Source organism: Ambystoma mexicanum, chromosome 2q (genome assembly GCF_040938575.1).
Source record: "Ambystoma mexicanum isolate Mex_15411 chromosome 2q, UKY_AmexF1_1, whole genome shotgun sequence".
Classification (NCBI taxonomy): Eukaryota; Metazoa; Chordata; class Amphibia; order Caudata; family Ambystomatidae; genus Ambystoma; species Ambystoma mexicanum.
Genome location: NC_090924.1, coordinates 1,236,331,558 through 1,236,475,736, shown reverse-complemented (window position 1 = coordinate 1,236,475,736; position 144,179 = coordinate 1,236,331,558).

The window sequence follows — 144,179 nt, the reverse complement described above, 5'->3', positions numbered from 1 at the left end:
TTGGGTTTCCCCTTTGCTTCTGGTTGCTTTGAAATAGCAGTTAGTAACTCCAGTGGGGTAGGAGTGGGGTAGGAGTGATTTCCATCGTCTCCTCAGGAGAGCCTCTTAAGGTAATCTCCCTTGCAGGTCTGGTAAACTCCTGTAATCTCTTACTAGGAGGTCTGGGGGTACTAGACACTACTCCCAGATCTTTCAGATCATTGCCCAACATCAACCTTCCTGGCACTTCAGATTGTACACTCACAGGTATCCTGACAGTCATTTCATTGCACTGGATGAGAGCTGGTAATTGGGAAAGCATCTGCAAAGGCCCTCCAGCTAACTTGGTGAGGCATTTGGGTGCCTTAGCAACATCCTCCACCTTGAAAAAAGATTAATCCACCACAGTTATGCTGGTCCCAGTGTCTCTAATGGCAGGAGTCTCCTGACCATTGACTAGGACACTGTTTTTATAATACTCTTTAGTATTAGGAAGGATAGAATTATACACATCTAAATTCTGTTGTTCCCACAACCCAAGAGGTACTAAAGATACACTAGCTGAGACCCCAATGGGGTCATCAGCCAGCAGTTGAAAGTTTCCACTGACCATCTGTACTTCCTCCTGTGGAGCGAAGGCTAAGGAGACAGTGTGGACCCCTGAAGGTTTACCCTTACATCTGGGATCCCCTTTCACATGATCAGTTGAGCCACAAACATAACATTTTCCAAATGTCTTTATGAATGGTGGCTTGTTTTGACCTCCTCCTGGTCTGGGTCCAGTAGGTACACTAGCCTGATTAGGTTTCCCTTGTGGCTTACCCTTAGAATTTTGTTTGTGGCTCTCTTTGGAATTGGAATTATTTGAATTCTCTTTGGTGTCTTTCTTAGGCTGCTTTCCCTCATCCTTTTTCTGAGTTACCTTGTGAGTAGCCCTGTTGGCAACCCACAAGTCAGAAACCTTAGCTAGTTTCTTGGAATCGAATTCCTTTGAATCAGCCAAGTGCTGTCTGAGCTAAGGAGAGCAGGCATCATAATAGACTCCATCATAACAAGATTTCTCATTCCTTCATAAGTGTTAACTCTATAACCCTTAATCCATCCCTCTAAGTTCTTCAAACATTCATTCACCCAAGTAGCCCAAGGGGTACTGTCATGCTTTTTGAGGGTCCTAAACCTCTTAAGGTACTGGGAAGGAGTCTTCCCAAATCTACCTATTAAGGCTAGCTTTACACATTCATAATCCTTCCTATCCACCTCCCCCAACTCCATTACCACATCAGATGCAACAGGAGGGAGCCTAGACAATAACCAGGGGATCAAATGATTCCCTGTGATATCCTGGAGCACATGATTGTATTCAAACATAGCAAGCCAATCTAATACATCCAACTTAGGTTCATACATACCCACAATCTCTTTAGGCATCCGGGGTCTTTTTGGACTGGAAGATCTAGAGGATTCGGGGAGAGAAGCATTTTCCAAAGACAATTTCTTCATCTCTAGCTCATGGTTGAGCTCCATGTCTTTGAGCCTTAGTTCTTGATGTCTCTGTTTAGTTTGGGCACTAATTCTTTTGAATTCAAGTTTCTAGGGATATAAATTCAGGAATTAATGTGGGACCTGGTAAGGGTCCTGTCAGGAATAGGGTCTGGGGCAAGCATAGGTGACAATATTGTAAGAAATAAGACAAAAACTACGATTCCCAGCATGCTTAGAGGCGCAATGGCAGTTCACGTATTCGCGCCAGGAGACAGCTGGAGTTCATTAATGGAGTATTTAGCCGTTGACCGCCCGTGCACAGGTGCTGATAATTAATGTTGTGCAGCACGGGCGGCCACGACAGCGTGTGTGAGGAACGCTGGATGGCGAGCGAGTGAATTATGTCTATGAAGGCGGACGGACGCTTCTGGCAACCACGGCAGTGAGGGAGAGTATCTGGCCGAGCAGGTGTAGCCTTGCTGTTAATCTCGGGAGGCAACGCAAACTTCGCGTAAGACCTCCCCATAGCTCTCGGGCCGCAGCGGTGAAATCTCCTCCCTTCCAGACAGCTGCCTTCACTTCCATACGCGGCAGCTGCTCCACGGGGCGGTGGCGTTTCACGGCGACATACCAGAACGTCCGGATGTACTTGTGAGGCACCCGGACTCGAAGATAAGTACACAGATACATGTTTCATTAATGTTTGACAAGAATTATGTTTTACTTGATACGTTAAAGACTTGAATGAGTTTCTAGCCAGTCCCCAGGTTGGGGTTAGTTTAATCTCTATGGGAAGTATGAGGCAATGCTTATCGCAGAGACCCTTCTACTAACAGATAAAGGGCAAGACTGTTCATTTCGATCCTGAAAGGATATCTTGGGTTATGTTGCTTTTGTTCGCTCATGTTCTATGTCAGCCCATGGGGCCATGTGTATGTTGACTTCATGAAGGGGGCTTCCCTTGTACGTGTCATGCAGTTTGTATCGCTCTCGTCTGCTATGTGTTTGCTACATGTTACACTAACACAGTCATAATTACGGATATGGTATAGGGTAATTAAGAACCCTAAAAAACTCCGCTCAGGAGACAAGTAAGACAAGGATTATCAAGTAGGAAAGTCTAGGTTATTTCTTGGTTAGGATTAAGTAATTGTATTGAGATGCATGTTGTTTGTTCCCTATCTTTCCTTTGTCATTCCACCCCCTTTCCCTAACTCCGTCTTCCCCCCCATTGGCTGCCACGTGGTTATCTGTGTATTTCAATTCAGACGCCCGTGCCGACCACGGTGGGAGGGTCGATCTATTCGGCTTCTGTGGTTCGGGAGAGGGGGTTGAAACCCTTCATCCCTTGTTCGACTTGACAGGTCCAGTAGCTACAGGTTGAGGTCCTTGAGCAGGCAGAGGACCAGAGGTGGTGACATAGTTATCCTCCTCTTCTTCATCTGTCTCAACAATAACATTTTCAACATGATCCTCATTACTGTTTGCCACATTTGCTGGAGCAGTAGGGCCTACAGCACCACTATCCAGACTTTTTTTCTCTAACAGTCTATCAATCATTTCTGTTTTGTTGCCTTGACAGGAAGACCTTTCTGTCTGCACAAATCTTTAAGATAATCAGCAGTTTTTGCAAGGAGGGTCTCCTGACTATAACTTTCCATCTTTTACTTTGTTAAAATAACTTTTTGTGATTATTAACCTTGTGGTTAGTTGCACCAAGATACTAGTAACACACTAAAATGTAAATCCAATACTTTTATCCTCACCGCTGTACACCAGTGTTAGGCAGAATCCAGTGCAGTTCCCTTAGGGAGCACTACACCAGATTAGGACTACAGGTGCGAGCAATAAATCCCCTTTGGTATCAGTCTGTACCACAAAGATTGAGTTGGTAGCTGTGGCTGAGCAGTCAGACTTATCTCAAGAGGGAGATGAGCAGTATTCAGGGTTTACACAATAGGTAGTACAGCACTATGGAGCAAGGAAATACTGACCAAAGTTTTGTATCAAAAAGGGAATATATATTTATTTTATACACTTCTAAGTCAACACATAATCACAATTGGTAAAGTAAGTTAAAAATTTGGTCAAGAAAAAGTAAATACAACTCCCAATTCAATTGTAGACAAGTTTGTGGTAGAGTGAAAACAGAGCAAAACGGCACAGTGAAAACCAACTACAAATGGCTCTCTAGCAATTCAACGAAAGGGAGGGAAAGCACAAGTCAAACCGAAATATCTTCAGACACCCCCTAGCAACACTTCCCTGAAGTTTTGTGAACAAGTAATGCACAGTAATACTTTAGCCAAAAGATAAGTGAATGAAAACTGAGCAAAATGGCACTCCACAAGTTAAAACAGTAGGAAGGAAGAGGGGTTTAGAAGATTTAGGTGCATCAACACATTTCTCGTTGAAAACCAATCTAGTGAGAGCAGATTTAACAAACCAGCCAGAGTCAATAGGCCTGAGCCAGAGTCAGTGGTACAGAACCAAGATCTTAGGAGCAAAAATGTTCTTGTAGCCGCAGTCAAATCTTTAGTAGAAAAATATTGAAGTGGTAGATGCGAGGCGAAAGACAATGTTAAGAGAGAGGACGGCCGACCCCACAAGTAGATAAAGGATTTAAAACACATTTAGGGCTACCACAGAAAAAGGGCGGCCTGGCGGAACAATGTACCTTAAACGTGAAGAAGTGGCTCCTGCGGTGGCAGTTGTCCCTGGTAGTTCCTGCAGGTCGAGGGGTCCAACAGAGGAAGAGAGGCTCTTGTTGTGGAGGAAGTGTCACGACCCTCGCCCAAAACCCCCTCTGGTAAACCCATTGGCCAGGTGGAGTCAGGACTCAGGCCTCTAGAGCCTGGCATCCTCTTCAAAAATCCTCATGGGGCCAGTCCTGGCGCCTTTGGCTCCAGGCTCATACACCATGAAAAACAATGTGCTTGGGAACTACTTTATTTTATTGTCAGCCAACATGGAGGCATCCACATATCTTGATTCCTAAGAACCAGGCTATGCGGTCTAGTGTTTTGGGTGTGGTAGCCTAGGGACTAATTTACCTGGACTATTTTATCCGTCCTTCGAAGTCCCCCGCAGCCAGTCCTTTGTTGTTCGTACCCAAAAAGGAAGGAGACTTGAGAACCTGTATTGACCACCGCGCATTGAACCAGATCACCGTGAAGAACCGCTACCCCTTGCCACTTATCCCTGAGATGCTAGACCAAGTTAAAGATTTATACCAAATTGGACCTTCGAGGAGCGTACCACCTGGTCCGAGTCAGAAAAGGAGATGAATGGAGAACCGCCTTCTGTACTAAGTACGGCTTGTTTGAATATCAAGTCATGCCCTTCTGGTTATGCAACGCTCCTGCGGCATTCCAGTATTTTATGAATGACGTCTTAAGGGAGTTAATTGATGTGTGCGCCTTAGTGTACATAGACGACATCTTAGTATACTCAGCCTCGAACAAGATCATGTCAGGCATGTTCGTTCAGTCCTCACCAAGCTCCGTCAACATCGCTTGTTTGCAAAGCTTGAAAAATGCTTTTTTCACGTCACCGAGAAGTAAAATTTCTTGGTTTTATCCTTACTCCAGGAGGCATCAGAATGGACGTGCACAAGGTAGATGCCATTCTGAAATGGCCTTCACCGACGTCTCCAAAAGGGGTACAAAGCATGCTGGGCTTTGCAAACTTCTACCACCGGTTCATCCCAGACTTCTCTCAGGTTGTGCACCCAATCACAGTATTATCACGAAAAAACAATAAAAAGTTTGCTTGGACCGAAGAAGCAGAAGAAGCCTTTCAGGAACTTAAACAAAGGTTTACCTCTGCTCCAATCCTGTGACATCCTCGTCCAGACCTTCCTTATGTCGTTGAAACTGATGCGTCCAGTCTTGCAATGGGGGCTGTCCTTTCACAGAGAGACCCGGAAACTGGCCAGCTACATCCTGTGGCCTTCTGGTCGAAAAAGTTCTCACCTCCAGAGATTAATTATGCCATCACGGTCAAGGAACTCCTGGCTACCAAATCCGCCTTTAAAGCCTGGAGGCACTACCTTATGGGGGCCAGACACACGGTGGGCCCTTTTCTTTGCCGAATATGCTTATGTAATCACATTTCAACCAGGAGTCAGAAACGGAAAGGCGTATGCCTTATCTCGCATAGGCATAGATGAAATAGTATATACAACTCCAGACCCAGTACCTATTATACCTGAAGAGAAACTCTTGGGTATCAGAACAGCCTTAACACAAGCAGAACTACGAAAAGAAATCCAATGGACAATGAATCCTGATGCCTACCTCGCATGGTAAACTCAAGGAGAACAATATACCATCAAGGACCATCTACCCTTTTTTAGGGATTGCCTTTATGTACCCAAGAAGGAATTACAACAGCATATTATTTCAAACTATCACGACTCACTGATCGAAGGGCATCCTGGGATCACCAAAACCCTAGCTAAGGTGAAAGAGAACATTTGGTGAACTACCTGGCGTAAGGACATCATTCAGTATATTCAGTCCTGCGGTGTCTGCGCACAAAATAAATTACAGAAACAAAAACCATCTGGTCTCCTACAACCATTGTACATTCCTCCAGTTCCATGGCACACTCTTTCCCTTGACTTCATCACTGATCTACCTCCAAGCCAAGGGTTCAACACCATCCTTGTAGTTGTGGACTTATTCTCAAAGATGGCCCATTTTGTTCCTCTCAAAGGCCTCCCTGATGCAGCCACTTTAGCAAAAGTGTTCCTGAAGGGCGTGGTTAAGCTACATGGCTTCCCTTCAGTTCTGGTCTCTGATCGAGGCAGCCAGTTTGTTTCAAACCTCTGGAAACAATGTTGTGCAATGGCGCAGATCGACGTTCGGCTATCTACCAGTCACCATCCCCAAACGGACGGCCAAACCGAGAGAACCAATCAGACACTCAAGCAATATTTACGCTGCATGCTGCACCATGAACAAAGGAATTGGAAAGACCTACTATGGATAGCCGAATATGCATATAACAATTCTTTGCATTGAAGCACGGGACAAATGCCCTTCTATACCCATCCACGTACCTCTGAACTAGACCTTCCAGCCAGCTTGGAAATGCCAGCGGTAAAGACTCTACACACAACCATTACTCAGGCTTTCAAAAGGGCAAAGAAACACCTTATTTATGCCAAAAAAAAACAAAAGAGATTTGCCGACCAACACCGGAAAAAGACCCCTGATTATCAAGTGGGAGGCAAAGTTTGGTTAGCCGCTAAATTCGTACCCTTCAAGGGAACCCGGACCTTTCATCCCAGATTCTTAGGACCCTACACCATTAAGGCAATTATCAACCCAGCAGCCGTGAAACTGGATTTACCACCTAATCTACACATCCACCTGGTTTTCCATGTGTCCCTTCTGAAACCAATGCAACCCAGCACACGTATTGGGACACCACCTAAGCCCATACTTGTTGACGGAGAACCAGAATTCGAAGTCAAAGATATCTTGGACTCTAAATACTCTAGGACCAAGCTATATTATCTTGTCGATTGGAAAGGATTTGGACCACAAGATAGATCCTGTGAGCCCAGTGAGAATATCCACGCACCACGTCTATTCAGGCAATTCCATCAGAACTTCCCAACTGAACCTGGGCCAGACAGAAGGAACACCATGGGAGGGCCCTTAGGGAGGAGTGCTGTTATGACCCTCGCCCAAAACCCCCTCTGGCAAACCATTGGCCAGGTGGAGTCAGGACTCGGGCCTCTAGAGCCTGGCATCCTCTTCAAAAACCCTCATGGGGCCAGTCCTGGCGCCTATGGCGCCAGGCTCATACACCATGAAAAACAATGTGCTTGGGAACTACTTTATTGTATTGTCAGCCAACGTGGAGGCATCCACATAGCTTGGTTCCTAAGAACCAAGCTATGCGGTCTAGTGTTTTGGGTGTGGTAGCCTAGGGACTACTTTACATGGACTATTTTGTTGGGGCTATTTAAACCACACCCGAGCAAAACAACACGCTGCGCGTTACTTTGCAACTTGCAACGTGACGCTCACTGTGTCCAGCTATTCCCTCGAACCTCGGAGAAGCAGAACCTGCAAGGAGACAAAAGGAACATCATTAGCAGCAGCATCTTACCTGCAGTCTTCATCTTTAGCCACTCGCAGCTCCTGAGAACAGCTTCCTCGAATCTGCACACCTCCCGGACAGAACGACCTGAAAGAGGAAGACAGAGGCAACATTAAAGAAAGCAGTAGAGACATTTACAAATTACAAACTGCTCAAAAGGCTTACCTGGCTGGTCACCTCTCGGCTGGCAACACTCCGGACATTCCACTCGCGCTGAAGAACACTGCGATCTACAAGGAAGGAAAACACAGGTTAGCAAAGGCAAGACTTACATAGCGCATACTTACCGCATCATAGCGCTCTTAATGCGCCATCATTTACCAGCGGGGCTCAACCAAGCCAGTTTGCCGCGCTGAAGCTGTGCATATCTAAGGGAGAAAAAAGAGACATTTTAAAACAAAGAAAGGCATGCAGGATAGCAACAAAACTAAAGAACAGCAATAAGACATACCTGAACAATATCAAATGGGCCGGCGTCAGTGAAGTAACTGGACCGCACTCGCCCATGAAAGACAACGCGCCCCTGCAAAGAAGGCAGGACGGAGAGCACGCCTAATTCTACCACAAGGTGAGGAGAGGGCGCCAGAGGGACTGAAATCATATGGAGGTGGAGGGAGGATACTTATCCCAGTCGGTCAGTCTTGAACACAGTCCTCCTGTATTTTCAGGCAGAACCTTCCCCGCAGACCACATCAGGGCAAAGCTGAGAACCATACCAGCGAGTAACCCGGCTGGGTGGCGTCGCTGTGGATACCAGGTGAGCGTAACAGGAAGTTTCGAGTCGCTGCACTACCCAGGGATGAAACCAGCCGCAGTGCTGCCAGACGAAGTTTAAAAGGTACGCTTCTTTTAATCTCGGTCTGGTTCGATAGCTGCCTGGCTATCCGGTCTCCAAGTGCTGGGCACTGTTGATTCGACCAAGGCAGGTCCGAGGAAGCGATAGGTGAACTGATTGACCCCACCAGCTCAAGGGAAGGAGGCTCTTTCGCTGAAGATCTCCTCTCGTTGTGTGGAAGAAAAGTGGTGAGACGATCCGGCAGGGCTTCACCGGTGGTGTAGATGCTGAAGATGTCTGTGGCTTCTCTCCCCTTCGGTTCCGTAGTTCCAGTGATGACGTCTTGCTTTTCCAGTCCTCAGGACCCTGCTTTTATGCAGAAAGAGACCCATTCATACAGCCTAGCTGTCACTCACACAGTGGAGTGGTCTTCTTGGTGGGAGACCCTCCAGCCTATCAGGTTAGAGTGCGACCTGAGTTGCTGTGGCAACTTTGTCCAGGGGTTCTATTCCTCCTCCCAAACAACAGACAAACCCCAGACTCAGAGGCGCCGAAAGGAGGGCTTCTTGGCAGAAGCTCGCCAAAAGAGCGAACAAAGGATCCCTGACCTGGGTTAGGAGTTTAGAGTAAGACACGAGATAGAAATTATATCAAAGTTCTGGCAAATAAAACCTACCGGAGTAAAGTTAATAATAAAATAAACCGGCGGTATGTTAGAGGCTGTCAGTAAAAGTATTAGCCTCAAACAATGGGAAAATCCCATAGGAAAATATTTGCGGTCGAATATAAAAGGTAGTAACCACTGCCACCAGCCAGAAACTTTGTAGAGGGGGACTTTAAGGTACCCTCTCGAAAATGAACATAGGGGAAAAACTATTACCCACTTCCAGTACTTCCATGTTAAGATGGGGTGTACTGGTTTAGCTCATAGAGATTGACTAGTAGTCAATGAGGACTTTACATGCCCTGGGAGACAGCAGTCAGTCCCAGGGTATGGAGTCTATGATTGGGGGTCGCTACGACACCCCTGTGTTCCTATGGGTGAGAGAAAAGATCCCTTAGGCATTAAACACAAAAATAGCCTAGAACACACATAGCAAAAATGCCTAAGAGTGGGAAAAAGAGTCTCACTCTTAGCAGGTAAAAAGAAATAAACCCTTCACATCCAGCAAAGCTGCTGGGGGACTCTATAGGTAAGGGAAATTAGCCATAAGTGAGAATTCTCCCTAACAACTTGGAACATAACTACACAAACCTATTGCATTGTCCCAGCCTTCATCAGGGAAACAGCCTGCGACTTGTGCAAGTTGGAGTATCATGATGTCAAATGCTATGACTTGGTTCAACATCCCATTGGAATACATGGTGCAGAATAGAAATTAATTTTGCAACCAGAAGGACCAGGCCCGATAACTGTAGGAGATGTGTGAGGTCCCAGGAAAACTCTGTGATTCTTGCAAGCAAACTTGAGATGGTCCTCTGACCTTGTTCTCCAATCACTAATTCTGGGTGGCTACACCCACCTAGTCACAATTTTCATGACCCTGGGACAGCCTCCCCGTAGACATCTGAGTGAGAGCACCAGATTGGTTGGATGTGCACCTGGATCCCTATCCATCGTCTGGGGCCCCAACTGCCCACCAAAGTGGGTTAGTACTTCCCCAGGGCATAAATATGTGCCCTCAGCCTTCCCCAGATGGCCAAGTTTTGAATGGCCTAAGTCAACTACAGAACGATTTCAAGTGCATGTAATGTGCTCCACATGGTCCTGGACTCCAGCTATTTATCCCAGGTTGTCCTATCCAAGTGTAAAGTTCTGCTAGCCTAGGTTCTGATGTATCTGAGTGAGAGCTCCAGGAGGGCTGCAGTCATACATGTGAAACTGCCCATGGACCAGGGCTCAAAACACCTACTGCTGTTCCTACCCTGTTCTGAGCCCTGGAAGGGCTCAGGTTACTGCGGTGCTTGCAAAAACACTTGGAGCATTGTGCCTGTCCTTGGGCTTCAGCCACTGGCCCAGGGTGGCTACCACAACCTCACCACTAGTTGCATAAACCCAAAAAATGTTAAAAGGGATGGACAGAAAAGAGGCAACAATACACACACAGAGCTATTACTTGGTAACAGAAATAGAGCGGGCCAATCAGACGAAATCGCATGTGTTACTACATACAGTCCACACAGAAATCTTCTACAATGGATCATTAAGATGGATCATTAAGAAGAACTGGTCGCTTATCTACCAAAATTCCCAAATTGAAAAGAGTCCTCTCTTTGCATTTAAGAAAGGGAGAAGCCTACACCAAAGGCTGGTCAAAACCTACTCTGAACCATTTGAACAAACCCTTACAGAACAATGGCGCTCAACTCAGATTTGGGAACACTACCCTTGTTGCCATTGCACATCATGCCATTTCACCACACGAACTACATTTTTTAAAGTCAATACAACCAAAATGGGGACAGAGGATCCCTTTGTGGGGATGGGCTTTTAATCACCTTAACCCAAACAGGCCCACCACCTAAGAAGTGAGTGAGAGTTGGACATAAAGCAAGTTTAGAGGTGAGGTTGCTCCGTTAGTGGACAGCCACTTAGACATTTCTGTGCTATCTGGATATTTTAAACTACTATTAGAAGTGTTGACATTTTATTTTAAAATTTGTGATGTGAATGAACTGATTGTAAAATTTTACGTTGCTCTACTGCATTATTTACTGCTATGACAGCTTAATGGCAGCTAGTTCCATGGGCCAGGGCTGCTGTTCTCTTTCTAACCCCATTACTTTCTGACCCCTGCCTCGGTTTCGCGCCAATCCCTGTGCGATTATCTTTCTCTCTTCTTCATTAATAAAATAGAAGTCATTCGCACCAATATTGCTAAATCTTTGGCTACATCGACCTCTAATGTCGCCATGGTGCCGCCCGCTCTCCCCACCAAATCCCTCGCCAACTGGTCGACCTTCCCTCTCTTCACTGAGGCGGAAGTCTTAGCAGCCATTCAAAGGATTAAATCTTCCTCCCCTGTGGATGCTATCCCTATTGAAGTCATGAAGAAGATCGCTCCTGATTTCTTGGTAGAACTTACATCGGCAATAAATAATCAGGATTTGTCCCCCCTTAGTTGAAATCTTCGAGGGTTGTTCCCTTTCTCAAAAAACCTTCACTCAACCCTACGGTCCCTGTTAATTTACGCCCTATCTCCTTGCTCCTCTTTCTCTCAAAACTGCCGGAATCACTAATTACCCCTCTACTATCTTCTTTTCTGGAATCCTCAAAGGTCTTTAATCCTGCACAGGCAGGGTTCAGACCAGGTAGAGGCACTGAAAGCGTGCTTGTGTCCGTGCAGGATGATAAGTCCAGGTTGGTTGACTCAGGTGGGATTGGGGCACTGATTTTGTTAGACCTCTCAGCTGCATTCGATACTGTCGACCACCCCATCCTGTTGTCACGCCTGGCACTGATCAGAATATCTGGCCAGGTTCTTGCTTGGGACTGCACCCAGACTCTTGCCATGCACCCGTTCCTCCCTACACCCTGTCTCCTCACCTGTGGTGTCCCGCAAGGTTCGTCTCTGTCCCCGATCTTGTTTAACATTTACATCTGGGCACTACTATGCCTCATCTGTGCCCACGGCCTCAACTGTTACTCGTATGCCGATGACACCCAGGTCTTGATCTGATTGGATCATGATCGAGTAGAGGTGTTGTAGTGCGTTCGTGACTGTTTGAGTGCCGTTGGCGACTGGATGGACCATAATTGGCTCAAGCACAACAGTGACAAGACCGAGGTACTGGTGGTGTGCTGTCCCCTGGATCCCTCATTGTGGGCCACTGCCTTTTGGCCCGCCTCTCTGGGCCCTCTCCCCAGCCCAGTTAGCAAGGTAAAAAAACCTAGGTGTTATTCTCTCTGCTTCCCTCTCCATGTCAAATCAAGTTACGGCTGTTTGCCAAGCAGGCCACTACCAATTTAGCGTCCTGAAGAAGGTTCTACCTATGATACCTGAACCTTTGCACCCCCCAGGAGTCACAGCATTAGTTCTTTCCCGTTTGGATTACTGTAACTCGCGGTATCTGTTGCAGCCTATTGGCCTGATACAGCGGTTACAGCATATACAGAATCTGGCAGTCAGGCTGGCTACGGGCACCCTGTATGGAGCTCACATCACTCCACTGGCTGCCGGTTAGCCAGCGTGTCCACTTCAAGGCCTTGTGTATAGTCCACCGGCTATTCACGGTCAAGGGGCTGAGTTTTTGCCCAAATTCTCTCGCTATCTCCCAGAGCGGGACCTACGCTCTTCCACCCCGGATCTTCTTGTTGTTCCAAGATATCACTGTACTAGGGTTGGTGGCAGGGCCTTTTCCATAGCTACGGCCAACCTCTGGAATGGTCTCCCATCTGTAATGTAGAAAATTCCCAACCACTTAGCTTTTAGAAAAGCGCTTAAGACCACCCTCTTCTAGCTCTCTATTTGGTGGTTCCTTCCTGACTGTTCAGTCTTCCCTCTTCAGCGCCATGATGCCTTTCGGGCGGCCGTGCGCTATATACATGAAGATAACATAACATAACATAACATAACATAACATTATTGTACAATTCTCTGGGGAGCAATTAGATGATGTTGCAGGATCAAACTAATCCAAGTCTCAACAAACCACATCAGTTCACATCTTTTATACAGTATTGCAACCGCTACAACACTCCCAAATACTTTATTGCAATCCACCCCCCAAACATATTTGGACAAAACCCTCTTCAAAGAAATCCCAACTTTTTCATTTTCTTATGTTTTCTTTGGCCAGTTTTATCTTAATAGTCATCTTCAGATCATATTCATAACACACCTCTTCTTAGAATTCATCCGTAGTAGGTCACGACATCAGCACATGGTTAAACATTGGTATTGAAACATAATTTGTTACAAGAAATAACTAGCCTAAGCTGTTTGAACCCTAACTCTTTATTTGCACATGACTCGCATGAATATTCACCGCAATATGAGGAAGGCTGGGTGAATGATTTCTCTTTGAGTTAGTGATGCTATCTCATTCCCCGGGTCACTGTTCCATTGCAACTTTCCAATCTACAAAACTTCGACCTCATTGCACAATTGAAAGTCTTGACCAGCCTTAGGCACTGTCTTATGCCAAATTTTACTACTGACCAAAATAAATAACAGAACTCCTTCTGTCACTCTCTCAGCCATCAGAGGATTACTTCTACTATCTATGATATTTATCAGACCATAAAAACGCATGGCTATTTTTTACAGCTGTACTGACTGCAAAGCTTGATGTTACTCATTCACCTGCGTTCTGCCTTCTGAAAACCTGGCAAAGTCAGTTTAAAAGTCAAAGCACATTTTGCTAAATAATTCACAATTTCAATGTTTCTGATTCATTTATGAGATTCATGAATTCCCCATGTATCTGGATGATTGTATATGTATGCTTTTACATTTGGTGGGTTTAATATTTTATCTTTCTGCACACATGCAAGCTAATATGTATCAATTTCTAGAACAACAGGAACACTAAACTAACATATACCATCCATCATTAATTACTCTTTGATACCTATGAAATTGCACCATGGAGCCCAACTTGCCGCCACCCCCAGTTAGCAATAGGATGCACGCAGCATGAACCCCTCGAAATCATGTAGACCTTTCTTGACAACCCCAACATCCCCCCCTTTAGTTAATACTTTAACAAATCATTATCTTCTTGGGGAACAACCCCATGACCATCTCGCACACTGGTCTCAACATGGGCTGAGTAAACCCAACTCATCCCCCCAGCATTCCTGCAATCAATCCCTAGCCACAGACAGGGTTTGATCACCATGGCAGCAACTGTTGGTACCTGGGCTGAGAAAAAACATAGGAGCAATTGACAAGAACAAAAAAGAATGAGAAAAAAGATAAAAAAGGTATCAAGATCTTTGAAGCGAGGCTCAACCAAGAAGGCACCCATCAGAACAGAGAATCAATCATGAGTTGTTGGTGATCCCAGCCTCTTTTTCCATAATCACATTCAGCTTATTCAGTGCAGCAATATTTCTGCTAAGCGTCCCGTTTTCAGTATCATTGGGAGGGACAAATGTGCAATGTGTACTCCCGATCTTCCAGCATACCCCATCTCCCACTGATGTTAGGAGGTCGAGTATATACTGGTTTTGCAGAGTCAAAAGCCTGAGTGCCGTTAATTCTTCCCTAATGGCACTGAACGCTAACTTGGAAGCATTCATGAAGAGGAGTAGTTGGTACCTGGTCACCTGCAGCCATTTGGCATTGGCCGTTGCTTGGACTACAGTTGCCAGGAGGGATGCAAAGAAAGTCTCAGTGTGGCTAAACAGTTGATATCGATCAGGAATGTCTGCTAAAGGCTGTGATGATGCTGCTGAAAGTTAGTTTGATCATCTCCTGTGTTGCAATTCTTAGTGAATTTTGCTGCCAAACATAGTCTTTAATTTGTCCACATAAGGTAGAGATAGGGATGCAAGGTGTACAAGGGGGAAAAACCGGGGGCACAGATGTAACTTCAGGCATTGAATGGGCCATAATCATGTGCTTCTCAGGGATCACAAGGATGGGCACATGAAGGGTAGAGAAACTGCACGCACCTCACCATGCTGGAGGCAACTGCCTGTATGTATTATGTCCACAGGTCCAAAAGCTGTCTAGGAAACCAGCCGTACCTCCAGACAGGTCTGCGATGCAAAGCGTGCGACTGCAGGTCCCATTTGTGTCAACAGGCATCGTGCCATCACCCTTAAAACACATGGAAAAAATGTGTACGTGTCTGTATCTTAACAGGTTTTTCTGTATCTTTGAGCCACATCAGATAGTACAAATGATTCCTCCATACTGTCCGGTACTCTTGATTTATTTGTGTGACCCCTTCTTCTGAGAATCCCCTCATTCCTCTAGCTCTGCCACTCTTCACCCCTTGCTCCCATCGAGTTTTAGAAAAAATAGCTCCTTCCAAGGTCAATTGAACTCTTTAAACACACCTAATCTGTTTGTGACTGCCCTTTAAACTGCCCTCAAACTCTGCACAGGGCTAGGTGCACTAGGCATAGAGCACCTGCTACCTCTACCTCACTTGGGATAAATACCCTAGGAATGCCAGAAGCATGGGGGATGAGAGCAGATGTAGCAATATCCTACGGTTCTCTCTCTCTCTCTCCCACCTTGCTCATATGGCTATGCCATATGTTATCCACTGCGAAACCATGTGCATTGATTGTAGGATCTAATTCATCATCGTCATTATCAAAAAGGTTATCGTCATCATTTGTTTTCACTCTTAACATTTTCTCCTCGGACTTCATAAAACTAGACAATTTTAAATTTCCCCTTTTTATACCAGTTGTCATCTTCAGACATGATGACTCAAGGAAAACCACAAAAAACATTTGTTTTTACACAATTTGCAATCTTAGACATTCTTTTTTCTGTGCAAAAAACTTATTTAAATTCCAGATCTCTATTGGCACCCTCCTTTACACTGAAAGGAACAGTGAATCCTTATGGCGTACTTAACTTGTATGCCTGCTCTGGTGCAGGTGGAGGGTTGCCGGTATCCCTTTGAGTATCCCTTAGGTGGATCCAACTCTTGTTGCCCTCCACCTTCATGGCAGCTAGAGTTGCGTAGATTACTCTATGCGGCCAATGGAAACACTGCTTGTTCCACCAGTGCATGAAGGTGCAGTAATAGACAAAGCTATGTCTTGTGCTGATCATCGTTTGTCTTGCCATTTTCTCCTGTTGTCTGTTGGTGAGAAGATGCAGCCTGTGAAGATATAATCTTAACAAGTCATACATGTAGGTGAGAGAGGTGTATGTAGTCTACAGCTAGTCACGATTTTATAAGGGCTCAAGTGGTGGTCCATCACTGGCTGATTATGTTAAAAAACAGTGCTAGTGGGGTGCATATATACCATGATTGAGCTAAACAAGCCTTAAGGATACCATTACATATTTCCACAATTCTTTTGACCTGCGGGTGGTAGACCAAGCCAAACCTATGCTTTATTCCCAACAGCAAAGTGATAGCTGTGAACAAAGTATTAAAGAAGTGGGTTCTGTTATTGGATTTTAGGACCTCACAAATTTCCCATTTTGAAAATACATCTCGCACAAGAAATCTCGCTGCCGATTTAGCATCAGGATGTATGCAGGGACCACCCTCAAGCCACCGGGAGAATTGACAAGCCACGTAAATGAGATATCTGAAGTTACTGCACCTCATTATCATGTCCACAAAATCGATATGGAGCTCCTTGAATGGACCATAGGGCCAAGGCAAGACCCTCTGACCGACCTCATGGTATTTTTGGGAGTGAACTCTTTGCACACTATGCAATTTCCTACAAATCCACTTACCTGTTCTTGTAAGTTAGGGATAAACCAGTCTTCCTGGAGCTCTGCTGCACTTTGTCATCGAGAAGTATTCAATGGGTAATACAGATACTCTAGAGCCAAAAGAAGCAGCTCTACAGGCATTACAACTTTTCCCGTCACCACCTGTTTCCAGAGCAAATCTGTGGATGAGATAACACATCCTCCCTTTTTCCAGAGCTCCTATTCTTCTCTAGGGCTTTTCCTTTACATTTCTATTATCTGGAGTACCAGGTCTGCAGGGCACAGGGATGGAGCTGTACCTGTTAGGAAACAGTTTCCATTTAGCACTAGGAGAAATGCCGTCAGACCTAGTTCGCTAGTTACTGTTTCGTTAGATAATTCAGAAACTTCAAGGCCTAAGAATTCCCTTGCTCCCTTCCTGCCTTGAAGCGCTTTGAAGCACTTCACTTGTTTATAAGCACTGTACAAATCAACAATGGATACATAAATAAATACATTTTCTGGGATTCTGTGAGTGGAAAATACGCACTTCCTTCACCGCCCTGCCTGAGGCATCATTTCTGAGAGCTATTGAATTAGTGCAGTTAGTATGGGCAGCACACTTTACTAGACCTATCTCTGCTGGCAAGGTTAACGCTTTAATAAACTGGGATAGCAGCACAGTATGCTAGATAGGGGACCTGTCAGACCTCACAAACCTTCTTCTCTGCCATCTTCATAACCAGAATGAATGGCGGAGGTGATGTACGCAGAGTCAGAATAAACAGTGACTGCCTTCCCCTTACTCATTCCTAGCACCTCTATAAGTGGCATCAGTTCTGCCGCTTGTGGAGAGTAATGAGACGACAACCATCTATTCCGTCTGACCCGGTACTCCCCATCCACAGGATCCACAACAGCTGCACCTGTATGCCTCTCACCCATCTCCTGGTTGATGGTGGAAGACCCATCAACAAAAGTCCCCTCTCCAGGGCATCCTCATTCACATTCACCCTCATTTCCTTCTCTCCATCATACATGGCACAATCGTGAACAATAACCTCAGGCTGCACTGGATGAATTGATGCATTTAATAAAATTACCTCATACACTGACACTCGCTGAGTTGTTAACGTGGACTTAGAATTTTCTAGAATCGCAAAGACTGCGTGCTCCATGTACAATGTCACCGGGTAATCAATAGTAATGTTCGAAGACTTCTGAACCACAAAAGCTGCTGCCGCAAGAGCTTGCTCACAAGGGAACTGTCCCTGCATCACTGGGTCTAGGAGTCCGCTGTAATATGCTAAAGGTTTGTGGCCTAGCAATGTTTGCTAGATCAGGACTGCTGTCATCACCTGCTCATTTGAATGAAAAAACAGAAAGAGTGGCTTCTTGTAATTTGGGTCACCAAGACCAGAGCATTTCTGATCGCACCCTTCAGTTACTGAAATTAAGTGCCCATTTACTGACCACTCTATCGGACCTTTCACCTTCTGCGCTTCCTTTAGGCCCCGCGGTAAGGGCCTCACATAACTAGGGTAATTGAAGATCCAATATCTACAATAGTTACAGAACCCCAAAAGGAGCTGCATCTGTTTTTCAGTGTCTGGCTGAGGCTTATTCTGAACTGCAGTGGCTCTCACCAGCATTACCTTTCTTCCTGCAGGTGATATTACTTGCCCCAAATATACTACTACCTCCATCTGGTAGTACTGACATTTGTATTTTCCCACTTTGTACCCCTTCTCTGCAAGCAGGGTGAGGACCTTTATTGAGTCTCCTCTACACTACTTCTCTGAAGTAATGCAGACTACTAAATCATCCACGTACTGAATTATGGTATTGGACAAATCCATCTGAACCACCCTGTTAAAAACACTCAGAGATTCGCAGTAACCCTGGGAATAACCTTGTGTGCTTGAATATCTAACCATGGCAAAACAGAAAGGTGATGGCTGGAAGGTTTTGAATTAATCATAACCACGGGCAATGCTCTGGGCAACCCTCCAGACCATCGTTTTTCAGCCTGCCAAGCCATTACAGAAGGGGAAAAACCAGACGTGGGTCCCGTGCCTGCTGGGCCTAGAGACCCAAGCTACTCCTCACTGATGACGCCCAACAAGGCTGAAACATGTCTGGGGATGCTTGTGGTCTCGTGCAGAAGGGATGTGACCTAGCAGTTCGGGCCGGACTACCCCTTTGGGGGTGGGACCAAGCCTGAATTGCATATGGTCTTTCCCCTTTTGTAATGGCTTGGCAGGCGAAGAACGATGGTCTGGAGGGTTGCCCAGAGCGATGCCAGAGGTTAAGATTCATTCTAAACCTTCCAGCCATCACCTCTTTTGTTTTGCTATTGTCACCCCGAGTGGGACGGGTATGCCCAGACGTGGGTCCCGTGCCTGCTGGCCCTAGAGACCCAAGCTACTCCTCACTGATGACGCCCAACAAGGCTGAAACATGTCTGGGGATGCTTGTGGTCTCGTGCAGAAGGGATGTGACCTAGCAGTTCGGGCCGGACTACCCCTTTGGGGGTGGGACCAAGCCTGAATTGCATATGGTCTTTCCCCTTTTGTAATGGCTTGGCAGGCGAAGAACGATGGTCTGGAGGGTTGCCCAGAGCGATGCCAGAGGTTAAGATTCATTCTAAACCTTCCAGCCATCACCTCTTTTGTTTTGCTATTGTCACCCCGAGTGGGACGGGTATGCCCAGACGTGGGTCCCGTGCCTGCTGGGCCTAGAGACCCAAGCTACTCCTCACTGATGACGCCCAACAAGGCTGAAACATGTCTGGGGATGCTTGTGGTCTCGTGCAGAAGGGATGTGACCTAGCAGTTCGGGCCGGACTACCCCTTTGGGGGTGGGACCAAGCCTGAATTGCATATGGTCTTTCCCCTTTTGTAATGGCTTGGCAGGCGAAGAACGATGGTCTGGAGGGTTGCCCAGAGTGATGCCAGAGGTTAAGATTCATTCTAAACCTTCCAGCCATCACCTCTTTTGTTTTGCTATTGTCACCCCGAGTGGGACGGGTATGCCCAGACGTGGGTCCCGTGCCTGCTGGGCCTAGAGACCCAAGCTACTCCTCACTGATGACGCCCAACAAGGCTGAAACATGTCTGGGGATGCTTGTGGTCTCGTGCAGAAGGGATGTGACCTAGCAGTTCGGGCCGGACTACCCCTTTGGGGGTGGGACCAAGCCTGAATTGCATATGGTCTTTCCCCTTTTGTAATGGCTTGGCAGGCGAAGAACGATGGTCTGGAGGGTTGCCCAGAGCGATGCCAGAGGTTAAGATTCATTCTAAACCTTCCAGCCATCACCTCTTTTGTTTTGCTATTGTCACCCCGAGTGGGACGGGTATGCCCAGACGTGGGTCCCGTGCCTGCTGGGCCTAGAGACCCAAGCTACTCCTCACTGATGACGCCCAACAAGGCTGAAACATGTCTGGGGATGCTTGTGGTCTCGTGCAGAAGGGATGTGACCTAGCAGTTCGGGCCGGACTACCCCTTTGGGGGTGGGACCAAGCCTGAATTGCATATGGTCTTTCCCCTTTTGTAATGGCTTGGCAGGCGAAGAACGATGGTCTGGAGGGTTGCCCAGAGCGATGCCAGAGGTTAAGATTCATTCTAAACCTTCCAGCCATCACCTCTTTTGTTTTGCTATTGTCACCCCGAGTGGGACGGGTATGCCCAGACGTGGGTCCCGTGCCTGCTGGGCCTAGAGACCCAAGCTACTCCTCACTGATGACGCCCAACAAGGCTGAAACATGTCTGGGGATGCTTGTGGTCTCGTGCAGAAGGGATGTGACCTAGCAGTTCGGGCCGGACTACCCCTTTGGGGGTGGGACCAAGCCTGAATTGCATATGGTCTTTCCCCTTTTGTAATGGCTTGGCAGGCGAAGAACGATGGTCTGGAGGGTTGCCCAGAGCGATGCCAGAGGTTAAGATTCATTCTAAACCTTCCAGCCATCACCTCTTTTGTTTTGCTATTGTCACCCCGAGTGGGACGGGTATGCCCAGACGTGGGTCCCGTGCCTGCTGGGCCTAGAGACCCAAGCTACTCCTCACTGATGACGCCCAACAAGGCTGAAACATGTCTGGGGATGCTTGTGGTCTCGTGCAGAAGGGATGTGACCTAGCAGTTCGGGCCGGACTACCCCTTTGGGGGTGGGACCAAGCCTGAATTGCATATGGTCTTTCCCCTTTTGTAATGGCTTGGCAGGCGAAGAACGATGGTCTGGAGGGTTGCCCAGAGCGATGCCAGAGGTTAAGATTCATTCTAAACCTTCCAGCCATCACCTCTTTTGTTTTGCTATTGTCACCCCGAGTGGGACGGGTATGCCCAGACGTGGGTCCCGTGCCTGCTGGGCCTAGAGACCCAAGCTACTCCTCACTGATGACGCCCAACAAGGCTGAAACATGTCTGGGGATGCTTGTGGTCTCGTGCAGAAGGGATGTGACCTAGCAGTTCGGGCCGGACTACCCCTTTGGGGGTGGGACCAAGCCTGAATTGCATATGGTCTTTCCCCTTTTGTAATGGCTTGGCAGGCGAAGAACGATGGTCTGGAGGGTTGCCCAGAGCGATGCCAGAGGTTAAGATTCATTCTAAACCTTCCAGCCATCACCTCTTTTGTTTTGCTATTGTCACCCCGAGTGGGACGGGTATGCCCAGACGTGGGTCCCGTGCCTGCTGGGCCTAGAGACCCAAGCTACTCCTCACTGATGACGCCCAACAAGGCTGAAACATGTCTGGGGATGCTTGTGGTCTCGTGCAGAAGGGATGTGACCTAGCAGTTCGGGCCGGACTACCCCTTTGGGGGTGGGACCAAGCCTGAATTGCATATGGTCTTTCCCCTTTTGTAATGGCTTGGCAGGCGAAGAACGATGGTCTGGAGGGTTGCCCAGAGCGATGCCAGAGGTTAAGATTCATTCTAAACCTTCCAGCCATCACCTCTTTTGTTTTGCTATTGTCACCCCGAGTGGGACGGGTATGCCCAGACGTGGGTCCCGTGCCTGCTGGGCCTAGAGACCCAAGCTACTCCTCACTGATGACGCCCAACAAGGCTGAAACATGTCTGGGGATGCTTGTGGTCTCGTGCAGAAGGGATGTGACCTAGCAGTTCGGGCCGGACTACCCCTTTGGGGGTGGGACCAAGCCTGAATTGCATATGGTCTTTCCCCTTTTGTAATGGCTTGGCAGGCGAAGAACGATGGTCTGGAGGGTTGCCCAGAGCGATGCCAGAGGTTAAGATTCATTCTAAACCTTCCAGCCATCACCTCTTTTGTTTTGCTATTGTCACCCCGAGTGGGACGGGTATGCCCAGACGTGGGTCCCGTGCCTGCTGGGCCTAGAGACCCAAGCTACTCCTCACTGATGACGCCCAACAAGGCTGAAACATGTCTGGGGATGCTTGTGGTCTCGTGCAGAAGGGATGTGACCTAGCAGTTCGGGCCGGACTACCCCTTTGGGGGTGGGACCAAGCCTGAATTGCATATGGTCTTTCCCCTTTTGTAATGGCTTGGCAGGCGAAGAACGATGGTCTGGAGGGTTGCCCAGAGCGATGCCAGAGGTTAAGATTCATTCTAAACCTTCCAGCCATCACCTCTTTTGTTTTGCTATGAATATCTAACCATGACATGTAAACACTGTGAGTTTTGTTCAGGTAGGGAAATTCCACCTTAGCATAGGGCAAGTTAGGCCTTCAACCATCCTGACATTTGCTTTAATACATTATCTTATTTTGATCTTTAAGTCTGTTGTCGGTGTCTTGCTTCATGATGCCTTCACAAATAGTGTCAGTGTTGGGATGCAGTTCAATCGATACAAAATGGGGGACCCTAAGATTTGAAAAGCTAAGTGCCACAACATCATACCCCACAGTAGCTACTAAGGGCTCCATTGAATTTAACATCTGTAGCAGTATGGAGGAGACAATTCCTCTAGGCGAAAGAAGATTGATACCTACTGACTTAATACTAATTCTAATTCCACCCCCTGATACTTAAATCAGACTAGCACCCAAATCAGGGATGCTATGGACATTTGAAATTGATGTATTAGCTGGAGTAATAGACACAGACTTTAGAGATGATGTTTAGGTATTGCTACACAATCATGGAATCATGTTCTTTCTAGAGAGGGGTGCCTGCTATCTTTTTTGTATTTTTGCAAGGAACTTGGGATTGGTCACCCTAACTTCCCTTGGCAACTCAGACATGGACCCCTTGCTCACTGTGCTCAGAGAGACACAGCTCCACCTCACTGATGAGGCCCAACTAGACTGAAACACGTGACTGGGGTTGCTGTTGGTACTCTTGTTCAAAGGAGGTTTGTCTGGCATTTTGGTGCTGGATTAGCCTTGTGGGCGGGATGAAGACTGATGTGCAAATGGATATTCCTCCTTTGTGAAAAGCACAATGAGCAAAAATTGATGGCTGCGGACTCTCAAAGTGGGAAAAAAACACAGAACAGTTTATCATGCCAGGTTCTTTCTAGAGAGGGGCATCTGCTACCTTTTTTTGTATCTTTCTGCAATAAAACTGTCTCCAAATGCTGTATCCTTGCTAGTTCAAATGACCCAAAATCAGGCCATTGCAAATTAGGTACATCTCTGGTCTGGCGATGCCACAGACTATTAAAAACAATTGCTCCTAACCCATATTTAATATACATATCATAAGAGGGAGAACCTTCAGGTGAGGCAGGCTGTTCCTATTGAAGGTACACTCCTGAATGCTCACACCAGAGAGAATACAACCCACTATGGAAGAAAGGCCCAAATCGATCTTGTGAGGATAACAAGTTTAATCTCACACGCAGATGAGAGCAACAGCAAAGAACTCTGCTGCTAAGAACGTTCTGCCGAAAAGTAGTACAAGCAGAATCTTATAAAGCAAAACATCGTCATAACTGACGCAATACATACAGTAAATACATGCACGGCTGATTGGATGGACCCTACACAGGTACTAGCTTTATCCATAACGGATGGCAGTTTATTGGTCCGAGACCAGTCTGTCCGTGGGTGCTGCGCGGCTCATCTTCTTCTCACGTGAAGGTCAGAAACAAATTAATTATATTCCTACTGTAAAGCTTGTTTTATCACTCATACTGTACACTTAGTAGGCCACAAGACAGACACACAGGAGGTTCTGGGGCACATCCGGCTGCAAGGTCTCCACCCTAGTTTTGAACTATAATGTATTCCTCCCAGCACCTCTCAATGCAAATCATACGATTGTCGCTCATTGATGTGCCCTGTCCATCCTCTTTGAACATTTCAGGATTTGTAACTTTGGGGTTGGTGGTCAAAGGGCACTTGGTGCCATGGATTTCAGGGATCTTAGGATTTAGTCAGTTATCTGGGCTATGACTCGTGGTCACCCGGGAATGGGCTGGGACATGCTTTGGCCAATGTGAGAAAACATGCATACCAGGTGCCGGTCTCTGATCGCAGCCTTGTATGGCACATTCCTCTTAGATGAAAAACACATCTTTGCAACACTTTCAAGGACCATCAATATACAGAGTGGCGGATTGGGGTGCAAACTGTCCTCATGGAGCTTGTGCATGATTGGAGACTGTGACCTCGTGAATTTGGGCCTACTGCATGTAATGCAGCATTTGCCATGCAAGCCTTCTCTTCTACCTAGGATTATTAGTATCTATGTAAAATAATTATGCCGCCAGCACCTTGGGTCACACCATGTAGTTGAACTGTAATTGGTTATATTAAGTAATTGGTTATATTACCATGGGGTCCTGCTGGACGGGAAGGTGTCCCTCTCACTGCCCCCCCGCCCTCTGGCTCATCACAGTAGCTCAAATGCATCTCACCTTACTTTAAAGTGCCTAAGGGGGGATTGGGCTGACCCTTCCCACCATTACCTCTTTTGTTACTTCTACAGAAACAAATTCTGGAATGCTTCTGCACTCCCATTCCCAGTTTCTATATCCACATATGGCTGAGTCCTCTTTGTTGGCACCCACCCTACACACTGATTGCAAACTCTCCTCGCTATACGCATATTCTTCAGGTGAACAAGTCATATAATTGCATCTCCCAAGCCCTGCCATTTCCACCCAAACCTCTGTGTAATTTTCTGAAACAGGAGGTGGGGAAATGAAAGCATGGTATAGAGGATCAACTTCATTTTCATGCAGGATGGGGAGAATTTCATACTTCGGGCCACCCTGTGGGACATCGTTTTGTACTTCAATGTTTTTTGTTTTGCGTGGTGCTTATGAACCCCGAATTGATACCATAATTCTTGCGCTATAATGTGCCACGGAGGCACAGTATCGAAGACACAGCTGGCAAGTGCAGAAATGTGCCAGTATAAACACAATGACGGCCATTAACATTTTCACAATCTCTCCTAGCCACGTTGGGGCCCAGTCAAATGCCATATTCAGTCAATCACTCTCCTGAATTCCTCCCTCCTCCTTCCTGCGAACACCCAGGCCATGGACGGCTGCAATGATGTGGGATAATGATGTGTTCTGGAGGCACGAATGAACAACAGGAATCGCCAAACTTTTTGCAAACCCCACCCTCCATCGCTGTTAACAAGTACAGCACATAGAGATTTAGCATTTTCATAAGTCTCAAAGCTCGCAACTCGACCTTCATCTCATTGAACCCATTCTCTGTTTGTGCACAAGTTGGACCAGTTCTCACCTCACTATTTGCAGCCATTTGGCATTGGCTGCAGCCTGCACTCCTGGCAAGAGTAAAGAGGCGAAAAAAGATTCCGCTGAACTGAAAAGCCTATATTCCTCTGGTATTTCAGCAAGAAATGTGGTAGAGTCTTTAGAAATGTAATTCGATCTTTTCATCCTCTGTGGTTACTGGAACTTTTGTTTCTCTAGCAGGATATGGGACTCTTGCCTGGGCACCAAACTCTTATCTACATTTTCCACTGTGGGGAAACTCGTTGGCCCCTCTGCAGGCAGTGCTCCCATCCTTCAGGTGTTCTTCTGGTATTACTAATAGCGCTTGATGAAATGTGGTCAGCAAACAACAGCCCCTCCATGATGCAGGGAGGTGCAAGTAAGCTTGTTGGCCACAGATCCAGTAGTAATCCATCAGTGCTGCCATCCCTTTCTTCCTGCCTGTGATCAAGAGAGTTTTATTACAATGTTTGTTTGCGCTGACAAAGACTGTACCCTTGCTTCTTAAGCAGAGTTTATATTCTTCTTCCTTGTGTACTCGCACGGGCTTGTCCATCGTTGCAATCCATGTCAGCTTTTTGATATGCTCTGTCCAGGTTTCGGCACATAAGTTGACCACTTGTGCTATCCTTTCCTTGCTATATGTTACAAGTTCTTCTGCCAACCAAGGTAGTGTGCTATCCTGCCAGTTATTATTGACGTACATCTGTCCCTTCACCATCAGATAAGGTAACTCCACACACTTGATGTTTCTTGAGTCTTCTGTGCATTTTACAAAATCTGGCCCCACCATTTGCAGTTGCACACTATGTGCCTGGAATGCTCCTTTTATTCTGCATAGCGCAAGATGAACCAGGCATTGTGTCTCTATAATTGGGACTGCTTGTGGTTCTAACACCTTGGGAGCCCTTGACACATGTGGATGAGTGAACACACATAACAGCTCCCCTTCACAGCATTTCCCCCACAGCACTCATATCAGAGTACCATGAATTAGTGAACTCGGGGTGATGAATATCCTCAATCACATCAATACCCAGCCCTTGATACATGTCATACTTTTGTCATACTTCTCTTTTCATTCTTCTATACAAATTCTCAAGGATGGCCTCTTTAGCAGTACTGTCAGACATAGCATTATACCGTTCCATAGTGGTAGACAATCCCCTACTTATTGTAAACAACTTGTTCTCTGCTTCCTTCACAGACATGACCTGCATATTAGAGTCATTAAATACATTTCCATTATTATTATTAGTGTTCACATTAGTGCTGATATATGTAAATCCACTCGTATTATTAACATGTATATGTATCATTCAATTTGGATAATATACAATCCTATTTCCCCCAGTGCCCCCCTGTATAGGCCCTCCCCCTATAATAACCTCCCACAGTACACGCCCAGCAGTACTATCCATATCACACACAATCCTCCAGCAATTACTGACCCACTATAATAGATATATGTCTACAATCTCTCATTCGTGTCTCTACGCCTCAGGTCCCTAGTTAAGAAACTATGTACATTAGTTGTGTCCATCTTCTTCTTTCTTGAAATAGAAACACAGACCCACAAGACAACAGAAAAGAGTAAAACGTACATAAAGGAAGAAAGAATGAGAGGGGGAGGTAAAAACAGAAGAGAGAGAGAGGGAGAAAGAGAAGGAAAGAGATAGAGTGAGAGAGAGAGAAAGAAGGAGAGAGAGAAAAAAGAGCAAGAAATAGAAGGGAAAAGGAAGAAAACATCACTCCCAGAAAAAGAAAAATGCTGAGCTAGCAGCTGAGCTTTGGCCTGCCACTTGGACGTGCCACCACACCTGTATCACCCCTGGACAGCTCAGTGAGGTAATCGAGGTACATGTACTGTTAACCCTTGTTTTTAAGATAACGGATGCACCTCTGTGCTTTCTGGAGGTGCCCTATGAACGTCAGAGAGGTGCACCCACCAGTGTCATTCTTTTACATTAACAGCGAGGGTTGTATAAAACACCACCTTGTGCAGTCGTTGGAACTGAGGATTGTTACACGAGCGCACAAAATTGCGAACATAAATATAGTCCGCCAGAAGCAGTGTTCGAGTCATTATATGCTCGGGATCTGTCCCTGTCATCTGTGCAGCATCGGCCGTCTAAGTAGACACAATCCTGAGAGGTGCAATCTGTCAGGAGACACATTTAATGGTCCAAGTTAGTGCCGTCAAATATTCCCTGAATTCCTCTTCTAACACAGCTGCAGCCCTGCGTGCATCAGACGCCCTTCTTACAGGAGATATGGGGGTATGCATACGCCGGCCAGTCCCCACCTTGTGAGGTGACAGATGATGATCTTTACTTGGCTGTGTGCGTAAACTGAATATGGGTAAGGGCAAACAGTGCACTCAGTTTTTCTTCAGTGTGGTGCACAATTTAGATAACTTGCTCTTGAGGAGGCGTTTTATTATCTCCACTCTGCTATTGGCCTGTGGGTGATAAATTGAACACATCCGATGTTTGATGCCAAGAAGCGCTGTAACATGTTGGAATAATGCATTGAAGAAATGTGTGCCATTGTCTGACCTTAAAACCTTTCACACACCCTAGCACGTGAAAACCTCCCGCACTAGAAACCTTGCAGCACACTTGGCATCCGGGGGCATACACAGCCCTGCCTCCAACCACATTGAGAAAGGCCAGACCACCACAATGAGGTATCTGGATCCATTACAACGCTCACCCATGTCAGTATAGTCTATGTGTAACTTATGGAACAGCCCAGTAGGGCAGGGAAAGGTGCCCTGTGACGTCCACAGTGTCATCCCTGTACTAAAGCTTTGATGTGTGGTGCAATGTATGACCATTTCTGTAATGCTTTACTGAATGTTTGGTATAAACCAGTCCTCCTGCACCTCTGCGGCTATGTGTTATTTCAAACTGTGTGACTGGGTAGTGTAATTGTTCAAATGATACTGCTAGCAGTTCCTGGGGCATCACTGTCTTCCCGGAGCTCTCCTGCTTCCATAAAAGATCTGTCAAAGATTGCCCACAACCTCTTCATAACCACAAATCATTCTCCCTCTCAGGTGCTCTTCCTTGTATGGGCGGCACACTTAACTACCGCCACAACTGATGGCTGTGATAACGCTTCTATCAGCATTTCTAACAGTACTTTGTGCTTTACTGGTGATCCATCCACCCTCCAAAACTCCCTCCTCTTCCAGAGGGAGAGGACGGCGTATACCATTGTTGTAACATACGCCGAGTCAGAATGTATTGTGACATGACACCCTTGCAACACTCTCAGTGCTTCGATGGGCACCACAAGTTCTGCCGCTTGTGCAGAATGATGCATAGGCAAACTTTTCATGACCACCGTCTTGTACTGCCCTTCCTCAAGATGTACCACTGCTGCCCCTGTCCGTCTCTTCCCATCCTCCAGAACAATTGTAGATGACCCATCAACGAAACGTACCTCAAATTCTGCCAATGCACAGTCCCTTGCTTTAGGAGTGTCCCCCTCGTATGTGGCACAGTCGTGGCCATCAGGCCCTCTGTAGTAGGCTTGTCTGTTAAAAAGGTGACAGGATTCACTGTCTTAGACCTAAACACATAAATATCGGGTTCAGAGATGATGATCTCATATGCCGATGACCTTTGTGTAGTTAGGGTAGAATTTGACCTTTCTAGAAAAGCGAACAAAGAATGTTCCACATACAAAGTTACTTAAGACCCCATTACGATCGTAGAACTTTTGTCTATTGCAAAGGCAACAGTTGCTAAAGCTTGTTTGCACACAAACTGCCCTTGCATAACTGCATCCAGAGTGCCACTATAATAGGTGAATGGCTTAAGGCCAATAGTGCTTTTTTGCATCAACACTGCTGTCATACGTTCACCATCAGAATACGAAAACAAAAAGATTCTTGTGTATAATCCGGGGTGGCCAGTACTGGTGCTGAACTGTTCACTTCTTTTAAGTCATCAAATTGTCTTATCATTACAGCCGTCCACTGTAACTGGTGGTCCTTTGTCTTCTGTGCTTCCCTAAGGGCCAGTAGAAGTGGTCTTGTGTATGCTGCATAGTCTAGAATCCAGGTGCTACAGTAATTACATAGGCCCAGAAACATCTGCATTTCCTGAACTCAGTTGGGACTGGGAGTGTCGCGTACTGACGCTGCCTTGTCTGGTAGTATTCTTTTCCCGTTTGCTGATATGATCTGTCCCAAATAGATTACTTCAAGCTGGCAATATTGTAATTTGGTCTTATCGACCTTTGGCCAACATTTCTAGGAGTGCAATGGAGTCCCTTTGGCAGTACTGCTCACTGTCATTACTGTAAGGAACTCATGGTGGCAACGGTAAAGACAGACACAAGTGATCACAGTTCTACAGTGTTTATTAAACTGTAAATGCACGGTGGAAAAACACCTGACCTAAACCTAAATCTAAGATGGGAGCAAGGTTCGACCATCAACTGAAAAATAAGGCAGTCCTTGTGGCGTCTTTTCAAAGGTAAAAGGCCCATACTAAGAAAAAACAATTTCCAGATCCTTACACTTAATTACAGAAAGATTGTGGAATAGGGTTTCCAATAAAGAAAGAAGGTTCACAGATAATAAGACAGGATGTGATTGCCAGCGATCTCCCTGCCCCACGTTTTGAGCACAGGACAAGGTGTATTTCCTGAGCACAGCACACACTCGAGCTTTCCCAGCACGAGTCGACAGTTCTGTACCAGCTATCAGGTTCTTCAATGGTTAAGTCTCTTTTCAATAAAAAAGTCTCTTGCCTTCCAGGGCTGATGTATGCCACAACAAACAGTTCTTTTCCAAATGTACTTCCTCCCTCGGTTGGGCTCAGACCAAAATGACAAGGGGGACAATTCACTTCTTAAAGTATTTCTTGCATTCACAAATCTTAATGTCTTTTCAAGCAATTCACTGTAGACATCCCTCGGTGGGGTTCACTTCTATCAACGCACTGCTCATGGGACTTCAGGCCTTGCCCCTTCTGGTTAGCATCCCTCAGGTGGGATTAATTTCCCTTAGCTGCGCAATCATCTGTTGGTCAAATACTTTTGATGTACAGAGGATTTTACAAGACCCCTGTATGACCACTTTTACCATTGGGTAATCCCCCAGAGTTTCCTGCGTGAGCACCAACGTCGTGCCGGACTCCTCTGTTACTGGTTTTCCCCCTTTTTCATCAATATTTTCTTTATGCCTTTCAAAGTTCAAATTAGCCGTTGGGTACTTTTCGTTCAACACAGTTTAGTTTCTTATCCACTCCCCCTCTCGAGTCACCGGCTGTGATGAACCGCTTGGCTGTCTTTCTCTTTGGAGTCAAGGTTAGTAGAACAAAGACAAGCATCTCTCCCCAGCTTGGTAATCAGCAGAGGAGGGTACTGTATACTGCTGACATCTGATGAAACACACGCTGGCTATTGTTTGCAGACTTCTGATTCCTTCTTCATTGGTTTCACAGGCCTTAGGCAGAAAGGGAAAGGTTGGTTCTCTACTTGTCACCCTCTCGGTATGCGCCGTCTTTCTCCTCCTCTTGAACTGCCGTGCTGAGTTAGCTTTCATGTCGTGCAGTCTGCCTTGCTTATCCTGTGGTCTTTTGCTCCACCTTTTATTCCTGTGGGCAAGGGAAAGGGCCGTCAGGTGTGTGTGATTCTGGTTAATTTCCTGACTTTGCCTGACCCTTGTAATGGGAAATGTCAGGTAAACGGCTCAGGTGTTAATCCGCTGTCTGTCATGTTGTGCGAAAGTGTTCATGTTGGAAAAGGGGGGGGGTGTGTTTTGGAATATCCTACGTATGGGGAAAAGGTGTTGAAAGAAGGGGGATGAAGATTCCAGAATGCTAGCCACTGAAGCAGCAGCTTAATCCTGCAGCTCCTGGGCCCTCTTCTTCAAGATATATAATTAACAGATAATTAATTCTAAAGCGAAAATTGAAATGGCAGAAAATACTATCCCAAAAGAAGTCCAAGCAGACTTCTGAGATGATGAACGACGTCACAAACTCCCAATATATCTACACTCTGTTACTGAAGGTGGCTCAAGATGTTGACAAGGTTATGATATCTATGGATGAACTTAACGTGAAGGTATCCCAACTGGAGAACAGGGTTACAGATCTGGAAAAAGGCTCTATATCCATGGGTGCAGAGATTAGAGGAAGCTTTAAAGCTTATATCAATCTGAAGGAGGAACTCCAGAATCAAAAAGAACAATACCTTTAATTGGACTTAAAACTACGAGGTAAAAATCGAAGACTGGTGGGGATAGACGAAAAGGCAGAAGCAAACAACATGATCTCCTTTGTGCTTCATATCTTTAAGGATTGCTTTAATTTTTAATCAGCTGTTAACAGTGACATTGGCTTTGTGCATAGAGTTGAGAAGGTCTCAGGTTCAAGGGCCAGACAAATCCTGATAGTCTTTGTAAACACAAGGACAAAGAAAAACCTACTGCAAGTTACCAGAATCAAATGAAACACCAGCTATAATGGAAAGCCAATATTTCTTTATCCATATTACTCAAAGGAGATTCTGTTAAAAAGAAGATCATTCAAAGGGGTTAAAGATCTTGCTAAGGAACCGGGTATTAAAGTATACCTGAACAAAGCCAACATCATGACTTTATGCTGACCAGATGATGAGAAAACTACCACTGAATGCAAAGAGGTAATGCAATGGCTAGAAATGTCAAGAAAAGAACCTGCCTCCATGTCAAATATGAACTAAGGACTGCCTGTTCCCCTCCCTCTTCCTGGCTGGTCGGTATATGACATTGAGTTATTTCTTGCATTCATACTAATTTTGTTTTTTAAATAAATGGTTACATTGAAGACAAGGCTATGATTGCCCATAAAATGGCGCCTATCTAAACTGACAGTTTAACGTTGTAAATATGAATATATACAACGATATGTCAGCGGCTGCATGTTTTGTTTTGCTAACATTATGAGTGGAGGTTAGAGGAAAGGACCATTGATGTGATGCGCATGCTCTGGATTAGCTGAGAGAGCGAGCGCGAACGCCGGAGTGTACAAATGAAGCAGCTCTGTTTCTTCAAGATGCTGTGTAGACTCCAGATTATTGGGATGGATTCAGATGAAAAATGGCACTTTGAGTGTGTGTATCCCATGCTCTGGATCAGCTGATAGACCGATCGTGAATGCCCAGAACGTACAAAATCAGCTTGGTTTATTTATGACGCTGTGTATGTTCTGGATTATCGGAACGGATTCAGGTGAAAGTTGGTTTTATGAATGTGTGTATCTCAGACATAGATGACGGATGACAGAGAGTGATTATCGTAAGGCAGTTATTCCGTGTTGGCAGAATATCCAGAAGAAAGTCAACATCGTGGAGACTTCTGAGACTGTGGTAACATGTTTGCGCAATCAGCAAAGAGTGATGGCAATGAGAATCGAGGTAATGATTTGTTACAAACAAATTCCTTACTATGACTTTAAAAATATATGATGTAATTATTTCTCTCTTAAGTGACTTCGAAACGTGGATATAAATGAAAGGAGGATTTGTAAATTCAAGTGTGCATAATGACAAGTCATGTTTTTATTAAAGGAAAAAGTGTTGCTTCTTTGAATCTCATATTGGCTACTGACTATATCAATTATACAATTATTTTTGTGCAAGTGTTTACTGTCATTCCAACTGGAGACCACCACAAATCAGATATGCAGCAATGACATATCTAAGGGTTTATCAAGTTGGCCTGAAGTGATACCACGGCAGGGGTATTATAATGTATTATATTGGGATGGTTGTGGTGTGGCTAATAGAAGTTTATGTTATACTCAACCGCAAGTAATATCAGAAGTAAGGGGAGTAAAATGTCTCATAATTTCTGCCACTATGAAAGGTTTTTTTTAAAACAATTTTTATTGAATTAAACAAACAAAATGAATACAAACCAAACACGCAGTGCAGATATCAACAGTACAATTGTTCACATTGTTCATTGCATGATTCGCTCACTTCTCCCCTTATCCCACCCCCCCTTGCGAGCCTATTTATTCCACTCACTGTGTATCTGCCACGCGTGGTGGGGTTTCATTTTCTGCAGATTCTGTCCGATCTTGTATCGTTCCAAACAGTTCCGCTATCAACGATTTCCATGCTATCAGGGTTCCCACCTCTTCCTCTCTCCCTATGTTACTTGCCTCTTGCCATATCATGGTCTCCTCCTCCGCCCACTTCTGCAACTCTTTCCACCACACCTCCACCCGTGGCCTATGACAAGTCTTCCATCCCATGGCAATCCTTCCTTTTGCTAGCACATATGCCAGATCTTTCAATTTATTGACATGCTTAAGTTTCTGCGATCTGGGGAATCGCCCCAGCAAGCAGGCCCAGGCTGAATCTATGACAATAGTGACCCCCTTTTCCGCTAGTCTCCACGCTACTTCACCCCAGAAGCGCTCAATCACCGGGCATTACCAGAACATGTGTACCATATCAGCTTGTTCTTCGTCGCATTTGGGACATGTTTGTCGTCCTGCATTTTCAAACCTCGATATCCTCAGGGGTGTAATGTATGCCCTGTGCGTGATATATTATTGTATCTGTTTTAATCTTGCGTTTCTGGACACCTTCTTATGATACCCCAAGGCCCATTCTGTCACTATGAAAGGTCATTGGATTATTATGAAGTGCCATGGTCGTAATAGTTAATTAAATTTAGAATTTTCCTGTGCATTTTGGCATTGTCTAGATGTCTCAGCCAGACCTGGCCAGTCATATGCCAAATCTCAAGAAATTTCATGAGGGTCCGAGGAATTCTTTATGTAATGTCCTCATTTCAGACTTGCTAAAGCAGGGTTCATGCCTAATAACGCAGATTTGTCTGCTTTGATTTTCATGATGTTTGGTATGCTTATAGACTTTTGAGAATATGTGCACCCACAAAGGGTTTGAAACTAGTTCAGAAACAAATGCACAGAACAATCACTATTTGGGCATGTAAGTATTTGAAATAGAAGGGGAGTTTACTCATACCTCACACTCATGTGTCCTTTTCTCCCCCCAAAACATACACGTTGCCAAGACATGATTGATTTTCTGATACAAACAATATTGATTCAAATTCTGACAAATGACAGATGTAAACTTCCAATAATGCAGAATTCTAAATATGTGACGGTATCATACAGACACATGGCATGTGTTTATTGGTATAAACCCCGAGATTTATTGATCAAGGTTTAATCTAATCATTTAATATTCAACAAGGCAGTTAGTAAGTTAACATATTTCTTGGTATTGCATGGTGGGTAAGTAGTTTATGGTTTATGTTGATATTTGAAGAGGTTAAGTACATGTCTTTTTTGAAAGTATTATTTCTAGTCAGCTATCTATTGGCATGTGACAATTTTTAATAATATTTATGTGACAATAATGTATTCACATGTAGAAATTAGGTATGCTTAGACGTCAGCTACGAACAATAAGGGGGGCCATCAATTAATCTTATCTGTTTACTAATGTAGATAGAGTTCAAAAATTAGGAGAGGAGCCTGGAGTATAGGATCGTTCGGAATGTTTAGTTTGTGAAACAAATGGAAGTTGGAGCTGGTTGGTAGTATTCACTTAAGAGGGTGGATTATTGGGTTTTTTATTATTTTTTTAACACTGAGGCTTGTGAATTTCCCTAAATGTGAGAGGCTGAGTGGGGAATGATGAGAAACACTGGAGACGAAATTTGTATAGTTTCCTGGAATTTAAAGGGAATCAACAATCAATTAAAAAAGAAGATTTTAAATGTTCTGAATGATATGAAAGCAGACATTTATTTCCTACAGAAAACTCATTTGATGAAGGATGAATTTGCAAATATTTAAAAAGAATGGGTTGGAAATGTATATGGTTCCTCGTTCAACTCGAGATCAAGGGGCATTGCTGTTTTAATACGCAAGAATGCACCAATACAAATATTTAAAGAATGTTCTGATGAAGACGGTGAATATTCAGGGAGAAATCATGATATTTTGTAACATTTAAGCACCATCAGTAGATGACGGCTCGTTCTTCAGGAGTGTGACTCAAATAATTCAAGACATGAAAACTCTGAATATTTAATTAGGTGGAGATTTTACCCAGTTCTAGCCCCTTTAATGGATAAAAGTAAATGTAGGACACAATAAAATAGGAACAGTCAATTCTTATCACATAACTAGACACTCAATGATAACAGTATTTAAAAAGAAAGGAAAGAATGTGAGTCAACCATCGAGATACATACAATTAAGCTTAATAAACACAGATAACAAACTATTGTCTAAACTATTAGCCATGAGGTTAGAAGCCTTATTACCAATGTTGATCCATGAAAATCAATCTGGATTTGTACAGAAAGGACATGCTTCTTATAAAATTAGTAAGCTATTCCAAACAATATCACAAGCCTCAGACTCATGTGATGATATTGCAGTAATGTCTTTGGATGCTCAAAAAGCGTTTGATCGTGTGGACTGGAATTACCTATTTACGGTGCTGCATAAAATGGGTCCAGGAGAGACTCAAAACCGACTGCTGATATAAATACAAATGGCTTGAGATCCGGTATATTTGAACTAGAAAGAGGAACTAGGCAAGGATGTCCCTTATCCCCTTATCCCCGCTTTTGTTTGTCATTGCGCTTTTGTTTGTCATTGTGGTGGAAACTTTGGCCATTGCAATCAGGCATGAGAAGGTTAAGTGGGGTAAGCTGTTGGGGTGTGGAAGAAAAGCTGTGGTTTTATGGTGACGACCTACTACTAGTCTTGAAAGATTTGTAACACTAACTACCCATCTTAATGGAAATTCTATGCAACTTCAGTACTCAGTACATCATGTGGTTATAAAGTTAATTGGGCAAAATCAGAGGTGTTTCCATTGACAATAACCTGCAATAAGCAGTGGGTTACCTCTCAGGGCTTTACATGGTGCCCGGACAGGATGAGATATTTAGGAGTATGGTTGACCCCAAAGATTGAAGAGATGGTACATGAAAACCTGAAAGAATTGAGTGAAGGATTGAGAATAAATCTGGAGAGATGGAAAGTGCTAAACTTGTCCTTATGGGGGAAAGTTAATGCCCTAAAGATGAATTCATCTCCTAAGATAAACTATGTGCTTGGTATGTTACCTTTGAAAATTGGCCTCCGATATTGAAAAGAGTTTGAGGGACTCATGCTGAGTTTTATTTGCGATAACAAGCCTCAGAAACTAAAGCTTTGGAAACTGCAATTACCTCTTGACAAAGGTGGACTGGGTGTCCCGAACTTTCATGCTTATCATTTAGCGTTCATGGCTCAATTTTTTATTCTGTTCTTAGAAAAGTCACGAAATGATTGAGCGACAGCCGAAGCTGGTTTTGTAGGGCCATTGACACCAAGGGCAATTTTGTCAACATCGTCAAGGCCTGGAAGTAAGGTGAATCCCACCACTCAGTTTTTGCGATGTTCTTGGAAAGAACTTTTAAGTTTATTAGGTTCTGATGCACTTAAGGGCCCAGATGCTTCCATCTGGTCAAACGCAGGGATTAAATAAATTGGGAAAACATTATTTTGTCCAGAATGGTTTTTAGGAAGTGCTAGATCGATTGGAGACTTGATAAACGATCGGAAATGCTCACAGTGAATGAAGTTAAAAATAAATGGGCTATAGACAACTTTTCGTCCAAGGATTACAAGTGGTTAAAAAAAGCTATAGGAATGATTGATCTTGAAAATGGGTTAAGTCCAAAAAGGGTGAAGGAGGATTGGGAAGTCAAATCTATAAACAAATAGTTTCAAGATATAAGATAAATGACCAGTTGAAGGAGGACTGGCGTAAAAGACTTCAATGTGGAATTTCTGCATAGCAATGTTTGACCATGTGCAAGAATGTCAATCTGTGTTCAATTCGTTTGAGTGAAAGGTCTCGTCAAATCAACATTTTAAATAGTCTACTGGACCCCGAGCGATTACATAAAAGGGTTATTTCAGGCACAAATGGCTATTGGGGATGTACACGCTAGATTGGAACTTTGGAACAGATGTTATGGGAATGTGTGCGAGTGCATTTGGGCAGAATATTTGTGAATTAGATGAGGTCCTTGGTGGGAAGATTATTTATGACTTTAAAATCCTGATCTTGGGAGATGATGAGATATTGGAAGACTTGAACACCTGCCAAAAGACATGGTTATTTAGAGCAGTTGCTGTGGGAAAGAAAATGATTTTGAAAGGATGGAAATCAAGGATATCCCCTGATGTGAAGGATTGGATTGATGAAATGTACACATTAGCTGAGATGGAGAGAACAATCTATGGTAGAAAAAAGAAAACCTCTCTTTTTGAGAAGATTTGGGGGAAATTCATGGATTTATATTAGTCTCTATTCTTGGTGTAGATAAGTAGAGAGGGCCGGGAGGGGGGTGGCTGTATATATGTGGTTTAATGGATATAGTTGTGACATTTGATTTTTATGTATTATTTATCACTATGAAGTGATTTGAATTTATTCATATGTTGTAAATCTGCTATTTTTATTATGAAATGAAAATAAAGAATAAAAAAAACTAAAGAAGGGGATACAGTGTCTCACCCATCGGTCTCCCACTCCCACTCCCCAAGGCCCCCCCATACAGGTGATCATCCCTCACGGGTCCATCCCCAGTGGGTCACTGGATCCAATAGCGATGGCCTTGTCCTGGCCACCTGGATGATAGGCCCCCAGGGACTAGCTAGGGAGACACCTTCAAGTTTCTCACATACCATTCCTCAATGCGATGGAGCCACATTTGTTTCACAGAGGAACTGGGAAAGAAAATCTACAGTTCCTTGGTCTTTTCCTTTTCGATGTTGCACCGTAAAGCAATAGGGTTGCAGGTCTAGAACCATCCCATGACCCGAGGGGTCTTTGCATTGACTAATCCAAACTAGGGGGGAGTGGTCTGTAACGAGTATGAACTTTCGTCCCAATATGTCAGGTTCAATGTTTGGGCTACTTTCGGGTTTTCCTTATCTCCCCCTCCCCATTCACAACCTCTCCCTAATCCATCTTCCCCCCATTGGCTGCCAGGTGGGTTCCTGTTAATTCTGACATTAGGTGCCCGTGCCGACCACAGTGGGAGGGTCAAATCTATTTGGCTTCTGTGGTTCAGGGGAGAGTGTCGATACTCTTACCCTCTTGGACTCTTGACACAATGGGTAGCTCCTAAGATGGATAATGACCCACTTTATGGCCAGGGCCTCCAGTTCCAACAAAGAGTCATTATTTTCATGTGGGAAAAGCTTGCGCCTGGTGAACAATATGTGATGTTCCAGTCCTTTGCAAACCTCGGACAGGATGGCTCCTAACCCTGTAAGGGAGGCATCTGTCTGTAAAACAAACTCCTTAGATAAGTCAACTACCTTTAGGATTGGGTTCTGACACAGTGTCTGTTTCAAGGTGTTATAACATATCTCAGCCGCGTCAATCCAATGAAGTTTCTGCGGTTCAGAATTCTTAAGTTTATCTGTCAGAGGGGCTCTTTTGTCCGAAAAGATGGGGATAAACTTTCAGTAGTATCCTATTAACCAGGGAAGAGCGCAAAGATCTCTTTTGGTCTTGGGAGTTAGTGCATCTCAGACAGCATTTACCTTCTCATGTTGTGGGTGTACATTCCCGTTCCATATGAAGAAGCCAAGATATTTTATGGCTGATTGGGCCAATCTGCATTAGCTGGATTAGCAGTTAGGCCAGCGTTTCTGAGGACTTTCATGATGGTATAAAGATGGAAGAGATTGTCCTACCAAGTCTTTCTATAAATGATGATATCGTCAGTATAAGCTCCACAGAAATCAGAATAGGATTGTAGGATTTGATCCATGAGGTGTTGGCGCACCGTGCAGACCGAAAGGGAGTATTTTGAATTGGAATAATCCTAGCAGCATTGAAAACGTGGTCTTTTCCTTATGTGGTACATATACAGGAACTTGCCAGTACTCCTGAGTTAAAAGATAGGGTAGATAGAAAGGTGGCTGCTCCATGTTTTTCAATTATGGCAATGATGCGTGGCATGGGATTGGCTTTCAACATTTTGTGGACTTCCTCGATCACTATCTGCTAATGGGCTTCTGGCAGTCGATATGGTTTTAAGTGTACCACTTTACCTTTAGGTGTTCTAATATAGTGATATGTACCTTTTACTCTTTGTGGTTTTTCTGAGAATATATCAGGAAATGAAATTACTACCTCCTTTAGGTCTTGTTGGTGTTGAGTAGATAGCTCGGAGGGAATTAAATCAAACTTATCTATGTCTTCAGGAACCGGACAGGCTAGTAATCAAAAAGCTGGTTGGGCAAGAAAAGACAGAGACGTCCAGTGATAGCACACTGTTACAATGGTTAATTGTTAAACGGCTGTGGGAGATATGTACAATGTGGGTGTATTGCCCTACACGCCACGGTTCAGAAATACTATCACACAAGGTTTGTTCAATCACACTGTGCCAAACAAAATGTTTTCATTGCATAGTTATGCAGATTTAATAGTGGGTTGAGTCAGCCTGACACATGTTTTGAGAATGTCTCTTCTTCTGAGGCTGGCATATGTACAATGTATACATAAGTTATGTATACATAATATAAGAATTGGTGCATTACACAGTTAATACCCCAATTGGGTAGCGCAAAGCAAGGAATATCAGGGGTGAATCAAACCCATTCATGTTACAATTGAACAAACAGCAAAATAAAATGCATTAACATGAATACATACCAATTGTGGTAAAGCAATGATGAGTGAAGAATTACCAAAAAATATAAAGAAAAAGACTCATTAGTCTATTTACCATCTCATTTTGGTTAAATGCACAGCGATAAAGTGTCTCACACCATGACAAAAAATATATATAGCCAAATGATATATTTACTGATTCCACTAGTCCGATTTCTTTGATTGGAACACCAATTATGCAAATAAAAAGTATAAACGATGAGACCAATTAACATCAATTAGATATATAGGTCAACCTTATAATTTTCAGTCAAAAAATGTTTGTTGTTGATACACCACTTAATTAGAAAGACGGTAAATTAACACCATGAATTAGGAATTAGGTATTAGTACGCCACATTATCTGTCAATCAGAAAATCCCTTATCAGACACACTTTTGATTTACATTAATAATTTATTCTATACAATCATGTAAATTCTCAAAAGGGTCTTAATTACCTGCCACTAAATGTATTCGTAATGCCTGTTGAGTAACGATTATTTAGCTGTGTGTCAAAATTAATCAAGGTGCGGTTCACCATGTAGTCCAACCGATCCGAATTACGTGCATTATTAGCAGATTTCAGATAGCCAAGCATGAAGACGACCCAAAAATAAGAATAAAGAAAGAAAATACAATTGGGTGCCTAATTAGTCATTATTCATCCATTTGTCAGTCAAGAATCCATACGATCCTATTTTGGGACTCTAGATAAAAACACACAACCATCTCACTCACCAGCCTTTTTGCTTCTGTCAGCTATGCGGGAGAAACTGCAGCCGTCTCTCCTAGTTTGGTATATACACCCCCTAGAGTGTTACCATTAGACTTTAACTTGCTTAAATGTGTCTGCCATCTTGGTTGCGTATCCAAAGTAGTTCACCAATACCAGCCGTAATAGAATCACGTCCAATATTTCTTCTACAGAAGGTTCAATACTTTAAGGACTTTAAGTTCTTCATATTTTTGATTTGGGTTACACAGTGTAACAATGACCGCTACCGTGTTTAGTGCAAACTTGCATTAAAATATATCCATGAACCATACCTAATATATTGCATGATGTAACACACTCCATCGCCGCCATCACCGATCTCAGATACAATCAAGGATGTGTGTACCAATGGACAGCCATATCAGTATATGCATTGTGAGCAATTAAATTGAGGTTGGTAAGAAGACCAGTACTTTCAGTCCTATGGAGAATCATCCTAAATTCACTTTCTTGTCATAAGTGGCCTTTTTTTGGCTCTGAGCTTTATCCATATGAGTACAAACTATCTGGCCGATGGAATTAATGTGCGCCGAAAATTCCCGCGCAGAGGTGCCAAAACGTGCGATTCGCAGTAAAAGTGCGAAAATCGCAGGGAAACCAGCGCACATCGATTCATGGAAGTCCGTGCGCGAGAAAACCATTGATGTGCGCTGAAAAAGTGCACGGCGCACGCCGGCGCACAGGTCATCCAACGGCGTGTGCCACGGCCGCTGCAAAATCGCACATAGCGCGGCGCACATTACAAAAGTAGGCGGAACACGGGGCGTAACACTCGGAATGGGGAACAACGCGCAAAAATATGGGCGTCACGGGGGAAGTACAGGAGGCAAGTGCGCGGAATGCCCACACGCTCGCCTACAGCTGGTATTCATGGAATCCAATAGGGCAAACCAGCGCACGGTCAAAGACGCCCACAGGGCCAAACAAGTACGCCACACGAAAGCAGGCGGTAGCGTCCCTGCACCTGAAAGAAATGTGCGCCAAAATGTGCGCTAACAAAAAGCACCCATATACAGCTATGATGAATGATCCATACAGTGGCCCTCTAGGACAAATGAGGTGCTAAGGGGAACGGACAAACACGGACACCCGCGGTGTGAAAAATAGCGTGTGCGTGTATTACGGGGTTCGCGGGAAGTTCCACACGCGATTGGCCTGGACACGTCTATTCCGGGGTGCGCGGGAAGTTTCATACGTGAATTTGCAGGGTACGTGTATTTCAGTGTGTGCGCGTGAAGTTCCACACGCACTTTCAGCAGGGTACGTGTACTCCAGGTGTGCGGCAAATTCCACACGCGAATCCAGCAGCCTATGTGTATTTCGGGGGTGCCGGGGAGTCCCACATGTGAATTGGCTGTGTGGGTCCTCCCAGCTGTTCCCTCTACACCCTCCACGGCCCCTGCAGGTGGCCCACACCACAGGGGACTACCCTAGACCCCTGCACATGTCCCGCAGGCAGCCCATCCACCATGGTAATGCCCCCCAGCCAACCCACATGTCACCTTGCACTACTGCCCACCAACGCATGTCTCCCAGCACCCCCACCCCCCTGCATCCAGGGGCACCCTCCACCAGGCCCCCACTCATGTCTCCCTGCACCCCAACCCCCCAGCACTGTGGGGCACCCTCCACTAGGCCCCCACTCATGTCCAACTCATGTCTCCCTGAACCCCCATCCCCCAGCACTGTGGTGCACCCTCCACCAGGCCCCCACTCATATCTCCCAGCACCCCCACCCCCCACCAGTCAGGGGCACCCTCCACCAGGCCCCCACTCATGTCTCCCTGCACCCTCATCCCCCAGCACTGTGGGGCACCCTCCACCAGGCCCCCACTCATGTCTCCCAGCACCCCCACCCCCCACCAGTCAGGGGCACCCTCCACCAGGCCCCCACTCATGGCCCCCTGCACCACCACCCCCCTGCATCCAGGGGCACCCTCCACCAGGCCCCCACTCATGTTTCCCTGCACCCCCACCCCCCAGCACTGTGGGGCACCCTCCACCAGGCCCCCACCCATGTCTCCCAGCACCCCCACCCCCCACCAGTCAGGGGCACCCTCCACCAGGCCCCCACTCATGTCCCCCTGCAACCCCACCCTCCTGCATCCAGGGGCACCCTCCACCAGGCCCCCACTCATGTCTCCCAGCACCCCCACCCCCACCAGTCAGGAGCACCCTCAACCAGGCCCCCACTCATGTCTCCTAGCACCCCCACCCGCCACCAGTCAGGGGCACCCTCCACCAGGCCCCCACTCATGTCCAAAACATGTCTCCCTGCACCCCCACCCCCAGCACTGTGGGGCACCCTCCACCAGGCCCCCACTCATGTCCCCCTGCACCCCCACCCCCCTGCATGCAGGGCACCCTCCACCAGGCCCCCACTCATGTCTCCCAGTACCCCCACCACCCACCAGTCAGGGGCACCCTCCACCAGGCCCCCACTCATGTCTCCCTGCACCCCAACCCCCCAGCACTGTGGGGCACCCTCCACCAGGCCCCCACTCATGTCTAACTCATGTCTCCCTGAACCCCCATCCCCCAGCACTGTGGTGCACCCTCCACCAGGCCCCCACTCCTGTCTCCCAGCACCCCCACCCCCCACCAGTCAGGGGCACCCTCCACCAGGCCCCCACTCATGTCTCCCTGCACCCCCACCCCCCAGCACTGTGGGGCACCCTCCACCAGGCCCCCACTCATGTCTCCCAGCACCCCCACCGCCACCCACAACCAGTCAGGGGCACCCTCCACCAGGCCCCCACTCATGGCCCCCTGCACCACCACCCCCCTGCATCCAGGGCCACCCTCCACCAGGCCCCCACTCATGTTTCCCTGCACCCCCACCCCCCAGCACTGTGGGGCACCCTCCACCAGGCCCCCACTCATGTCTCCCAGCACCCCCACCCCCCACCAGTCAGGGGCACCCTCCACCAGGCCCCCACTCATGTCCCCCTGCACCTCCACGCCCCTGCATCCAGGGGCCACCTCCACCAGGCCCCCACTCATGTCTCCCAGCACCCCCACCAGTCAGGGGCACCCTCAACCAGGCCCCCACTCATGTCTCCCAGCACCCCCACCCGCCACCAGTCAGGGGCACCCTCCACCAGGCCCCCACTCATGTCCAACTCATGTCTCCCTGCACCCCCACCCCCAGCACTGTGGGGCACCCTCCACCAGGCCCCCACTCATGTCCCCCTGCACCCCCACCCCCCTGCATGCAGGGCACCCTCCACCAGGCCCCCACTCATGTCTCCCAGCACCCCCACCCCCCAGCACTGTGGTGCACCCACCACCAGGCCCCACTCATGTCCAACTCATGTCTCCCAGCACCCCCACCCACCAGCACTGTGGGCCACCCTCCCCCAGGCTCAAACTCATGTCTCCCAGCACCCCGACCCCCCACCAGTCAGGGCCACCCTCCACCAGGCCCCCACTCATGTCCAACTCATGTCTCCCTGCACCCCCACCCCCCAGCATTGTGGGGCACCCTCAACCAGGCCCCCACTCATGTCTCCCAGCACCCCCACCCCCCAACAGTCAGGGGCACCCTTCACCAGGCCCCCACTCATGTCCCCCTGCACCCCCACCCCCCTGCATCCAGGGGCACCCTTCACCAGGCCCCCACTCATGTCTCCCAGCACCCCCATCCCCCACCAGTCAGGGTCACCCTCCACCAGCCCCCACTCATGTCCCCCTGCACCCCCTCCCCCCTGCATCCAGGGGCACCCTCCACCAGGCCCCCACTCATGTCTCCCAGCACCCCCACCCCCCACCAGTCAGGGGCATCCTCCACCAGGCCCCCACTCATGTCCCCCTGCACCCCCACCCCCCTGCATCCAGGGGCACCATCCACCAGGCCCCCACTCATGTCTCCCAGCACCCCAACCCCCCACCAGTCAGGGGCACCCTCCACCAGGCCCCCACTCATGTCTCCCAGCACCCCCACCCCCCACCAGTCAGGGGCACCCTCCACCAGGCCCCCACTCATGTCCAACTCATGTCTTCCTGCACCCCCACCCCCCAGCACTGTGGGGCACCCTTCACCAGGCCCCCACTCATGTCTCCCTGTACCCCCACCCCCCAGCACTGTGGGGCACCCACCACCAGGCCACCACTCATGCCTCCCAGCACCCCCACCCCCCAAGCCGTGCGATTTGCCTGGGCACGTGTATTCCAGGGGTGCGCGGGTAGTCTCAAACGGGATTCCATCAGGGTACGTGTATCATGGGTCCGCATGAACTTCCACACGCGATACCAGCAGGGTACGTGTATTTCGGGGTGCGCGGGAAGTTTCACACGCGAATTTGCAGGGTACGTGTATTTCGGTGTGTGCGCGTGAAGTTCCACACGCGACTGGGCCTGTGAGAGTGGGGTACGTGTATTCCAGGGGTGGGCGGGATTATTTACTCGCGACTGGGCCTGGGAGAGCGTGTTACGTGTATTCCTGGGGTGGGCGGGAAGATTTACACGGTCGCCTACAACAAGCCAAAAAATAAAAGGACCAATCCTGAAACACGTACGCCAGCATGAAGCAGGCGCACGTCCCGCGCAGCATAAAAGAGTGCGCAAACAACAAACAAGCTCAGACCCCAGGATGAATATACCATTCCTAGCAGCAGTGGCCATGGGATACCGCAGGAGGAGGAGAAGGATAGTCAGGGCCAGAATCTTCACACCCAGAACCAGCCTATTTGGTATGCCTGATGACCAGGTGTATGGGAGGTACAGGTTTCCACCACACATAATACTCGACCTGGTCAGTGAGTGGGAGGATGACCTCACATCACCCACCCTGTGCTCCCAAGCACTCAGCCCCCTTGTTAGGCGGAAACCTGTGCAGTTCCCTCTGGGACCACTGCAAAAGATTTAGGACTACAGGTGTTTGGCAGTAAACCCACTTGGTAGCAGTCTATACCACACAGATTCACTTGGTAGCTGTGGCTGAGCAGTCAGACTTCCCTCAAGAAGATTCAAGCAATATGTGGAGTATACAATATAGGGCAATTCTTCACAGTAAGACAAGCAAACACGCAACAAGGCTCAGTGTAAAGATATTAAGGTATTTATTTATAACGGAACATCTATGGAAAACACTGTGGCACTATCACGGCAAACACTTCCATCACATTTACTCTATGAAGAAGAAACGATCAATCCCCCTAACAATATTTAGACAAGTCTAGGTTCTACCAGCATCACTTATTTACAGACAGAGGTGTATGCCTCAACCTAGATGGCACTCTAATATTAGTTAGGACGGGAGAGAAAAATAAGCAGGTTACGAAATCAACACAGTTCAATACTTCACGGGAAAAATGCAAGGCAAGAAGGCAAGAACCACAATAGATCATAAAGTTCAGAGGGCAGGCTTACACGGAGAGAGGCAAGGCGATATGTCCCAAAAAGTCTCTTAGTGGAAATGCGTTCGAGTCTTTGTAGCAAATTGTTTTCGGCAGATTGAACCAGTTCAGAACAATACGTGAGAAAGCTTGGAGGCGACCCAACGGAAAGAAAAGGATTAAGACCCCTCACTCGAACCGATCGAAAGGGAAGCCAGGCGGACACGGTACCTTGTTTGTGGAGAGACAGCTCCGGCGGGAGCAGTTGTTCCTGGTGGTGGATGCACGTCGGGTCTTTGCCAAGAGTAGAGATGATCTCGTCGTCGAAGAAAAGTGAAGTCTGGTGCACCACCAGGGAAGAGACCAGCCGCAGAGTGCTCCCTCAAAAGGCACCACCTTTTGGTCACGGTACAGGGGTAGTGGCTATCCGGTTGCCGAGGTGCTCTGCACGGGCAATTCGACCACTGCGTCCTGAGGTGAAGAAAAAGCAAAGGGGACTGGTTGTGCCCACCAGTCAGGGGAAGAGACTCTCCGGCAGGGAGATCTCCTCTGTCATCGGGAAGTGGTGAGTCGGTCCCGTAGGGCTCCACCGGGGGTGTCGTCGTGCAGGTCGGCTCAGTGTTACCCTCGTCGGATTCTTAGGTCCTGTGGCGACTTCTGAAGATCCAGTCCCAAAAGCCCTGCTTTTATGCAGAAAACCCCCATTCATTCAGCCTAGCTGTCAATCAACACACGCTAAGTGGTGAGCGGGAATGCTCACCACTTGGGCCAATCACACCAGAGTGCGACCGGAGTTGGCAAGGCAACTCGGTCCAGGGTGCTTAAGCCCCCTCCCACACCCCTGTGGTAACCCAGACAGAACGGCACCACTTTGGAGGGTCTCTGTACAGAGCCCGCCAAAAGTGGAACAAAGGGCTCAACCTTTGGTTTAGGAGTCACAGAGACGAACACAGACGCCATTTTAAAAACCGAGTTCTGGCAGAAAATACCATCCGATAAACTTATTTAAGATAAGTAGACCGGTGGTACGTTAGAGATTAACGAGAAAAAGTGTCAATCTCTAACAATGGGGCGAATCCCATAGGGTTATGTTCGGGGTCGAACCTAACAAGTAGTTTCCACTGCCACCAGCCAAAATTCGACGAGGGGGGACGGGACAGTGCCCCCTCGAATAACAGATCCAGGAGTAATCGAATGACCCCACTAGTACGTCCACAATAAGATGGTTTGTACTAGTTCTGTTAGTAAATTTAGGTCTAGTAAAGCCAATGGTGACTTTACATGCCCGGGGAGACAGTAGTCAGTCCCCAGGTATGGAGTCTATGGTGGGGGTCCGCTAGGACGCCCCAGTGTTACGGCACGTAGGGTGCGGTGTAACACACATAGATAAACATATGAGACCCTATGGAGTAAAAGACCCCATAGCCCATAGAACACATTGACATTCAAAGGAATTACACACATTCATGTCCAAGAGTGGGAGGAAAGAGAGTCCCACTCTTGGCAGGATGGAAAAAAACAAACTCCAGAAATCCAGCAAAGCTGCTGGGGGACTCAGTAGGTTAGGAAATTCAGCCTAAACAGAGAATTCTCCCTAACACTCGCCCCCATCCCCCCCAGACTAAGGGACAGGAGGATTTAATCCACTCCGGGATGAATCTAATACCTCTAGTCGATGACATACATCCTAGCGAGACCATCAGCATTTTGGTGGTGACATCCTGACCTGTGCTCAATGGTGAAATCAAACCCTTGCAGGCAGATCGACCATCTCAATAGTTTTGGGTTTTCCCCTTTCATTTGCATTAACCATCTCAAGGGTTTGGTGGTCAGTCTGAATGACAAAAGTAGAACCATACAAGTACGGCCTAAAATTTTTCAGAGACCACACGATAGCAAAGCACTCTCTTTCGATTGTTGCCCACCTTGTTTCAGGATCCTTCAGCTTGCGGCTGATGAAGCAAACGGGGTGCGCCCTACCTTTCCCATCCAGTTGACTGAGTACGGCACCTATTCCTACATTTGAAGCATCTGTCTGCACAATAAAGTGTTGGCGGTAATCAGGAGCTCTGAGTACTGGGGCTTGGCAAAGAGCCTTTTTCAGGTTTTCAAAAGCCTGATTGCACTCCTCGTTCCATTTAACCTTTTTAGGAAATTTGGGCGAGGAGATGACATTCAGTGGAGAAGCTATGGTCCCATAGTTCTCTATGAAATTCCTGTAATACCCAGTGAGGCCTAGGAAGGCTCTCACTTGGGTTTCAGTAGTAGGTGTTGTCTAATTTTGCACAGCTTCAATCTTACTGAGCAAAGGCCTGATTTCTCCACCTCCTACCTCATGTCCAAGGTAGACTACCTTACTCTGTCCAATTTCGCATTTGCTCACCTTTATGGTCAGATTGGCTTGTCCAAGAACCTGCAAAACATCTCTCAGGTGGGTTACATGTTCTTCCGAGGAATTGCTGAACACTGCAATGTCATCCAAGTATGCCATGCAGAAGTCCTCCATCCCATTCAGAACCTGGTTTACCATCCGTTGAAACGTAGCAGGTGCATTCAATCTTCAATCCAAAAGGCATTACCTTAAACTGGTATAAGCCAACGTGGGTAGAAAATGCAGTTTTCTCCTTGGCATGGTCTGTCAGGGCTATTTGCCAATAGCTTGACGTCAAGTCAAATGTGCTGAGGAACTTGGCGGCGCCAAGTTTATCCACCAACTCATCTGTTCTTGGCAAAGGGTGGGCATCAGTCTTGGTGACTGCATTAAGAGCTCTATAATCCACGCAGAATTTAAGCTCTTTAGATCCGGCCTTTGGTACTAACACAACTGGGCTAGACCATGGACTAGTAGAGGGCTCTATTACCCCGAGATCAAGCATCTTGCTGACCTCACCTTTGATGTGGGTTCGTACGTTTTCTGACATTCTGTATCCTCTGCCTTTGACTGGCAGACAGTCACCAGTGAGTATGTCGTGCTGGACACAAGTCGTCAAGCCTGGCAAAAGCGAGAACAGAGAGGCAAACTGATTCAACATGGATTTACACTCTTCTTGTTGCTCGGGTGTCAGATTGGAGGAGAGATTTACTCCTTCAATTTTTTCGTCTAAAGGTAAGCCTCTGAGGAGATCCGGAAGAGCTTCACTCTCTTCTTCTTCCTCGGATGATGCTAGAAGCAACGCTCCTACATCGGGTCTTGAGACATACTCTTTGAGTCGGTTGGTGTGAAAGACTGTCGGAGCCTCCTTGGGATTGCCCAAGTCCACCAGATAGTTGAACCTCTCTGAGTTTACCCACAACTCTGAAGGGTCCCATCCACTTATCTTGCAAGGCCCTCTGCCTTGTTGGGATCATAACGAGAACGAGCTGGTCTTGAGCGAACTCAACCATGTTAGCCTTTTGATCGTGCCAGTGGTTGACCAATGCTTGTCCAGATTTCAAGTTATCGCTTGCTTCCGTCATCATGTGCGACATTCTCCTCCGGAGACCTATCACGTAGTCAGTCACTCTGACTGGCTTGGTGGAAGGAGCACTCTCCAACCCCTCCATAATCAGGGCCAATGGACCTCTGACGGGATGACCATAGAGTAGTTCGAAGGGAGAGTAACTTACTCCCTCCTGAGGGACTTCTCTATAAGCAAAGAGAAGGCATGGCAGTAGAAGGTCCCACTTACGCTTAAGGGGTTCTTCTAAAGCACCTATCATGCTCTTCATGGTTCGGTTGAACCGTTCTACCAACCCATTGGTTTGTGGGTGGTAAGCTGTTGAGAACTTGTAAGTAACTCCAAAGGTTTTCCACATGGCTTTCATGTAGTGGGACATAAAGTTTGACCCCCTGTCAGAGATTACTTCCTTAGGAAACCCGACCCTAGTAAAAATACCAAGGAGGGCCTTAGCCACAGCCGGAGCTGTAACAGTCCTCATAGGAATTGCCTCAGGATACCTAGTAGCATGGTCTACTACAACAAGTATAAACCTGTTGCCTGAGGAGGTTGGAGGATCAAGGGGACCAACAATGTCAATCCCTACTCTCTCAAACGGGACTCCCACAACTGGGAGAGGCACTAAAGTTGCCACATTCTTGGAGCCAACCTTACCAGAGGTCTGGCAGGTGTGGCAGTTCCTGCAGTGTTTTTCTACTTCGGCCCCCATCTTCGGCCAATAGAAGTAGAGAGAGAGCCTTTCCTTAGTCTTCTTGAAACTCAAGTGACCAGCCAAAGGAATCTCGTGGGCTAACTGCAAGAACTGTGGTCTGTTCTCTTGAAGTCGTTTGTAGTCTCCAGGTGCAGACTCGGTCGGTTCACTGTAGAAGAGGCCATCTTCCCAGTGCAACCTGTATTTCCCAGGCTCTTGCCCTTCAGCCTGAGCTTCTGCCTGGTGGCGAAGACCTTCCAGAGTTGGACATTCTCTCTGTCCCTTACTGAAGTCTGCCCTGCTGGGTCCACCTTCTGCCAGTAAAGACTGCAGCTCAGGATGGTCAACAGGATCCAGATCTCCAATGAGTTCCTGGCCTTCCATTAGCTCTTCCTCAGAGTCTAATTCTACCACACAGGGTTGTACCTCCCTCTCAGCCTCAGCTGGAGGTGGAGTTACGGGTGTAACTTTGGACAACCGCAGGGAAGTCCGTGTTGGCTGCACTGAAATGCTGGCTGCTGGTGTCAGGATAGAAGTCTTAGGTTTCCCTTTCGCTTCTGATTTCTTGGAGACAGCTGCCGACAATTCCAGTGGAGCAGGAGTGATCTCTTTCTTCATCATCTCCTGGAGAGTACCGCGCATGGTCCTCTCTCTTGCGGGTCTGGTTAGCTCCTGTAACCGTTTACTAGGAGGTCTGGGAGTATGTGATACAACTCAGAGAGTTTTCAAATCGTTACCCAACAGTACGCGTCCTGGTACCTCACTCTGTATGCTGACAGGTATCTTCACAGTCATGTCGTTACACTGGATGGGAACTGGTAATTGGGGAAGCATCTGCACAAGCCCTCCAGCTAACTTGGTGAGGCGTTTGGGTGCCTTAGCAACATCCTCAGCCTGAAAAAATGATTTATCCATCACAGTTATGCTGGTCTCCTGACCATTCACCTGGACACTGTCCTTATAATACTCTTTAGTATTATCGGGGATAGAATTATAAACATCTAAATTCTGTTGTTCCCACAACCCCAGAGATACTAAAGAAACGCTGGCTGAGACTCCAATGGGGTCGTCAGCTAGCAGTAGAAAGTTTCCACTTGCCATTTGGACTTCCTCCTCTGGAGCGAAGGCTAAGGAGACAAGCTGGACCCCTGAAGGTTTACCCTTACATCTGAGATCTCCTTTCACATGGTCAGTCGAGCCACAAACAAAGCATTTACCGAATGCTTTTTGGAATGGTGGCTTGTTCTGACCTCCTTCCGGTTTGGCACCAGAAGACACACTATGCTTCTGCGGTTTTCCCGGTGGCTTACCCTTCTGGTTTTGTTTGGGGCCCTCTTTGGAATTTGAGTTATTCGAATTCTCTTTTGAGTCTTTTTTAGGCTGTTTTCCCTCATCCTTTTTCTGAGTTGCCCCAGAATCCTTGTTGGCAACCCACAAGTCAGCAGCCTTAGCTAGCTTCCGGGAATCCAATTCCTTCGAATCAGCCAAGTGCTGTCTGAGCTCAGGAGAACAGGCATCATAAATAGACTGCAACATAAAAAGATTCCTCATACCCTCATAAGTATTCACTTTGTAACCCTTAATCCATCCCTCTAAGTTTTTCAACCCTTCACTCACCCAGGTAGCCCAAGGGGTACCATCATGCTTTTTGAGGGTTCTAAACCTCTTAAGATACTGGGAAGGGGTCTTCCCGAATCTAGCTATCAAAGCTAGTTTCACACTTTCGTAATCCGTCTTATCCGCCTCCCCCAACTCCATTACCACATCAGTCGCAACAGGAGGGAGCCTAGAGAACAACCAGGGAAGTAAATCATTCCCGGTGATGTCCTGGAGCCCATGATTGTACTCAAACAGTTTTAACCAATCCAACACATCCAATCTCGGTTCATACATACCCACTAATTCCTTCGGCATCCGTGGTCTTTTGGGACTGGAGCTCCTAGAGGAACCAGAGGAGAGAGAAGCATTTTCTATAGACAACTTTTTCATCTCTAACTCGTGATTACGTTCTATTTCCCTGAGTCTTAACTCAGCTTGCTTCTGCTCAGCCTGGGCATTCATCCGTCTGAACCCGAGCTCTTGGTTTCGTTCAGATTGAGCCAAGAACCGTTTGTATTCTAATTCAAGCTTCATTTTTTCAAGTTCAAAATAAGCAGGGTTACATGTGGGACCTGGTATGGGCCCCGTGGGCACAGCTGGTAAGGCAGGTAGAGGAGCAGGGGAGACAGTTTTGTTAGCCTCTCCGTCCTCGTCACCTTTTCATCGCTATCATCAGAATTATGATTTAGATCAACACCATCACTGTTATCTACAGTTGCTGGAGAACTTGGTTCCTCTGAACCAGTACCCAGACTTTGGTTCGCCAGCAATCTCTCTATTAGTTCTAACTTCTTGCCTCTTACAGAAAGATTCTCTTGCCTACAGAGAGCTCGCAAACTCTCAGTATTTTCACCTGACAAGGATTCTTGACTGTAAGTTTTCATCGTGGTTAGTTATCCTAAAGTGTCGAAAAGCACTCTAAACTGTATGCTCAATACAAATCCCACCGCTGTACAACAGTGTTAGGCGGAAACCTGTGCAGTTCCCTCTGGGACCACTGCAAAAGATTTAGGACTACAGGTGTTTGGCAGTAAACCCACTTGGTAGCAGTCTGCACCACACAGATTCACTTGGTAGCTGTGGTTGAGCAGTCAGACTTCCCTCAAGAAGAGTCAAGCAGTATGTGGAGTATACAATATAGGGCAATTCTTCACAGTAAGACAAGCAAACATGCAAAAAGGCTCAGTGTAAAGATATTAAGATATTTATTTATAACGGAACATCTATGGAAAACACTATGGCACTATCACAGCAAACACTTCAATCACAATTACTCTACGAAGAAGAAACGATCAATCCCCCTAACAATATTTTGACACGTCTAGGTTCTACCAGCATCACTTATTTCCAGACAGAGGTGTATGCCTCAACCTAGATGGCACTCTAATATTAGTTAGGACGGGAGAGAAAAATAAGCAGGTTACGAAATCAACACAGTTCAATACTTCACGGGAAAAATGCAAGGCAAGAAGACAAGAACCACAATAGATCATAAAGTTCAGAGGCCGGGCCCACTCGGAGAGAGGCAAGGCGATATGTCCCAAAAAGTCTCTTAGTGGAAATGCGTTCGAGTCTTTGTAGCAAATTGTTATCGGCAGATTGAACCAGTTCAGAACAATACGTGAGAAAGCTTGGAGGCGACCCAACGGAAAGGAGAGGATTAAGACACCTCACTCGAACCGATCGAAAGGGAAGCCAGGCGGACACGGTACCTTGTTTGTGGAGAGACAGCTCCGGCGGGGGCAGTTGTTCCTGGTGGTGGATGCACGTCAGGTCTTTGCCAAGAGTAGAGATGATCTCGTCGTCGAAGAAAAGTGAAGTCCGGTGCACCACCAGGGAAGAGACCAGCCGCGGAGTGCTCTGTCACAAGGCACCACCTTTTGGTCGCGGTACAGGGGTAGTGGCTATCCGGTTGCCGAGGTCCTCTGCACGGGCAATTCGACCACTGCGTCCTGAGGTGAAGAAAAAGCAAAGGGGACTGGTTGTTCCCACCAGTCAGGGGAAGAGACTCTCCGGCAGGGAGATCTCCTCTGTCGTCGGGAAGTGGTGAGTCGGTTCCGCAGGGCTCCACCGGGGGTGTCGTCGTGCAGGTCGGCTCAGCGTTACCCTCGTCGGATTCTTAGGTCCTGTGGCGACTTCTGAAGATCCAGTCCCAAAAGCCCTGCTTTTATGTAGAAAACCCCCATTCATTCAGCCTAGCTGTCAATCAACACACGCTAAGTGGTGAGCGGGGAGGCTCACCACTTGGGCCAATCACACCAGAGTGCGACCGGAGTTGGCAAGGCAACTCGGTCCAGGGTGCCTAAACCCCCTCCCACACCCCTGTGGTAACCCAGACAGAATGGCACCACTTTGGAGGGTCTCTGTACAGAGGCCCGCCAAAAGTGGAACAAAGGGCTCAACCTTTGGTTTAGGAGTCACAGAGACGAACACAGACGCCATCTTAAAAACCGAGTTCTGGCATAAAATACCATCCGATAAACTTATTTAAGATAAGTAGACCGGTGGTACGTTAGAGATTAACGAGAAAAAGTATCAATCTCTAACAATGGGACGAATCCCATAGGGTTATGTTCGGGGTCGAACCTAACAAGTAGTTTCCACTGCCACCAGCCAAAACTCGACGAGGGGGGACGGGACAGTGCCCCCTCGAATAACAGATCCAGGAGTAATCAAATTACCTCTACTAGTATGTCCACAATAAGATGGTTTGTACTAGTTCTGTTAGTAAATTTAGGTCTAATAAAGCCAATGGTGAATTTACATGCCCGGGGAGACAGTAGTCAGTCCCCGGGTATGGAGTCTATGGTGGGGGTCCCCTAGGACACCCCAGTGTTACGGCACGTAGGGTGCGGTGTAACACACATAGAAAAACATATGAGACCCTATGGAGTAAAAGACCCCATAGCCCATAGAACACATTGACATTCAAAGGAATTACACACATTCATGTCCAAGAGTGGGAGGAAAGAGAGTCCCACTCTTGGCAGGATGGAAAAAAAACAAACTCCAGAAATCCAGCAAAGCTGCTGGGGGACTCACTAGGTTAGGAAATTCAGCCTAAACAGAGAATTCTCCCTAACACCCCTGGAGAAGGTCCTCAATGTACTGCACTTCTTGGCTACCGGATCATTTCAGCGGACAAGTGCCATAGTGGGGAGGGGGTGTGACAGGCCACGCAGTCACGGTGCCTACACCAGGTTTTGGCCATCATCACTGCACGCCCATCAGTCTGCAGGCACATATACCAGCCCAGAACACCTGCAGAAAGGCAGGCTGACAGCCAGGATTTCTGCAGGGTGGCGCAATTCCCCAAAGTGCTAGGTGCCATTGATTGCACCCATGTGGCTCTACGTCCCCCCGGGGCATCTGAGCACATCTATAGAAACCGCAAGCACTGGCATTCCATCAACGTCCAGGTAGTATGTGATGCCAAGGGAATCATCACCTCAGTATATGCCAACTATCCAGGGTCCACCCACGACAGCTTCATTTACAGGATGTCAACCCTAAACCGGGACATGGAAGCTGGGCGGCATGGCGATGCATGGCTGCTTGGTAAGTAGAAATGCCACAGCACACGCATGCATGACAGATACAGAGTAATGCCAATACCCCACTAATGATCTCCATCACCACCTCCCCAGGGGACAGTGCCTACCCTTGGAGCACACACATGATGACGCCAATTCGGAACCCTATCACGCCTTCCGAGGTAAGATACAACACAGCCCATATTGCAACCCGGGACATAGTGGAGCGCACATTCGGAGTGCTCAAGTCATGCTTTCGCTCCCTTGACCGTTCTGGCGGGCAGCTGTTATACGCTCCCCCAGTAGTGTGCAGGATCATAGTGGCAGCATGTGTCCTGCACAATGTTGCAACACGCTGGGGCCTGGCTGTGGACATGGTGGTGCCGCCTCCACATCCCCAACCACATGCACGCCCGCTGCGCATGGGAGGGGAAAGGGCACGGGGTGAGGCAGCCTGTACACAGCTGGTGGCTAATTACTTCACATAGAAAGCACACCCCTGTGGAGTGCACACAGCCCTGGCACATACCATCTGACAATCAATGATGACTCAATCTGACAATTATGATGAACAAAGGGACAGTCAACTGTCAGATCCATAGCAGCCTGAGATTGTTCATCTGGAAGTGTCACAATCTGTGCATCCCTACCTACACAAACACCACCATGCAGTGTCATCAAAACACACACTTCCATGCAGCAAAATGAATACCCACTTGCAAAATACAACATGAGAACAGTGGCATGTCACCCAACCCCTCCCCGGCATGGCCACACAACACACCATGTCATGTCATGCAATGTGAGAGCAAACAAATTAATCCCCACAACATGCCCCAAGTGTCACCAACTACAGTGTCCCTAATGGAAACTGGCCACACATGACATGCTCACAGTAATGCAGGGCAACCAACACACATTACCAAATACTTACCAAGAATACCAATCACCTACACAACCTCCAACCTACCATAAACATGACAGTACGGACTTAAAAAATTGGTAGCCTCACTACCTGATAATGGTAGCACGTCGAACACTTCCACGTATACAGCGTTAGCACCACTCAAGAGTGTAGGTCCACTGCTTACAACATGGACTCCAGTCCAAAAGTAGACCGCCTTGTGAAGACATGAGAAATGGACCTGCAAATTAGGAGGATGAGATGGATGCAGAGCCACATATCAATACACCATGCAGTGTACAATACAACAACAATATGCACTAGGAATGTATACACAGTATTGACTACAGACTGCCCACACATCAAATGGGAGACCAACGTCACTGTGTAAGTCAATGTCACTTGGGCACACCCTTTGCAAGCCCATGGAAACGGGAAGCAGGAGGGGTGTGTGTCACACAAACCCAAGCATCTGACCCAAATTCAGGACAAGCCTGCATGTGCCCAGCCACAATACAGTGTATGCCCATGGGAGCCACACAAGGCAACACACTGTCCAAAAAATCAAAAATCAAAAATTAAAAAGAAAAAAAAGAAAATAAAAAATGGCCATTAATGGGCCCGGGGGGGTGGGGGAGGCCACCCAGGAGGTCCAAGGACAGGGTGCACACCAAAATCCACCTGTGTGGATCTTGCGAAAAAAAAAACACCTCCATGGGCTCATGGCCTGCACGGCTACCCTATTGTGGGAGAATCGCTGCTGTCGCTCTCCTCACCCTCTGCAGCTGCATCAGGAGGTGGTGGCACTATGGGGGCAGCCCACGCAAAGCCCTAGTTTGGTCCTCCATGGCAGCAAGCATGCAGGTGTGGAAGGTCTGGTTCTGGAGGATAATTGTGCATAGGTCCCCATGCAACAACTCACGGGATGCCCGGACCTCCACCCTAGTTGCCTGCATCTCAGCTGAGAGCGTACGTGTGAGCCGCTCCAGCTGCTGTTCTGTCCTCGTGTTAGCTGAAGCCTCAAGCTCAACCAGAGTTGCCCTGAGCTGACGGAGTTCCACCCTCAGGGCTTCCCTGTGGTCCTGGGACTCAATGGAAATGGCTTCCCGCAGAGTCTCCAGTGCCGCCCGCCTGTCCCTGTTGGACGCCAACATGTCCTCCCTGTGTGACTGGCTAATGGAGTCTGTTGCCTGCTGTAGTTGTTCAATTAGCCTTTCTTGGGGGACAATGGAAGTGGCCACCCTATCCATGGCCTGAGCCATCATCTCAGTTGATGCTGCCTGTTGGTTTGCCATACCGTATATGGATTGCTCTCATGCGGTATTGCCAGGTGGCGTACGGCCACCATGTCGGCGGGCACCACACCTGTCTGGACAAGGCGAACTGCGCCTTGCTGTGCCGGCACTGCCTGAGGCTGCAGGACTGCATTCCCCCTCTGATCTGCTGGACCAGGAACAGGATCAGATGTAGCGGAGTGTGACCCTGCATCCGTAACCACCAAAGGCAGACCTACCAACACTGACATCCCCATTGAGGGTTTACCCCTGGTGCAGGTGGGTTGGACAGTATAGAATCCCTCCCAGAAACACTTACCTGCGACATAGGTCTCATCATCCGAATCGACATCTGAATAGAGCTCGGGGGAGGTGCACCCCGAGACACCCCTTGAGATGACGGCCTGCAGCAAGTGTGGGTTCTAACCCACCACCACACCACGTCCCTCACTGGTGCCCGGTCGGGCCTGAGACCCCTCCTGGGTCTGCACCATCTCCACAACCCCAGCAGTATCAAGTGCATCATCCCCTGCAAAGACATGAAAGAAAAGAAATGGGAACAGGCATTAGCAACATGGAACACAATTAGGGCTGTGAAGCAACAGAAACAGTACTTCATTGACACATGTACCACATGACTATAACCCTCCCATGCATGCACTGTCACTGCGTATGAAGGGGAGGCAAATGGCACACATTGATGACACCAAGATGGAAGACCAACATATTTGCTGCATGCTGCCTAGCAGTGCCATCAAACATTGGCCTGTGATTGGCATGTCCAACACACATACATGACACATGCCATAACACAGATGGCATGTACCCTAGCCATGTCACACATGTGACAATAGGACTGGGAAATGCCTAGTGAAAGTGGTGGAATGCAGACAATCAGCCTGAATGAACACAGAATAACATGCAACTATGTTGTGGCAAGATGACAATTCAAGGGCAACTGGCGTGAGGTTGGGCTGAATGTCTACTGTTGCCAGAAGGGATACTGCAACACCCAAATCCTGGTGCGCAGAATGTATTGGATGAAGCACATGGGTGACCCAAACCACTCAGGCATACACCCCCTCACCTGGCACTCAATCAGAAGCACTCACACACACACCATGCACATGGATGACACACACATGCATGTGCACTCACCGGACAATGCCTCGTAATCTGGCAGGTCTCCCACACCTTGGATCTGTTCCTCCGTGACATAGGTCCCAGCAACATACTCATGTGGAGTGAGTTCTATGTCCTCTGCCGGAGACCCACTAGAGTTGCGGCATGACTTGAGGCCAGCTTTTTCTTTGCCCTGCGCTTAAGGTCATTCCAGCGCTTGTAGCAATCATTAGCTGTGCGCCTCACGAATCCAAGGGCACTTATGAGTTCCGCAATGGTCTGCCAGTGTGCCTGATTTTGTGCAGGTGTCATGTGCGGACATATACTCCACAAGTGCATCAAGTTCGACCTGATTGAAGCTGGACTGTGTAGCCGTGTCTGGGGCATCAGCCTGTACTGGACGAGCACTCTTGGAAGGTGGTGGTGATACTGAGTGTCCTACGCCGCTCTGGACAATAGGGGCAGGAGCCCCGGTGGACTGTGGGCTAGGAGTGTGGGAATGAACACTCACCATGGGACTTGGTGCAGGCTTTAGCTGAAGTGTGATGTAGTCAGGGGGAATGTCAGCAGGATGGACTAGGACCGACACTGTCCTGGCTGGGACACTCAGAGCTAGGGTGGATGGAGCCGCAGCTGCCCCTGCAGCCTCCCCACCCTGCCTACTCGGGGCAGCAGATGACATAGCTGCCCCTGATCCACGAAGGGCTGGTGACACCAACGTGCACCGCCACATGTGGCCTAGACCTGCTGACCTGGAAGTCAGCCATGGAGTCACCCAGTGCCAGGTCTGGTGCCACAATGGGCTGGTCCAACAAGGGCTGAGCAGGGATGGTGTCAGCCATGTTACCCTCAACCAGGGGGGGGGCATGGGTGTCCCTGACTGGTCACACACACATGGGGGGCTAGGTGCACCCTGCAAGTCCTGGCCACGTCCCCTACCGTATCCACCACGGCCACCTCTTGTGGCTCTTGTGGCTCGCCCACCTTTGCCACCCTTACCGTGTGCTCGCCTCCCAACCATGCCCTGATGTAGTTATGCGTATGGGAGTTGCAGTAAACTATTGTCCTGGGCAATTGGGGGTCAAAGGGGTAGGGTACTAGATGGAATTCGTACCCTAGTACTCTAGCAAGGCTGTATGTGACCCCTGGGGGAAGATGACAGGTCACGCAACGCACAGGCACCCCGAAAAAGGGAGATAATGTGCACGCAACCCCTCCTAGACCACGTGCGTGGAAAAAAAACCTGCACTACGCTGTGGCACCCAGAAACACAAAAATTAACGTATGCGTGTCACACGCAGCCTAGACTGACCTCTGAAGGGGTAGGCAAAACACGGGGCAAGCACAGATGTCAAATAAGTGCGCGACTCACCGTCTGCCAGGAAAAATCGCATGTAAAATACGCGCGTTGGTAACACCCCCGCCAAAAGAAGAATTGTACGCTGTCTGAGGAGACAGGACAACAGGAGAAGTGAACGCTGTTTGAGGAAACAGGCCCAGGAAAAAGACAAGAAGAGAAAAAGCTGTCAGAGGTAACAGGGAGTACGAACTTGGACCGCCGTGAAGTAAATCGTGTGTGAACTGACAAGAAGTACAGATTTCACCCACTCGCTCTCCACGAAAAGCACGTACAACGAAATGGCGTTCTACACGTACCTTTTAAACATGCCCACACATCCAGCTTCACTTCCGCGTGTACGCGCTAAGGCCCCATCCTCCAATTACACGCGCTGACACTCTGACGTGCAGTCATTGGACGTGTAACATGCACCCGTGTACAGGGAAACGCCCGCGCACGCACGTCACAGACGCGCATACGCGCTGTTGGCCTTTGGGCCAATGAATTCACGTACGTGTGCTGACGCGCTAAGGCCCTTTCCTCGAATTACACGCAGACGTGCTGGATTTTCACGTGCCAAATCACTCCGTATCAAGCTGGCCACGCGTAAGCACACAGAAGACCACGCTCCTGCCCAGAAGGCCAAATTACTGCCGCCCAGAGCCCCGAGCACGCTCCCACCTGCCATCTGCTGCTGCCTGATTGCCTGCTACGCCATTTGCTGCCTGCACATCAGCCAGGGGTGCTGTTGCTGTGACCACCCCTGCTGGAACCGAAGACTCCCGACTGGGATTCCATCGCTCCACAGCCCAGCCCCAGGACCCAGTTGCCCACCCACTCCTGCCTCTGGGGTTGTCATGTCGGGCACTGCAACATCTGGCACCACTGACAACCCCCGGCCAGAGAGGCAGATGGGCACCAGCTTCACTGCCACCGAAGTTGGTGTCCTGGAGGAGCAAGTCCTGGGGCAGTATGATGCCCTCTTCGGAAGTTTGCGCGCCGACAAGGAAGGACAGACTCGGATCTGAACGGACATCGTGACTGCCATCAACACAGAGGGTGTGGCAGTCCGCGACTTCCAACATGTCAAGAAGCACTGGGAGGACTTCAGGTGCAGGACCCTCAACAAGGCCCGGCGCCTCTTGAAGGCAGCGAATGCTAAGGGGCGCCGGGGCCACTTGTCGGATGATCAGATGAGGGTCCTGGAACGCATATCCCCAGCGCTCCACGTCCAGGTCCTTGAGAGGCAGACCCGTCTGGAGTCGAGCGGTAAGTGTACATGAATCATGATTGTAAGCTGTGCGTGTGGTGATGTGCCAGTAGTGTGCAGGTTGCACATGTGTTTGTATGGGGCCGAGTATGGATGGGGGTGTACAGGGCCGTGAGACTAACACATGCGAGGGCTGTCATGTGTGAGACATGGATGGTGCTTGTGTGTGTGTAGGCTTGCATGCCAAATGCAGTTGTGTGGGCACACATGTTTGGATGAATGTGTATGTAAGTAGGCATGTTCGTGATGTCACACATGGATGTTGTTTTCAGCTGCATGTATCAGCACTGTGTACATGTGCATGTGTGTGTATTTGACAAGGGTGCAACAGTGATGCAACATGGATGCATGTGACAGCGGGATGTGGAAGCCTGATTGGCAGATGTGACATGGATGCCCATCTGAACACTGGACAGTTGGCAGAGGTGTACACATGCATGCAAGTGTGGTGGTGTGTGTGCATGTGTAGTGCACTCCCTGTGTTGCATGTGATGTATGGCTCACCTTTGCCTGCTCATGCTGTTGTATGTGTATGGATGGTGCTGGCAGTTGCGATATGGCTGTGGTATGGCTCATGTGTGCAAGTTGAAATGACATTTATGTTGGCGATTGTGATGCCATGTCTGTGGTTTGCCAATGCCACTCATGTACAACTGTCATGTGTGTATGTGTCCATTGTACAGTGCCCTGATGCCTGTGTTTTATTTCTCCCTGTCTGCAGCGTCAACTGATGAAGAGGGCGGAGAAGGTGCTGTGGAGCACAGCGGCGGTGATCGCACCGCCAGCCGGAGACGCAAGGCCCGGCTCCCCTCCCAGGTTATGATCTCGTCGGGGAGTGAGGAGTCCGGGCCGCATCCCAGGCCGCAGCTGCCGGGGGGAGGTCCAAGAGGCGGAGGTCGGAGTTGGACTCCTCGGCAGCAGAAGGGGCAGCTGGGACCCCACAGGGCCCAACGGGGGAAGATGGCACGGAGTCATCCAGGTTGGTGGGGGGTTTGGTGGAGGAGGAGGCCATGCAAGCAACAGAGATGGGGTCTGGAGGTGGGGATTCCACTGGTGCTAGTGGTGCAGTGCAGGACCAGGGACAGGAGGCAGCACAGGCCGCTGCGGAGGTGCCTGTGTGCAATCCTGTCCCTGATCCTGTCACTGCATCATCTTGCACCAGCAGGGAGGCCTACGTCCAGACCAGTTTTCAGGCAGGGGATGAGCTCACAACAACTGGCCTTCCTCTGCCTGCAGACGTGGCTATCCGGGTCCGTGTTGAGCCTGTCCTGACTGGTGTGGCGTTGCGTTAACGGGCCATGCGAGGTGACCTGCAGTCTTTTCATGAGGAGACTGCACGTCATCTCGAATGGCTCGTTGACCGCGTCGGCCTACTGGGACAGGTCACCCAGGCCGGATTCCTCCGTTTGATGGGGCTTTATCAGACCCCCTCCTCAACTGAACCCCCTATGCGCCAGTCGTCCTCCGTGCCATCTTCCCACCCACTAGTCACCTGGGTGCCCTGTGGAGCTGCCTCTGACGGTGCGGCCAGGCTGGTGGAGGAGGTATCCCTGCCACAGTCGGGAGTTGAACATCCAGCAGGGGTGGCCACATCAATGACTGCACCCCAGCCGGTGGAGGATGTGCAGGCAGGAGAGCCAGGGCACGGGCAGAGGCACAGCAGCAGCAGCAACGAGGTGGGAGCCATGATGGCTCGGGGCCTTCGACATCGGAGGGGCAGGCATCGGCCGGAGGGCAGGAGGACCGAGGACGGAAATTGTCTTCCGCGTGGCAGCGGTTGGGCCACGCCATAGATGCGGAGCGGCAGTGGGCGGAAGAGGCACGGCTCACGATGATCAGGGCAGAGAACTCCATGCGGAGAGCCCTGGGGCGGGCCGAGTGCCTCACGGCAAACCGCAGGGAGTTGGAGGTGAACATGTCGACGGCCCTGCGGACCCTCTGGGCCATGGAGGAGGACCGCCTCCGGGACATTGAGCAGGAGTTCGATGATGCCCTGGCCCGAAACATCCCGAAGTGAGCCGTCGGACTAGCCCGCTGCCCTTGTAAATAGTTCTGTAGTTAGTGTTAGGTTTCCTTTGGTTTTGCATTTTTTTTGGACCTTTTGGACAATGGGCCACATTTTTGTATATAGTTTTTTTTATTAGGTAGTGTTATAAGATGGGTTTCATTTCTTCTGTTGGGATCATGGACCCTGGATTGTTTATCTGTTTATAGTTGACTGCTGGATTTTCATTTTTTTTAAAATGATTTACCCATGGAGCAATGGTTTTCGATTTTAATTTTCCATTGGATTTACTTTTGTGAACTGTGACTTTGGACACCTTTCCTTTGGATTATGATTTGTGGTTTTACATTATTTCATGGACATTTTTTTTAAATTCCCATTTTTGTTTGTTTATTTTTGATTCAATTTATGTTGCTTTTAATACATATTTTTTCTTCAAACTTCAATGTGTAGTATCATCTCATTGGTTTCATGCATATCATGATATGGGTTTTGACATTCACTGACACCCATTGTTTGTATGTGAGGGACATGTGTTCATTTACAAACTGCAATTGGGGTTCTATCATGTAATTGCCATTTCTAAGTGGGTGGTTGCAATACTCGGGTGGGTGTTTGGCATTTGGAGGCTGACCATAAGGGCCAGGCATCTAGATTGTGATGACATGTTGGCTGGGGGACATGTGGGGGGCCTCGTGGAGGATGAGTGGGGGCCTGGTGGAGGGTGCCCCTGACTGGTGGGGGGTGGGGGTGCAGGGAGACATGAGTGGGGGCCTGGTGGAGGGTGCACCACAGTGCTTGGGGGTGCAGGGAGACATGAGTGGGGGCCTGGTGGAGGGTGCCCCTGACTGGTGGCGGGTCGGGGTGCAGGGAGACATGAGTGGGGACCTGGGGGAGGGTGGTCCACAGTGCTGGAGGGTGGGGGTGCTGGGAGACATGAGTTGGACATGAGTGGGGGCCTGGTGGTCGGTGCACCGCAGTGCTGGGGGTGGGGGTGCAGGGAGACATGAGTGGGGGCCTGGTGGTGGGTGCCCCTGGATGCAGGGGTGTGGGGGTGCAGGGGGACATGAGTGGGGGCCTAGTGGAGGGTGCCCCACAGTGCTGGGGGGTGGGGGTGCAGGGGGACATGCGTTGGTGGGCAGTAGTGCAAGGTGACACGTGGGGTGCCTGGGGGGCATGGGCATGGTGGATGGGCTGCCTGCGGGACATGTGCAGGGTAGTCCCCTGTGATGTGGGCCACCTGCAGGGGCCATGGAGGGTGTCGAGTAACAGCTGGGAGGACTCACACGGCCGATTCACGTGTAGGACTGCCCGGCACCTCCGGAATCCACGTAGGCTGGTGGATTCGCGTGTGGAATTTCACTTGCACCTTGGAATACACGTACCCTGCTGAAATCGCTTGTGGAACTTCCCACACACCTTGGAATACACGTACCCTGCTGAAATCGCATGTGGAACTTCACGCGCACCCCAAAATACACGTACCCAGGGCAATCGCGTGTGGAACTTCCCGCGAACCCCGTAATACACGTACCCTGCTGATATCGCGTGTCAGACTACACGCGCAACCCTGATATACACGTACACAGGCGAATCGCACTGCTGGGGGGTGGGGGGCGGTAGGAAGGAGTGCGGGCCTGGTGGAGGGTGCCCCTGGATGCTGGGGGGTGGGGGTGCTGGGAGACATGAGTGTGGGCCTGGTGGAGGGTGCCCCTGGATGCAGGGGGGTGGGGGTGCAGGGAGACATGAGTGGGGGCCTGGTGGAGGGTGCCCCTGGATGCAGGGGAGTGGGGGTGCTGGGAGACATGAGTGGGGGCCTGGTGGAGGGTGCACCACAGTGCTGGGGGGTGGGGGTGCTGGGAGACATGAGTTGGACATGAGTGGGGGCCTGGTGGTGGGTGCACCACAGTGCTGGGGGGTGGGGGTGCAGGGGGACATGAGTGGGGGCCTGGTGGAGGGTGCCCCACAGTGCTGGGGGGTGGGGGTGCAGGGAGACATGAGTGGGGGCCTGGGGGAGGGTGGCCCCCAGTGCTGGGGGGTGGGGGTGCATGGAGACATGAGTGGGGGCCTGGTGGAGGGTGCCCCTGGATACAGGGGTGTGGGGATGCAGGAGGACATGAGTGGGGGCCTGGTGGAGGGTGCTCCACAGTGCTGGGGGGTGGGGGTGCAGGGGGACCTGAGTGGGGGCCTGGTGGAGGGTGCCCCTGACTGGTGGGGGGGTGGGGGTGCTGGGAGACATGAGTGGGGGCCTGGTGGAGGGTGCCCCTGGATGCAGGGGGGTGGGGGTGCAGGGAGACATGCGTGAGGGCCTGGTGGAGGGTGCCCCTGACTGGTGGGAGGTGGGGATGCAGGGAGACATGAGTGGGGGCCTGGGGGAGGGTGGCCCACAATGCTGGGGGGTGGGGGTGCTGGGAGACATGAGTTGGACATGAGTGGGGGCCTGGTGGTGGGTGCACCACAGTGCTGGGGGGTGGGGGTGCAGGGGGACATGAGTGGTGGCCATGGTGGAGGGTGCCCCTGACTGGTGGGGGGTGGGGGTGCTGGGAGAAATGAGTGGGGGCCTGGTGGAGGGTGCCCCTGGATGCAGGGGGGTGGGGGTGCAGGGAGACATGAGTGGGGGCCTGGTGGAGGGTGCCCCTGACTGGTGAGGGGTGGGGGTGCAGGGAGGCATGAGTGGGGGCCTGTGGGAGGGTGGCCCACAGTGCTGGGGAGTGGGGGTGCTGGGAGACATGAGTTGGACATGAGTGGGGGCCTGGTGGTGGGTGCACCAAAGTGCTGGGGGGTGGGGGTGCAGGGAGACATGAGTGGGGGCCTGGTGGAGGGTGCCCCTGGATGCAGGGGGGTGGGGGTGCAGGAGGACATGCGTTGGTGGGCAGTAGTGCAAGGTGACATGTGGGTTGGCTGGCGGGCATGGGCATGGTGGATGGGCTTCCTGCGGGACATGTGCAGGGTAGTCCCCTGTGGTGTGGACCGCCTGCAGGGGCCGTGGAGGGTGTTGAGTGAACAGCTGGGAGGACCCACACAGCTGATTCACGTGTAGGACTGCCCGGAACCCCCGGAATCCACGTAGGCTGCTGGATTCGCGTGTGGAATTTCACTTGCACCTTGGAATACACGTACCCTGCTGAAATCGCGTGTGGAACTTCCCGCGCACCTTGGAATACACGTACCCTGCTGAAATCGCATGTGGAACTTCACGTGCACCCCGAAATACACGTACCCAGGGCAATCGTGTGTGGAACTTCCCGAGAACCCCATAATACACGTACCCTGCTGATATCGTGTGTCAGACTACACGCGCTACCCTGATATACATGTACACAGGCAAATCGCACTGCTGGGGGGTGGGGGGCTGGTAGGAAGGAGTGGGGACCTGGTGGAGGGTGCCCCTGGATGCTGGGGGGTGGGGGTGCTGGGAGACATGAGTGTGGGCCTGGTGGAGGGTGCCCCACAGTGCTGGGGGGTGGGGGTGCAGGGGGACATGAGTTGGACATGTGTGGGGGCCTGCTGGCAGGTGCCCCACAGTGCTGGGGGGTGAGGGTGCTGGGAGACATGCGTTGTTGATCATTAGTGCAAGGTGACATGTGGCTTGGCTGGGGGACATGGCCATGGTGGATGGGCTGCCTGCGGGACATGGGCAGGGGTGCAGGGTGGTCCCCTGTGGTGTGGGCTGGCTGCAGGGGCCGTGGAGGGTGTAGAGGGAACACCTGGGAGGACCCACACGGCCAATTCACGTGTAGTGCTCCCCGCGCACCCCTGAAATACATGTACCCTGATGGAATCGTGTGTGATACTTCCCGCGCACCCCTGAAATACACGTACCCTGATGGAATAGCGTGTGATACTTCCCGCGCACCCCTGAAATACACGTACCCTGCTGATTTTGCATGTGATACTTCCCGCGCACCCCTGGAATACACGTGCCGAGATGGAATCGCGTGTGATACTTCCCGCGCACCCCTGAAATACACGTACCCTGATGGAATCACGTGTGATACTTCCCACGCACCCCTGAAATACACGTACCCTGCTTATTTTGCGTGTGATACTTCCCGCGCACCCCTGGAATACACGTGCCCTGATGGAATCGCGTGTGTTACTTCACACACACCCCTGATGTACACGTACCCAGGACAATCGCGTGTGATACTTCCCGCGAACCACTGAAATACACGTTCCCCGCTTGGCGTTTGCTGTTTGGCAGCCCTGTGAACTGGTCCAGGGTTAGCGCAGCCCTTTGCAATGAATTGGGAATTTTGAAGGCTTTTCCTTGTGCGAGGGCGTTCTTGGGGGCGTATCTGGCGCTGCTGCAGGGTCGCTGTGCCACTCTGCGCCACGGCTGGTTTTGGAGGCTGGAATCCATGAATACGCTGTGCGATTAAATGGATTTTATTGCACGCGGCTGGCGCAGTGTATCGCACGTGCGCCACTTTTGTGCAAAATTCTATGAATTACCCTATAAGTCACGGACCAACTTCATATGTTCTCGCATTTGGCCACTGGTTTGCGAGATCGGAATAGGGGCCTCCTCTTGTTCTTCCCAGGGTCCCTGGAGCATGTCCAGGACATCTCTTGGATCTCTTTCATAGAGCAATTCAAAGGGAGAGAAACCGGTGGAAGCTTGGGGGGTTTTCCTCACGGAAGATCATGCCCATGGGATCATTCAGTCTCCGTCTTTCCGGTCCTTGTCTACCAGCATTCGGAGAATTTGTTTTATATATATATATGTAAGGATATATTTATTGCTGAATCTGGAAGTTTCAAGCGGTCCAATTATGTCTATACCAATTCATACCAGGGGATTTCTATAATTGGCAACGGGTTCAGAGGGGCAGGTGATGGGATGTGCGTGCTGGTCTTTTGACATATTTCACATATCTGGATGAAGGTTTTTAAATCGGCGTGGATACCTGGCCAGTAAAACCTTCCACCAATATCCGCCTGGGTTTTATATTGTCCTAAATGCTGCCCAGTAAGTTGGGAATGCGCGATTTACAGTACAAACTTTCGGTGGCTTTTGGGTATTACCAATTCTGTTTTACCATACCTTCTGGGGAGTTTTCTTTCTGGAAAGTAATCCTTGTTTTAGAAAGAAAAAGGGACTCCTCTTCTCTAACCCTTCTTCTTCCGGAATAGCTTGTAAAAACGCTTCAGCGAGAACTGGAACATTTTATTGGGAGAAGGGTAGGTCGGAATAGATGGTGGGTTCCTCTTCTTTCCTTTCTTCGATGTTAATCGATTTATCAGCTTTGCCAAAGCCTATGTTACCTCTTTCTGTTTTATCTGGTTCACTTTCTTTAAACTGATGAAACAGAGCTCTTTCCAAAATCCCCTGGGCAATTTGATCTCCCTGACGTACCTCAAAAGGGATCTCCCCATGGTTTTGTAAGCAAACTTTACAATTTCCCCTAAGGTCATGATCAATAATGCCTACTAAGATGTCTATCCCAAACTTCCACGATAGGCCAGATTTTTGGGCCAATTGAATGTAACTCCCCGGAGAGGTTATCAAAACCAAGTCTGTAGGAATCATTACTCTTTTACCAGGGGGAATAGTAGCTTCCCTACTGCTACAGATATCAAACACTATTGATTGCTTGGTGGCAATGGAAGGGCTAGAGGCCCTCTGACTAGGTTTCTGAAATTGTAGGATTCCCCAATTAGTTTCAATTGAGTCACATCCCGTTGCTGACACCATGTGTAAGGAGCTCATGGTGGCAACAGTAAAAACAGACAAAGGTGATCACAGTTCAAGGGTGTTTATTAAACTGTAAATGCAGGGTGGAAAAACGCCAACCTAAATCTAAGATGGGAGCAAGCTTCGATCAACAAATAAAAAATAAGGCAATCCTTGTGGCATCTTGTCAAAGTAACTAAATAATACTGAAAAAAATCTATTGTCAAATCCTTACAACTAATTGCAGAAAGAGTGTGGGATTGGGTTTTCAATAAAGAAAGAAGTGTTCACAAATAAGAATTTAGGATGTTATTGCCAGGGGTATCCCTTCCCCACTTTTTGAGCACGGGATATGGTGAATCTCTTGAGCACAGCACACACTCAAGCTTACCTAGCACGAGCCAACAGTTCTGTACCACCTTTCAGGTTCTTCCATGGGTAAGTCTCTTTTCAATAAAAAGTCTCTTGCGTTTGAGGGCATGATGTATTCTACAACAAACAAACAGTTATTATCCAAATGGACTTCGGGTGATGACTTTTCACCCTTAGATCTCCCTCGGTCGGGCTCGTTCACAAATGACAAGGTGGACAATTCACTTCCCCTGGTCTTACAATATTTCTTAAGAAACAAGAGTTTAGGGCACAGGGTGAAAGTGAGCTCGGGCAAAGCAACGTTCAGAGGTATGAAAGAAGCGACTGCTGCAAACCAATGGAACTATAGGTTACCCCAACCTAGTCTAGAAAGTACAAAACAGACTTTTGTTCCGTGGAGATGCGCTGTCACATATATTTGGTTGAATCACAATTGTCTGCTTTGATTTGATGCCAATCTTTGCCAACACGTGTTTCGACCACTTTTGATCTTTTCAAGGCAATACTTCTTACAAAAACACTGGGTTAAAGTCCATAAATGATCACATTGCGTGTATCGGTCAAAAAACACAGGGAGATAAACAAATGAGCAATTTCATTGCATGTAAGAGAAAAAGGGAAGGATTGGACATATTCGAAGCACAACAGACACATTGAATGAATTATAGTGGATTCCATACGCAAAGGGAAAATTAAAGGAAAAAGAGAGAAAAAAGGGAAAAAGAAAAAGGGAAAAAGAAGACAAGTGAAAACTAAATTAGTAAAGTAATATAACAACTTTGTTAAGATTCTTGTTCTGCTTTTGGCATTCTCTGAATGACCTCAAATATCATGCCGAATTGTCATGCCAACCCATGCAACAAACCTTAGTGATCAAAAGAGTGAGATCAGATTCCTATAACACAACTGTGATTGGCTTTATTATAGCCCTACATATCATTAATGATCTGTTAAGAGATGCTTCAATTAATGATATTTGGAATACAATTTGAATCGAAATTGTAAGGAGACTTTAGATGCTGTTATCAAAAAACCTTGTAAAGACAAGTATATAACCGGGGCAGGTGTTGGTCTTCAATGCAAACGGTACCCTTACCACATTAACCAAGCAGTTGTTTGACGTTTGTGTTTTCAAACCTCTTTGATTAATGCACCTGTATTTGGAAAACAAATCTCCTTCAAGCGGGTGCAATATCGTCCCATGAGAATCCCTTAGTGCTCCCAATAGCCACCAAGTTTGCATGCGTTGTGTTGGTGGGTTAGCCTTCCTTGGTGTGTGAGTCAAAGTGTACTTAGCGTAAGTCAAAGTGACAATCACATTTATATTTGTGATCACCTGTCCGCGTTAGTATATTGGTTCGTCGGACTATAAAAATGAACCTGTTTAAAGGTGTCTCGCCCTTAGAAAAAGAGCAGTGCAAAAATATGTTGTAGCTTGTATTGCACTTTGATGCACAGTAATATACATTTATATATCATAAGATTTGAACCTCGAGTATAACAAGAGTCCTACGTGAGACTCATGCATTCATGGTATTCATTTTCAAGTATGTGTCACAAAGGTAAGTTGCAGTATTCCTATATTTAAAAATATGAATGGAAACATTTCTATCATGATGTGAGTAACATAATCTCTCGAGGATAATAGGTGCACATGCTTGATTGAGAAAATATCAAAATATGCTACCGTCTAAGTGTCGAGGTTTCACTTGCGACCAACCGCCGCACTGCCTCTACTTGTGACCTTCAGTGTGTGTATCAACGAATTCTGAGTGTCCCCCAAGCGTTCGTATGGTCTTGAGTATAAGTGTTTACAAATGTGGGTTCCCACAAGTTGTGCTGGTTTGCAGAGTACCTAAATTGAGGAAACATAAGGAAGACATGAGTGTCTTATTGTTTGGTTTTGCAGAGAAACCACAGTGTAAATAGCGTACGTGTGTAATTACAGAGTAGTTTAAATGAATTACTGTATATCTGCTGGGGTTACGTTTGCGACAAACTCTCTGCACTACCTTCTCAGTTATATCAATATTTGCGCATTTCCCCTTGGTACATGGTCCTTGCAAATCTGATTTTTGTATTATTAAGTACAAAGCATGCTGCATCACGTGACTTGGGCCAGTCACATTATGTGCCCCAAGGCACTGTTGGAGTTAAGTCTCTAACATCATTTCTGAATTTAGAACAAGTCCGCCAGTTGCCACAGGCATTATTTATCAGATCGCATTGACTTTCGGTATAAGCATGAGCTTGATGCACGAATATGAATTGCTGCATCTTTGTAACTCGTCAGGTGACCAATATTGGTCACGTGACCAATATTGGTCACGTGACCTATTGATGTGAAAGCTACAAACAAATACGTTAAATATGACAATGATTTGCACTCTAGGACTGTTTATTCGGAATCTTAAGTTGGTGGAACATTGTTATAATTATGTGGAAGAAATACATCTCCTTTGTGTCTGAGGTGGATCACGTGATGCACAAGTGCAATTAGAGAAAATGAAGTCTTGCTCAAAATGTTGTGGTTCATATTCGTATGTGGCCACTGAAAGTAGATGAGGGCTGAGGTTACTTCACTTAGCATGTAAGCACATTGTAATAAGCTTACCAATTAGATATGGTTGCATAGAAATTCAACTTGCCGTGTTTGTTGATGTTTATAAATGTTCGCTGATGCTATTCCCATTGGAATTCTCACAAACTAAAATAATCTTCGCAGTTTTACGACCACTGATCCTAGTCCCATTGCTAGTTGAACAAACTGTACTGAACTTTGTCGCAATAAGGGTAATTTTGGCATTGAAGACCATGGCCCTCATTACAAAACCGGCAGTAACCAATGGCGCTATTAGCACTGTGGTTGCTGCCGGTATTATAATGAGTCCGCCAATGTTCAATGGGGAATTACCACCCCATTCCAAGGTTGGCGGGGCGGTAATTCCCCATTGAACATTGGCCCGTCCCCATTCCCATTTTTGCCACATAGGGCTCAATGGGACTGGGGAAGGCGGTAATTATGGTACCGCAAATTGCGGTACCGTAATTACCTCTGAAGTCCCTTTGCGGGTCCCTACTTTAACGGGTGGTCCAGACCAGCCGTGGGGTCCCGCAAAGGGACCTCGTAATTAGGCGCTTAGGGATTAACGGCGCCGCAGCCTTTTACGGCACCGTTAAGCCCTTAGCGCCAGGGTCGTAATGACCCCCCATCACTATTATCCCCTCACAAAGAGTATGTATCGTGTCATGGAGTTATGCATAGAAAAAGTTGCATTTTGGAAGATGTATTACTACAGTATGGTATTGTTGATTCATGCCATAGTACCGGCATCGATGGTCATAGCACCAAGGACGAGACCTCCATGGAGCATTAATACAGCAAATCAGAGCCTTATGACTCACGTACATGTGGATATGATCCTCACAGGAAAACATGAGGTCATGCTCCTTGTTCAAATGTTGTGCATCTTAATTTGTAAATTGTTTGGGCTTCAAATTGATGTAAGAGTAACTTGCGATCACCTCCTCTGGTGTGAGCACGTGCTTGTTGTAAACCGACGAAACGGATGTCCTTTTTGTTGTCCAGTTGGTGTTGGGTCGGCGAGTGCATTGCAAACGGTAATTTTGGATCTTGACTGTTGAAATGTAAAAGGTGTTCTTGTATCTTTATGAGAAGTTTGCGTATAGTGCTACCAACATACACTTTTTGACATACAGACAAAATAGCATAAACAATATATTTTGATTCACAGTTAATGTAATCGCGTATATACATTGTCAGACCATGATGGCATGTGAACATTGGTGTGAGAGCGTATTGAGAGAAATTACATGTTACACATTTGTGGAAACCAGAGGGGCTACTTTTTAGCCAACTAGAATGTGTGTGTTGATCAGGCTTAGGTTCAAGGAAAGAGGGACTGAGTTAATTTTTTGAAGTCATATTTTTAGTAAAAATGAGCTTAGGTCTACTAGTGATATATTGACTTAAATCTGGGTCCAATTACAAAAGGTGCCAATGTTTGTTCAATAGTCTGTACAGGCAATCGCTGTCCTGAACGTACTTGGTGATGAAGTTGACCTCCTGGGTAGGCTGCGTTTGCCGCAAACTGGTATGATTCAGGATGGAGTTTCTCGTAAGGAGATTGGTCTTATGCAAGGCCTTATGAATACATTAGGAAGTATATCCTCGTTGCTTGAACCTTCGCTCTATCAGTTCACACTCCAGCTCATATGCTGCCTGCGAGATGCAGTTGCTTTTTGCGCGATTAAATTCGCCAACTGGGTTATTGTTAATAGCTGACCTCCGGTGGCAAATATTGGCATGTAGCATTGCAATACAGCTGTTGTTTTTCTGAATGTCTTGTGTGCAAAGTGTCCTTAATTATGTAAATTCTCAGATCGAGAAATTCCAGCAAGTTGCTAATAATGCAACATTATTTCTTGCATTCACGAAACGTAATGTCTTTTAAAACAATTTACTGTGGATATCCCTTGGTCAGATTCACTCTTGTGAACACACTGCTCATGGGACTTCCGGCTTCGCCCACTCTTGTTAGCATCCCTCAGCCGGGTTCACTCTTATCAACCTTTGCAACACACTGTTCATGCGCTCATTTTGCCAGGTGGGATTAATTTCCCTTAGCTTTGCAATCATCTATCGGTCAAAGACTTTTGATGGTACAGAGGATTTTACAAGACTCCTGTATGACCACTTTGACCTCTTTTCACCTCTCCTCAAGGCCTTCTAGTTACGGTAGTTTCTACCATCGGGTAATCGGCCAGAGTTTCCTGCATGAACACCCACGTGGTGCTGGACTCCCCTGTTACTGGTTTGCCCCTTTTTTCATCAATATTTTCTTTATGCCTTTCAAAGTTCAAATTAGCTGTTCGCTATTTATCGTTCAACACAGTTCAGTGTAATATCGACTCTTCCCTCAACTGTCCGGTTCCGATGAACTGCTTGGCTTTCTTTCTCTTTGGAGTCCAGGTTAGTACCACAGAGACAAGCATCTCTCCCAGGCTTGGTAATCAGTGGAGGAGGGTCTCATGTACCATTGAGATCTGCTGCAACGCACGCTGGCTATTGTTCACGGTCTTCTGATTCCTTCTGTGTAGGTTTCATAACCCTTGGTGACAAAGGGCAGTGTCACTTCTCTCCTTGTCACCCTCTCGGTATACGCCGTCTTTCTCCTCCTCTTGAACTGCCATGCTGAGTTAGCTCTCGCGTTGTGCGGTCTGCCTTGCTCATCCTGTGCTCTTGCGCTCCACCTGTTATCCCTGTGGGGAAGAGGAAGGGCTGTCAGGTGTGTGTGATTCTGGTCAATTGCCTGATTTTGCCTGACGCATGTATTGGGACATGTCATGTAAACAGCTCTGGTGTTAGTCCGTTGTCTTTCGTGTTGTGCTAATATGTTCATGTCGGAAAAGGGGGAATAACCCATGTGGTAGGATGGGGAAAAGGCGTTGAAAGAAAGGGGATATCACGACTAACCTGTCAGTGTCCCACTCCCACTCCCACTCCCCAAAAGCCCCCTATCCCGGTGATCCTCCCTCACTGGTCCATTCCCAGGAACTGGACCCAATAGTGATGGCCGTGTCCTGATCACCTGAATGACAGATCCCTGGGGACTAGCTATGCAGTATTCTGTTAAATATGCACAGGTTCTAACAGTACCCCTGGGGTAATCTAGTGAGTTCAAACAGCATCTGGCCCTGTGTAAATGCTGTGATTTACCTCGACTTCGGATGGAGTGGAATCGAGAAAAATGCATTTTTCAAATCCACTACAGTAAAATATGGGGCTTCATTAGGGATGCTATATAAAATTGTTGCAGGATTCGGGACTAATGGAAACTCTTTCTGAGCCACATCATTTGGGGGGAGGAGCCCATGATCATTCTCTAATTGCCTCCCGTTGATTTTTTAACAGGATATATTGCTGTGTTGCACCTGGTCCAGGAGGGCCTGTATTGTTTTTCTAATGCCCTCCTCCGCCTCTCTTGATAGTGGATGTTGTTTCATCCTGGGCAGCACCGCACCTGGCTTCAATGTTATACTCACAGGTGTTACATCTTTCAATAATCCCACATCATGTGGATTTGTAGCCGATAACTGTGAAGGCTTGTGCTGTAAATCTTCATCAAAAAATTGAGACAGTATTAATGCTGCCATTAAGGAACACTGCACTCTTTGGTACAGTATCATTATTACACATGGGATGCAGATCTCTAGGAATATTGCCTCTTCTTTATCGTTATTTTCAAACAATTCATCGTCCGTCATCTCCTTTAGCTGCACTGTAAGAGGATTCAATTCAGCACTACAGCTAAGTTAACGCCTAGTCTAGAATACTGAATGAAAACCCTTATTGATATATCTTTAGGTCCAGTTCATGCGTTCTGGATGACTACCCCTGTATAACACCCCTCTCTTGGAATCCCCCTGACCCCACTGAGCCAAGAAGTAGTTCTGTTTTGCAAGTTTAAGAGGTTTATTTGATAATTTAAACAATATATATTATATCACGCTTTATAATAAATTAATAATTGAATAGCACACTTAATCTGATATGATAAAGATGAACAACAGAGAATCTGGCACTAACACGCTTCTCTATAATCAATAAGGAGTTGACATGAAATGGATAAGGTAGCACAGTGGTAAATAGGTACAGAAGTATAATGTGGTAGAGAATGCTTTACAGGGTTCAAGGAAATGCAAGGTTGAATGAATGAAATGCAGTATAGAAAACAACTTGATATGATTTCAGCAAAACAATGTAATCACTTTTCTCTGGCAATCCACTCCCCCCCTCTTTATGCAATGCAAGGAAATGGGAGGAAAGCACACAGTTCTCAGAAATGCAATCAATGTAATCAGTTCAATCCAGCAAGCTTAGACAACAGAAAACAGATAGGAGTTTTGAAATCACAGGCCCAAATTGCTTTGATATGTGCTGGCAATGAATGAGAAATATGCTGGAAACGCTTTTAATTCCCTTTCAGAGGTTCAGGGTGAGTGGTATCTAGTTAATATTAGTCCAGGCTCACACTAGCAATGATGCAGGGATAGTTAACAGGTTAAACGAATTTCTGGCAAATGGAAGGCAAGCAGCAGCAGTTTTTACATGTGAAGAAATTGCAAATCGCGGTAAAATTCGCGGATGCGTGTTCCGCGATTGCGGTAAAACTATAAGGGGTAGGAATGCGGTTCTTGGTGCGATTCAAAGCTACGATTCTAAGCTATCAGAGGAAAGTTACTGCAAGTCTCTAGCCCAAACGGTCGCGGAGATATGAGCGATTTAATAAAGGTCGTTTTTGGGTTTGCAAATTTCAAAAGCTCAAAATGACAAGTGCAGCTTGCAACTAGAAATGACAGGTGACAGCTAGGAGGCAGTTCTACTTAGGTTAAATAGATTGAATTAGATTATTTTAACTAAGAGATTGGTTCTGCACAGTTTTGAGGTAGGGCTAGGATGCATGGGTAAATACATCCCACAAGCCCCCCTCTTGCGATGGTCATTCTATTTCACGAATGGGACTCGCAAGATCTGGGATGTTTCCTCATCTTCTTCCAATAGATGGCACAGTTCAGCATCTTTTCCTCCATCCGGTACTGATCGATCAGTTCTCCTCGCCGGTCCTGATGGGAATATTGGGCGGTCCACTGGGCCCATTGGATCTTCGTTCCCGGTCTCCGTATCATCCTCCTTGGCCCGTCTTCAGGTTTTCTTTCTCCTAGGACGACAAAGGAAAAGCGGCAATATCTACTCATAGACGATTTTTTTTTTTTTTTTTTTTTTTTTTCCACCACTGTTGAGATAGTGGGGCAGCATATGCATTTTATCATAACGAAACATTACATTCTTATTTTAATAAAAACAGTATGACTAAGAGACAGTTTCATGCAAATCACAATATTTTAGAGACTAGATGTGGTATGTTTTATGATTGGAACTGAATTAGTCTGATACAGTACCCGCTAGGATTCCAGAGGATTCCTCCAGTTGTTGCAGAGTGTGCCTGGGATGGCAACATTTCAACTGGTTTATGTGGACCCACTTGTCTTCCCCCTCTGCCGAACCGCCTTTGGGGATGCGGATCTTGTAGGCCACAGGGGAGATTTTGTCGATGATCTCAAAGGGTCCCTTCCATGTAGGCAAAAATTTGCGCTGCTTGGCCTGGTTCCTTTGGAAGTTGTATAGATAGACCCGGTCTCCCACCTGATATTCCTTCCTGGAAGTTTTCAGGTCATAATGGGTCTTCATGCTATCAGCCGATCTTTCTAGATTCCGCTGAGCATAAGCAAAAGCATGTTGGAGGTGTTTCCTTAAATTCTCTACATACTCATGAGTAGTGGAGGCATTTATCAGTGTCTGCTCTTGGGTCCTGTAGAGCAAATGCTGAGGAAGCACCATCTTGCGTCCAGTCATCAACTCAAATGGTGACATTTTGGTTTCAGATGAAGGGGTAGATCTGATAGCCATTAGGACCAGAGGTAATCGGATATCCCAACTTGGCCCAGAATCTGCCACAAACTTCTTTAATATGCTCACAATTGTCCGGTTATATCTCTCTACTGCCCCAGAAGAAGCTGGCCGATAAGCAATATGCAACTTCCTTTTGACCCCCAGTATCTCCCACATCTTTGTCATTACTTCACTGGTGAAGTGGCTACCTCTGTCTGACTCAATCCTTTGAGGTAGACCAAAACGGGAAAAGATGTGGTTAATCATCAAGGCAGCTGCAGTTTCTGCCTTGCAATTTGGGGCTGGGAGACATTCCACCCACTTGGTAAACAAGCATGTCACAGTCAACATGTACTTATTCCCCCTAGCCGAGCGAATCACAGGGCCTACAAAGTCGATTTGGAAATCTGACCATGGCAGTGTCATTCCCCTCTTTTGTAAAGGCGCCCGGTGTGTGAGGGATGTCGGCTGAAATTGTGCACACACAAGACAACCCTTCAAATATTGGTTGAGGTCCTGGCCCATGTGTGGCCAGTATGCAACCTCTCTTAAGATTTCCAATGTTGTGTGAAACCCCCTATGACCGGCGGTGGCCGCATCATGGGCGTGACTTAACATCAGGCTTCGGAATGAGGTAGGAACCACCCACTGGTCGTGGCCAGCTTTGGATTTCCTTACCAACAAACCGTCTTGGATCCGGAACATTTTTGGACATTTCATCAACACTCTTAGGTCCTCTTTCCCAATGTAATCGGTATCCGTCAGGGGAAAGTTCTCAGGGTCCTCAAGGTGCTGGTAAAATTTACCAATTATTGGATCCCCCTTCTGAGCGGTAATCAAATCAGCATCAGGGGTCTCCTTACTCCATTGTGCAATTGAAAGGTCGTTGTGAGCATTTGTCTGGGACCTAGTGATAGCAGTGACCTGGATTTCCCCCAACAGGGACTCAATCTCAATTAGATCCCCTTGGATGGCCCCGGTTTTGGCCAGCTGATCAGCTAAGTCATTTCCAGTTTTGTCTGGTCCCTCTACTTTGGAATGACCCTTGATCTTTTTTCAGTAGATGGTCATCCCATTCGATGTGACCAGATCATCAATGTTTTGGATCAACTTCCCATGTTTCAAGGGTTTGTTGTTAGCACATAACATGCCTCTGGTTTTCCAATTAACCAGGTGCTCCACGAACCCGTTCCGTACATAATCCGAATCTGTGATTATGACCAGTTCGTGGAGTTGATGCTGGACAGCAGTGAGGATGGCATGATGCACAGCCATCAATTCTGCCACCTGACTACTTCGGGGACCAATTTTGTATCCAGCGGAGGGTTCTGGGGACTCATTCACCCATGCATTCCCTACGCCCGCCACCAGTTCTTTCTCCCCGTCGTTGTCAACATGGTAAGAGCATCCATCCACATAGACAGTGGGCATTCCCTCACACTTGTCTTCTTCAAAGACTTTGTGTGGGGAATTAAGGTATGCCTCCATGTTGTCCTTTATTTTTAGACTTTCGTCCTCGAGACAGTTTTCTCTGGCACAATCATGCAAGTCAGCCAGACCTTGCGCGAGGGGACTCTTCTTGTTTTGGCCATATCTGACCTCCACAGGAAAGCCTTGCATTGACAGAATCCAGGAAGTAATTCGGGAATTACTCACATTTCCGGCCCGGATTCTGTCACTTTGGAGATATTGCAGAGGCTGGTGTGGAGTCTCCACTATGATGTGCTCCCCCTGGATAAACGGGCGGTAATTCTTCAATGCCCACACCGTCGCCAGGAGTGCCTTCTCACAATCGTTGAATTTTTCCTCCACAGAGGATAAAGTTTTGCTCGCATAGGAGATTACTTTATTGACCTTGTCATGCTTTTGATATAATACTGCCGTCAAGCACGTATTAGAGAACCCTGTCTCCAGGAAGAACTCCTTGTTTCTGACCGGGTAAGCTAGGCAAGGCGCTTGTGAGAGGCTTCTTTTGAGTTGTTTTACGGCCTCGGCTTGTTCTGGACCCCATTCCCACTTGACCCCCCCCTTCAGGAGATGAATCAGGGGTCTGGTGATCTCTGCGTAGCCCTCAATGAACTTTCTGCTGTAATTAGTCAGTCCAAGGAGGCTCCTTAGTTCCCGCAGAGTTGTGGGGTCTTTCAGTTTCTGAAGTGCTTCCACTTTCTTTTCCTGGGGACAGAGACCCTGAGGAGTAATCTCATGCCCCAAGAAATTAACACGGGTTCTACACCACTGTGCTTTCTGAAAGGAAAGTTTTGCTCCGGCGGCCCTCAACTGTGTCAGAACATAACGGATCTCCGCTATGTGTTCCTCCACAGATGAACTTTTGATGAGGACATCATCTACATAAGCCAGGTTACCCCTTGCACCCAAGTCGGGCCTGGCCTTGTGTAGAAAAATGTTGAATTCATTGCCGGAGTTGAGGTATCCGAAGGGAGTCCGGGTCCATGTGTACTGCTGGCCCCCAAAGGTAAAAGCCAGCTTGTATTGGTCCTAACAGTTCATTTACAAGATCAATGGAGAAATGTTGGTCATCAACCGCCATTCCAATAATGGTGCCTGCGGCTAGAGTAATACTCTTTAAGTCGCTGTTATCCACCTCTATTGGAATGGTGTCATGTTCTTTGTTGACTAATGGTGTTGGGTTTACCCCCAACCCTTGCTGTTGGAGAGAAGCATTTAGATGTATGTAAGCATCAGGGTTTTTCAACTCTTGTCCCCTTTTAACTTTCACTTCCAGGGAGAATTGTCGGGTCCTTTCTGGGATGGTGACTTCCTCTTTAATCTGAATTTCAACTGCATAAGGTAGTAATTGAGCTGACCTAAATGCTTTTTCTGGATCTTCAAAGCCCATGGGATTATCCGCTAATCGGGACCAAGCTTTGAAGTTTATTAGGTCCAAACTAATGGCAAAGCGATTGAGAATGTCACTGCCTAAGTAAAAGGCGGCAGTGACGTCTCGCACGACCCAACAATTATGGACAATGCTCTTGTTGCCAATGGAGATTTTGAGCATACACCTGCTTGGCAGGAGATGTTTGGAATTAGGTGCTTCCAGGTCCATTTCCCATTTGTCTATCAGTTTGAAGGTGGGAACGGCTGGATCTTTTGGGAGTTGGCGGAACATGGCTTCGCTGATGAAGCTCTTACCGTTGTTCACACACACTCGAGCGAGAACAGAGTCCTTCCCATCATTTAACTGAACAGGGATGAACCACTGCTCTCCAATTTGCTGAATATCAGCCAGGCTTTGAGCTGATTTCACATCTTTCTGGACTATAGGAGTGGGAGTTTCAGATTGTGGATTGGTATAGAATTTCAAAGTGTTTCCTTCCAGCGTGGAATACCACTTTAGACTGGAAGGAAGGTTGATTTTCAGAAATAGAGAGGACCCCCCATCACCAGTCTGTTGTCCTACTGCTATTACTGTCACGTCTGGAATCTGGTTGTTCTGGAAGTGAAATTCTACTTGGTCAGATTTTTGTTCAACCATGTGGCAGGTGCCGTTTAAACTAACATGGTTGACACTCTGTTTTAATTTTATTGGTCGGCTAGTCTGGGTCCAGAGGACCTTGTTTACGCAATCTATTAGGGGTGACAACCTCCTCAGGAGGTCATTCCCTAGTAAACAAGGGGTGCCCTCTGGGGTCACAACTATGACCGGGTGTTTCAACTTATGTCGCCCAATTTTAATGTCCAAATCTGCCGTCCCCTCGACGGGAATTTCCTTCCCGTCAAAGTTCTGCAGTTGTCCAGGAAGAGAGGTGAGAGGAATTTGATAATTCTCTCCCCTTCCTGCATTCAGTTCATCAAAGGCCCTTCTGGACAGAAGGGTAGCTTGAGATCCAGTGTCCACCAGTGCCGAGATTGTACCCTGTCCCTGTACTTGTACCGGGGCATAATATCTTCCCTCCTTCTCCTCAAGGGGGCACAGATAATGTACATTTTTGGACAACTGGTGGGCTAATTTTCTGGTTTTGGACATCGATAGCGAAGAGATTTGGGCAGAATTCTGTGGAGAGCCTTGGGAATCTGAAAGAAAAAGTTGGCAACTGGAGATCAGAGCCATTGTGGGTTCCCCTGGTTCCGGTTCTGGGCTGCCCCCCCCTTTTTGGAGACAGTCCCCAGGATGGGTTTGAACCCGGGGATTTTCTTGCTGTTGGTTCTGGGATGAGATGGTGGGCGGCGGTAGCTCAGTCTCCACATCTCCCCAGTCTGGATTTGCATCCCTAAGGACCCATTTTTCTTTGGGAGGAGTCCCCCCCTCTCTGAAGGAGAAGATCCTTTTCCCAGGATCCTCTGAGGATCCCTCTCCCTCAAATTGGAAGATCTGTACCTCCTCCTCAAACTGAGTCTGTTTGGGTCTTTTGTTTCTCCTACCCCCCCTCTGCTCCTTAGGAGGCAGACTTTCAGGGGCCAGAGATTTTGTTTCCGGTTCCTGGGTTTCCAGGGGCTGTTTACAAGTGAGGAAGGAAGCTTCCTCCAAGGCTTTACACCCCCCTTCCCTTTGTGCCTCCTCCCTGGGAACCGGTGAGTTATCGGGGTGCTGCCCCCGTCATTGTTCTGGAGCACCAGGTCCAGAGTTGGGTGCGTTCTGCGCCGGCACGCCCATCTGAGGGTTCTGCTGAGCCCTCAGTATGTGACCCAGATCCCGCGCCATGTTTTGAACCTGGCGCTCTAACTGGGAAACCCGCTCAGGCTGATACGGGGCCCTGTTTTCTCCCCTGGGCTGATCCCGGGAAGGGTAGCTGTCCCTTCTTTGGTAGTACCCCTGGTTGGGACGATTTGGGTACCCCTCCACCCTTGGCCTCCCCTCTCCCGGATTCAGTGGTCTGGGCTCAGGGAATTGGGGAAAGAAGGATGGATGGTTTTGGGGCTGAAAGTCGGGAGGATATCTGGGGAAAAAGTTCTGCCCAGGGTTTGGTAAATTTCTGCCCTCCTGTGGGAAGTTTGGAGGGAAGTTCCCTGGGTTAGGTGCTTGGCTGGATCCCCCCCCTTGGGCTGGAGGAGTCCACACATAACCCAGGATGGGTCGATTTCCCTTGTAACGTGGACTTACATAATCAGGAGAGCGAGGGACCCCATTTGTGGGGCTGCCTCCCTGGCTCCCTGTCTGTGACTGGCCCGAGGACCTTCTGGGCCTAGCATTATTAGGTGCAGGTAGGTTTTTAGGCCCCCCCATCTCCAAATCCAAAACGGGGGTGACCTTTACCTCTGCCACCTTGGCAGCAGCAGGGGTGCTGTTGGCTTTGGGGTTTTTCTGGGCATTGCTTTTATTTTCTATGGGCTTCTGCACCTCATAGATCCGGGTAGCCTGTTCAATGACCCAGTCTAAAGATCTTTTCTCATGAAAATCCCTCACAAGCTGGGTCATGATATATTTGGGCAAGGCATGGAAAAACGTATTTATAAACTCTCTACTATCTGTGCGCACCCTTCTTGTGGTCTGTGCAAAAGCACGCTTTAACTCCTGCACAAATTCTCGTGGGGCCTGATCCTCCCCACATTGCAAATTGTAGGCTGCCTTGCGAGCCTCTTGAGGATTTCTGTGAACAGAAAAATGTTTCAAGATGGCCGCCTTATAGGTGGACCATCTTAAATGATTTTGGTCCTCCAGCCCTGCAAAGAAACTGGAGTATTCCTGGGAGAAGGTCCACTTTACATACTGAATACAGCTTTGGCTGTCCTTCAAATGGAAAGTCTCCATCATTTGTTCAAACAACTCTAAGTGCTCCCAAACAGAATACTTAGCGTTCTTATGGTAGGGCGTGATGATGCTCCTGATCGCCTTAATCTGCTTTAAGGGGTCCTTAAGCAAGGCCCTTTTTGCCTTATTGGCCTTTTTGGTTCGGGTAACCCTTGTCCACTCTTCCTCGGACTCAGAGGCACTGCTCCCAGAGGTTCCCGTCTGTTCTTCCAGGTTTTCCCGGATTCTGCGAGCCTGGGAATGGCTGGCAGAATGTGGGGACCTGGTCTCCTGTGTCCTGCGCAGTTCAGAGGAGTCTTCAGATTCCTCCTTGCTGCCAGGATTTGCTGGGTACCCCCTCCACTGACCTAACTGGGCAGAGGTTTTCAGGATGCCCTTAATGGGCCTACTCTCCTGGGGTTCCCCACTGAAGTGTACTGTACTTGGGTGCCCATACCCGGATGCCCACCCCTCCATTCCTGAGTGGTACTGGCCTATGAGCCCCATACTCTTAGCTGGATAGTAATCTGCCATCCCTGTGGCCCTGTGCTCATGTGCACCAGGGGACATGGGGGTGGCAGAGTCCAGGGACTGAGAGGTATGAGGGCCTCTGGTACTAGGGCTCCTGAGGTTATGCTCCGGAGTTTCCATTTCCCAGCGAACCTCATCTCTATCTGCCCCTGCTCCCTGTTGCAATGCAAGAGCCTGCATTTGTGCCTTCAGTTCCTCTGTTAAGGCCCTACTCGACTCTATCAGTTTCTCCTGCATCGCTACCTGGTGCTGGAGCCTATCATTGTGTTGACAGAGGGCCTCATTCTCCCTCTGTGCTTCCTGGTTGGTCCTGGAGAACTGGGCCAGTCTTTGCTGCAGGAGGTTTACCTCCTGGGCAATGTCCCTATTGGCCTGCTCCTTTCTTGCTAGAGCATCTTCCACCCTTCTGGTGTGCTCTACCAAGTTCTGGTTTTCTTTTTGGAGATCACCCAGCCCCTGGAGGGCCAGGTGATTTTCTTCAATTTCCTTTTTTAAGTGGCAGACTTCCTGGCCTATGGCGTCTCTTTCCTGACTAAGAGCCTGCATTTGTGCCGCCAGGTCGTCCCTTTGCCGTTGAAGGGCACCAGCTTTTTGGCGCTCCTAATCAAACTCTGCCTGGGTATCCAGGTCTTTCAGAATCAGTTTATTGCTCTCCTCTTTCTCTCTGTCTAGTTGGATTTGCAGGGTGGCTACCTGCTCTGTGCAAGCCCTGTTGAAATTGATCTGTTGCTCCAGCTTTTTCTGGTTCTGCAGTAAGGAGTCCAAACTGTCTTGGTGCTCCTTCGGCAGGGCCAGAAATCGGGTATCCTGGTCTGTCTTTTCCTGTTGTAGGATGCCCATATCCTCTTTTATTTTAATGATATATTGCCTACTATCATTTTCTGCCTCCTGGCTCCTCTGCAGCCTCTGCTCAGAAGAGTCCAGATCAGATTGGGCCTTCTGTAATGCCATCTGTTGCCTATTTGCCAGATTTTGGCTTTCAGCACATCTATCCTGCATGTCTCCCATATATAGGTACAGGTATGCTGCTATCCTGGCAATCTTATTGTGTTCCTCTTTGGCTTTAGGAGCCATATATAGTTCACTCAGGGCCACATGTAAGGGACCCTGATCTCTATATATATCTGACCCTGTTTCAGTGACCTGTTGTGTGATGGCCTGCAACCACACATCCTGGCCCTGTTCGGTCCATTCACCTCTCACAAATAGCTTATGCAAGAGGTGCTCTCTGGCTATTTTCATATCTACCAAGGTCGTCATTCTAGAGATTGGTCTCTGTCCTGACTTACAGAAGTTAGTATTTTATTTTTGCAGAACAGAACTTTTCTTGGAGTGTCCCTTTTGAGGAATGCTTCACAGCGTAATGCAGCGTGGTGATCCGACCGGATGTATGTATCCCGTCAGTTAGCACACTGTATTAAGCTGCACAAGTGGTATTCTAACCCAAACATCCCGGACGAGCCCCCACTTTGTAAGAGGATTCAATTCAGCACTACAGCTAAGTTAACGCCTAGTCTAGAATACTGAATGAAAACCCTTATTGATATATCTTTAGGTCCAGTTCATGCGTTCTGGATGACTACCCCTGTATAACACCCCTCTCTTGGAATCCCCCTGACCCCACTGAGCCAAGAAGTAGTTCTGTTTTGCAAGTTTAAGAGGTTTATTTGATAATTTAAACAATATATATTATATCACGCTTTATAATAAATTAATAATTGAATAGCACACTTAATCTGATATGATAAAGATGAACAACAGAGAATCTGGCACTAACACGCTTCTCTATAATCAATAAGGAGTTGACATGAAATGGATAAGGTAGCACAGTGGTAAATAGGTACAGAAGTATAATGTGGTAGAGAATGCTTTACAGGGTTCAAGGAAATGCAAGGTTGAATGAATGAAATGCAGTATAGAAAACAACTTGATATGATTTCAGCAAAACAATGTAATCACTTTTCTCTGGCAATCCACTCCCCCCCTCTTTATGCAATGCAAGGAAATGGGAGGAAAGCACACAGTTCTCAGAAATGCAATCAATGTAATCAGTTCAATCCAGCAAGCTTAGACAACAGAAAACAGATAGGAGTTTTGAAATCACAGGCCCAAATTGCTTTGATATGTGCTGGCAATGAATGAGAAATATGCTGGAAACGCTTTTAATTCCCTTTCAGAGGTTCAGGGTGAGTGGTATCTAGTTAATATTAGTCCAGGCTCACACTAGCAATGATGCAGGGATAGTTAACAGGTTAAACGAATTTCTGGCAAATGGAAGGCAAGCAGCAGCAGTTTTTACATGTGAAGAAATTGCAAATCGCGGTAAAATTCGCGGATGCGTGTTCCGCGATTGCGGTAAAACTATAAGGGGTAGGAATGCGGTTCTTGGTGCGATTCAAAGCTACGATTCTAAGCTATCAGAGGAAAGTTTTTGGGTTTGCAAATTTCAAAAGCTCAAAATGACAAGTGCAGCTTGCAACTAGAAATGACAGGTGACAGCTAGGAGGCAGTTCTACTTAGGTTAAATAGATTGAATTAGATTATTTTAACTAAGAGATTGGTTCTGCACAGTTTTGAGGTAGGGCTAGGATGCATGGGTAAATACATCCCACAGCACTATTGGATTTACACAGAGCACTGTGCGCAAATCAAACCCATCTCTATCCATTCCCAATAGGACAACCCTTTAGTCCAAAACCAACAACCCCTGTAGGTCCAGTAATAGTATTGTTCCTGCCACCACCTCGGGCGATACAGCGGGGCCAAAAATAAAATCAGTGGGTACTCGCCAGCATTGCTTGGCAATCTGGGCCACCACCTCCACAAGCACTGTAATACCATGGATAAACACGTCCGGGTCTACGGGAATTCTGCGTACTACCACCTCCCTTGCCATTGTGTGTATTATTACCATCGACCTTACAGCACACATCCCAGGCGTAGAACAGACTACTCCATGATCTGTTTAATTTACTGAGCAGGCCCCTACCCAGTAAATTGACTGCGGAACTCTTGGAATATAGTAAGGACATCCGTACTACCTACCCTCCCACTTTTACATCCAACTGCTCAGTGTATGGAGTTTTGGAAATCAAGATATTTTTCCGATCGTGGAAAATTTCCTTCCATGATACATGATTTAGTTGCATCAGAGTCCACCATGAATGTAAATTGCCTATTTCCTATCCCCACCCCCACCAACGTTCCTCCTCAGGGTGAATAGTCGTTGATAAGAACGAACATGCAAGTGCTCTCTGTGGGCTGTCCTAATCTGGATATGTGTTAATTTTAGGGAACGAAAACGGGCTACCTTCTACCAAAGGGAGCGGCAGTCCCATCTGGCACCCTATTTACCGGGGCAGCACTGCCCTGCTGTTGTTGCGGTTCTTGCGGCTGATGATTATATGTTTGGTATTGCCCCATGAATACTCCTGGTTCTGGTACCCTTGACCCTGTTGGTGGTACCCTAGTCCTTGGGATCCTTGATGCCCTTGGCCCTGTTGCAGTGGCACATAATTATACCCTACTGCAGACCTGCTCCTGCATTCCCTTGCAAAAGGCCCCCATCTTAAACAATTCCAACATTGAGACTGTCCAAACCCACCTCCACTGGGTCCAAACCCTCCTCCTCTTGCTCCTCGAAATCTCCCTCTTCCTCGCTGTAGCCTCCCTTGCTGACACTGTGGGCCGGGGTACTGTTGCCCCCCACACTGTCCTTGTCCTCCTTCGGCCCAGAGTGCCGCAATAGTGGCACTCATAACTTGCTGGGTATTCTCTGTTCCTTCTACCTGTACTGGCGTCAGCACAGACACCTGAACTGCTACCTTAGCCTATTTTTTCTCCACCGATTTCACTTCATCCCCCTGACGCCTTTGCGCTGGTTCCCTCTCCCACTCCTTAATCCTTTTACAATGATTCACTATTATGCTCTGTATTTTGGCCATCCCTTCACCTCAATGCCCACAATCTTATACAGTGCCTTCTGCACCTCCTTCGGCAAACACCTCTTTACAATAAAATAGAAGAATGGTATTGATTGATCCCATGGCCCTCCCGTCTGAGCTCTCCACTTCTCTTGCATTTTAAGAATAAGTCTAGCTGGTTCCTCATCATCACCCATGGTATACTGCATTGAATACTGTTAATCACGTTTATATGGGAAGGCCCTTCATAGTGCATCCCATACCAATGCACCAACTCCATTAAAACTAGATCATGTGCGTCACCCCCCAGGGTGACTTCCGGGTATCCGGCCTTAACCCACGCATCCCCAGCCTGATCCCCAATTACGGCAACTAACAGGCTCTTAAAATCCCCTATTACCAGGGGCACCCCTTCAGTTTGTTTTTCAAACTCATATATCCACTTGCTCTCAAAATGATACGTATCCATTTGGGGCCAGGGCACATACTGTGTCCCCCCTTCCCCACTTATGTATGAGGGGAATCTGCCTCTTTGCTTTACTTCCCAAACCCTTTTTCACAACTCCTCTTCTCTTTACTAATGCCATCCAGCCAGCCCTGTTCCTCAACCTGCCCCCTTCCCATAGACCTTCTACTTGGGGGGTATTTTCAGCAATCTCTTCACCACTCCCTTCTCCTTCACTATGATCCTCAGTAAACGGATCAGTATCTCCTTCCTCCACATTTTCTCCTAACACTGCATTCTCCTCTCCCCAGATAATCCACCTACCCGGGCTCCTTTATTTCTCAACACCTAAATGTCTTATACCTTAAGTATTCATCTTAAGCAGCACTTCCCCTGACTTCCACTCTCCCGACACTTCTCTCAATGCACTTATATGCCTCGCTGTTCCTGGGGATGTCTGTATCCTTTTCAGTTCTGTTACTAATCCTGTCAACCTATCCTTGAACTCTCTAGACCTTTAACCTGTTGATGCCGGTACTTCAGGTGGATGGGTTTACAGAGGTGGGGGAGCATTAGCTAGTGGTGTTACTGACACTGCTGGAGACCCTACCGCAGCAGAAGGGGTCTCAAGCGCAGCGGGTACATAGCTTGGATTAGTGGATCCTTCTGCACGATATGTTTTCAAGGTATATAATCCCCTACCTTCCACTAGTGCCATACCGTCTCCTTCTCCTTTTCTGCACTTCCCATCTTTCTGTCTCTCTGCCTTCACCCCATTTCCTTGATCTTCTGCATCTTCAAACGTATGCCAAAGTTCAATAATCTCTTTTCTCTTCTGTAGCTGCTTCCCCTTATATTTTGCTACTAGAAATGTGGACATGTGCTCGAAAATGCTCTGGGCAAGGCATGCCCCCTGCTTCTGTCTCTATGATCCACTGCTTATGATATTTCTGTGGCAGGGCCTTGTACATGTGCTTTATTGGTGTTACTCCCCCATGCTAGTGACGTCTATCTCTTTCTGACCCTGCAAAGTCCCTCTAATGCGCCATGCATGTTGCCGCTTGCATTTCACCACAAAAACAAGAAAATCAAACCACCCTTTTCTTTCACCCTTCCCTGCGTGTACACACCACTCCACAAGATCATCGAACACCACACCACACCATGACACACACAATTACTACCCAAAAAGCACAAACACAATACATTAAAACAATACTTTAAACTAGCAACCGCTGCGTGTTCCAGGCCTACTACTTATATGAGACTACTTCTATTATTTTTATTTCCTCCTTTAAATAATATAATATCCTTTGGTACCACATTCCCTCCCATTCCTAGGAGGGGCTCCCAGCCTTATCTTGGCCTTACCTTATAAAGCCTTACCTTATAATACTTTACCGAAACACTCCATTTATAATATGAATCTTAACAACAACTAAGCCTGATCTCATCCACCTCACGCTGATGACTTCGCTCTCCACATACTCACACCTTTCACACTTCCCCATGCATCTGTCCCTTACTTGTTATCTCTTACAAGAGTCTACTCACATGTGCATGCTCACCCGAACTCCTCCGTAATGGAGTCCCAACACCGGGCTGCACTCACCTCAGAGCTGCACCCCGCTTCACAGAGCAGAGAGGACTTTTCTTAAAATGGCTCCTGCTAAAGCACTCAAAACAAGTGGTTTTCTTTGGGGCCGGTCACTGTAGGAGGGCAGGGCTCCTTCTGGAGAAGGGGCCTGGAAGCCTCATCAGATACGGGGGAGCGCTCTGAGATCATGATGGGGTCACCAATTGAAGGCACACCCCAGGAATGTTCACACCAAAAAGAATACAACCCACTAGGAAGGACAGGCCCAAGTCGATCTTATAAGGATAACAAATTTAATCTCACACGCAAATGAGAGAAACAGCAAAGAACTCTGCTTCTAAGAACAGTCTGCCGAAAAGTAGTACAAGCAGAATCTTAGAAAGCAAAACATTGTCATAAATGATGCAATACATACAGTAAAAACCTGTGAGGCTGATTGGATGGACCCTATACAGATACCACCTTTATCCATAAGGAATGGCAGTTTATTGGTCCCAGTCCAGTCCATCCGTCTTCCATCCCGTGGGTGCTGCAGCGCTCATCTTCTTCTCATGTTGAAGGTCAGAAAACAAATTCATTTTACTCCTACTATACAGCTGGTTTTCATCACTCAAACCGTGCACTGAGCAGGCATCACGACGGACACAAAGGAGGTTCTGGGGCACTCTAACCTTCACACACACATTTCACTCCCTCCTTCTGTGCCATCCGGCTCCAAGGTCTCCATTGTCGTTTTGAACTACAATTTATTCCTCACAGCACCTCGCAATACAAATCACACAATTGTCGCTCAACTATGTGCTCTGCCCATTCTCTTTGAACATTTCAGGACTTGTTACTTTGGGATTGGTGGTCAAGGGCACCTGGTGCCATGGAACTTGGGGATTTTAGGGTTTAGTCAGTTATATGCTCATGGTCATCCGGGAATGGGCCGGGTCATGTTTTGGCCAATAACATGCACACCAGGCGCAGGTCTTTGATCGCGGCCGTGCAGGGCACATCCCTCTTGGGTGAAAAACACATCTTTGCAACACTTTCAATAACAATGAATTAACAGTGTGGTGGGTGGAGGTGCAACCTGCCCTCATGGGAGCTCAGGCATGACTGGAGATTTCTGTGACCTTGTGAATTTGGGCCTAGTGCATGTAATGCTGCATTTGCCGCGCGAGCCTTCTCTTCTACCTAGGATTATTAGTATATACACAAAATCACGATGCCACCTGCACCTCGGGCCACAGCATGTAGTTAAACTGTAATTGGTTATATTAAGTAATTGGTTACATTAACATGGTGTACTTTAAAAACAAAGAAGGTGGCCATAGAAGCTCTATTCGAACCTCTGCACCAATGCTGTATAATTATCTGTCCTAGTTTTGTGGATACAAACCGAGCTACTGTCAAGTGATGACATGTGGTTGTCAATATTCAACCACCTGATCAAACTGCCAAGCCACTAACCCTTTCCCCTTCTCATTGGAAGATTCCACACTTCACTTTGATTAAGATTCAGATTTCTGGAGATATACTAAAACTGTGTTTGATATGCTTGAATTGTAGATTGCAGTTCTGTGTCAGGGGATGGTCAATACTATACTCTGCAGTCAGCCTTGAAGAAACATTTGTCTGTGAGTGAGGGACAGGACTTGCAGAATTTGGTTAGCCAAGATCACTCTGTTAAGTGTAGAAATGTCAACATACCTATTTCATTAATGTGAGCTGGTCATTGGACAGGTGTGATTTTATTTACATATCACATGGACAATTAAAGCAATGTGTAACTCCTGATATATTTCTACTGAGGTGTGCAGACTTTTTACATGACTTTCATTGGATTGCTGAGCATTGTTTGCATGTGATATGTGTGGGAAGGTGAATTGACATATTGTTTACTTCATAGTGATGATTTCAATGTAATTTATGTTCTTCTACTTTTTATAGTATTTTCGATACAATTTAGATCTAATACTTATGTATGTTCACGTACATACTTTTTGGCTTACGTTTGCTTTTGGTTGTGTGATGGGTGTAAAGTAATTTTTCATTGATGTGCATTGAGAGAAAAGAAGAAAATACTTCAGAATTCATTTCTGAGTCTCTGCAAATCCTGCTGAGTTTCTGTGTTGTTTAGTGTATAGCTCGGGTTCCCACTGGGGTTATCTTCTCTTTGTCTCTAACGTGACAGAGGATTTAGGGACAATTATATTAGCCTAACCTTTGACACTGACAAGGTGGCACGTTCACTGCATAGTCAGCATGTTTCAACGTAAAATGTAACAAACAGGACAACACGTTACTAGAACATGGTTGGAAACTGATCCCTTATCAACATCCCTTGCAACACATTTTGAAGGACATTAAAAACAAACCAGCACTAATAACAGTTTCTAACAAATTGAGCAGGGAAAAACAGCATTCATGATTTCTCGAAGAAAGACACATCTGGAAGGACCCAACCTTAATGAGAGGGGGAGGGAATTCTGGAAAGAGATTAAACGTAATGGAGGTTATTTTCCTCCAATTTATACATTTCCAAAAGGAGGCATCTTGCATTATTTGCATTTACATGCAAACAGGCACCCTCTGTGTCATTTTGTCATCTGCACCGGAAAGTAAAAAAAGGGAGGTTGAAAATGGTGGCAGAAACACCTTTACGCCTCCCTTTTGTACAAAGCAATGCAAATAGAGAACATGTCTCTTGTCTTTTATGCATTTTCTACCATTTTGGGAACCAGAAGGAAAAACTAGGAAGCATAGAGCCAGAGCGAAACAAGAATGCAAGCGAGCAACCCATGTCCCCTAACTTAATCTTCCCTAGCCAGAGGTTGGGGGTGGCAGGCCTGCCCACCCATGTCCACATATCGCTAGCCCACAGAGGAAACTTAGGTAGGTAAGGACCTCACATGGGATGGGCAGGGAGGGAAAAGAATCCTCTAACCTAAACATCGCCAACCCCAGGGCGGGGGAACAAGTCCGCATCAACCAGGTACACATACCACTGGAGTAATGCAGAGGAAAACTGCCACTCCTCAACATGCCTGCAAATTAGGTGGCCAAACAACAATTCCAATAACACAGGATAATCATAGATGTTGAGCGCAGAAACGCAAAGACGAAGAGATAAGGAAATCTGCTAACCGAATTCTAAAACCTCAACTTTTCCAAATATACTTCTTATACAGAAACTCACACAACCACTTCTCTGCAGAGCAATCTGCACATACCTCATCACATTGCAACAACAGACTAACAACACATAACCCGGCACAACAACACATGGGAATATGCACCGACCCAAAAACCGCACTTAAGCTCAGCGAACAGTGCAAACCGAACTGAAGCTGCCAACAGGACATCACAACTCTCACTTTCCTATTCCCACTACACCCCTACTAACTCCTCCAACACCCTCTTTTTCACACCCTACTTTTCAGATCCGCCAGAACGCCTGAGGACCACTCCGGTGGTGACGGTGTGCGGTACACATACATTTAACATTAACATTAGTATCACATAAAGGGTTTACTGTATATTCCTATTGAATCCACATATCTTTTTATGGTGTAAAAAGCAGGCATATTTCATATGACACCATTGGTTTTACACCAGCATGAATATTTCATGCTGGCGTGAAACAAAGCGGTTTTTGGAGGCAGAGGGGAAAAGGCAGGTGGAAATATAGCTCCTGTTTTGCCCCCTTGCCTCTTTTCCTCTTCAAAAACAAAAAAATACCCTCAACATGAATAAATGTTCTACGACAGGGGTAACACAGTTTTGCCTGTCTTTAGATGGACTTGATCTGCTCCTCAAAAGGAAGCCATACAGGAAAGCCATGATTGGAGACACATGGTTGAAATCCTTTTGGTTATACCACTAGCCTAGCTGCAAATTAAACATGAATTTCAAGGGTTTTACTGTGCATTGTAAGACCCTTGTTCAACAGGGCCTTCCATATCCATCGTGAAAGAACTAATGCCTGAATGCGCGATCAAAAAAGTGTCTGATGCCAGAAATTAGATAAGCTGTGATTTTCTGGAAATATGGGAATGTAGAGAGAAATTTGAATCAACAATAAACCCAACAAACCAAACTAAGCCAGTCAGACTTAGTGTCAAATCATCAGAGACCAACATGGACAACCAAGGATATATTGTATAAATAGTTTCATGAGACGCTAAAAGTTAAAAACTCAATTTTGAAATGATTAAACTTGTGATCTTCAGCAACCTTTAAAAGGTTGACAAGGAAATACATGACTACCAGGCAGAATTACCACATACAGTAATTACAGTCACCTTAGGACTTTATCACTGCATGTGAAGGCATGCTAATTTTGTTCCTGCAATACTTCAGAAAATCCACATGAGGTAATGGATAGCAACCATTACCGCCTGCAAAAATATTGTTGCAGTATGGACGGGAAACCGGAAGGTGTGCAGCATGCATTTCATTCTAGAGCAAAGACTTTCTTCCAATTGCTCACTTTCTGATGACATTGATCCAAAATGGCTGTTCAAATACATTACGGAGAGGGAGCACAAGGAAGAGGATGCAGTGGCCAGCAACACAAAGGAAGGTTTTCAGACCAGGAGGTCAGCTTCCTGGGTGGTGAGGTGTTCCAGAAGGCCCTCAAGCAGCTTGTACACTTCATGTCTCAAACAATTTCAGGAAAAACGGGCCAGCTATAGGAGAGGTTCAGGGTCAAGATGCTGGGTGTATACTCCCACTCCAGGATCACCAATGCTATCAAGAAGAGGTTGAATAACATAACCTCAAGTAGCAGGTGTGAACCTTTGCAGCAAAATACCTCTGGGAATCACATTTTACTATGGGAGTGGAGGACAGCGGTGCTGCTGCTATTCCTCATCTAGGAGGACAAGACTGCAAACATCCAGAACCAAATGGGGCTGAATCCAAGGAAGCCATTGGTGAGAACAAATTAGCATCATGCATCTTACCATCCCACAATTGTGCTCTCACTAGATACTCTGCTTGTGACCACATGCCATGTGGCAAGCCACCAAGCAGTCCCCCCAGCAACACCTCTGGATTAAGAAAGGAACCTTGTTGCATGCATCGTGGGATTGTGTGAGGGTGCGGAATGTTATGAAAGATGCCTTGGATAGGTTGGATTTTATCATGGGTGTGTCCTTTATTCGTATGCCGTTTTTGTCTGTCAGTTTTGTGGTGGCTTGTGAACATTGTCGCTGGACAGGTCATTAATAGTGGCTGTTAAGCTGATAATGAAGGTTTGGAAGTCACAGAAGAAACCACAGGTGGTGGATTGGGTAAATGAGTTGCAGGTTTTGTCCAACATTTATTTTGAAGGACTGAGAAGTCTAGCACTGGGATAAGTATCCTGCATAGACTGACTGACCACTGCACTACTACTAACTGCATGCCAATCGCTATTCTCACAGCTGTTTAATCCAGTGACAATGATGCTCCTTAGATCAGTACCAGTGTCCATGCATGCGCCTCTGCTCCAACAACCACGGCAACCATCGTCATCTCAGAGACCAACACTTACTTGACCATGCTGCTGCTGAGGTGATCACTACCACTTCAACAGCTATAACCACTGCAGCCATCATTTAGAGTACTCTAGTCAGCAGCACCAGGACTGCCCCTTTAACACCTGGTGCCTCCACCACAACCTCTGCCCCCATTACTACACAACACCATATGGATAAGCTGTGTAGCATGCCATACATATTTTTCCAACCTTTTCAGAGCACTACGTAAGGACATCCTGCACTTCAGTCTGGACAAATTATTCCTGCTGTGAGTAAGTTAAATGGCTTCTTAATTGTGCTCCAAGATTTTCACTGTAGCAATGGTTCTGTTGGGTATATGGGTGTTGGACAAGTGTCTTGAGCTAGGGAAACGGGATATCCTGAGTTGGCAGCAGTATATGGGAGCAAGGATGTAATGCAAGCAAAAGTCCTTAGGCAGGGAGTGATTGCCTTTTGCATGCCTCTATCAATCAGGGGCATGCCTGTCTGTCTTCACCCACCCGTGATCACCACATTGGTGTGTACCGGGATGGTTTGTGGTTGTTTTACAAGGTGCTGAAGAGGTGGGGGTGCAGGTGGATCAAGAGCTTGCAGCTTAGTGTACACCATGATATAGTTATGTTAAGTGCCTAGCAACCACAAATATTGCCCCACCTGGGTGTCCATGAAAGCTGGGAGGGTGCTGTTTCATAGGATCAGTGACTCATGTGTGGGTCTGGAAACCATGCACTGCGGTGGGCGACTGTGGTGTCAGCAATTAACAAAATCAGCATTTTCATGGGGTTTTGTTACTTCCGATTTCTGAATGCCTGTTCTAGTGCTGTGGGCGGGACCAATGGGACTTGAGTGCAGTCCAGGGAACATACAATATTTGGAAAGTGCACTTTGCTGTATAACCAACATTTGGTGTTATTTATAGTGTCCTGAATGGGGGTGCAGGAACTGTGATCATTAATATGATATAGAAGTGAATCTAGGGCATGGGGCAGGACACCAGAGAATGAGGACTATGGGCCTCATTACACGGTAGGCGGTAAGGGTTTACCGGTACCGGTAAGGGCACCGGTACCGGGAAACCCTTACCGCCTTACTACGAGTTCCCTTTGCGGGACCCAACCTTAGCAGCTGATTTTACCAGCCGTTAAAGTAGGGTGCCGCAAAGGGACCTCGGTGCTAATTACGGTACTGCAATTTGCGGTACCGTAATTACCACCTTCCCCATTCCCATTATGCCCTATGGGGGCAAAAATGGGAATGGGGAAGGGCCTTGGTGAATGGGGAATTACTGGCCCCACTCACCTTGCAGTAGGCCGGTAATTCCACCATCCACCAAGGCGGACACGTTAAAATACCGGCGGCAACCATGACGCTAATAGCGCCATGGTTACCGCACAAAGTGTAATGAGGCCCTATGTCATTTTATGCAGCATAACATTTGAAGGTTGGAATGCGCCAGTAGCACCGACATGAGCGACTGATGCATTCATGTGGAGAGAGATTAGAGGGAACTATGTGATTTTACCGAATTAAAAAATAGACAATAACATTTTAATGATACCAAAACAACTACAAAATAACATTTTCTTTTTTTCTTTCCCTCCCCCAAGCCCTTAGTTTCACAATGTTTAAAACACCAACTATCAGTTAAGCAGAGAGCTGTGAAGAAATACTGCATGCAGAAATTACTGTAACTGCATGCATGCAGTAACTCTTTAGGTCCACCCCATCACGAAATATTAGCTGGTCTGGAGGAAACGGTAGCAGATTTTCAGAAATGGTGCATGTGGTATATCTGGAAATCCCCATGCCTTATCTTTCCATTATTTTTGAGAAACAATACTGTATGATATTTTATTAATCCGCAAAATGGAAAATTCCAACCCTTTTGTGTATTACATGGGCTAGTGAGTAACTGGGAATCAGAGGCGCCCACTTTTTCACTCCCTTTTACTGTTCCCATAAAAAACCTTGTTTGCTTAATTGAAGGGACGCACTTGTTGCAGAAGGTATTAAAACCACACGGGTATATTTTTAAAATGCTTACATGCTCAAAATAACCCAAAAAAGATAGCCATCAAACCTCATGCATACGGAAAGGATGGAAAGTGGTGCCACATTGGCCAGCATATCAAATATGAAAGATCTAGCAATACCAGTTGGCACCTTGCCACTGTACCATCAGCAGCTCAAAAGATGTCCTTCGCCACCTGGAAAGTGGACAAACCTGGACTGTGACAAGGACAGAAGCCAGCATGCTATGAGTAAAGCACATGATTTTACCTTAAAAAAGGTTACATGCGAGCTGGTCTCATGCCTTATGATTAAGGGTGGCAAATCCCAGCCTGGCCGATCTCGCGTGATGAGTGGAATACCTTCTCCGGAATTCAGCATTCTCGGGGACTCACTGGAAGCCCAGATTTGCGTTCCAACTCAAATAAGATATTCCACGGCTGTGACCTTCTTTGGTAGGTCAAGCAGAATTAAAACACCCTGTGAGATTCAGCAGGCCAATCACAATTCTGGTTGATAGAGGGAGGAACAGAACTTATCCACGCTAGGAGATAGCGGGATAGCAGGAGAGCTTGTGCTGAGTTCAATAGACAATTTTTGTGTGTCAATTTTATTTTTCATTTCATGTAAGTGACATTTTATTTTATTTTGACGTGGTTTGTGGTTTACCTTTTGAGAAAATGTTTGTGATTTTTTTTTCAATCAATTTCCTTTCCTTTTCTCCTTACATTTCAAAAAGAAAACAAACTATGTGCTTTATTTCATTCCACATACATTTCTTCCAGCAACCTTAAAATAAACAAGCATTGGCAATACTAACAGTTTGATCTTTTGTGTAATTTATTTATTTATTTATTTATTCGGATTTATTTAAAGCGCACGTCAGCCCGGGGGCATCGTGGCGCTGTTACATGAATACATAATCTGGTTACAATGGAAGGAAGATGGTTACAAAGCATTTTTTCCTACAGTACAGGACACATTTCGTAGCATACGTATGCGAGCAAGTGTGGGCGAAGGAGGGAAGATGTTAGTTGAATAGTGTAGTTTTGAGGGATTTGCGAAAGGAGTACAGCGAAGGTTCAGCTCTGAGTGAATTGGGGAGGGCATTCCAGAGCTTAGGTGCTATGTGTGGGAAGCCAATGCCGCCGGCTTTGGCTCTTCTTACAGTGGGTACACGGAGTTGGTTGGCGTGATGGCTTCTTCTAAGACGGGTGGAGGAGTTCTTAGTTATAATTTCAGATAAGTAGGGGGGTGCTGTGTGATTGATGCACTTGTGTGTGAGAGTGAGAATTTTAAAGTTGATTCTTTCCTTGACTGGGAGCCAATGGACGAGTCTTCTGGCCTATGAAATATGGTCAGTTTTGGGGTTGTGGAGTGCATTATTTTGTACTATTTGGAGCCGAGGTTTTTCATTGATGTGCCTGCCAGGAGGGCGTTGCAGTAGTCCAATTTGGCTCCTATGGTGGCTATGGCTATGGAGAGGCAGTTAGGCATGGTAAGGTAGGGTTTTATGGCATAGATGAGTTTGGTGGTCAGAGCAGATGCTGAGGCGATAGCGCAAGTTTGTCTGGTCATGGATAGTGTGGCGTCTAAGTAGACTCCTAGGGTCTTGACGGCAGAGGAGACAGGTATGCTAATACTGTCAATGATCATGTGAGATTAATCAGAGCTGAGTTTGGTTAGTGTTTCGCTGGGGGCTAGGATGATGATTTCGGTTTTGTCTCCATTTAAACAGAGACCATTGATCACCATCCAGGTTTGGATAGTGGAGTAGATTTTGAGGAGGGCTTCTGAGTCTAGGTCGTAGCCTCCGGAGAGGGGGAGGAGAACTTGCGTGTCATCGGCGTAGTTTGTGTAGGCTATGTTGAGTGAGTCCAGTACGTCAAAGAGGGGTTTAGTGAATAGGTTGTAAAGGGTCGGTGCAGTGCAGGACCCTTGTGGGACTCCACAATTTATAGTGGTGGGGGGGCCGCTGGCCTGGTCTGAGTACACTTTCATGGCCCTGCCTTCAATGAAGGATGTGATCCAAGTGGTTGCCTTGTGAGAGAAGTGTGCAGCATTGGAGAAGTGAGATGTGAGAATGCTGTCGTCGACCAGGTCAAATGCTGCAGAGAGGTCGTGCAGTAGGAGGAGAGCAGGTTTACCTGTGTCTATTATATTGGTAATTTGATTCTTTAGATCTAGAAGGGCAGTTTCATTCCCATGGCCTTTGCGGGAACCTGTTTGTCTTTTGCCTATTATGGAGTTGTTTTCCAGGTAGTGTTGGATTTGGTTGTGCGCTGTTTTGTCGAGGATTTTGAGGAGGAAGGGGACGGTGGTGATGGGTCAATAGTTATTAGGGGAGGAAGGATCGAGAGTGGGTTTTTTCAGGAGCGGGCGAACCCAAGCTTCTTTGAGACATTGTGGTACAGTTCCAGATGCAAATGAAGCATTTATGAAAGCCCTGATGATGGGGGTGAAGGATTCTGAGCACTCTTTGATTAAGGAGGGTGGGCAGATATCCCCTTTGCACTTGGAGGGTTTGATTTTTTTGAGGAGGTCCTTGACTTCCGTCTCTGAGACTTCTCTGAAGGCAAAAAGGGGTGTTTGTGGGAGAGAGATGTTAGTGGGAGGTGTGGGTGAGTAGGTGGGGGTATTGAGAGCTATGCGTTGGGAGGTCATTTTGTTTTGGAGTGTGTTGACTTTATTGAGGAGTGCAGACTGAATGTCAGTGCACCATGCTTCATCCTTGATGATTTCGTCTGGGCTGGAGGCAGGTGTGGTGAGTTCCTTGAATATGGAGAATATTTCTCTAGATTTGGAGCTAGCGTTGGTGATTCTCTGGTTATAAGATTCAGATTTAGCGTGAAATATGGCTTTTTTGTAGGTCAATGAGATCTCTTTAAAGTCGTTAAGAGAGGATTGGTTGGGCACTGATTGCCATCTGGATAGAGCTTTGTGTTTCTTGGTGCGAAGGTCAGATAGTTCTTCAGTGAACTCAGAGTTGCAGTGCATGGATTTTTTCTCTTTTTCATCTTCTAGAGGGGCAATGAGTTCGATGGCTTGAGTGAGAGCACTGGAGTAGGTGTTGGCGAGGGAGGTAGGTTCATGGGTAAATGGAGGCTTGAGTTTAGGGATATCGAGGAGATGGGCGAGGTTGGAAGCAGTGAGCTTTTTGGAACTTCTTACTTTTGCAGGGGGGGGGCATGAATTAAGGTTTTATGGGTGGGCGTGGTAGGAATGGAGAATTGAGTGAAGTAGTGGTCCCTCCAAGGGAGGGCCGAGATGGAGGTGATTGTAGATTGGTGCGGTGGTTGAGTGTGGATTGGAGTGCAGACGATGGTGTGGTGTGTATGAGGTTTCAGTAGTGGAGTGTGGCAAGGGTGTGCATGCTGGTCTGGGTACACAGTTGGCATGCTGCAGATGGCCAGAGGGGAGAGGGATATGATGAGGATGGAGGATGAGGAAAGGAGATGCATACGCGCTGTGCGGTGTGTACCAAGGGGCTGCATTTGTAGGCAACAGATGTACAGGCAGGTAGGCAATTACGCTGTTGATCAGGGCTGCTAGGGGCAGGCAGTACACAATAGCCGCTAGGGGCAGGCAGTACACAACAGATCAGGGCCACTAGGGGCAGGCAGTACACAATAGCTACTAGGGGCAGGCAGTACACAACAGATCAGGGCCGCTAGGGGAAGGCAGTACAGAACTGATCAGGGCCGCTAGGGGCAGGCAGTACACACCCGATCAGGGCTGCTAGGGGCAGGCAGTACACAATAGCCGCTAGGGGCAGGCAGGACACAACAGATCAGGGCCGCTAGGGGCAGGTAGTACACCATAGATCAGGGCCACTAGGGGCAGGCAGTACACCATAGATCAGGGCCGCTAGGGGCAGGCAGTACACCATAGATCAGGGTCGCTAGGGGCAGGCAGTACACAATGGCTCAGGGCTGCGTAACATGGTGGTCCATTATCTTTGTAAGGTTGTTAAAGAGTTAGATTTGTGCTTGGGTATAGTGTGGGAGAGGTGGTGTGATGCGCTATGCCTGGGATGAGAAAGAGTCAGGGGGGCCGTTGGCTAGCTAGCAGGGGGCTGCAATGGAAAGGATTATTTGGTGTGATGTCCAGAAGACTCACCTACGTTTTTTAGCAGTGGAAGAGCGTGCGCGGGTAGCATGGCGGCTCCTAAGTGCCTGTGGCGCTCTGTCAGCTCAGTCAGCTGATGACCTTCTTTCCTTGGCCGGCAATGCCTGCCGGCGATTGGTGGGTGGAAATGAGTGTTGGCGGGCAGCCAATCGGCCGAGCTGAGGGTCAGGCACACGAGGGACAAAGTCAGGCAGCAGTGGGTTTCAGGGCGGCGGCCATCTTAATGTAGTAATCCTTGTGGGAGAATCGCTCGTAGAGGCATTTTAATTAATAAAATAGCATGAGATGCAATTCATGCGAGGACTCATGCGTCCGCGGCAGATCTTTGGGCACAGCTGGGCGATCGTCGGAGGGGCACAGAGGGGCAGCAGGGCCAATTAGCAATGACCGTGCTAAATTACCTCGTAGGCTCGTAAGCATAGGAAAGGCACTTGACAGGCATTGCCATACTGGTATTAACTGGCCATTGATGGTAGTAGGTGCAAAATGGTGCAAGTACCTGGGCATTTAATAGCTATGCAAAAACTGTTGGCTTTACCAATGCTTGTTTTTAACAGGACTTCATTGAAGGACACACATAGTGCTTATTAATTGAGTAGCTGAAGGCAGACTTGGTTATGCCATTTCTATTACACCAGTAGCACATTCACTGCCCCAATTCAGTAATTAACTGTCAGAAGACTACTTTGGAAAAACACTGGCAGGCACTTCAACTGCAACGTTTGATGGTAAAGCTTGATTAAAAAGAGCACAACGAGTTCATGAGGAAGTGGTTTGGGTTGGGAAATGCAACACATGAGTGGGAATGGCTTAGGGATTGGCATGCCCTTGGGCAGTCAAGGGGTGGGCACATAACCAAACAACACGTAGAAGCTGTGTGTTCCTCCTCATATGCATTTCTCCCTTTCTGTACTCTGATGCAATGGTTTCAGCCTATTTAGATAGTTCTCCTTACATGTGCATACCCACAACCTTTGGCAATGCTTTGACTGTGGGGGATTACATTTCTTATTAATATAACACCTATTGTTTCACTTTTATTACAGTGCTTAGATGAAGGACTAATACGTCATGGGACACTTTTTAGAAATGCGATAATATTAATGTTATATTTTGTATTGAAAAAAGGACTGCAGGGAATAGGAATCAGGCAAGGGTGCGTGGCTAATATAATAAGTGTATAGCTCAGTGAGCTCAAACCTTGTTATCCCCTAATCATCCCTCCATCCTTCTGAGGTTGGTAAATTGAGTACCATTACATTTGGTAGTAATTCCACCATTTCCGAAGCACATAAAAGTGGGAGGGTTCAAGAATGAAGCGCTATACATAAAAATGTGTTCCGATAAATATTCTCAGTGAATTAGGGAAACTCTAGACAACAGTAGCATCAAAATGAAGTATTTTGGCATGCAAAAAATTCTAGGCCATAGTCATTCAAGCTGATTCTATATAGGAAGTTTTTGAAGTGGAGCATCCAGTCTGCCTGCCCTAAATAGACAGACCCTACCCTTTACCTGTACCCTTGTGAAAAAAGCACATTAGCCACTGAATGAAAGCCAAAACGTACATGCAATGAGAAAGGTTTTTTGGCAGGGGGAATTGTGGTGACAATGTCAAACTGCAGTCTGCATTAAATGCATTGTGCACACATTTCACCTGACTGGAATCTGTAAGAAACACTGTTTCTGTGTGCTGCATTTCCCCAGCACCAGGCCTCCTGTTGCTTAGTGCAGGGGGGAGGGGTGAGGGCAGTGGGATGATTAACAGGATCTCGTCTCTTCTCCCCAGAGGGGAGCCTTTCCCTGTGAAGCTGGGGAGGTGAGCCTGCTGGGCAACATTTCCCCTAGGAGTGGCGGCAAGCAGGACTTCACAGTGACAGTGGGGACAAGGATCTCATTCCATGAAGGAACTCTTTGCCCCACTTTCCTATGAGCCCCTCAGACCTTCACTGCCTCAGAAGTTACAACCTGAACAGACCACTGTTTGCTATTGTAATACAACTTCCAGAATTCTAACCCAACACAAATCCACTGAGAAGAAAAGTGGAGGAGTAATGCTGACCAATCCTCCAAGGCAAGCAGATAACACTGTGAAGAGTGGGAACCACAGAGTGATAAAATAAAGAATACTTTAGGGAAAGAGAAGGACAAAGATCCTCCACTGAGAAGGACCCAGCTCAGATGCATAAAAAGTAAAGAAGGACTTGCATTAGGGAGTCATGTTTTCCGAGCAGGTGATTTCCAGGAAGTTCAAACTTGGGAGACAGAAGCCAGGACATTCCGGTAGGTCCTCTGTCACAAGGACGTGGAGAACAAAGGCGAAAAGTGATCCAGGATCCAGCAGGAAGCTGACTCGTGTGTGTGTGGCAAGTATTGCGGGTGGTGGTGTGACCTCAAGGAGGTGGACCATGTGGTTCGACAAAGACACCAAGACCATCCAGTGAAATACTCTGCGGAGGTTTGGAGAGCAAAGCAGAGATGGAAAGGAGAACCGTTTATCGGCAAAGCATGATCATGATCCTACAGGAAGAACCAATGACACCAACCTGACAAACTAGAGGTAATGGGAACGTCGCGATACCCGGGAGGGGCCACTCGCAGGCGCTCAACAGTGAAGAGTTTAACAAACACAGAGAGACTCATCATTGTCGTCCCAGTAACTGTGAAAGCAGCAGAAAGTATAACAAATACTGGGAGACTCATCATATTCGTCCCAGTAACTGTGAAGGTGGCAGAGTATATAATGAATACAGAGGGACTTATAACACTCGTCCCAGTAACTGTGACAACAGCAAAGAGTATTACCAATACCAAGCGACACATCACACTTGTCCCAGTAACTGTGAAGGCAGCAGACTACATAACGAATACTGAGGGACTCCTCAAACTCGTCCCAGTGATTCCAAAAGCATTAAAGATAGTGAAGAAAGTCAAAAGACTGGTAATGTCTGCCTCAGTGGTTGGAAATACCAAGACACAAGAAAAGTGGAGCAAAAGTACCTGCATGCTGATTCCCATAACTGTAAGTGCTTAGAAGATAACTAAGTGGTAAAATGGACTGGGGACACTAGTCTCTGTTGAATGAGAGACTGTGACACAAGTGAGAGCGATATTGATGCAAAAGAAATCCAGAGGAGTAGAGGCCAAGACCCTCATGTGGGGAAACAAGGAACTGTAAATAAGTTGAAACAGGGGATACCTAAGAAAATGTGAAAGAGTTCCCTTGAGGAATTAAAGGAACTGATTATCTACATCACAAGGAACTATCTCAAGACTAATAAGGCTGACAAAGCCTGTCTCAGCGAAGGGAGTCATTCTCCAGGAACCACTTTTTGCATTGCTGCATGATGCATCCCTTTCTCCTATTAGTGGTGGGGTCAGTGTAGGGTAGTTTTAGGATGGAGGGTGCACTATTCTGATTTGAACTACCTTGCTGACAATGGGCACCCTAGTTAGATTTATGTTAGGTAGGGCCAAACACCTTTTTTTAGGGACAGATAGCCTTTTGTTTATTATTTGAAAACAAATGCCATCTTTGTCCAACTCCTTTTTCTGACCTACCACAGCAGGCTTTATGGAAGGGGTCTGCCCGGCTCTTCCTAGAGACTGCACTACACCAGACACAGCCACTACTGTACTCTAAAAACTAGAAATACTTCCAGAAACCAGTTATGCTCAGTCATCAAGCAACCAGCCCGGTGAGGTTACTCACATGGTGATAATGGGGCATGACTCGGACCCACAGGAAGCCTACAGATTCTCGGTCTGTGCATCATGAATTGCCAGACTCTGGAAATCAGAGTCTGAAGATTATAAATTGGGATAAGGTGATTCAGAATCAGGTCTGGTGCCAGGTCCTTTCAGGCTATTGAGTTAGAATGAGACACTACTCTTTGTGCCCCCCCCCCACTTCGAATTTGACACAAAAGCTTTATAGCTCAGGGGTTAAAGCTTACCTGCTGGCTACCTTTCTTTGTTTTGCTATACAGAGGCAAGCAATCCTGTCCTGTGATAATCTGTAGATTTACCATTCTCTCTATTGCTACACCTAGGGTTTACCACAGGATGAGTTCACAGAGTGGAGCAGAAGGTATGCACACATGCCTTAAAAGTAACATTAGTTCTCACAAATTGTAGGCTGGTACACTTTAATTGTGCTCTGTTGGCCAAAGCCAGAACTTTCCAAAAACTATTCAATAATCACAGGCATGTTCACTCTTCTTTTAGCTCTTTGGACTGGAGTATGTAATATGCTGGGAAATTAATAAAGTTCAACAGTGGTACTCATCATGCTATCCAACCTTAAATCTAAAACCAGGGAAATCACTCATTCAATTTGCATTAGGAAACGTATGCTCCTGTTATGATCTGTGCACCCCACAGCTGCCTTACTTAACAGAAGTCCTTTACCTCGGTTGCACTGACCGTTCCTTATGATACATGGATTTTGTGATCAGATATGTGCTCCTGGGATTTAAAAGATATCTCAACAATTGAAATTGCTTGTTCCCATCCCAAAAAACCTATTTACCATTATTCAACTGCCCTTTTGCATTTTAAATACTAAGAATAAGCCATATAAATGCCTTTTTATTAAGAACGTATACAGGCAGGTTTTCACAGTAGTAGGTAAGATTGCCTCGAGCCATCGTTTTCAGATATCACATTCCTCCCGCCTGCACACTGTGTGATAATGGCCAGAAGAATGGTAGTGTGGACAATAGAGGCTGGGCTTCCCTGTAGAACTGCTATGCCCTACAGCTGATGCTTGTCCAGTTCTGGTTAGTTTGGGCTTTTTAACAGGATTTCAGTGAAGGACACACAGAGTGCAGCACTTTGAGTACAACCTCTGATGGTAAGGCTTGATTAGATTGAGCTCAAAGAGTTCACATGAGGAGTTTTGTGCGGGGAGAGACAGGAATGTTCGGGAATGGCCATAGGGATTATCATGGCCATGGACGGTCAATGTGTGGGCTCATAACTAAACAACACCTATAGACTGTGTGACCCTCCTCATATGCCATTCCTCTGTGTCCCTCCTCATGTGCCATTCCTTCCTAATTTGTACTCTATTGCAATACTTATTGGAGTAGTAGCTCAAACTAAAAAACGGAACGCTACTTTGAAACCCGTTGTAAAAAGCCTTGTGAAAACCTTTTCCTTAGTGCCCCTCAAATGTAACCAAGTATAAAGACATTTCAAAAGTGGATTTCTTTGGGCACATAATGGCTCTGGATAAGGTAGAGGTGGTGGCTCTTGGGAGGGTATGGCTGTAGATTCACAGCCTGTTGAAGGTCAGGCTAAACCCACATGTACAGACTTAAATGTGCAAGCCTGTTGGGATGAAAAAGGTGGGGGGCTGCCAAGTGATGGACCAGAACAGAGAGTGAAGGAGATGGAAGGGGTGAAGGAAAAATATAGTAGTATGCAATCAATTGGTGAGAGCTCTCCATTTATGTGGGAGAGGTAGACGAGCAAGTGTGAATTGGTGCAGAAATCAATTCACACTATATAAAAATAGAAGATGGAGAGGCAAGAGGTGAAACTTGAGGAGGCAGAAATGTATGTATGTATGTATGTATTTAATTTTTGTATAGCTCTGGTAGCCCGCGGGCATCAGGGCGCTTGTACATAAAACACTGATACTGCAAGACGGACGACAAGTACGAGACGGACGATGAGTACAAATAGCTACTGCCTAAAGAGTGTCCCTGAGAGATGGCCTTCACCCGAATTCTCATCTAAAGAGGTGTGTCTTCAGCATCTTCCTAAACACGGAGTGATTAACTTCAGACCTAAGGGATTTGGGGACGCTGTTCCACAATTTAGGAGCCAGCACAAGAAAAGATCTGCCCAGCCCCGTTTTTAGCTTGAACTTGGGCACGTTCAAGAGGCATTTTCCACCCGAGCGTAGATTTATACTGGGATTGTAGGGCACTACACACGTTTTCAAGTAGGCAGGCGCTATGCCAAAAATGCACTTGTGTACCAGGCAGAGAGCCTTGAACTTAATGCGTTCTTCTACTCTGAGCCAGTGCAGAGCAAGCCTCTCTTCAGTAACATGGACTTTCCTCTTCAGATTTTTCATTAACCTGACCGCGTTGTTCTGGATCACCTGACAACTAGATAGATCCTTGGATGAGGCCCCCAACAGCAGGGCATTCCCGTAGTCGAGCCGTGAGAGAATAATGGCTCTGGCTATCCTTGCCCTGTTTTCCTCAATAAGCAATGGCTTAATGGCTTTCATAAGCCTGACATAGTACACTGTGTTTTTTTGGAGGAAACTGGTCTGGGCGTGAGAGTCGACCACTGAATTGACCATTATGCCTAGAGTCTTCACCTTGGAGACCACCTGAATAGTGGCGTTTTTAAAATGGGGAGGAAGGAGAAGGGGAACACGAGGGGAACACGAGGAAGCGGGGATGGAGCATAACAAGGTTGATCCTGGGCAGGAGAAAAAGCAAAATTCAGGGCAGGAGGAGAAGCACAAAGAGCAAGGTGAGGGACATCATGTGGAAGATGACCAAGTTGTTGTTCTTGAATCCTGTCCTTTGGAGGCAGAAATCTGGGTTGGAGGATGGAACAAATTCTTTCTATAATGGGACTCTCCTAGGTGTAGCTGTACTTACCTCTACCTGAGGGCACAGTGGTCTCAGAGGAGTGTACAGTTGTGTGCAGGCTTGACAGTAAGAATGAACAGTGGAGCAAGATTATTTGAGTAGACTGCAATGAGATGTATTAAATACCCCTTGGCATCCAACTCCTGCAGCTGCAGTGTGCCCCCTCCAGTGGTTGAATGGAGCACCTCCCAGCACATCTGCTGATTGCCATTGCTCCCATCGCTGATGTAGAGCATGACACTGTGAGAAAGGGGCCACACTACAGCAATTGGCCCCTGCTGCAGGTTTCAGGATTGCATTGGCTTCACTAACTCCCCAACCGCCTGTGGTGGAAAGGTTGCAGGTGCCCACATATGTCTACAAACTACCACAAGTCATATGTGTGTGCTGGTAGTTTACGTATGTGTACTAGTAGCCACTGAATATAATCTCCCCCTTCCCCCAGAACATGTACTTTGGACCAAGTATTTTGTCTCGTCACAAAAAGTTGGTGCAATCCGTTACACACACTGAATATAATATTCTCCTGCTTCCAAAGGATCTTAGCACACTTTCTTCACAATTAACACACATTGGGGATCATTCCGAGTCAGGGGAATACCGGCACTTTACCGGACCGCCCGACTACGGGAGTGCTGGTAGGAAGCCTGGGTTAGCTGGTGTCCAAAAATGCCGTTGTTAATGACAGAAAATCCCCTTATGGAGTCCTAGGGGACTCCATGAGTGAGGATCAACACCGCAATGCCACCAGACAGGGAGCCAGAAACGGTATCCACATTCGCGGGTATCCTGGCGACTCTACCGCCAGGATTGGAATGAGGCCCATTGTGTCTCCTCACAAAAAAAAATAGAACACTGATTTAGAGCCACCCAATGAAATTTACTCCTGTCTCCAAACACTTTAAAGACATTTTTTCAGCAACACTTACTTTGTCTCATCTCAAAATGGAGGCCCACTCAGTTACAGACAGTAACTATAATCTATTCATGCCTCCAAAGAATTCGAAGACCTTTAGTGGGTCATTATGACCCTGGTGCTAAGTGTTTAACGGCGCCGTAAAAGGCCACGCTGCCGTTAAACACTTAGCGCCTGATTACGAGGTCCCTTTGTGGGACCCGACCTTAACGGCTGGTACAGACCAGCCGTTAAAGTAGGGTGCCGCAAAGGGACCTTGGTGCTAAGTACGTTACCGCAATTAGCGGTACCGTACTTAGAGCCTTCCCCTTTCCCTTTGAGTCCTATGGGGCAAAAATGGGAATGGGGAATTACCTCCCCGCCAACCTCAGAATGGGGTGGTAATTCCCCATTCCGCCATGGCGGAGTCGGTAAGTTACTGCCATGGACCATGGTGCCATAAGCACCATGGTCCAACGCCTGGGTCGTAATGAGGCCCTTAGTCTGCAACAAGTGTTTTGACTCGTCAGAAAACAATGACACATTTACAGTCACTGACTGTAATCTCATGCCTGCCTCCATACAATTCTGGAATATTCATCTGCTTACTCTTTCAAGAAATGTCATGTGTGGGCATCACTGTTAATGTCTCCTCCTATATTAGCAGTCAGTACTCCCAAAGAGATGTCCTGTCCGATTTGTATCTTCTCTCATAAACTAAATATTATTTTAATGTTTTACCTTTCTTTTAGCTGAATCATATATTCATTTTCTATTACTCCCTCAAAAAAAGCCTACATTGTTTTCCTCTTCCTCACCTCAATCCCGCTTGAAACCTTCTGCATCTGCCTAAAAGTCTGATCCCAAAATCAAACCGTGCCTGCCCTGCTTATAGTATTTTGGAAAAAACTGTTGAAATATCTTACTGACACCATGTGTAGGATTTGAAAAAACCTGGTTCTAATAAAAGCACCCAAACTTTGGATGATTCAGAATTAGGCCGTACATGTTCACCCAGGCTTCACGTTTCCATTATGTTGGGGAATGATCAAGAGGCCCTTCTGTCTGGCTGCCATTACACATGTGCACACTCCTGTCTTTTTGTTGAGTTGCACCCAGATCTGAATGCTACCATAAGATCTCTTTTTAGGACACCACATTTCACTGCTGCCCTGTTCCACACACCGGTGGTTGCCTTTCATGTGGTAGCGCTCAAGAGAAGGGCAACAGGTCCTATGTCCAAAGTAAATAGATTGTCAGGGAACACTTATACATTTAGAAGGATCTACATTTCAGAAGCTATACATTTTTCAAAGTATATGCACATGCCATCTTTCTCAGCCACAATTGTGTTCACAGTTCTAGCTGTAGCCTTGAAAGTGCACCCCGTGTATTCAGCTATCTATTCTTTCACAGGACCATTCAGTTCTCTTGATTACTACTCAAAAGATATACTGTCTATAAATAACACTGACACTATGTCACTGACCCTGCTTATACAAAGGAAGTAATTACAATGGGCTAAGTAATGTTCAATGATTAAACAAATCAGCACAGGCCATCAACCAGAACAGCCAGTTTTGACAGAGAGGTAGCTATCTCTGAGCTCTACAATTAATATCTGCGTTGCCATCTCATAAGAAAATGCCATCCGTTCTCATTCAGAATTCGGGATTTTACTATGGTGTTAAAACAGCATAAATAAATGCATAATTCTTTCATTTCTGGTTGCATCATTTGAACGTGTATGTACTTCCTTTTGTTTTGTTCCACACGCAGCATAGCATTGGGCAAGTCCTGTTAATTGCGTACAATTCTTAGATAATGTATATAATTTGAAAATAGGAGGAAGGGTTGCACCTTTATGCAGTAGAATGTTGGGCTATCAAGTAAACATGGGATTCAAATGGGAGTCAAATACCATACAGTTTGTCAAGTATTCGACTAACGCCGAATATTAGGTAGAACAGTTGTTTATTTAATCAATCATATTCCATAATAAAAATACACTTTAAAACTAAAACAAAACACTATTTTAAATGTGTCCCCATGTTCATTTACTAACATTCATTGTAATCAACATACCATTCTTATTTAAAGCATACAAGTGAGAAAATAACAGATTGTCAATAGAACAGGCACCGGATGTACAAAAAGGTCTTGCATATGCAAAACTTGTTTGACTCAAATGGGCTAGTTTCACGAGTGCAAAAGTATCATGTAGCAATTAACAACATGGATATTGCAATTGTCACTTGCCATTGTGAATCGCAGTATTGAAAACTCACTTTTGTACCTTCCTCGCAGCTCGCGTAGAAATGTGTGACTGTTTAAAGACCACTTACGAAGGACAAAAGTTGAGGGCTCATGTGAGCTGCATTGGAAACATTCTCGAGGCATTTCTCGCCTTTATACTGTAGGATGTGTTAATCGGGCAACATCTAGTTCAGGTAATTTTCCACACCAAATCTGGCGTGCACAATTTTTATTTATTAAACAAAGTTCTTTTCATGAGACTGGGATACGCCAACAGTATCAATTCCCTACAGCCTCCCTTCGCTTTCTCGACATGAAATACACAAGTTTCACTGATGCTCTATTTATTAAAAAATAGAAATACACAAAACTCAATGTCAATGACTACTATTATGAGGAATGTTGTTATATACTGGTTAATTGAATTGTCAAAACTACATTTAACTTGATTGCAGACTGTTTAAAGCACACACATCACCATATGTTCATTTGGTTTACCCTGAGCGCTCATTTACCATGCATTGAAAAGAGAATGAGGATTCAGGGCAAAGCTTTCATTTCATAGAACCAAAATAAATCAGACCATCCCTGCCTATACAAGTCTCTCTATTTTTCATTTACTGAATATAAACTCCTCCCCCTTACTCAATGAAAATGCCAGTTTTTCATGCAGACTTCAAGATACCTCATTTTACAGACAGACTATTTGACATTACCACATGTAAACTCTTGCAATAAGAAACATATTTATTTCACATGCATGTTTGCTAGGTTACATTCAGTGGTGTTGCTGTTGTATTAATGTGTAGGAATCTCATATGTTTTCATTTTTCAAAGGGCAAATTAAAGTGAAATGATTGTTTGGCAGTTAACAACTATATATCTTTTTCCTTGAGCGGTTCAGACCTAGTAACAGGACGCTGCTCAGTGATATAGCCATCAGGGAGTAACATCAATTGCATTATTTTTCTAGGCATGTATAAAGTGAGATATTATGTCACTCCCAGTCTCCAGTTTGGCCATTACACAAAAAAGAAGTCATGGCAAAGTGTTCCGCTAAGTGTTCAGTCATGTGCAAGGTCTGACGGAGCTAACCAGCTGAAATATTACTGTGTGTGTGCTCACCGTGCTGACTGTGGAACTACCAGCGTAGTGGATTACTGCGCCTTTAACACTGAAGATCATTTTAAACCTTGTGAGAACACGAAGCGGTCGCAAAGTGTTCTGCTAAGCATACAGTCATGTTCCGGAAGGTGTTTTGGAGTATCAAATCGCCACGTGAGTGTTCCTCTGCTTTCCTTCGTGAGCTGTGCCTGAACTGCCCAGGAAATTAAGCATGCAAAATGTTCCTTTTGTTACATATCGGCCCCGTCCTGCAGTGCCTCCCAATTCTTGTGGTCACATACAGGGGCAAGCGCGTTCCAGAACTTCGTTGTGGCTTCGGTATCGGTTGCCATGGCGTCTGGCCATGCAGAAGAGAAAGTTGCATCAGCTGAGACGTACCATGCGCAGAGAACGCGTAAGGAGGCTCCACCCCCCTGCACCATAAAAGCCGAAGGGACTCAGCGGCTTGTTGCTGCTAATTGTGGCATTACGTTCCTTCGGTTTCATCCCGTTCCGGTGCTTATTCCCTTTATCCTCTTGATATTTGACTTCCTGGATCTTCGACCCACCTTTGTCTACTTGGATTGTCCTTGCCTGTTCCTTCAACCTGACTTTGAACTTTGTTGCCGACTTCAGATTGTCCTTGGATTGCATTTGCTTTGTCCTCCATTCTGATCAGTGAAGTGAACCCTGCTGCCAACCTCAGACTGTCCCTGGATTTCCACTATGCTTTCATCCTGTCTGGTGAGATTACTTTTTCTTGCCGCTCTACGCAATTTGAACTATCTTCCTACGCGGAGTACCACGCTGCATATTACAAGACTGCTTCACCAACTTGGTCTGTGTTTGTGCAATTAAGGTAAACCCATCCCACTCTCCTGTATTGTTCATTACCTGAAAATTATCAGTCTTTCTCATACGTGCGGATTCCTGGAACTATATAATTTGTTCTTGCCTTTTCTACATTAACCAATAGATAGTGACGCTTTCCAGTGTATGCACCAACCCGTCACTAGTGCGACCCTCGTGTCGCCCGGGTATATTCTTCCTTACTAACCTTCCCATTTGTTTTTTTGTACCTGCCGTTGTTTTCCTGGCAACTGGTACCCATTTTCCCTAGGAATCCCACTTATCAGGTCTGCTGGGTGTTCTATCAATCATAGTGAGTTTGTGGTTATCACTTGTGCATACTCATAGTCTTGGGTTTTCTTGTAGGTTAATCAATTAAGGTCCAACACCACCTCAACCATTGTCTAGGTACTTAGAGAAATATCTGATTGTCTAAATAATTCCATATTGCCTGATTGCTTCTAATCATACTGTGTTTTCTTTGCAGCATTGGTTATTGGCGGTGTGTGTTCTCCCGCTCTTTTAGGCGATAGACATCTCTGCTGGTTTTTACTCAAACGGCAGAGAGGCACTTCGTAGAAAAGAGCCCCTCTTAGAGGAAGCCTGAATCACAGAATTCAGGGATCTAGAATCCTGGAGGAGGTCGTCTTACCCAGGCTCCAATCAGCATACGGAGCGGTAAGTAACACCTTTTCATTTACACAAAGGTTAGTCAACTGCCTTGTTTAAATCCCTAATTAACTTTCTAATTTACTTTTTTAATTATCCCTAATTAAGTCAGAATTAACTTGGGCCCTAAGGGAGTGTGGTTCAGTGTTGGGTCGAGTGTGGCCTGATCCATAGCCCTTAGCATAAGTGCCATCCTTTTCACCACTCAGACCACTAACACTTTTCTTACATCCAATATTATGCTTTTAAGGAGCAGGTCCTTGCCCGGCAAAGACTTGTTAACCACCTAAACATCGGATCAACTGGTGATCTCTGACCAAGATATGTTGTGTGCTGTAGCTCTCCCCTTACCTCAATCTCCTGTTTAACCGTCAGAGTGTGCTGATGGCCATTGCGCTGAATGCTTCACATAATGCACACAATGATGTTGAAGATGATGGTGTGACTTTCACTGCAATTGGAGATAAGCTTGTGAAACAAGTGACATTTAACACCTTTTTCCCCAATATACCAAAATCATGTGCCCAAGCTGTCCCTGCACTAACGAGCGGGCGTAGCTATATACATCGATTTGAACCCTCCAATGATGTGGCTTTGGATTCTTCATTTTCTTGTCGACATCGACATTCCCCGCCCCTCTAGACGTTTATCTGCAGCCTTTAAACACACCACCGGCCCAGATGACTTCTCAATACCCGATGCGTTAAGTGAAATTAATCAAGTGCTAGCAATTCTCATTTTGTTTTATTAATCATTGAAAACAGAAAAAAAGACCCACTGTGAATTATTAGAGTATTTACTATTCAAATTCGAGAATGTGAACTTGCACATGACGGCGAATGATCACAAAAGACGTTTCGATCATCAACCATCCAAAACCACAGAATCTGCAAAAATAGACTTGACCGCCATGTTGCAGTCTATGCAATCACATCAATCAGACCTGAGGACCGTATTTCTTCAGCATCGAATAAGTCAGGAGCCACTACCTCTGGCACCCCATTAACATTATCGGCGAGCTCTGCTCCCTCTCCTCTGATTGGCTCTTTTCTTGAGCAGTCTTAAATAGTGGTATCTGATTGCTCAACATATGTGCAAAAACCGATAATTAATTTGGTCGATTTAACAACAAGAACCAATGACAGTGGCACAGAGGGTGACGATGAAGGTTACATCAATCTCAATTGGGATGGATCAACTAATGGAAACAACAATAGGTTGCCTGTGATTGTCGCTGAGAAGGCTCATGTGATGCCACAACCTATAAAAAAATTACAAAACTAATTCAGAAATCTAAAAACATTATTATGCCAAAACAAGACCAGGCAAGCTTCCAGAAATTTCTTTTGCACCTTGCTGTAAAAAATCTGAAGTAGTAACAAAATTAAGGAAACGTGACTTAGTTCCTACTTTAACTAATGTGGTCCACAGGTCGCTTACTAAGAGTCTGACTTTGTATACTGATACAATAGGGTGTCCGTTGAATCACAATCCTTGCCCCAACAAAGAAACAATACCCATTGCTGAAGCTCAATCAACATCTAGCACCGTCCTTTTAACAACAGCGGCGATAGAGCTCACATGGGCGGGCTCAGACTTATTCAACATCCAGGGCAGTTATCCAGGGCAGTCAAATTCGAACACTCATCAAACCTCTCATGTTGACAAAGCTTTACCATTTCCACCACAGCCACAACATAAAATTGGACTTGAACCTAATGGTAGGTCACACATCTGTGACACACATCAACCAAACTCCAATTCCATTTGTAGTGCCGACATCATAACTACATGGTCCGCCTTTTCTTTAAGTCAATGTGCTAGACACAAAAACTATACACTAAGATTCAAGCCGTATGTCGATGCAGCAGCACAAGTACCTGCTCAATGTCACATCTGATGGACTCAAAGCCAGTAAAGACATTATTCAATTCACTACCCTCCCCAAGTCACTTGATTATGTACAATACTTGATAGTAGATGTATTGTCATGTAACCCACTCTCTAGCAAGACAGACAACTTCTGAGGATGGATCACATTTGAATTGTTCAATTGGGTTGTTCTCGAGCCATACTTGTTTCCATCAGTCAGTTTTTTCAGTGCAATTGGACCCATAGGTGCCCTTACATTAACTGAGTCCCATTTTGATCAAGTGTGTTAGAATGTTTTTGTTCCTTCCCCTCCTTGATTTCAGTTAACTTGACTGACACCGATTGTGTTATTTTTCCCGATAGTCACAGGACCGATCGAGTGATTTTGTTTCTCAAATCTTATATTGTGCTTGATATCCTTTTTAAGGAAATAGATGCTATAAAGATTTATGGGCTTTGACCTCTTACTGCACACAGAGATCCAATATCGCAAGGGAAAAACATTGCTGAGAGAAATCCCTAAAGGATATGGTAGAAGATCTCTGTAGAGAAAATGAACAACTTAGACATAACCACTACTTGAGTAGCAAAAGAATACCATCAAATTCACAAAATTGTTTAACTGAGATGACTAGATCACCTTTTACAAATGTAACTCAGCGGTTTTTACCTCATCCCTGATGTTCCTCCAATAGGGTATTATATATCTCTACTTTGCTGTAATACTAGGGGTCATAAAATCCTCCTATCTAACACAGAAGTATGAATCCTATTGAACAAACACACTTTCATTGTCCTACAAGAAACTTGGTTGTTACAAACTCCAGCCCTTGTGGGATATGCAATTGCATGTCAACTGGCCCACAAGGGTGTTTCCGGAAGACCATGTGATGGTCTATTGACCATGGTTAAGACTTCCAGCACAATATCGATAACCTCATCCTACTCCTGACTATTTGGTATCCTGATGACTCACATCAAAATTAAACATAACACCATATGGAACATCCTGATAATTAACAGATACTGGCACACAGGCATGGGATCTTTAGACACCTTTACAGATAAAATCTGCTCTCATGTGAATAGTTGGCTAGAACACAGTACTGAGGAACAACTAATCATAATGGGTGATCTGATTGCCAGATGTTTTCCCACTCAATCCCTGATTGGATTGTCCCACTATCATTCGATGAACAACGATCTTGGAAAAACTTGGCCACAAAGGCTACAAAGTTTAGGGCTGGTAATGCTTAATGGTTCTGTTAATGGGGATATACCTAACAAAGGTACCTGGAATAACCAGAGGACACGCTCAACAATAGATTACATATATGTGATCTTACCAATGTTTAATTGCTGCACAAATTGTTTATTTCCACCTTCATCTAGAAAACCTGTTCAAACTTCTCCTCCTTCGATGACTATCAATCAAGCGGGTAACCGCCTGAGATGAAATACGATTTGAGTATAGAACTTTTATCAGACTGCATATTACTGCATCAATTCCACTACACTGGACTGGCCAATTGAGTCCTTTGGAGTGAAACACTTCGCAGAGTCTGTGCAAAAATGATTGAGTTCTGATAGCAGATCAAGCTCTCAAAATAAAAAACGGATTAAAAAACGCATACACTCTTGCGACTTTGAAGTAGTCCAATGAAAAACGTCTTTGCAAGCTGAGATTAGGGCATTAATAAAAAGGCTCAATAAAGTCAGAGGAATACCACCTGAGGATTAAACATATCAAACATAGCTATGAAATGTGGTTAAAAGGACATAGAGCGTCACTCATGCAGCAAGATGCAGAATCCATGTTATCTGCTCTTCAAAATAAGGATACACGTGTCTTCTGGACTTTGATTAACAATTTGAATCGAACACGATCTGATCTCAGAACTGTTTCAATATCAGAGTCCCAGTGGATTGCACACTTTCAAAAGCTTCTGGCTGGACCCAGCACTATCAAGAGTTCTTCTCTGGTGATCCAACACAATGATTACGATAATTGGACCCTAACTTTTGACATTGATTCGGTGCTTTGAATTATTCATCGCATTAGTTCATCACTCGCTCCTGGTCCTAATAATAATGGGATTGTGTATTACTGGTGTAAGTTAGGGTGGACATTGGGCCTCATTACGAGTCTGGCGGTAACCGCGGCAGTAAAACTGCCTGGTTACCGCCAGACTCGTATTACCATTCCACCTCCGTGACTCCCGGAAATACCAGGGCATTATGACCCTGGTGTCCTGGGAATCCCGGAGGCGGAATGGTGTAAATCCCCATTCCCATTGAGTCCTATAGGACTCAATGGGAATGGGCAAGTGGAAACACCGGCACCATCTCGTGATGGTGCTGGTGTTTCCATGTCCGCCTGCAGGACTCAGGATCGGGCGGTCCGGAATTAACAGTGGCGGCGGGTTTACCGCCACTGTTAATTCCGGACCGCCCGACCTGTAATGAGGCCCATTGTGTTGATATTGTAAACTATTGCGAGGGAGTGGGGCGTGAAAAGGAGAGAAACAGTGAGAGTGTGTTGAAATGCAATTGTTGAATTTGTGGTAAGTTGAGTTTCATTATTATAATGGCGGACACCTCCATTGTCCATTTGAGTAAGTCGCTTCACCAATATAAACGAAAGATATTTAAATACCATGTACAATGGGTCAAAGACACGGCTGGCAAAATGCATCAGCCATGACCCCAGGAGAGTATGTACTCGAAACATCTGCTCAATCACATGCACACATACTTACATGCCACACACAACAGAAGAAACGAAATTACAGAGTAGACTAAGCTTACACAAATTGTGGAAGAGGTTTGAGGAGGAGGAGTAGATCAAAAAAGAGAGTATAGGTAGAAGAGACGATGAAGGGCATGTGCAGCCCACAGCACCTCCTCCACCATGCGTTTCATTTTCGACCAGGCCAGGATTATATTCATTACAAAATGCTGCAGGTTATAGTAGTCCCAGATACGTGCCCCCGGGAAGCAGAAGTTGAGGTTAATAAAAAGGAAAAACAAGGTGGCACTAAAAGCACATTAGCAACACAAGTAGAAAATGATAAATGGCACAGTTTAGAAGCAAAGTTAAAGGAAGCGAAAGAAGAGTTGAAAACAGTGAAACGCATAAAGGGAGAGGAACATGAAGCAGCAGTCACACCAGATAAATGGGTGGGAGGACAGATATTATTTATAGATAGACAGAAAACTGCCAATGACAATGTGAAGGCCTTTGGAAGAGGGGGTGAGCAGGAGAAAAGGAGAGAATAGTACAGGAGCTAAGTTAATGCTAGCATTAATAGACGAGTGAAAGTGGACACAGAAGGAGTAGAGCTCATGGGAGAAGTTGCTGAGTGCGTTAGCAGATCCATGATAGACAAAATTGAGAAAGGAGTGTATGTGAGTTGAGGGATCAGCAACAAGGTGCTGGAAGAGGTAGAGCAAGAGGAAGAAGAAAGGGTCGACGAAGGAGAGGACGAGGAAGAGGAAGTGGCACAAGCTCCTCAAACGAGTGTGCCCGAAAAAATAGAGGATCCACTAATAGATTTGTGGGATGACGAGCTTTTACAGAGGGGGGGCACTAAACCCTGAAGCTTCTCCCAATAAATCCAGGAAAGAAAACACCATATGCAAACATATGTAAGGCATGGGTGATGCAGTTACCATTGCTCCAAAACGGGAGGGAGCTGGCTCAGTATGTACCATGGCCACAAACAGATCATGCTATCCTTTCAGTTGTTCATATAATATGTTCTGTTAATCGAAATGTATAATGACAAAAAAGAAACTCACTCTGAGATCATTACAACAAGGTTTGGTGCTTTTTGAGTGATAATCTGATCTGCTTTTCAACTTCATTAGCTCCTTCATGGCAATGCTTGAAGACATTTATTTTTCTTTAGTCCTATGACACGGGACATGATGCATTCCTGTGGAGTTCAGGTCTTAGTTGGAGGTTTGCTACTTTTATCTTTGATATAAATGGCTTATGCTCAACTGAGAACACTGTCAGCCTGATTCATGGAATTATTTGCGTGAGAAACGCAGATTTGCGCGTCTTTCTGCCCAAAAATCCCCATACTTCGAACAGAGATTTTTGGGCAGAAAGTCACGCAAATCTCCATTGAATCAGGCTGGATGTTTGCCATTGGCTGGGTAGCTGCAAATTGTGGAAAATTTTGAATCATCCCAAATGTGCCCCACTGCATCAATTTACAAATTTAGTTTAGTTTAGTTTATTATTTGATAATGTGCTCCAAACCCAGGGGTAGCTGGGCGCAGCAGTCACAAGAATACTTAAGCATAGGTTACATACATAGGATATATAAAAAAATGCAGTACATGTATTATTGATGAATTTGCAATACAGGTATACATAATGTACAGGCTGTGAATACAAGATACAAAGTACGGGTCCCTTACATGAGAGTCTATTGTGATCTTTCAGAGGTGTCAGGTAGTTAAATGTGATAATCGATCCAGGCCTAGCGCAGAGGTGTCAATTGTAGGTCATCATTAGTCCAGAGCCAACTTTTCACATTACATCTAAATCTAGTGTAGGGTAGGTTGGCTCTCAGTGTGGTGGGGAGTGCATTCCAGGCACAGGCAGCTCTAACAGGGAAGCTTGATCCACCGCTTTGGATAGTCGAAATCTGGGTATTTCAAGTAGGAAGTTTTTAGAGGCTCTGGTGTGGTGAGTAGAGGATTTTCTAGTCAGTTTTCTTCAGCCGAGATATAGGGGAGGCGCAGTATTGTTCAGACCTTTATAGGTGAGGGATAGCATCTTGAGGAGGATTCTGTCACTAATTTTTAACCAGTGATGGGTTTTCCTGATATGTGGGCTCTGTTGGGTATGTCCAGTATTTGCATTTTATTTATGGCAGTTTTACCAGCGCCTGCATAGAGGGCATTACAGTAGTCCAATTTAGACATTACTAAAACATTGGCTAGTGTAATGCAGTTAGTTTTGGAAAGGTAAGGTCTGCAGGCCCTTATTAATTTGCAGGTGTTAGCTGTGGAAGAAGCTAGGGAATTAACTTGTTTTTTGAGGGATAATGTGGAGTCGAGGTAAAAACCTAGTGTTTTTACCTCAGTTGCCACTTTAATTATATTGCCATCTATGTTGAAGGCACGATAATTAGGGCTAAGTTTTTTGAGGTTAGAGTCAGAACCCAGGATCAGTATCTCTGTTTTGTCATCATTCAGGCAGAGGCCGTGGGAGGCCATCCATGCCTGAATGAGGAGGTAAATCTTATTTACTAGAGCTGTGTCTTTGACAAAGTTGCCAGATAGAGGTATGAGGATCTGCGTGTCGTCTGCGTAATTGGTATAAGTTACCCCCAGTCTGTCCAGTTTGTCGAAGATTGGTTTAGTGAAGATATTGTACATAGTAGGGGAGACACATGAACCTTGTGGGACTCCACAGGTGATTTGTATTGGGTCCGCTGAGGCTGAGGGGGAGAACACTCTCATCGTACGGTTGGCTGGGAAGGATTGTACCCAGGCTATAGCTTTACTTGAGAAATGGGCGGCAGACACTAGGTGATTGCATAACACAGCATGGTCCACCAGGTCAAAGGCCGCCGATAAGTCAAGGAGGAGGAGCATAGCTGTTTTACCTTTATCATTCAACTCTTCAATTTATGTCTTAAGATCGATAAGGGCAGTTTCAGTGCCATGTAATGGTCTGAATCCAGATTGTTGTGATCCTAGTAGTTGGTTCGTCTCCAGATAGTTTTGGATCTGGAGGTAGGCTACTCTAGCGATGATTTTAAGGAGCAATGGGACCGTGGTGATAGGCCTGTAATTGGTAGGGATGGCTGGGTCAAGGGTGTGTTTTTTTAGAAGGGGCAGTACCCAGGATTCTTTAAGGTTTGTGGGTACAGTGCTAGATCTAAAGGAAGCATTAATTAGTTTCGAGATGAAGGGTGCTAAATCTCTTGCTGCATCCTTAATGACTTGTGCTGGGTAATTGTCACCTTGGCAGTTAGAAGGATTCAGTGATGAGATCACCTTTTCAGTTTCCAGAATGGATATGTTAGTAAATCTGAAAGGTTTGCAGTTACTTTGGGTGGCTGTTCTAGGTGTGTCAGTCAAGTGGGTGGTATGGGTTCTTGTAGGGCTCAGGGATGCTTTCTTCTTTGCAATTTTGGTTTGTAGGGTTGCAATTTTGTTAGCTAGGGCATTCTGGATGCCAGTTCACCATTGTTTGTCTTTGAGGACGTTATCTGTGGGGGCAATAGGATTTTCCATTTCCCGAAGGATGGAGAAGAGTTCTTTGGAATTAGAGTTAGCTTTGCTAATTCTTTCATTAAATGTGTCTTTTTTAGTTTGGATTATTTCCTTCTTATATTTTTTTAGCAAGGTTGTCAAGAAGGGTTTTATTCTCCACCAACGGTGTATGCCTCCAGATAGCTTGGAGTTTACGTTTTTGGATTCGTAGTTCTTTGAGGTGTGGGGTGAACCATGAGTTAAGATGAGATTCTCGTTTACCTTTACGTAGTTTGATAGGGGCAATTATATCCAGGGCTGTGGACTTAGCATTGTTAAATGTCTCAACTAGTGTATTAGGGTCAGTGATAATATCGCTAACAGTGAGGGCTGGTAGAAGGAGTGGGAGCAAATTTTCAGACGTAATATCTTTTTTGCTTCTAGTTGACATAGGAGGTACTAATTCCTGATTATTTGGTTTAGGCGGCTCTATAGTTAATGAGAAGCAGATGAGGTGGTGATCAGTCCATGTTTGTGGTAGAATGTTAGCGATGGTAGAGGTACAGTTTCGGTTAGCTATCCAGTCTAATGTCTGTCCTTTTATGTGCGTGGGGACTTGAACATTCTGGGTAAGGCCATGATCAACTAGGATTGATTGAATGGAATAGGCTTGTTTGTCTTTATTATCATTAAAGCCCAGATTAAAGTCACCTAATAGAAGGAGCTGGGTAGAGTCTTTGATGTTATTGGTAAGGAGGCTGGATAAGTCTTCCTCAAAGGTACCTAGTGGGCCTGGTGGTCTATACACCAGGAAGACAGTTAGTGTATTGTTATTAGAGATATGTATTTTGGCAGAGAGTAGTTTGCAAGATGTTATTTCCGGGTAAGGGGTAAGTCTTACATCTAGTTTAGTTTTGGCAATGGTGGCCAGGCCACCTCCTCTAGAGTTGGGCCGATCGACTCTTAGTATGTTGTAATTGTCAGGTACGGCAATCATGAGTGCAGGACCTGCGGCATCGTGGAGCCAGGTCTCAGTGATTGCGAGGAGATCTAATTGTTCATGGCAAGTATGTCGGCAATCTCTGTATTGTGTGCTATGAGGGACCTTGCATTAATGAGGGCTTCTGATAAGGTGGAAGTTGTAGTTTTTTCTTGGGTGAATCTAGGATTGGGAGTGTTGGGCCTATTCTGGTTATAGAGGAGGTTAGTTTGTGTTTTATGGCACCTTTCTGCCACTAGGACAGGAGGGTTAGGGTCGGACGCGGTTGGGGTTGAAGTCGGACCTAATGGTCTAGTCCTTTTATTTTTGAGGTCATAAAGGCATGGCAGTCTCGCTCTGAGTCGAATGTTTCTCTCTTGCAAGTTGCAAGGTGTGGAATTGGTGTGGGCCATTGTTATGATGAAGGTTAGAAGAGTCCAGAGTAGGGTACAGAGTATGTATATGAGGCCAGTTTTAGAAGTGTACATGTTGGGAAACAGGTAGCGAAGGGGCATCTGTATTTGACAATCCCAACAAATGGGGAAAGAAACAGCAAAAATTGGATGCGCTAACCCCTGTGCACGCAAAAATCTGCAAAACTGCATTTGGGCCACAACCAAGGAAAGGCTGCACCCCTGCCACACACAGTCAAAGTGGGGGTTAAAACAGAGTTATAATTGCAGGAGCATGCCAGTGGGCTTTGTTACATTCAACAGGGAGCGAGGCAACAGAATTGTCCTGAAAATCGAAAATGCCTTTTAAAATGTAGCTTTTCAACATTCAAAGTGCTGTTTTGGCACTCGATCCATTTATTTTCCAGTGAATCCTTGAGAGTAAAAGAATTACAGATCATCCAGTGCAGCTCAGGGGAGCCAGGCCCCATTGACTGACAGCAGCTAGGAAATGTATCTCATGAAAAACCAGCCCAAGAACATTTGTTTTCAGTTCCACGGGTAAAATGCAGCTGAAATGGAAACATGTAACAATTTCAACTGTGCAGACAGAAACTCCAAACAAAGGCTGGATACATATATCCGGGGTACAAAACAAATCCCAGCACTTAAGGAAATAACTGGTGCTGAATAAAATGTGTGTGCTGCAGAGGAAAAGCTGATGTAGGACTCAGTTTAAATGTGCTTTTTCAGGAAGAAAGTGCAAAATTGCCTGTTTAAACGCATGTTTTGTTGAAAGGCCTAATTCTGTAAGAAATTTTAAAGGATTGCTAAATGTCAAAAATCCACCTATAAACTGTGTTCAATTTTATATGTTTTAATGAAATTTGTAGGTAACTTAAAGTAAAACAAAGTCCTGAGTTAATTAACTATTTAATTCTGATCTGACATCCTCAGCCTGGGAATGGTTGACACCTCAATGCTGGCAGGAAAGGACTAATTGCTGCTGGGAGGTTTTCGCATACTCATGACAAATAACTCATCAGACTTTTGTCTGGGCCCCAGCCAAAGACAATGGCAGGATTGAACACTCATCCCCACAGGGGAGGAGCAGGAAACTTCCCTCGCAATGAAGAGGACCCCCACCCTGATCAAAGGAATTCGACAGCTGTTGCCAGTTGAAAGAAAAGTAAAAAAAAACTGCTAAGGCCTTTTGGTGGTTAAATGCCGATTTGTAATTATGCTGTAATTATGCTTTATGCTTTAAGGACATTTAACTTTGCCACAAGAAGGAGGATAAATCTAAAAGTTGGTAGTTGTAAATCTAATGTTATGCTCTTTCTTTGAAGACGTGATTGAACCCTTTACTGCATAAGGGACCAAAGTTATACAAAAACATTAATTGCGTAAAGACTATTAATGCTGCACATCTAATATTGTATACCCATGTTCTAGGGGTGATTGCACAGATATGTACCAAATTAGGTATTATTAGGCCAAATTTTTATGATTAAAATTAACAAAATTCCACAGAAAGACAAAGCCAGGTCTCACTGACGTGGGAGTTGGAGGTAAATGTAACCCACAACATATGTAATGTATGTGTCCGATTTTATTAGAGGGCATAATTATAGCAATGTGTATTTGTGGGAAAGTTACATTTTGGTCCAGATAACTGTGGGACTTTCCCAATTCACATCATAAAATATGACAGCCCTTTCTGTCTTCCAACCAGAAAAAGGCAAGTGCCTTTGACCTATCACAGCATTGTGGGTGTGGGTTGTAATTCTGCCCCTACCATAAACTGAGTGATGTCACAGGATAAATAGGGGAAACCTGACAACACACAGACAATGATTCCTGACTACATCCTGATTTCCGCGTGGCGCCCAGTTCTAGAATTCTTCATCTTGTCCTCATTCCAGACCTCTTTGAAAAACCAAAACCTCAGCATTTTCTGAACTCCTTTCAGCTAGGCCCACATCCTGAGCCATCCCAAACTTCAGGGAAGCAACATTGATCCAGTCTGGCTTGCTATCATTCATTCTTGCTGCTGAAACTCACCATTCTACTGATCTATATTGTCCAGCAACCAGAAGGGCCAATCCCACCCAGTCCAATTGACCAGAACCACCCAGCTGACCATCCCGCCAGAAGTGCCTTGCTGTCTGTAGACCCAATCCGTGATGACCAGAAACTGATGGTCCAATCTTAATTTACAGTGGGCTGTAAGTATAAATAGGAATCATAGTAAACCATGGCATATCTTGTCTTACCTTGTCCCATCCCCATCTCTCAATCTATCCCATATTTAACTTAGGAACTTATGATATTGTCACACAGTCTTGAAACCTTGCTTTGATTCCTTGTGCTAGTGATAATTCCTTGAAAATCCCTTTGTTTTGTGAAATAACAAACCCTTAAAATCATCCCACAGGTAATCCCACTGAGTCCTCCAAGGCGGACACGGGGGTGATGGGGTTGATTTCCGTGGACCACTCTGGAGCTTACTGTGTTTCAAACTGGTAACCAGCCTGAATACCCTAGTTTAGAGCATAATTGTCATTGGAAAAACTGATTTCTGTTTTCATTTTCACGCCTTTATTTTCAAAAACACCTCTCATTCAATCTTACATAAATTCTTCAATTTTATAGCTAGCGACTTAATTTCAACTCTGAGTTAAACGTAAGACCCTTCGCTACATCCACAACCAAACCGCATCCCGAAACAGTGTATTTGACCTGTTTTATTAAAAATTGCATGGTGAAAATTAGGCGGGAATTCGAAATTTTGCAAAAGTTTTACACGTGTGTTTTTCCATTCAAAGTATTTCCAAACTTCCATTCTGATTCTAAGTGTGTATTGTTGCTCATATTTATTTATTTATATCAATTTAAGGATTTTACATACTTTTCATTATTTTTCTAAGCCATTTTCAAAAGCCATTTTCAAAAGTGTAAAATTTCCAAAAAGTTTTTTTTTCTCTCTTGTTTGGGGGAGGAAGATCTGCATTCAAACCCTATAAACTGTTATACATTCCTGAATACCGGCTGCTTACTTACATCTGTGTAGAATTGCTTCTTTGTGAGTTGAGAACTTTTCAGGGGAGAAATCTTAACATAAGCGCTTCACAAGTCAAAACTGTTCTTTTCTCTGTGTTTTACATTCTGTGTTGCTAAAAAGTGAATTCAATTGCCTTACTTACTGTCTTATTTGTATTGTCACCACATTGGTGATTGATGCCCCTTATGTATTAAAACATATGTTGATTTGAATTTTAATAAATAAATAAATATTTACCTTTACCAACCAGCCTGATTCCTGGTTCATTGTGACCTGGGGGTGGGGGGGGGTATTTTGAGAAGGGTGTGATATGAGTGGTATATCACTCAGAATATTGAACCTATAGACACAATAAATATTTCATTTGTGCATTGGCAAGACCCGGGTGTATTGTCTGATTGAAATCCTTAACAAAATGTAGTCCACTCTCTAAAGGAGGGGGGTGCAACCCCTGAGGAAAACCTCAAAGTGTAAAAACTTCACTTGAAGTGGCTTTCTCTGATGTCTGAGTGATGGTACTCTACTGGCAGGAGACAGGAATGCAGAGGAGCCAAATGGAAGAAATGGCAATTGCCGGACACCAGAGCTCTGAGGTCCCTTACTGCACACAAGACTGCTGAGAGGCCAAATGCTAGAAAATGCACACATGTAAGGTTTTCAGCAGAGAAGGAAAGTAAAGTGCGGGAAAGAATGATCCAATGCAAAAATCAGCACAGCTAAAGTACCAGGAGCTGCCAAACAAGGTGAACTGACAGGCAGGACAGATGGGAGAGCAAGCGGCAAGGCAGGAAATTACCTTACGAAAGCAGGGCTGAATAGAGCTTTCATTACCCGGCTGGGGTGTGTACATGGGCTTTAACGGCCCACCAGCACGAGCTTTGGTAGGCATGAGCGAAGGGAGGGCTTCGGCTTGTGCTGCAGGCCGTTAAAGCCCTTGTACACCCCGAGCCGGTGCTTGAAATCTATTTGCACCCTGGGATTTACCAGGGTGCAGATAGTTTTTATTTTGTATTCATCCGACGGGATATCAGCTCTGCGCAATCCCATCACCCATCGGAGAAAAAATGTAATGCAAAAAATGTCAGCCGCCATTGACATGGAAAAGGGAGTAGATCCCTTTTCGGATGACGGTGGCCATGGAAAACATGTTCCAAATGGCTGCTGTCATCTGTAAACTGACCTAGTCCCTTTTCTATTTCAATGGCGGCAGCAAGACGAGAGGAGCATCAGGGAGCGGTGACTTGTGGTCCGGTCCCGCAGGTAAGTTCGGATGGGGGGGAAGGGGAATTGCTTCCTGTTGCCTCCCCATGTTAGAAAAGAAAGAAAAAAGGAAAAAATGCACCTCCCAGGGATGGGCCTCAGGTGGCTGGAACAATGGGCGAGGATTGTGTATTCTCGCCTGCTGTTCCAGCCACCTGATTGGCTGAGCGTCATTCCCTGGGTGCGACTAGGCAGTCGAGCACAAGACAAGAAGCACCACCCAAGTGTGTCGACAAGCAAGGATTGTAAGAAGTATCTCTTTTTAGGCTGTTACTTTAAAGCACTGCTTTTCATTTGCATTCATTATTTATTTATAAAGCACTTATGACTAAGCACTAAACAAAAGTACATTTATCAGTACAAAATCATGAGCAAAGTGAAGAATCAAATTCAAGATGACATTAAGATTTTTAGGAGAGAATGAAAGCTTAAAGCCTATAGAGGGAAAATAGGTAGAGTAGAAAAAGAATGAATTAGTAAAGGCAGCGAGTTCTAGTACTTTGGAGCAAGCAGGAAAAATGACTGAAAGTGGGGAAAGGCTCAAGTAGACGTTGGCAAGGCAAGAAAAAAGAGAGACTGTGAGAGCAAAGAGCAAGTAGGGGAATTAAAAGATATAAGAGATGAGAGATCGGGAGGGGAAAGACAATGCAGAGATTTGAAGACAATGCATAAAAAGTTGAAGAGAAGACAGGCTTCAAATGAGAGCCAGTAGAGAGAAAGGCAATCTGAGGATATGGATGATTGTGAAGGAAGAGAAAGAGGAGTACACATTGATAGATGGCAGAGTGGGAAAAGTTGGCAGGCGGGAAGAGTGAAAAACAGGGACAAGCAAAAGAACAAACACGCTAAAGGCTTAGATGAAGGTTTTTGTAGCAGAAAAGTACAAGATGTTGTGTAAGTGTAACAGACCGGTACGGTCAATGGTGTAACATTGTGAGAGAAGGAAAGAGTTGAATCAAAGGATGCCCCCAAATTATATGCAGCGTTGGAAAAGGGTAACAGCACATGCGAAAAGGAAAGAGCAGAATCAGGAAGGACACTGCACTTGAATTATTGAGAAGTGCTTGTTGGTCATTTTGGAAAAAATCTCTGTACTCCGACGCCATCTTGGAATGGACCGAGCTCAGAATCCTCTTCTCATTGCCTTTCAGAATAATCTATTGACAGATTTCCATCTGCTAGGGGGAATCTTCCTGAATGTTCAAAATGTTAGCAGCTGTATGGATTCCTCCATGAAAATCAGATCTGTTGAATAGTCTCACTTTCAGACAGCGCTCTGTGTTTAGAAGTAATGGTGAAAAGCATACGTGCACAAATGTATATCTGCTGGAATTGTCTACTGACAAACCTTGCAGCTGCCGTGTAGTTTGGCGACACGGCAGTCATGGATAACAGGTGCTTTGCAGTAAACAGCCTGCAGGAAAGTAAGTGCAACTTGATAGGGGCCTGCCTTTACTCGTGGGCACCTCTGATCTAAATTACATATGATTGTGTAGACTAGGGTCTGATGAAAGATTAATATATAAAAATAAGCCATTTCGTTTTAGCATGGTGACCCTTCTGTCTATACAATTAGAAAGACCAAAAGCATTTGTCAGCTTGGTGTATATTGACTCATTCTTGATAGCGTTTTATGTGTATCCATTTTTACCCAAAACAACAATTTGGGTTCAACCCAGGAAACCTTCCATTTGATCCCCCTGAGAAGGCTTTTCACCTTCTCCAGTGAACAGGAAATATCCCTGGTGGGACGTTAGCTAGAAAGCAGTGCTTCTAAGGCAGCCCTGGCAGTATAATGAAGTGCTCCCACTAGGGTTCTGATTACTGGATACCCTTCATGTATACAGAGGAGGAGGTGGAGTTAGAGTAGCCCAGCAGAGGAGAGGACTTTCTACAGGGAGAGGATTTCCACCATTTTGGGATTTTTTAGGGCTCCCAAACCTTTCATGCCCATCCTCACTTACTGTAGACAGAGTAATCTGGGTATTACATCAGAAGCTAAAGCACTCTTGCTACAGCAGCATGGAATGGCCATTTACAGATGCTTTGGAATGATCCAATCCATTGTGGCATTTTTTCCAATGTAAGGGGGGAGACTTTTCAAGTAACTCATTCATCTGCACTGTGGTTGGAAGCAGAGTATGCTGAAAAGTCCTCTGCCATAGAGGGGAATACTGAGGTTACCATCAAACAGGCGAGCTCGTTCCCTGAGCCCTTTCCCCTCTGGGGTGACTGTTGTTGACCAAAGACTATCTGCTGCCTGAACACTGAAATACACCTGGATACTGCTCACTGGAGTTATAATATGCCTGCAGGTCCTCTCTGGCAACCTTCTGGCTATGGAAGAACAGACAAAGTAACTCTCCTTGCCCATAGACACCCTAGACTAGGCCCCCCAGTGACCCAGACGCCAGGAAATAGCCCGAAGCCCTATCTCCCATCTTGGGCAGTTTATTGAGCCAGCTAGGCCATGCCTGACTTATTCCATAGCCCTATTGCGGTGAGGTAGCATGAACTCCAATATCGCTTCAACGGTTTTGTAATTTATGCTGAGTACTACACAGAGCACCATTACCTTGTTGGGAAAGAGGGATATGGACCCAGCGGTTAGATGGCCATAGGGTAAAGGGAAATAGAGAAGAGGATTAGATTGAATAATATGGATTGGTACAGGAAATATAGATACAAATGCTCCTTGGCTTCAATGGTTTCCCTGACAATTAGAGCTCAGGCACAAATACCCAACCAATTATTTACTTACATTCACACTCTGATATGCTTTGGTAGTAGATTGTACTATACAGGTGTATGCATGAATTCACTCATAGCGTGGTATTAGGCCTGTTTCCAATACAAACAGTTATTTGTATATTGCCAGCTTAGACAACCCACATTTGCTTCATGCTGCTGAATATGTGTGTTTTACTTCTGTCACATGACAACAAAACGCATTAGTCTCATGTGATATGTTAGTTCAGAAGAAATCACCACTTGGCACTTGTTCATTGTGGCCAGTAAAGTTCAGGCACACTCAAAGTTAGAGATCTTAAAGAAATGTCTTCCCTGCACATAAACCCAACAGAATACTGTCTCTGCCTGGGATCGCCCTCTGCCGTTACTGAAAAGGGTGGCTTGTTTTAGGGTGTTATCCCGCTAGCGAGACCCGGTGGTGCTGAGCATCAGAAGTCTATGACTGCTATTCATAGAAGCTTGAGCCGAAGCAACACACCTGCACTCAGGATGCTGGCCCACCCATTTTCCAACATGGCCACCATTTCGTAGTGCTTCCTTTAAAGGAAGCCTGGGAACTGAAGTTCCTTGATGAATCATTGTTTCCTGGCATACCTGGCCAGTTGTTATTCTTTTCTACACATGGGAAAAAGAAGCCTCGTAGTGAGTCTGATTGCTACTCTTTTTGGGTGTCCTTTGCAGTCTTTTGCCATTATCAGGGCAACACTTAATCCTTTTGGCCCCTGGCCCTTGACAGTACTCCCCCCTCCCTCAGAAGGGAAGGGGTCCTGGTTTCAAAGATAGGTTTGTGTGGAAGGTCTGCAGGAGCCAAGGAGTTTGAATGTGGTGGGCAGGTTCCCAGGATCTTTCTTACCGGTCATATGCCATCCAATCCACTAAATACATTGATTGGTCTTGGCATAGGTGGGAATTTAGGAAAGCTTTCCCTCAGATTCAGGGTGCCTTTGGATCATTATTGGTGGGGGTCGTTTGGTATGTATTGTTGGGGATGCTGGTTTCAATAGTGACACATGGATGACAGGGTGGACCTTGATTTGCAGTATTAAAGAATGAATATCCCATGCAGGTGGACTACATGTTAAAAATTCATACATGCTAATACACCCGCTGAAAGCTCTCCTTCACATGGAACAAAATGTGCCTGCTTTGTGAGCGAATCCACTATCAGTAGCAGAGAAGTAAAACCCTGAATGGGGTGAAAATCAATGGCCAACGACACTGTATGCCATGTTTCAGGCGGCCTTGTCAAGCATTGCAATAATCCTGTTGATTTTTAGTGATTTTTAATGATTGGATTTGTTTTGGGTGAAGGCTTCACAATCTTGGACATACTGTGTTGTATCCTGATTTATCCTTGGCACCAGAAATGACGTTTAACAACTCTTAAACTTTGCTGATCCAGGAATGCCCTTTTAAAGGGGAATCATGTAACCAGTGTAACTCAGATCCTGAGTTGGTAGATATAGAGCCTGTCCTTGGAATGGTAGCCATTCCTTGATGGCACTTTCTGCATCAGGATTAATCAAAAATTTTAAATCATGTAAAGTCATAGCCTTCTTTATTTGTTCAAAAGATTTGTCTAGTGTGGCGGTTTCTCCAACTATCATGATGAACGGAACTCGACCTCGATTCTTCCTTTCAAATTATGAACATGCCTTTACGTGGCATGTGCATTAAAAAAAAAAACATAATTAGAGTGCATTTTTAGTTTAACTTGAAAACTTTTAGCATAACATCAAAACATGTTTCCTTGTTTGATAACCTTCGAATGACCAATCAGCATCATTTATATACATCCTTCTCTTAAGCGAGGGTTCAAACATATCCTAAAATATTTAACCACTGCTATTATCAATGAGGTCTTATCCAGTCTCAACAGTGTCCGCCACCAATTTTCTGTTGACATTGCTGTGTATCCCTCCAGGAAATGTCTGATATAAAGGGTCCTCTCCTGGTTCAAGCCAGTGCAGTTCACGTATAGATACTTTAGATTTTCCACGGAACCTTCCATTTTGCAAAATCTGCAGATACTGTTATCCAAGCCCTGGCCAGATCTAAGAGATGTCCCCTCCTTTGTGTTACATAGGTTCAATCGTATCCTCAAAAATTGTGATCTAATGCCAGGGTCTGGGCATTTTTTCAAGTATTCTCAAGGCTTGCCGTCGCTGCTCACTTCCTGTGACAGGGAATGGTATAGCTTGTATTTGCTGGCATCATCAATGGTGGTTATCCAGTCATATGTCCATAGTTTTTACTTGACTTTGTTTGGGTTCGATAGTAGTTCAGCAACCGTCAAGCCCATCTCTGTTAACAGAGACCTACACTCAGCAGCCCATTTTGCCAGAACATTGTTAGGCCCCCTTTTCAGTTCTGTTTTTATGATTTCTAGCATAGGGGGTGTGTTTTCACTCATGCATTTCCCACAGAGGATCAACGATTTTCACTCTGCTAAAGCTTGTAATGATGTTTAACCCAATTCCTTCCTGATAATCTGGATCACGTCTGATTTCGGTAGGCCAAGAGTCTTTTTCCAAAATAGGCCTTCCAGCCTAGCTCAGTTCTTTTGGGGTAATACCAGTAGAGTGTCTGCTCCGTAGGTCAAGCCGGGAACCGCCTTGACTTTATAAAGCTCAATTATAGGTAAAATCGAGTAGCAGCAAAACTTGCGTTTTATGATCAGAGCTTGATTGGCAAGGGCCATGGCATTCCCTCTTAAGGAGTCTACAGTGCTAGTCTTCATTGTGCTGTTTGCAATTTGAATCCCCAGGTCTAAGGAGTCAACTCATGCAATTTCTGTGCTCCCGGTCTCCACTTAAATACGTTTTTCTTATTTATGACCCCTGTTTTATAGTCATGATCTTGGTTTTCTCTGTGGTGATTTGCATATTGTTTTCCATGAGTTATTCTTCCAGTCCGTTCAGCTGTCTTTGCAGACCTATTGCAGTGTAATCAAGAAGAACTAGATTGACGCATATAGTAGATGATTAATTTTCACCCCACCTATCTTTGACATGAAGTTCTCTAGGTCTGCAATGTATAAGTTAAAAAGGGCAGGCGCTAGGGAGCATCTGTGCATTACGCCTCTGTCCGTTGGTATCTCTATGCTCAGTGACCCAGATTAACTTAGGCAGACTATCATAGAGGTGCCCGTGTGTAGGCATCTAAGTTGTTCCAAAAGGTCTGCGTGGCAGTTTCAAACTTTTAAACTAAAAGACGTAAAGACGTTGCCTACTTATACTGTAGAATGCCTTTGAAAAATCAATGAAGGCAAGATGGATCTTGGTCTTTGTTTTCAGGGCTTTGTCTTTTAGAATAGCCAGGAGGAGGGCCACTGGAGATGTCGCTAAACCTTTTACAAAGCCTGATTGGAAGATGTCATTACGATTTTCCTTCTTTTTCCAGTAATTTAATCTTTTCAGTAGCAGAGATGCATACGGTTTTCCCATCATGTCCAGTAAAGCAATCAGGCAATAGTTTTGTGTGTCGTTTCGGTTAACATTTTTGAATATCGGGATAACATGAGCCGTCCTCCATGATGGTGGTATAGTTTTGGAAGATAACACGTTATTCAAGACCAAACCCAACAAAGTCGCTCATTGGACAGGATGTTCTTTAAGGGTCATATTGGATAGCCCGTCAGGACCTGGAGTCTGTGATGAGTTAGCGTGTTTAATCATGTTCACTAGATCTTTGTGATCATAAGAAAGAGTCCAGGGACATAGTGACGTCAGTGTGGTTTCTGTCTTAAATGGTATTTCCCTGAAGAGATTTTCCAAAAATATAGCCTATTTAGTCTGTTGCTCCATTTACCTGTAGTTGGTTTTGGGTCTGACCAATTGACTTAATGAGACCCCAGATTTCCCCTGAAGATTTCTTGGTTAATGCCTTCATAATTTTTTCATACGTGTTTCCACGTCTTGCTGGATTAAAACACTCTTGTGGTTGATAAGCCAGGACTTACATTTATTTTTGACCATTTTGATGTCTTTAATCGTACATCCATCTGTTGATTTTCCTACGGCCCGCAGTGCTTTCCTTATTTTGCATTGTTTTTCTACCAGTTTGCAGTCAAAGTCATGTTGGTGTATTTCCACAGAGTGAGGATGATATGTTCTCCCTTTTGTGTGAAAAAGCTCAAGAATTGGAGTGTAATTAACACTGAGTCCTGGACAACAAGTCTTTCTATCATGGGTTCTCGCTGTATACATGGCAACTGTTTATTCCACCGCTGCCTTAGGCATCTTTAGCCTGCATCCATTATTTATCACATTTACCTGTGTTGGTCATCTGTCTATAGGCCGACATATCTCTGTGAGCCATGATAGTCTTAGCCATTTATGATTGCTGGATTTCGGTGGTATTATTTTAAAGGAATCTATAGCCTCTGTCCTGTTTCTGGACACAAGGATATAATCCAACACCGACGATTGTGTTCCTCTTTTGCAGGTCGGGTGGCATTGGTTGTTTTCTTCGTAATATCAATTCAAGATATGAAGATCTTGCCTTTCCGTTAACTCAAGCCACAATAATCCATGCTGTATCTGCGAATTCCTAGATCCATAAAGATCTTCCATCATTTTGCCAGTCTCCGCATAAAATGATAGAGGGATCATCCAAGTTGTATGCCTCATCAAATCTTTCTGTGATTGTCTCGATTATCTCTTTGTGCTTAGGCTTTTGTTGGATATATGGTGCTTTGTATATGTAGCTGTTTATTTCATAAATAGATCCACTGTTGATTAAAGTTAGAAGCCCAGCCCTTGGGCGGCCAGCCTCTCCCATAAGTGCAGGATTCATGAGGGTTTCAAAGCCATCCTAGCAAGGCTCTGTTCTTAGCCAGCTTTCTTGGAGGCAAATAAAGTCCAGTTCGGCCATGGTAACTCTCCTTCTGTCAACAAATGTAAAAAAACCCTTGCATTCCAAGAAGCGAGCAATAGACAGTTTCATTTTGGCATCTTAAGTCTCAGCTACTGGTTCACTTTAGGCGCCAGTACAGATGGTAACCAGGACCAAGAGTCTTTCTTTAAAGACCCAACAAGGGATGTACGGGTAAATTCAACTTTCCGCTACTGTCCTTTTTCCCTTTTGTAATGTATTGTTCATTTTAGATTTGAGCTCTGGTTGCTTTGAAATGTTTCTTCTGTCTCTTTCCAATCCCCAGTTCTTTCTAAGGGAAATGTCACTCTGTTTCCTCTGTGTGTTTGCAGAGGGCTCCATTCACGCCAGCTGTTTTTATTTGAGCTCCTTCATTCTTTGTGACCTCGGTTTCGGAACCCTCCTTCCAGACTCTCTCCGTGAGTTCGGTCAAAGCCCAGCAGAAGCCTCAGAGTCAGTGGCGGCGCGCTATAAATCTAATAAAGTAAAGTAAAGAAGAAAGTTTGCCACTATGGATAGCATTAGGTTTTTCACCACAGTTGACTGTAAATGTAAATGTACAAGGTCCATACGATCTTATCGTCTGAATTCAACTATGGCGAAGTCGTCTGTGTTGATTTGACTTAATTGCGGTATGCAAAGGCACAGTCTCAGCACGTTGTATCTGTTAAGAATAAAGTCACTATCAGGCAAGGTTTGTATGCAGTACCCTCTGTGAACACTACAAACAACTATGACTACAGGTATAGGCAACTCAACCTTTGGTATAAGCTTGTACGACACAATTTTGGTAGCTTGTTGAGCAGCCAGGCTTATCTCAAGAGGGGAAATGTGAGCTGTAGTGGAGTTACACGAAGATTCACAGTTACAGGTATTCAAGTAAACTCTTACTCTTAAGGTTTCTTGCATACAAAAATTATTAATTTATCTATCAGTCAGTTATAAAGCCTTCTTTAGAAGGGAGCAATAGAATAGTAATACACAAATACACTTCAATACTTTACACTCTAGTATCGAAATCAGTAAAGACCCTTTTGGGATGGCCCACAGACACAACCTACACCCACAGGTGACTTCAGTAACGAGAGTGCTGGGGACATTAATATCTTGCTGTTGGCATTTAGAATACTTTTAGAAGTTGGTAAAAGGCAAAGGTTATTAGAACAACAAGAGACCACAAATATTCCTAAGCAGGTACATACTTTTAGATTTTCCTAGAAGAGTCATTCAGTTCAATAGGCTAGGCCAAAGTCAATGGGCAAAAGTCTTGGATACTATGACGCACTTCTGGTAAGAAAATGGAAAAGCCTTTGCACAAGTTCTTAGGAGTCTTTCATGAAAAGAAGAATCAAATGTAGGGCCACAAGCTGATTAGACTTGTGAGTTGTAGAAGTTTCAAGCACTTTTACAGTAAGAGTTAAGTTCTCTTAGACTTGTTTTACTGTACCTTAGTAAAGAAGAAAAGATGCAGCTGATGACTTCTGTTCCTGTGCAGCTCTGCAGATCTCACTGTTCCTGGGCCTCAGTCCTGGGGACAAGGGGGAGGACGTTGGGGGACTCCTGCAATGCACTGGGATTGTCAAAACATGCAACCGGCAAACTTCACTTTTAGTGGCTGTTTCGCATTTCAGCTCCTCGCGTCTACTGCTAATAGCAACAATGCATTTCCTGGCCGTAAAAATGAACTGTCCTTGCTTCTGGGGTCCCGCACTCTGTGGAGTGGGCTCAGGCTTGGTCAGTCTTGCTTCCTGGGAATCCAGCGGATCTTCCACAAGTTTTAGGCTAGCTTAAAAGCAAAACAGAAATGTGATGGTTGGAAGGTTTTGAATTAATCATAACCATGGGCAAAGCTCTGGGCAACCCTCCAGACCATTGTTTTTCAGCCTGCCAAGCCATTACAGAAGGGGAAAAACCATATGCAAATCAGGCTTGGTCCTACCCCAAAAGGGGCAGTCCAGCCCGAACTGCTAGGTCACATCCCTTCTGCACGAGACCACAAGCATCCCCACACATGTTTCAGCCTTGTTGGGCGTCATCAGTGAGGAGTAGGTTAGGTCTCTAAGCCCGGCAGACTCGGGACCCACGTCTGGGCATACCCGTGTCATGACCCACAGAACACGCCCCTTTTAGACCTCATGGTCCTTGTCACAACGGGGCTTGTACTCCTTGATACTCCCAACATGGCCGTCTAACGTGCAACATCTTCCTTGTCCTTATGTCAGACGCAGCGTGTTTACAAATAGGTCGCGCCCCCGCGGGCCCGCGCGTCTCAATGCTATTGCAAGCAGCGACTAGACGTGTGCTCCGTAGTTCGCTACTCTGTTGTCCTTGTTCCTGGACCTCCTAATTCCATTCCATTTACCCTCTTCCTTCTTCCTTGTTTCCCGGACTCGTTTGCTGTGTGCTTACCTTCTCCGCTCCTGGATCCCATAGTGTCTGAATCCTGGAGCTGTGAACGCACGCTGGAGCCAGAAGAGGCTTGCGCGGGCTTATACAAGACCAGGTCCATGCGTAAGAAGACACCGCCCAAGAAATCCTGCAAGGATCGCTCCCAGATGAGAAAGGGGGAATTCCATGACAACCCGTCCCACTCGGGGTGACTTTGGCAAAACAGAAAGGTGATGTCTGGAAGGTTTTGAATTAATCATACCCACGGGAAAAGCTCTGGGCAACCCTCCAGACCATCGTTTTTCAGCCTGCCAAGCCATTACAGAAGGGGAAAAACCATATGCAAATCAGGCTTGGTCCTACCTCAAAAGCGGCAGTCCAGCCCGAACTGCTAGGTCACATCCCTTTTGCACGAGACCACAAGCATCCCCAGAAATGTTTCAGCCTTGTTGGGCGCCATCAGTGAGAAGTACCTTGGGTCTCTAGGCCCGGCAGACTCGGGACCCACATTTGGGCATAACCATCCCACTCGGGGTGACTTTGGCAAAACAGATAGGTGATAGCTGGAAGGTTTTGAATTAATCATAACCATGGGCAAAGCTCTGGGCAACCCTCCAGACCATTGTTTTTCAGCCTGCCAAGCCATTACAGAAGGGGAAAAACCATGTACAAATCAGGCTTGGTCCTACCCCAAAAGGGGCAGTCCAGCCCGAACTGCTAGGTCACATCCCTTCTGCACGAGACCACAAGCATCGCCACACATGTTTCAGCCTTGTTGGGCGACATCAGTGAGGAGTAGCTTGGGTCTCTAAGCCCGGCAGACTCTGGACCCACGTTTGGGCATACCTGTCCCACTTTGGCAAAACAGAAAGGTGATGTCTGGAAGGTTTTGAATTAATCATACCCACGGGCAAAGCTATGGGCAACCATCCAGACCATCGTTTTTCAGCCTGCGAAGCCATTACAGAAGGGGAAAAACCATATGCAAATCAGGCTTGGTCCTACCCCAAAAGGGGCAGTCCAGCCCGAACTGCTAGGTCACATCCCTTCTGCACGAGACCACAAGCATCCCCAGACATGTTTCAGCCTTGTTGGGCGTCATCAGTGAGGAGTAGCTTGGGTCTCTAAGCCCGGCAGACTCGGGACCCACGTCTGGGCATATCCGTCCCACTCTGGGTGACTTTGGCAAAACAGAAAGGTGATGGCTGGAAGGTTTTGAATTAATCATAACCACTAGCAAAGCTATGGGCAACCATCCAGACCATCGTTTTTCAGCCTGCAAAGCCATTACAGAAGGGGAAAAACCATATGCAAATCAGGCTTGGTCCTACCCCAAAAGGGGCAGTCCAGCCCGAACTGCTAGGTCACATCCCTTCTGCACGAGACCACAAGCATCCCCAGACATGTTTCAGCCTTGTTGGGCGTCATCAGTGTGGAGTAGCTTGGGTCTCTAAGCCCGGCAGACTCGGGACCCACGTCTGGGCATATCCGTCCCACTCAGGGTGACTTTGGCAAAACAGAAAGGTGATGGCTGGAAGGTTTTGAATTAATCATAACCACGGGCAAAGCTATGGGCAACCATCCAGACCATCGTTTTTCAGCCTGCCAAGCCATTACAGAAGGGGAAAAACCATATGCAAATCAGGCTTGGTCCTACCACAAAAGGGGCAGTGCAGCCCGAATTGCTAGGTTACATCCCTTCTACACGAGACTACAAGCATCCCCAGACATGTTTCGGCCTTGTTGGGCATCATCAATATGGGTGGACCCCTTTTGCATTGGCGCAGACGGGCTAAAGAACTGTGGTGTGGAATGTTGTCCAGAGCAATGCCAGTGGTTCAGATTCATTCCAAACCTTCCACCCATCACTTTTGTGGTCACAGTTTGTCTCACTATGTGAGAGAGGGTATGCCCAACGTGGGTCCCTTGCTTGCTGCGCCATAGGGAACCAAGCTGCAGCTCACTGAGGAGGCCCAACAAGGCCGAAACATGTCTGGGGTTGCTTGTGTTTCCGTGCATAGGGGACCTGGCCTAGCAGTTTCAGCTGGGCTGCTACCTTTGATGGCAGTACCTGACTGATTTGCGTATAGCTGGACCCCTTTTGCAATGGCGCAGACCGGCTAAAAAACGGTGGTGTGGAAGGTTGCCCAGAGCAATGCCAGTGGTTCAGATTCATTCATAACCTTCCATCCATCACTTTTGTGGTCATAGCTTAAAAGCAACACACACAATCTGGTGTTCCTCTCCCTGGCTACATGTTTTCCAGCAGCAACTCCATGGAAATTCAACCAGCTACGAGATGGATGTCCAGGTGGCTTACTTTGGAGTTGATTGGTCCCACCAACTCAAGGGGAGAAGTCGTCCTTGCAGGGCTTCTCTGTCGATGCGAACTTGGCATTTCGGCTCTGCAGCAGGGCTTCACCTGGCAAACCAACGGTCCAGGAGGTTCAGCAGGCATCCTCTTCAAGCTCTTCTTTGGTTCCTTCATCCAGTGGTTGACTCTGCCTTCCAAGCCAAAAGACTTGCCTTTTATTCAGTTCTCTCCCATTCATTCTAGCCTAGCTGTCACTCACCCAGCCAATCACCACAGAGTGCATTAGGGTCTACTAGGAGACTAGGTACAGGGGTACAGGGAGTTTCGGGCACCTCTCTCACTTCCTGCCTACGACAGATACTCTGGAGCCAGAGGCAGGCTTCACTCTTGAATCCCGCCAAAGGCACACGTGAACAAAGAGACCAAACCTGGTTTGGCACGCAGAGAAAACCTCTAGAAGGACTTTTCCACAAAGAAATAGTGAAAGAATATGACCGGGTGCCATTTTGACAAAGATGGCTCCTGCGGTTTCTTTACTTTGGCTGTGAAGGCAGCCCGCGGTAAATGCAAACCATGGTAGTTCAAATGAAACCACTGCCACCAGCCATTCTGTGAGGAAAGGGCAACAAAAAAATGTTACAACAGCAGCTGGTCATGGGATACTAAGTCACCCCTCCAGCACTCTTTTGTAAGATAGGGTGTGCTGGGTCTAGCAAGTTACAATGGTAAGTAAAGTCAATTCCACTTTACTGCTCTGGGAAACAGTAGTTTATCCCAGAGAATGTAGTTAAACCTTGGGAAATCTGAAAGACATCCATGTGTCACTGCACTGAAGGTGCTGTGTGACACAATGTAAAAGATGCTGCATATGGAGTTTGTCAGACTCCATAAGCAAAAGAAACACACTGTGTGAAAAATCACATTTAAAATACATGAGAGAGTGGGAAAAGGGTCACACTCTCGCCAGGTTAAAAAAATGAAGTCCTCAAAATCCAGCAAAGTTGCTGGGGGTCGCTAAGGTGGAGGGAGTTGGCACATTTTCGAGAATTCTCCCTAACAGTCTCCTTCTTTGTCCACAACTCTTTCCAGCCTGAGGCATCTTGCAAAATCTTTCTCTCGCTGTAATTTGTTTTTTAATAATCACTCCTTGCATTTTTTCATGCCTTGGCCTAGATGGAGGGTCAATTCTACTGGCTTCTTCTAAAGTGAAGCCTTGTTTATTGGTATAGCACTTAGAATGAAAGTTTAGTGGTCCGTCTGTCATTTGTATGTGCCAGGGTGGCTTCCTCTATCTGTATTGAGTTTTGGCCTCTTGGTAGGGGAGATGCATTGATCTCTTGTGCATGGTCCGCGTTTTATTATATCTGGTCAGCTCCCCTTTATCCAGACAGCAAAATGGAGCAGAGTTACGGAAGAGAAGGAAGAGAAGGAGGTGGGAATGGATAGGCGGTCAGCAATCAGGTTAGCAATGGAGAGAGAACGAGTAAGAGAAGGGGAAGGTCTTAAGGAGTTTCCGAACTTTTCCGAAACTTAAGGTGATCAGATATTTCTTCTCTGTGAAAGATAGTGAGCTAAAGACTCTGGGTAAGTAACTCGTAACCAGGACTAATGTCTGGCAGAGGGACTCCCAGGACCACCCTTGTTAATTTTCAAGACAGAAAGGGGCAGGAAGGTTGTTCCAGAGGGAATCACCTGCTGAGGATAAAGATCTACCCCCAACTCTCTGTTTGGAAAAACCTCTCACCCGCAGAGAGTTGGAAGAGGACGAGCGGAGGTCTCTAGATGGAGAGTATTTAGGGAGAGAGAGTTGTAGAGAGTGCAGGCTCTGGCCACAAAATGCCTTGTGGACTATTCACAGGGTCTTGAATTTGATCCTTGAAGCCACGGGGAGCCATTGGAGGGATTTTAGAACTGGAAAGATGCTGCCCCTGGTCCTGAGGCCAAGGATAAGTCTTGCACTTCTGTTCTGGATGAGTTCTAGAGGTCATAGGGTAGAAGTAAGCAGCTTGAGAAGGAGACTGTTGCCATAGTTCAGTCTTGAGGGGACCAGTGCTCTGGAGACAGTAAACCTCCGGGGGATTTGAGAAAAGGTAGTATACCTCCGAGGAGGTGCAGCTGGTAGTGGGACTTTTTAGAGATGTCTGAGATGTGAGAGGAGAAGGAGAGAGTGCAGTTGAAGATGAGCCCCAGATTTGTTGCCTCTTTAGTGGGTCAGGGCACAGGGCCAAGGGAGGTCGGCCAGAGTGACAGTGGGAAGGTGGCACCAGGGGTCCCAATGAGGATGATCTTTGTCTTTCTGGCATTAAGACAGAGATCGTTCGCAGCACACCAAAACAGACTTGCGGACAGACAGTCAGGAACCAGCGAGCGAGGAGGGAGAGGAGGCAGAGGGTAGTCTGAAAGAGAGCTGTGTGTCATCCACATAACAGTGAAAGTTGGAGGTGACGGCAGAGATCCTGCGGCCCAGAGGTGCCATGTAAACATTGACGAACGAGGGGGATAGGTTAGAACCCTAGAGGACCCCACAAGTAGAGAGAGTGGTAGCAGAGAAAAAAGACTCAAGTTCCACCAGGGAAGGACGGTCAGAGAGAAAGGAGGCAAGCCACACCAGGGCTTGATGTGCGATGCCCATGCTATCACGGAAACGGGAGATCAGAATGTTGTGGTTTACCATATCAAAAGCAGAAGAGAGGTCAAGAAGAGTGAGGACAGAGGGAGAGTGAGAGTCAAGATTGGAGAGCAGGTCTTCACAGGTGTTCAGAAGAGCAGTTTCCGTGCCTCTGGATGCTCTAAAGCCAGACTGATGGTCATGGAGACAACCAACAGATTCAATGTGGAGGGTAAGCTAAGAGCCAACTTCTCCAGGAGTTTTCCCAGGAAAGGATTGATAGATATTGAGCGGTTGTTTGCCAGAAAAGAAGGACTGGCAGAAGGTTTTTTGAGTAAAGGGTGCACAAGAGAATGCTGTGGGGGAAACACCAGTGACGAAGGAGAGGTTATATAGGTCTTCCAAGACTGGGGTGAGAGTGTCAGTGTTGTCTTTGTTGGTTTTTGGGGGCATGGGACCACCTGTTTGGAAGAGGCTTTTTATAGACCGGACTTGTGTAGAGACCTCCTCAGGTGTGACAGGGGAATGGGAGGAGAGAAGAAGGGGAGGGGTGGGGATGGCCAAGTGGGGGCCCAAGAGATGTTGGTGCATGAGAGGGTGCGGAGGCATGAGAGGCCAGGATATCTTGAGTTTTGGCAGTGAAGTGTGCAGCTAGGGCCGAGCAAAGATCAGGGGTGGGTGCAGTGGAGGATGCTGCTGCAGTAGGGATGGCCAGTTCCTTGCAGACTTTGAAAAGTTTGTGTTATTAGATGCCACAGAGATGCATGCTTGAATATGGACTCTCTTTTTCGACCAGATGAGGACTCTGTATTGCCTTTGAAGAAGACGGCAAACCAGCTTGTCAGAGGGTGCACCTGAGGATCCCCAAGCTCTGCACTTGCGTTTAACGGCAGCCAGATCGTACCAAGAGTTGCACTTTTTGGCAGGCTTCAGTCAGACCCTCATGACAGGGGCAAGAATGTCGAGAGTGTAGGAGATGGAAAGGTGAAAGTTAGAGAGGGCTGTGTCAGGGTGGCAGTCAGCCGCAGGAGTCAAAGGAGGAAAGGAGGAAAGTAGGTGGGGGCAAAGCAGCATCTGAGACTCTCTTCATGGGTAGGAAGACCTTGAAGGCGGTCAGTGGTGCATGGTGAGCCAGTGCTAAAGGAGAAGAGAGCTTCAAGTGTGAAGAGAGAAGAGAGTGGTCAGTCCAAGAGAGTAAGGTAGTTAGAGGGATAACGAGAGGGATGTCTGTGGAGATGAGAGCATCCAAGGTATGGCCTGCTGTGTGTGTCGGGCCACAAGGTAGAATGGAGAGAGAAAGAGAGTCACACCGGTTATGGG